General features: G+C 36.9%; 1 protein-coding gene, 1 non-coding gene and 1 pseudogene across 2 annotated transcripts; 2 read left to right on the forward strand and 1 right to left on the reverse strand.

Moving 5' to 3' along the window:
* Window positions 1-19,263: 19,263 nt before the first annotated feature.
* TRNAK-CUU (transfer RNA lysine (anticodon CUU)) lies at window positions 19,264-19,336 on the forward strand. The gene has a single exon. It is a non-coding gene; the product is annotated as a tRNA-Lys (tRNA).
* A 32,738-nt stretch (window positions 19,337-52,074) lies between these two features.
* Window positions 52,075-53,672, reverse strand: LOC125100990 (tubulin polyglutamylase complex subunit 2). Its single transcript, XM_047731584.1, has one exon. The coding sequence runs from the start codon at window positions 53,619-53,621 to the stop codon at window positions 52,743-52,745; it is 879 nt and encodes a 292-aa protein (XP_047587540.1). The 5' UTR covers window positions 53,622-53,672; the 3' UTR covers window positions 52,075-52,742.
* A 179-nt stretch (window positions 53,673-53,851) lies between these two features.
* Window positions 53,852-116,872, forward strand: LOC125101191 (ferritin light chain-like; annotated as a pseudogene).
* Window positions 116,873-128,451: the final 11,579 nt, after the last annotated feature.

Genomic DNA, 128,451 nt, shown 5'->3' on the forward strand with positions numbered 1-128,451 from the left:
CTAGTGGTCCTCACTAAGATTAATCCAAGCGGGATTACAACTTTATCTTCCACTGTTTCTTCACTCTCCTACGTTGTAAGGAGTATACAGGTCAAGGATGGGGCTATTTGGGGAATTTGTTTTCAATGCAGTCACAAAAAAAATTCCTTAACTAGACCCTTGGGTATGTCTTAATAATTCATGGTTACTAGTGGAAGAAACTTTTGACACTATGGGTTCCCAGGATCCTGACTAAAATGAAGCTTGATTTATTGTCTGTTATACCTCTAGTACTAAGGGTCATTCTCACAAATTATAGCTTCAAGCCTTCACCAAATAGCTCCCAAACCTGTACCTTAGGAGACAACAAAGCCTTCATTGGTACCTCCACGTCCAGTCAATACTCTTGCCAGTCCCACCATTACGTTGCTTCTACTTTCCGTAAGGAGTTCTTGTTTTGTCCACAGAGCGAAACCTCTGCCACACAGCCCTGTTGTAATATCCTGGGTCTCTAATCTGTTGCTCCAATTTTATGCTTAGTTCTCTGCTTTAATCCTGGCACCTATGAAGCTAATACTTAGATAAGTCCCTCACACCAGGCTTTCAAAGGGTCATCAACAACCTCTGAGTGCCAGTAGCTATGACTGAGTGTCCACTACTTATGGCTGGATCTCCGGGAAGAAGACTTCATTCCATCACCATAAATCACTTCTCTTTGCCACCAGAAGTCATAAAACAGGCCTTGTCCTCTCCCTCCCTCAACACCCTATTCCAGTCGCCTGCTGACACACACATTTCTTGCCTACTTGTGGGTCAGCTTCATGTTGACTGCCCAGCTGTCCCAAATGCCTCTGAATAACTACTGCCAGAACTTCTCTTGTGAGCTTACTCTAAGGATGTGTGGGTTCTCAGTCCTATGCCTTACCAGGCAGGTCCATTTTATCACTGATCAAATCATTGTGGTTGGTAATTATGAACCTGTGATTTTTTTTTCATGGAGATGCAAAAGTCATGCAAAAGCCAAAGCATATCAAGAATAAATTTCACCAATCATAATGTTTCTCTGTTGACAAAATAATTCAACACAGAACTCATGAAAGCCTCATGAAGCAATTAGTGGTGTTGATTAGAATAAGATTTAGAGTTACTATAGAAAGGGACTTCTTTCACCTTCTTTCTTTCCCTCCTTTCTTTTCTTTTCCTTCCTTCTTTCTCATTCTGAAACATACGGTTTTGAGCCAGGAATTGTGCTAACAATAGGGGATAGAAGATAAATTTATATATCTATAATACACATGGAATGTATGTATCTATAATATACTGGCCCTTTGAGTTTTTACATCATAGATATTGAGACAAGTGAAAAACAAATAATTACAGCTTCTGAGGGTCTACAGAAATTAAAGTGCTTGGGGGTGCCTCGGTGGCTCAGTGAATCGATTAAGCCTGTGCCTTCGGCTCAGGTCATGATCTCAGGGTCCTGGGTTCGAGCCCCACATCGAGCCCTGCATCAGGCTCTCTGCTAGGCAGGGAGCCTGCTTCCCCCTCTCTCTCTGCCTGCTGCTCTGTCTACTTGTGATCTATCTCTCTCTGTCAAGTAAATAAATAAAATCTTTTTAAAAAAAGAAATTAAAGTACTTGATTTTGACTAGAAATGTTAGGGAAGACATTTTAAGGAAATGGACTTGAGTTGACTTTTTGAAGAATTTGATGAATTCAGCAGACAGCTAAGGTACGAAAAGGGCTTTCTTTTGAAATAAAATGGCAGAGACACAAGGTAAATGGGGTACATTTAAGGAACTGCAGGGAGCTCCATTTTGCTGGCACCTAGAATTGGTCCAGGAGCAGTTGTAAAGTAATGAGTTTGAAAAAGTAGAAAGCTCTACACTCATAAGGTCTTTGAAAGTCATGCTGCAAAGTCAAGACTTTATCCTGCAGCAGATGAGGAGTTACTAGTAGATTTTAATCAGTGGAGTGACAAGAATTTGTCTTATGCTGAAGAGGAGGTTATATAGAAGAGGGGAAGGGGAAAAGTTACAAAATTTCTAGAAAAGTTCAAGGTTCTGAAAACCTAAAATAAGAAGGTTGTAAAAGAAACAGAAAGGCAAGTAGAACGGACATGAAGATCTTCAAGGATGAAGGCTCTGTCATTTCTATACAAGGTGGGACAATTCAGAAGTCATTTTAGTCCCCAAGATTCTTATGGCTGAGGCTGTAATGCCTGCCTTACCTTTACCCTCTACCAAATCCCACTTCCTTCCCCTTCCTTCCAGATGTTGATTTGAAGCAGAATCTGCATCCCAGAAATTAACCTGTAGCACAGAATGAGTCAAGGAGGGGTAGAAACAACTAAACTTAGAGGCCAATTAGATGTGGAGTTGAGGGAAATGAAAGAATCTCAGAGAACTCCAAGAATTCAAGTTGGTGCTGGGTGGAATATGGTAAAGCCAACTCACAAGGATTATATCCAAAGATGATAAGACATTAGGTTCTTCACAAAGATCATATTGACATTTTTGTAAAATTTATTCATTATACATTTGGCTAGCAGAGGATGGGTGAGAATGAGGTTAAAGAGAAAACCTTTAGGGCCACAAAACACAAGCAGTAGCTACAGGAACAGATGAGTTTGAGAAGAATATGTACAATAAGGTAAGAAAATGCAGGGAAAAAGATTTATAAACAGGTCTGAATTCTTCAGTCATTCCAGCTGCAGCTCAATCTCCAAGTAACTATGTAATGATGGTTGTTCACTTTTTCTTGATGATATTCTTATTTGATGTGACCATCTTTACTGGAATATAAAGTTATAAAAGGAAGGGACTGATTTTATTTATATTTTTAACCCAAAATACCTTAAATGAAATAGGGACTATTACTGAATGGATATGGTACAAATATTAAAATGGAGTATGACCCAACTGAAAATTGGAGCCTTCAATGCCCTCTGGGCTGAAGATGGTCGCTTTGAAGACTTCCAGGCCTGTGTGATACCCATTTCACTGCTCAATCTGTTTTAGCATTTCTTATATCAAAATATCAGGTAATGGTAGAATTTTGTGCCAAATTTCTGCTTAATGTCCAGTGACTGCCTTTATTTTATTCTGGCTCTTTAGAAAGTCTTCTTTTCATTTTGTATGTATCTTCCATTTCAAAGTCATCAGCATACAGTAGTCCCAAATGACTCTCTCAACAACTTTCAAGGATTCTCACAGCCAGAAGAACCTCTCAGAGGATCAGAAGCACAGCTAATACCAGCTTACAGATTCCTTATTACATCCTTACACATGAATAAAACAAGCTAGACCTATTATACAGCTGTTTTCTCTCCATTAGTGACTGGGAACTGATCTAAAAAAAAATTATGTAAACCTAACACTCTACCTTATATAACCTTCTCTTGGCAGCTAAATTAGTCAAGTTACAGCAACTATACCATTCTCTTGTCCAAGACACCCTCACAATTCTAGGACTACATAGTGGGCAAAATTAGAATGTAGTCAATCCACAGTATCCCTGACAAGTACCGGGCAAGAGCAATTCAAAGTCTAGACTAGTTGTTTCAGTCAGGAGATTAACTGGCTTATCTCAACCCCAAGGGCAACCTTTGGCTCACATCCAGGAAGTCAGCAGTTTTCAGGTTAGCCCTAGTCTGATCAAGCCATCAGCTGCTTGCCTAATCCCAGCATCAGAGAATTATAGAACAAGACTTTTTCCACACAATTTAGGGTCTGAGCTGACTATTTCTTTAAGGTTTATCATGCCATCTGTTGAATTTTTTTTTCCCAACTAAATACTATATGGAAATTTCATTAAAATGGTGTGTTCTTTGGTAACACTACAGCAATTCTTTACCTAGAAAGGAAACTATACAAATAAATTAATGTTAAAATATCATAATTAATATAAATATCAATAATATTAACAATATTAGTGTGCTATTAATTTTACATTAATAATAATTAATATAAATAATAACATATTATAATTTATATATAATATCTTCTGGATATGACCTTATCTTTGTAAGCACTGCTTACAAAGTTTAACTGACTGTACAGATGCCTGGATGGCTCAGTCAGTTAAGGCGCTGCCTTCAGCTCAGGTCATAATCCCAGAGTCCTGGGATCGAGTCCCACTTTGGGCTCCTTGCTCAGTGGGGACCCTGCTTCTCTCTCTCACTCTGCCTGCTTGTGCGCTCTCTCTCTCTCTTTCTCTAACAAATAAATAAATAAATAAAATCTTTAAAAAATAAAATAAAAAGGGACGCCTGGGTGGCTCAGTTGGTTAAGCAGCTGCCTTCAGCTCAGGTCATGATCCCAGCGTCCTGGGATCGAGTCCCACATCGGGCTCCTTGCTTGGCGGGGAGCCTGCTTCTCCCTCTGCCTCTGCCTGCCATTCTGTCTGCCTGTGCTCGCTCGCTCTCCTCTCTCTCTGACAAATAAATAAAATCTTTAAAAAATAAAATAAAATAAAAAACCCAAAGTTTAACTGACTGTAAAAAACCAAAATATTCTCTTGTATATCTTTATCATTTACAGCATTTTTCTTCAAGGTCGTCTTTCTTTCTTAAATGGGCCATAGTGATTATTAAAAATACTGATCCCTCTCAGTTTTGAGGACCAGCATGATGCAATGGAATGAGTGTGAGAAGTAGAAATGAAATTCAGACTCAGTTGAACTTGCACAAACCAATGATCCACTTCTGGGCTTTAGTTTTCTCCTTACAAAAGGTGGTAGGGTAAGTGGGGATGTCCTAGAGATGAGTCTTCAGCTCCCGCCCTCCAGTTCTAAACATTCTATCACCTTAAGGGAGCACAGCCCAGGGCAGAGGTAGTTAAAGAGGGTGTCAGAGAAAGTGTGAGTAAATGACTATGATGGACATACTTCATAATGTCATTGTTATGTGTGTCAAAAAATCAAAATTTCCAGAAAAAATAATTTTTACTTTTACTTTTTTACTCTTATTTTCATTGCGCCAAACCTCTGCATGTTTGTAAAATGTCAAGAGATAGTTTTTAAACATGCATTTAACCTCTTTGTGTTCAATAAATAAAGTTATTAAATCAAAAGATCAATGCTGAATAAAACTGCTACTATGATGGTCATTAATTATAGTTAATATGCTTGACCGCTTACTCTTTGCCGGGTATTGTGTTAAGAGCTTACTTAAATTAGGGTGCTTGGGTGGCTCAGTGGGTTAAGCCTCTGCCTTTCGCGCAGGTCATGAGCCCAGGGTCCTGGGATCAAGCCCCGCATTGGGCTCTCTGCTTGGTAGGGAGCCTGCTTCCCCCTCTCTCTTTCTGCCTGCCTCTCTGCCTACTGTGGTCTCTGTCTGTCAAATAAATAAATAAAATCTTTGAAAAAAAAGAGTTTACTTAAATTATTTTGTTTGATAAATATTAGTTCGTTAATGCTACCTTGGTGATAGTTATTATTTATATCCCTACTTTAGAGGGAGAAAAAAGAATTTAGAACTTAGAAAGGCTAACTTGCCTAAAAGATAACTTGCCCAAAGTCACAAAGTAGCAAATGTGAAATTGTACCTCAAGTCTGTCCAGCTCCAGAATATAGGCTCTTAACCATGGTATTTAATATTGCTAATATCCAATATTGCTAAATTCAAAAATTTATAAAATTATATACAATGGTTCTTTTTTAAAACAGAATGAAACCTATAAAACATTCATCAAATTGTAATGCTACCTTATGGGACTTTTATTGAGACTAGCTAAGGGTCTTTATGGACTCAAAAACTGAAAACTAACGACTGCAATTAGTTGTTCAGAATAAAAGCCAGGCTTGAAAGTCCTCCTTTGCACTGAATTTCAAATGTTCCACTTTGAATGAAACAGATGTTGAACTTTAGATTAGTTCAATCTGCATTAGGTTTATCCTGTGCACACAGTAAGATAGTACTAACATGGGCACTTGCGCTACTTTCTCTTTAGGGACACCTTTCCCCAGACCAGCTTCATCTGCAATTTAAAAGAGGTCTTTTCAAAGAAACAGAGGATTTTACTTAAAAGCACAAGAATTAGTCTAGTGGGTCTGAACTATGGTCCATCCAATATTCTGCCTCTTCTAGGAGCATACAGGGGAATGTCATGTGATAGTGGTCTTCTATCATGTGAAACTCAAAAGGTTAGGGATACACCCGGAGACTTCTTGATATTTTTCTGACATGTGTGAATTCAGATTAACCTTTCTGGAAGCCTATATTTTAGGTTTTCATGATATAAAATTTCTATGTAACCACTACCTTTTGAGTAAACTAACATAGGAAACATCTTTGATTTGTGGATTCCAGATTCTCTCACATGAGTTCAGTTGACTCCTGTTCTCCCTTTAAGGCTAGTCAAACCTATCCCAGTCTATCATAGATTCAGTTGTTTACTGAACTCCTATTCTCTATTAAAAGGGAAGTTAGCAAGTGTTAGGTGTTAAAGACAGATGAACACCAAACTGAGAGGCATAATCAGAAGGACAAAAGTAGAAACTTAAAAAGGATTAGCTCTGGAAGTCAGCAGTTATTGGAAGTATTTTATGTAGTGTGCAGTGCCTCTCCAAATGACTGAGCATAGTGTGGAGAAGTACATCAACAGGCTGGTGTGCTCCTAAATTCCCAAAGAAATCTATCAAATTGTCCAAGTATATTAAATCATCCATGCTAACTGGAAAATACAAATCACAATTCTGTTTGTTCTCTGAGCATAAAACAGAGACATTCATATATAGAAAATGAGAACATATCACTATGCCCCAAAACTTAGGCACCTTCTCAAAATAATCAGGAAAGAAGGTGTACAGTTAGTTATCAGACTTAAACCTATCTGGTTCCAGCTTTAAGAGTTTCCACCTATTTCTCACATGTCTGGATTCAGTGTACAGTCTATATTTACTTTATATCCTTTATGACTGCATGAGCTTCAGCCATATAACCCCTTAGCCTTTGCCTCTCCAGTCTGTAAAAACGCTATTTTAGTCTCTCTTCATTTCTTTTTTTTTTAAGATTTTATTTATTTATTTGACAGACAAAGATCACAAGTAGGCAGAGAGGCAGGCAGAGAGAGAGGAAGGGAAGCAGGCTCCCCGCCAAGCAGAGAGCCTGATGCGGGGCTTGATCCCAGGACCCTGGGACCATGACCAGAGCTGAAGGCAGAGGCTTAAACCACTGAGCTACCCAGGTACCCGCATTTCTTTGTTCTTTCCATTACAATCTGAATAGGAAATTTGGTCATTTAAAAATTTTCATGTTGCATAAATTTTCTTAGTAGGTTCTAACCGGCATTTGGAATATGAGGAAGTCCAGGGGGAACTGAGTTCCTTCCCTCAACCTAAAATCAATACACTATTGCATTGGTTCTGCCCAAACAACACAAGTCTAAATTCTTTAGGCTTCCCTCCAGAAATTTCTGTTTTTAGGTCTTGTCTCACCTCTATGCTAACCCTCTGGGGCTTGAGGCAAATACCAAAAGCAGTCCTATAGACAATAACATTTCCAACACTGCATGATGATACTGAGGTGGAGCCTGTGAATTTTCACTTGTCCAGGCACACAGCTCTAGGGGTCATTTTTAGATGGATATCATAACACTTGAATATTCCCAGGCTATTCTCCAGATTGCAGCAGCATCTCCCTATCTAATCTACACATCTTATCTGCACTCCCCTTCTACAAACCTCTCAAATACTCCATTAATATTTAATTATTTTAAAGATACATTCACTTCTTTTTTGCCAGCCCAATTGTATATATAACCTACTATAAGATTGACATATATAATAGTATTTCAATGTGTTCAATTATTTGTGATATAATCTGTTGTATTTTGGTCATATTAACCTTTTTATTGTTAACATCGTGATGTGGCAGAGACTGGTTGACTGTTCCTTAAACACACCTCACCTTCTTTTTGGGCATGCACTTGGACTCCATTCCTGATCTTGCCTTGCATTTAGATGCAACCATGCTGATGGAGTTCTAGCTGGTAAAATGTGTTTGGTGGATTGCCCTTCCAGATAAGGCCCATGGTAATCTTTCAAGTACCTTCTTCCATGTTTTTTTCATTATGCTGCATTTATATAAATAAGCAAGACATCCTCAAAAGTCATACCTTGAGAATGGAGGAGCCCAAGAGATGAAAGGTGTCCGGATCCCTGAGTAACCTAGCCTATCAAGAGGAAAACCTATTTTTAACTTACATGAGTAAGAAATAAATGTCTACATAGTGTATGAACCATCATATATTTAGACTACATACATGTTCTATATGAATTTTAGATTGAGTGCCTTTTGGCATGATTAAACAAAGTTTTGTTCAGTTTTTTGAGTAAATATTTAATAAAAATAAGTATTATGATAAAAATATAATTAATATTTATTATTTATTTATTTATTAGTATTTATTCATTGGCAATGACTGATCAGTGATTACTCTAGGCACTTCACATAGCATAGCATGTTTAATTCCCTCACTACCCTTTCAATTAGACACAACCAGTGTGCTCTCCAGGATGAGCAAACCAATGACCAAAAGCGTTATTACCCAAAGTTACCAAAGTGGCGAACTGAGATCGCCACCTGTTTGTCTAGCTTCTAACCTGTATTCTCCCCCACTACACCATGATCTTTTTCCCCAAGTTTTCTTTTCTTTTTTTTTTTTTTTTACCCTTCTTCACTTAAGGTCCCAAATTATGCCATGTCCTTAAAATGAAAAGATACCTTAAAGTATTTCTTGAGTCATGAGCAAGGAGAAGGAGGAGGAGGAGAAGAAAGTAGAGAAGGGGGAAGAGGAGGAGGGGGAAGGGGAGGAGAAGGAAATATACTTTTACATCTGTGCTTGTTTTTCCACTGGTCAGGACAACAATTTGCAGAAAACTGCACTCACCAACTCCATGATGGAGTCCTCAGAATTAGTAAATAAAATGAGTCTATTATAAATGTTACTGACAATCCAAAAAGTACATAACATTATCCTAGAAAAGAATAAAAGATGGGTTAGAGTACTGATTATTCACTACATCTACCATGATTTTGCTAAAAATAAATAAAAATAACTACTAAGGTAACACTTGCAGTTGTGTGACATATCTGAAGCATTACAAAACCTCTTCTGGTCTCCACAAAGATTCTCTTGAGTTTCTCTTTAAAGGATGTAACACATTTCTGCTGGATAGCAAAAATCAGTTTGAAGTGATTTTTAACTTTTGTTACAGCTTTGGTGCAATGAGTAGTCAAAACAATTATTTTTAGTGATCTGGATTAATCATTTTATATTCAGTAGTATATTCAGTAGTATATTCTACTACTGTAGAAGGGCTCTAACTCTGTTTCCATTTTATAGTCTTTCCATTTCCTCTCTCAATTCTACAGGAATGCATACATACCCAGTTTACCCACCCAGAGCTCTTTGTGGCCTAGGAAACAATGCTAAAACCCCAACTCCTTTTTTTAAAGGATTAGTTTTCAAAGAACGGTCCTCCCTTAACTACTTGGTTTTTTTTTTCCTCCTCAATTATCACTAACAATAGAAATAATCATAGCAGAAACAGCCTAAGTTTTCTACTGCACTACTGTAAGCCGAGTTGACTTCTCTTGCACAAAGTAAACATTCTGTTTTGGGCATCTAAAATCTTGCAACTCTTATCCTGAAAAATTCCATGAAAATGAAAAATCTTAATCAGTAGTAGCAAATAGGGGGTTGAAAGAGTTCTGAAATATAAGTACAAAGATATTTGGCCATTCCAGACCACCTTGTAGGTAACGCGTGTGACTGCAGTATTTCTTGGCCAGAGGTCATCTATTTTTTAGAATGCATTCCCTACTTTGTAAGAAACTGATAAATCTTGAGGGTGTCCTATTAAAGTTTAAAGAGGATAGAGTCGATCTTTTTGGTATTTCTTTTATAAACTATATAACGGTTTAAAAAGTAATCCTACACCTACAATTGAGTATTCTTTAGAAAATGAAAAACCCCCTCTCACTTATACATTTTATCCTCCCTCAATACACAAACAAAATCTGCAGTTTTCCTAGCTAACTGATTGAAGGTGGTCGTGCAAAATAACAGTATTCATGCCCAATCAAGATAGTTCCAGTACTCTCTCAAAAAAGTGAAGTATCTCACCAAAATTACTGGGCATGAAAAATTTTACAAATTTTATTGGTGGGTATTAAGGTGAGCTAGGCAACATCATCAATATACATGAAATTCTTTCTAGATGTTTACATCTCTTACTCATCTTTCAGTGTCGCAACTGTATCTCTGACTCCTTCTCTGTGGGTGTGTGACACGAAAGCTTGTCTAAATTTATTCAGATGGCAAGGTTACTTGTCTGGGGAGCACCCTTAATACAAAAGAATAAGAACCCAAGGACAGAAAAATCTACATTCCAGACTATAGTGTTGTGGTTTGTCTCCACAACATTGATTCCTTCTACATCCACTTATTGGAATATTTTCCCCTCCTCTCCTCTGGTTCCATGTGGCCTAGAAGGAGTTTTGCCACTCTGATTCTGTGACTAGGGCCCATAGCCCAGGTGCAGTCAAGGATTTCCCTACCCAAGAGGCACCTGGGTGGCATAGCTGGTTAAGTGTCCAAATTTTGGTTTTGGCTCAGGTCATGATCTCAGGGGGGTAAGATGGAACCCTAGGTCAGGCTGTGGGCTCAGCACAGAATCTGCTCCAGATCTTCTCTTTCTCCCTCTTCTCCACTGTCCCTCTCACCATGTGTGCTCTTTCCCCCTCTCAAATAAATAAACTTTAAAAATCTTAAAAAAAAAAATTTCTCTAACTACAATGTTGATTCAGTAATGGACATCAGAATTAAGCCAAATGCTAAGAGTTTGAAAGGAAATAGGGTACACACCACCTATAAATACAGCTAAGAGAGGATAAAACCTAAGGAAAGAGAAATAGGATCTTAATGAGATCTTTTTGATCCTTATATACAGTTATATCTGCAGCCAGAATAATTCTGGAATTTTGTATCATGTGACTCAGGCTCAAGGCAGGTTTTCCATCCCATCATATGCTACCTAAATGATCTTAACTGACTCCTTTCCATAGCCTTTGTTTATTTCCTTAATGTTTTTAAACGACAGCACAGGAAAAATTTAAATGGCCTCCCTCTATCCAATGCAAATGATCAGAACAACAACAATACTAAATCTACCAGGTTTTCCACACCTGAAATGATTTCTGCCAATCCTTCAGGCTAGCAATTGCGTGGTTGGTGGCTTCCCATAGGTTAAAGCCCCTTTCCACCAGAATCATGCTGGGTAGGGGACAGGCAGAACATTCTCAAGACATCACTCATTCAAGTTGACAATTAATAGGGTTTAAAATGTGGTGTTACTGACCCCACATGTGCTGAAAATGTTAGCACTTCCACCTTCAAACTACTACTCTTAACTTGGGAATGAGATACTAAAACAAGAATAAAAAGAAATGCAACAAAAATGTGACATAAACACAAGACATAACCACTCAGCTTATGTACAAAGATGTGGTCAAATTCCATGTGATATACTATTTGTAGAAAAAATTTTGAAAGTATGTCATTTTTTTCAAATTTTTGATAAAAAGTTATTTTCTCTTTGAAAATGAAAATTGGTTGTATGTTCTTCTACTTGTCAAAGCCATTTAAGTAGATCAGGTTAGAGGTCCTAATTACAAGTTGTTGGCAGCCTATGTTTATTCTGAGATACAGTCTGACAGGTTATACTGTTTATTTGTTTTAATTTAAAGATAATTTACTACCCATAAAAGGTAAAAGATTAATGGTCCTAGAAATTGAAATCAGTTCCTTACTCACCAAGTAGAGAGTGTCTAAGGAAATCTATGTTTCTATACCAATTTGTGTCACAGGTGAAAACGTATTTTATATCCACAATAATTCAATCCTTGAGCTTTTCTCTTGAGATTGCCCACAAGGGTGCTAATTGCATTGGCGACTTTTGTTACACACATTAAGAATTATTCTTAGTTCTCAACATCACTTTGTATAATATGACAGCTGGCAGACAGCAATGACTTTTTATCAATATTGCTGATACTACCATTTTTAAACCAGAACACTCTATAATCCATTGCCAACTCTATAACCACCATTTCTTCTTTCAACACAAAACTATAATTGTTTTACATTTACCTCTAAAGAATTTCGTCTATGCATGGATTGGTGCCTTTAATTAAATCTTCCAGTATAAAGATATTTATGTAGACACTGTTGAGCAATTTAAAAAAGTCTTCAAATTGCATTGGTATCATTATTACAAATAGACTTTAGTTAGCCAAAAGATTTTAGTGGTTTTACATGTATAACCTCTATAAGTAACCATTATTGTGAAGTAATAAATGTTTAAACTGAAAAAACAAAATTATAAAAAATAAGGCAGACATCTCAATAAGAAAAAGTGTGCAAAGAACATGAACAGGTAATTCCCAAAAAAAGACATACAAAGGTTCAGTTAGCATATGAACAAGTAGTTAATGTCATTAGTAATAAATGAAATACTTTCATATCTAGTATTAGTGAAACGACAGTGACAAATCATTTCTTCATCCCATCAGATTACCAAAGGCTGAAAAGAGCAATGATACCTAACACTAACACTAATATAGTGCTGGTGAAAATGTAAAGTGTCAAAATAATTTTGTAGGAGAATTTAACAGTATTTATAAAATTACTTTTTTAAAAGGATTTTTCATTTTTAGAAATTTATCCAAAGAAAACAATTAAAAATGGTGCAAAAATATTTGGACAAAAATGTTCATGACTACTTTAATAGGCCCTTATGCCATAAAGGGAACTGCCACAACACACAAACTGTGTTTGTGTTTTATGTTTTATCACCTTTGTATCTTCACTGCCAAATGCAGTGTCTGGCATACCAGGGGGATTCAATATTTGTTTAATTAATTTAACTAAAGATTTACATTGTGAAAAAATTTTACTCCAGCTAAATATCCAGCATTAAGGCATTGGGAAAAGAAATTATGATATGGTATTACAATTAAATATTATGCATCTTTAGAAAATAATGTTAGTCAATATTTATTGACATGGAATGACAATTATAATAAATTATCAGTTTACAAAATAATATGGTTTAATTTTATAAAAATAAATTTTAGGGGCGCCTGGGTGGCTCAGTGGGTTAAGCCTCTGCTTTTGGTTCAGGTCATGATCCCAGGGTCCTGGGATGGAGCTCTCTGCTCAGTAGGGAGCCTGCTTCCCCACCCCTCCCCCTCCATCCACACCCCCGCCTGCCTCTCTGCCTACTTGTGATCTCTGTCAAATAAATAAATAAAATCTTTTTAAAAAATAAAAAATAAATAAATTTTTAAATATTTCCAGAACATATTCTACACTGTAATGTTAAGAGTGATATGCATGAATTATGAGATTCACCTTTTTAAATTAATTCATCTGCATTTTCAAAACTTTCTACAAAGACTATGTATTAAAATCCTAGAAGAAGCTAAATGAATTTTTATAAATCATAAAGTAAGGGAAGTTTTTTTCTAAGAATAACAAAAGTAAAAATCTTAAAGAAAAAGATTGAAGTTATATAAAAATTGAAATTTTTCTGTTTTATATTAAACTATTACTTTAGTTTTAAGACTATGTGGGAAAGGAAAAGTCTTCTGAAAATATGTCAACTATATAAGGGCTCTTGGGTGGGGCAGTCAGGTAAACCTCTGACTCTTAGTTTCAACTAAGGTCATGGTCTCAGGGCCCAGGGTTGTGAGATCAAGCCCTGGACTGGGCTCCTTGCTCAGCATGGAGTCTGCTTAAGACTCTCTCTTCTTCTTACCCACCCTTCCAACCCCTATACACTCTCTTTTTCTCTCTAAAATAAATAAATTTTTTAAAAATTTTAAATAAAAAATAAAAATATGTCAACTATATTTCAATAAAAAGTATAAAAAATGGAAGGACAGTCTCTCTTTTTAAAATTTATTATTATTATTATTTTTAAAGATTTTATTTATTTATTTGACAGACGGAGATTACAAGCAGGTGGAGAAGCAGGCAGAGAGAGAGAAGGAAGCAGGGTCCCCACCAAACAGAGAGCCGGATGCAGGGCTCAATCCCAGGACCATGGGATCATGACTGGAGCCAAAGGCAGAGGCTTTAACCCACTGAGCCACCCAGGCACCCCCAGTCTCTGTTTTTTAGAGATATACTTTGAAATATTTGCAGATTAAATGATACAATGTAGGGGTGTTCTTCCACATAATCAGGAGTTGGGAAGAGGTATTGAGTGTAGGGAAGTTAAACATGATTAGGCACAGGTTGATTAACTGCCTATGAATATAGCTAAAAGAGGACAAAAGCCAAGAAAAGAGAAATAGGATCTTAGTGAGATCTTTCTGACCCTTATATCCAGTTGTACCTGCTGGGTACCCAGTTGAGTTGGGTGATGCACACATGAATGTATATAAATGTGTTATCTCTCATTTCTTGTATATGACTTAAAGTTTAGTCACATGGAAATTTTAAAACAATGAACAAAAGTTACAGAGAAACCATGAACTGTGGAAAATATTTACAAAATGAATATCAAGAAATTAAACAAATTCTAAGTATATAATGAACTTATAGATAGATCCAAAATATTAAATTGGTAAGCATAGGAACTTAATTAACCAAAGGAAAAGAAGAAATGACAATGACCAGTAAGCATATGAAAATAATTACATACTTAAGTAATATTAGATGTATCTAACAGTCAAAAAGAAATTTTATTTAAAATAGGATAAAATTTCTCAACTAATAATACTGTTTTAAAATGACAAAAACCTATTTCTGACTTGAGTAAAGTGGCAATTTGAAATATCGTTGATGAGCATGGAAGTTGTCACAAAGTTTCTGGTAATACTTATTTAAATCTTAACATTTACTTATCTTTAGCCCAGCAATTTTACTTCTAGGAACATAAACTAAGAAAAAAAATCACAGATGTGCACAAAAATTTATCCAGAGAAATACATCAAAGTCATATTTATAATAACAAAAGGGATATAAATAACCAAATATATAAAAATAGGGGCATTAACTCACTATGGTGGACTTCTCAACAGAATTTTCTTTATCCTTTCCTTCATTTATTTATTTATTTATTTTCAAAAATATTTAACCAAGTGTCAGGCACTGGTTAGGCACTAGGAGTACAATAATGAATAAAGACACATTTCATGCTTCACATGATAGAAAAAAGCTGGGGGTGGGGAGTTGTGGCCACTTGGGGTGGTAATCAAGGAAGCCTCACTCAGGAGGAGATGAAAAAGGGGAGACATAAAGAATAAGAAGAAATCAACCATGCAATGACTCAAGGAAAGATGATTCTGATCATTAAAATAATTCCATATTTAAAACATTGGAAAATGTTCATGTTAAATTAATGGGGAATAAGCAAGTGTCAAAATTATATGTAATATAGTAATAATATCTATAAATATGTACATCACATATATGATTGGAAGGTTAGATACCAAAACTTTAATGGCTATTTTGGAGTGGAAAAAACTTGAGTGATTTTATTTACAAATTTTCTATAATAAGAAAACAACATTTTCTACAATATGTATTGCTTTGAAATGAGGACGCAATAACTTAAAAAGAGTAATAAGAATAAAAAATAAAAATAAAAAAGAGTAATAAGAATCTTTGCATTTATGAAGTTATGGTTTTAAACACAGGTACTCCACAGTTGAAGGTATGTCAAGTATTGAAGCCAGAGGACATGTGTGACTCACCTTTCCTTAAATATTGAATATATTAGAATATTTGGAGAAACAATACAGTAATTCAGATAACTATATAAATTTCTAGGGAGCTCACACTAAGATAAACAGACACATTATTTGTGTGATATCTACAGGAATACTGAGACCCATTCACTGAGCACACACTATATTGCCAAGGCACTTTGCTAAGTAGTAGACATCAACAGAAAATACAACACAGGACTTCTAGGTTCATAAAATTTATATTCCATTTATCATCAAAGGATGATCTATTTATTATATTTTAAGTCAATTTTATTAATATTCATTCAGTAAATATCTACGGAGTGTCTACCATGTCAGACAATGCACTAGGTAATGCGGATATAGTAGTGAACAAATACTCCATATTTACTAAAAGTTAGACAAGTCCCAAATAAGGGAAAAAAATAACTTAAACCTAATTAATAGAACTACTCTCTAACTGCCTGAATTTCAAAACTTAAACTGTTCATAATATGTAATGTTATGCAATATATAAGAAAGTCATTTCCATATTTCTTTATATCTATTAAGCCTCAGCTAAATATAAGTGAAAATATTTTCCATCTTACTGATTTCTAAAATAATAGTATGGACCAGTATAGGATAAGAGGACAGTAATATTCTTTTTCACAAAAAAGACACTGGAAAAATATTCAAGTTGAAATGTTAAAACAAAAATCACCTGCTGCATGTTTTCCTTATTGTGATTCCCTGGGTAAGCCTCATTCTCCTGAGGGCTGCCAAGGAATACAACTAACAAAGCTAAGTGACTTGCAGAATGTTGAAAATGCTAGATGGTGATTGACTGGAGAAGCCATGATGTATAATTTATCCAAGTGGCAAGCAGCTTGAGCAAGGTCTAATGTAATTTTGGGCTTAATTATTTGGAAAAAAAGGTAAATGGTACATGAATGAAATCCATAAACGATACAAACCTGGGAGTTATAAATGCCAATGAGAAGAGGAAATAGTGCAGAGGTGTGGGGAAGAAACACGTATCAGGAGGCAATAGCCCAGAGAAGCTCCACGTGGAAATAGGCAGGAGATATGGAAGACTAATGCTGTATACTAGGCCTGTCAACTGGAAAACTATTTGCAAAGGTTTGCAAACCACATACTCACTCTTGTACATATGTTACCCCACTGTTTATACTTTCAGGGTCAAGGTTTGTTATCTTCTGATATGGTTCCTGTTTAGAGTGTAGAGATGAATGGATTTTAATAGTCCAACAGATATATTTATTGAAGTAGGACCCTGAAACAAATAAATGGGGACTCAAAAGGGGATTGGAGAGCAATACAAGGGAATCACTGTATTTTACATTTGAAACATGGAAATATAGTGATTATGACATATGCTTATCTCTGATCATGGTTCAAACCTGTTTCTAAAATTCTGGATCTCCATCACCTTCCTAAAGAAAGTCTCACACAGCAACAGGTCTCCCAAATCCTTCACTGTCTTTAAGTTTAATTCTCTCACAAAGGGTTTTGTTTTGTTTTGTTTCTCAAATTGCAAGTCAAATTTTACAAGTATGCTAACTTAAATTCTTTCTCTCCATCATATGCCACCCTGTGTAGGACTGGATTTACTCCTGAGGCCACTGATTTCTTATTAGGCAGCATAGAACACCTCACAAGCTGGTGAGTACTGCTTCTCCCATTATGGTCTACCATAGGGGTGATTTAAGGATTTAGAGTAAATATTTTTTCCCAGTTTTCTCTATTAAAAATTGCTTTTCTCCCCTAAAATAGTGACATAAAAACCTTAATGTTTATTAATATGCACATCATATTTTAAAGAAGTTTTAAGCAAAATGAAATATTAAAAATGGACTAGCACCTAGTTACAATGAATGTTATTCCATATCCTTCAACTTTTAGCTTCAGTATTTAACACTTATTCTTCTCTCTTCACATCAAACTACCTGGTACACTTCCTGGTGTTACAACCTCCCAAGACAGGCCTTTGGGGTCTTCAGGATCAAACTTCTCTTTCATCTGTACAATCCTTCCCATACAGAAGCTTCAGGCTGGCCTCTGTCATGCTTCTGGAACTAATAGTGGTGAGAACTCCCACTACCTCATTGGCCATTATTTCCCTCTTTCCTCTCTTGGAGAAGTCAGGAAGTCACATTTTTGTCCCACAGAGTATGTGTGTGTGTGTGTGTGTGTGTGTGTGTGTGTGTGTATACATATATTTGCACATATCTGTGATAAATACTTTCTTGATACTGATTACCTGCTTCTCTTCCTTCCCAGGAGCTCTTTCTTACCATCTCTCATTTCGCATTGGCCTCACCTACAAATAGTTCATCACCTTTCCAAACCAGTTCCAACTCTGAGAAACCTACTGAAATTGATTTGTATCCAAAGACTTGGAGGTTTAAGCAGGGTTGTGCTGATAAATTTTTAACAGTCTGTTCTGGGATGAGGCAGGCAGGGTAGAGGGAGGCCTGACATGTAGCTTTTGCCACTTCTATAGTATAAGTACTTCCACTCTGGCTGGAGTTGGAAAGAGGTGATAACATTTGGCCCATGCAAGTCACATCAGGTAGGCTCCAGCACAACCCTAGACCACTCGGCTTACTAGACTCAAACCAAAGATATTTCCACTATATAATTCCACTATATAGATTTTGTTCTCTAGCTCTAACACAATTAGCTACTATCAAATCTATCACCTCTCAACATGATTCCATTACGCAGCACCCCTGTTTATCCATTAGCTGTATTACAATTGTCCCATTGCTAAGATTATTTCAAATTAAAGCAGACAAAGTGTTTGAAAAACATACATTCAGGTTTAACCCTGAGTTGAAGGAAGTAAATAAATTGTGGGAGGGAAATGGCTTGACTAGCAAATAATGGCTCTCAGGTTATATTTCCTCATGCTTAATATTAATGGATTAATCATGCACAATAAATTTTTCTTTGAGACAAAATGAAGTAACAAAAAAATCATTCAAACGTTGATTTTCATAACTTAGCATTTATAGCTCAAATTCTTCCTCTTCCATGAAGACATTCTACCACATCCTACCACAAAAAGGTTTTATTTCACCACCCAGGTGATATATGCTTGGTGGTCATGGCAAGCTAGATATCTTTTGTATTCCCATCAAAATCCAACACGCAGTAGTTTGTTGACTGATTAACTGATGTTAGCTAAATATGAGTGGTGTTGACCGAAACCAATGGTTCTCTTAATTTGTAGATAAGGTTTCTCTATTTTTTCTAAACCAAAAGTAGGACATACATGATAACAAATAATTCTTTCTGATGTGCAAATTTTTCTTTTAAATGGAAAGTTGTAAAAATGTATGAAACACAAATCACATTTAGTCATCTGTTAACACAAAACAATCTTTCCTGAAAAAAAAAACGGAAGTTATACTGTTAACATGGAAAATATAGGATAGGTAGCATTCTAGTCATTTATTGCTGTGTAACAAATCATCCCAAAATGTAATGTTGTAAAGCGACAACATTCCTGGGGGGCCTGGCTGGCTCAGTTGGTAGAGCATGTGACTCTTGATCTTAGGGTCATGAGTTCAAGCCCCATGTTGGGCTCAGAGCTTACTTAAAAACAACAAGAAAAAGTAACAACACTCCTTTATTATGTTTCAGCATTCGGCTGGATAGTTCTGGTTTGGGATCTCTCTCTAGCTACAAGCACATGATGGCCACAGCTGATAGCTTGACAGAGGGATGCTGTCTGAGGAGCTCTTTATCTGTTTCTACTCTCAGGTGCTTCCTTTCCGTGTGGTCTCACCAGGAGGTCTCTCCAGCAGAGCGGAATCAGGGTAGCCTTATGTCCCACATGATGGCTCAGTAAATACCTTAGGTTGAGCACCCTGAAATAAATTGGGAGAAGCTGCATGGCCTTTCCTTACCTAATTTTAGAGACCACACAACTTCAAGTCCACCATATTCACTTAGTTAAGGTAGTCTCAAAGGGGGAGTGGAATAGACTCTCCCTCTATTGTTATGCTTTTTTTTTTAATATGAAGAATGACTGACATGCAATAAACTGAAGTGAATTTTTGTTTTGACAAATGCATAAACCCATAAAATAATTACCACCACCAATGTAATGAACTTATCCATCACTACTACAAGATTTCTCATATCATTTGGCAATCCCCCCCTCCCATCTCTTCCCCTCCAGTCCCAGGCACCTACTAGTAATCTGCTTTCTGTCAGTGTTGATTAGTTTGCATTTTCTGAATTTTATGTACATTGAACCCTACAAGATGTGCTCTTTGTCTGGCTTATTTTCCTCAGCATAATCACCTTGAGATTCATTCACGTTGTTATACATATCAATAGTTCACAACAATGTTGTGCATAACAATAGTTATTCCCTTGTATGAATATTCCAGAATTCATTTATCCATTCAGATGTTATAGATGTTTGGGGTGTTTCCAATTTGGGGTTTAACAAACAAAGCTGTTATGAACATGTGTATATAGGTTTTGATGTACATTTTCATTACTCTGGGATAAATGCCCAGGTGTATGATAGCTGGGTCCTATGATAAGTATAAGTTTAGCTTTTTAAAAACTGCCACTGTACCATTTTACATTCTCACTAGCAGTATATGGATGATCTAGTTTCTCTGTATCCTTGCCAGCATTTGATGCTATTACTATTTTTTTAATTTTAGGCATTCTGATAGATGTGCCCATTGTGGTTTTAATTTGCCTTTCCCTTAATGATGTTAACATCTTTTCATGTGCCTGTTGCCATCTCTAGATCTTCTTCCATGGAGTGTCTATTTATATCTTCTGCACATTTTCTAATAGAATTTTTAGCATCTATCAGTTTCCAGGTTTAAATTATCTTTAAAATAAATTAAATAATATAAAACAAAATCTTCATGAAATAGCCATTTCCAGTGCTTTTCATTTCCATGTGGTCTTACTTTCTTTCTTCCTTAAGTAATTTCTTTATCATATCTTGTAGTGTGGGTCTGTAAGTCATTTTGTGTCGCTGAAAAACTTTATCTTTTAAAGTTATTTTTGTTGGGTATAGAATTTTAGGTTAACAGACCTTCCCTCCTTCTTTCCTTCCCATTTTTTTTTTTTTGTCTTTCACACTGAAAAGATGTTACTTCCCTGTTTTCTTTCATGCATTGCTTCCAAAGAGAAAACTATTATCATCCTCACCTTCTTTCCTCTATGTAAAATACCTTTTTTTCTCTACCTGTTTTAAGAATTTTTTTCTTACCACTGGGTTTTGAGCAATTTGATTATGATATGCTTTAGTGTGGTGAGTCACATGCCCATCTCTAATCCAAATCCTGGCAAAGGAGAACAGAATTATGATGAAAAATTTAGAACAACTATGACTTATCTCATGGGGATATGCTCACTCTCTCTGAGCCTTTTTTTCCATGATAATGGGAAAAGAAACCAGGAAAAGAAGCCAGTTTTATTAACAAATAAAAGAAGGAAAGAGAAATTTGGAAAAGCAGAGTAGAGACTGAAAATCTTGATTATATCAAAGAACAAGACAGAAATCAATTAAGAGATCTTATATGTCTTGGGTGCATCGGTGGTATAGTAGGTTAAGCATCTGATTCTTGGTTTGGCTCAGGTCATGATCTCAGGGTCGCAGGATTGAGCCCCACGTTGGGCTCCACACTCAGTGATGAGTCAGCTTGGGTTTCTCTCTCTCTTCCCTCTGTCCCCTGTGTGCATGCACACTCACTCTCTCTCAAATGAATAAATAAATCTTTAAAAAAGAGAGAGAGAGAGAACTTGTATTTCTAAATGTACATACCAGGTAATAAGAAATAATCACCCCGGGATAGGGAAGGAAAAACTGAAACAAGATGGGATCAGGAGGGAGACAAACCATAAGGGACTCTTAATCTTACAAAACAAACTGAGGGTTGCTGGGGGGAGGAGGGTAGGGGGAGAGAGGGTATTGGGTTATGGACATTGGGGAGGGTGTGTGATATGGTGAGTGCTGTGAAGTGTGTAAGCCTGACAATTCACAAACCTGTACCCCTGGGGCAAATAATATATTATATGTTAATAAAAATAATTTTTTTAAAAAAGAAAGAAATAATCACTGTGGATATGATGTATTTGTTTAGCTGGCTTGGGATTAGAGTCAAGATAGTATATGCATATAAAGTAAATATTTTAGGCATCCAGGAAGAATCAGGCCTGGGTAGGAAAAAAGTCGGCTCTGTCTGTGTAAAGACAGCAGGCCTCAGTTTACATATTTTGTATAAAGAGATTTTTCTACTGTAAGAGAAGTGCTATATGACCTTCTAAAACAAGGAGAGCAAAGCAAGGGGCAGCATTATAATCTCAAATCAAAGTTCTAAAGAGGCACCCTGACCTTTAGTTCCTCAAATGGTGCCAGTACACAAGATGAGAAGTGTGTGTCCTTCTGTTTGTCCCTAGCAATTTATCAACCTCAGGGATGAAGAAGGAACTTATCTGAGAGTCCTATAGGCAATTGCATTTATAAATTTTGTCTTAGCCAGCAAAAAACAAAGTCCTTTATGAATGTGGGAATTTCATAGCCAGATTGAATACCATAATCTAAACAAAACTGATGGTTCTTATCAAAGTCTTAATTATACTTCCTCAGAATGGTAAAATTACGAGAAAATGAAGACATAAGAGTACATCACAAAACATCATTCATGTACTCCATTCACTTCATTTCTGAAAGAATTATCTAAAAGGGGAGGAAAACACACTTAAAAGACTGGATAGGCCAAAATCTAGCCGAGGATGATAGTTTTACAGAAGGACCGTGCTTCTGTGAAAACAAAAAACAAACAAAAAAAACTTAAAAGTCCTAATTCTTATGTGCATATCCTTCTGATATTTGACTAGGGGCTGTGGTTTGATGGAACGTGAGAAATTTCAGGTTCTTACTAAAGTTATTCCGACACCAGCATATCAGGAGTCCATTTATTTCACATACTTTCAGAAATAAACAACACATATGAACGTCCTCAGTGGCCCAGTCAGGAGGGATTTCTCTGCCCACAGATGATATTACACATCTCTCTGTTAACTCTGAAATCCAAATGCAAAATCCAGCTTTTAGGAAGATTACCATATGGATTTGTAACACCCTCTGAGACACTGGTTCTACAACCAAAAGACTAGAAGACACTTCCCTGTATGAGATTTTGGATGAAAAATACAGTATAGATATACAATGTCACTTTCACATGTTACTTTTCTTATGAGAAGACATAAGCACTAGAGTGAGAATGATGAACAGAATACCTCCTATCAATTTGACATATTCTTCATTTAACCATTTGAAGACACCAAAGCAAGAGAAAGGTCATTATCAAAAACATGGCATAGTATTTTTATCTGACCAGTGAACTGTGTTGCTCTGGTTCACACTGAGAACCGTGACCCAGCTAAAGGAGAGTGTCACACTTAAAATCTGGTTTGCAATGTGTCTTTCATTTCAGCAAATGACCTCCTTTCTGCTACATATCAAAGAAGCTGTATAGGGTTAGCTGACCTCTTAAAAGTGGGCGAGACAAAAGTCAGAGCTGCTACATCGGCAGCAGGGTTTTCAAGCGAGACTCTTTCCCCTCAACTGCAATAGGGTAAATCAGTCCACGGCACGTAGGTAAGAGACCAGCTTTTTGCTGGACAGTTTTAATAGCCAAAAGGTATGGGTTTTGCAAACTGCTTGAATCAAATTGAGAGTAAAGGCGAGCACGGCTAATAGTTACATGAGAACAAGAGACATAGATGAGGTGTGCCCTGAGCAAACAGGGGCATATGGTCACCCTACTCCCCCTCATCGAGATGAGGGCAGAATTATAGGAAATGTAAGCAAATACACAAAGCACAACCACTAACATTCTGCCTTGGTGGTCATTATACTGGCATAGACACAAAACTGAGTTTACATGTAGAAATCCCCACCCAAGACAGCACTGGCTGATGTCATTTTTGTCATTATCACAGGAGGTAGAAAGTGTAGATGGGAGAGAGCAAGTCTACAAGTAGCACAGCACCTTCTGTAAATAATTATAACGGGAGATTACTATGGGGTAAAATGATACCTAAGGACAGAGCAGCTTTGGAGGCTTTCATTTGCTGCCTTCCACTTTGGTTACTTGTTCATTTTTTAACGGCTCCCAACACAGAGGGGGAAGGAACAATCTGTCCAGAGCAAGGGATTCTGTCCTTGTTCCAACTGTGAGTCTCTCGTGGGAATGAGAGCTCCTGAAACTCCCCTAACCAAACGGGGCATCCTTAGGGGGCTCCCACCAGAGTTATTTCAGTGAGCTCCTACTTTTTATAACCAAAACCATTTCCAAGGAAGAAGAAATCCAGGAGTTAATTCTTGTCTTAAACCCTTTAAATGTACAACACAAATGAAGACTAACTGAGAAACGCATTTAGCAAATATTTGGGGAAGAGAAAACACATCGTTTTTTATTGTTGTTATTGTTGTTGTTGAAATGTTTCCCACTACTCGCCCCCTCAAAAAAAAGAGGGGTGCGGGTGTGGAGGCAGAACAGAGGAAAGGAGAAAAGTGGCTTCAGCTCAGTGAAACACTAAAAAATGCACATGAATCAATTATGAAAAAGAGAAGGTCCCTTTGAATGAGGAAAAGCTGATTGGAATTAAGATAGGCTTTGTTCCTATCTGCAAGGTACAAGGAGGGGACTTTTCAGCGGAACAGAAAAGGGGGATTTGGGACTGTTTGGCTGCTTAATGCCATAGTGCTTCAGAGTCCATGTGAAAATTTGCTGCTGGCTATTAATCATCATTGTGCCCCTGCAAAGAAGCTGTTACAATGATGACTATATGTCATTATATTCCCACTGTAAGTAACGAATCAGAGAGCTGGGAAAGTTGGATAAGAGCGGCTGGCAAACTTTTAAGCGGTCGAATCTATTTAAATAAATTTACATCACATTTGCTACTTTCTCTGGTATGGGAATCATACTTTAAAATGAAACAATATGCTGTGTTCATGGGGCCTGGTCTTTTATTCCCCTGTCTCTGAGCCTACTTTCCAGGTCAGCCTTTGCCAGCGCTGACAGCACGCTTTTCTCATAGCCTCTCCTTCTCATAGCCTTTGGTTGCTTTCAAGTTCAATTTAGCACAATAAAGTTGTTATGCATGACAGTTTGGAGAGCAGAATAGGTGGTGTCTGAGCCCGCTGTGTCGCTACAAAGTGGGTCCATTCTCTGTGGGCCGGCTCAGTTACTGGAGCCTTACTGGTGGGATACAGCCATGGACTTCCAGACGTTCCCATCCTGACGAAAACAATTAGCTTCAAACTGCACGAAGCCGTGGGGTCAGTCTGTCTTTGACTGAGACTGCGCCATTTAATATGCTGCAGTGGATTTCAAATTTATGTTGATTTATCCTGTTGTGCTCCCCTTTTATGTGCTTTATTTACAGATGTGTAAAGAACAGGGAAAGTTGGAGTCCACATGCTTCCAGAGTTTTATTAGAAATCGAAACCATTGTTTTATGTTTATTTTATAAAGAAATAGAGTTGAAACGTGTCAGGCTTAATTCCATTAGGCTGAACTGCCCAGAACAGAGCCCTGGGGTTTGGGAGACAGGATCTGAAAGGAAGTGTCTCCTTGGCTAAGCATCATCAACAAGCCAAACAACAAACAACCCTAAAACGCCACCATTGTCAGGATAGTTTTCTATTGTGGGAGATTACCCCTCCAAAATCCCTCTCTGACCTAAAAGTGACAGATCTTTCAATGGAAGCAAAAGGTACTTTTTCAACCATCACAGGCCACCATGTGTATTTGTGTATGTATATACGGATGTATCAGATCAATTAGTGTTTAGTATTCATTGACAGTCCACCCAAGTGCTTACTGTCCTTAGAAATATGATGCAATGTTCTGCTGTCAGAAAACAAATATTATTTGATTCTGACACTGCAGAATTGTCCTCATGCAGAGAACATCACCTCTCCTCCTATCCCTCTGAAGAGAATCATGTAACAAAGCAGACTTAGGTGTATTTTGAATTTTATCAGCAGACGGGTCTAGGCCAGATGTCTTCAGTCTCTGAGCTCTCCTAGTAAAATAAATCACAGTTGTCTTGATTACTGATCTCACTAATTATAGGGTACAACCACCAAATAAGCCTCCTTCAAGATTAGAAATTAACTGAAAGCGTATCTTAAAAGCATATTTCACTTTCTTAAAAGAGTTTATTATTTTTCTTTAAGCTATTTGTGAGACTTAAATTTTTTCTCACCAGAAAGGGCGGAAATACTGATAGTAACCATGCTACATAATATTTTTCCTAACTATGTATTAGCAGAGAAGAGTAAAAATAAAAATTACACATGGAGAGATTCCCCAAAATAATTCTGTTTTTTAATATGCAATTTAATATAATTTCAAAATGTTCTTGACCAAAGGACAACATTAAAAGTAAAAATATATATGTGGTTTTAGCAAAGTTTGAAAATAAAAGTCAAGCGTCCTGGTCATCGCCCTCCTTCCACTATTATTTGAATATTATTTGGTGTCATTTTGGTAATAAGGTCCCATTTCAGATAGTTTGTGGAAATAGACCTGGACAAACAACTAGAACAACAACAAAAACACATTATGAGAGAAAGTAAATGTGTCTGTGAGAAAAGCACTATATCCTGTATAATTTTCAAATGAAGTAATTTCTTTGCCATTTGAATGAGTGAATACTCAAATGACCCAGATATTTTAGTGAGAACTTTGCATTTAAGCAGTCTTATTTTTCTTGAAGAAATATGTTGTAAGCATATTAAAAATTATTTCATACAAGAGTAGTGAAAATAGAGGATGGTTAGATATTAGACTGGTAAGATACGCCTGGAAGTTTACACACACACACACACACACACACACACACACGAACAAAATATGCAGAAGTGTACTGTGGTACAGGTTATAACACTTAACCTACATGTCTTCATCTGGGTTTTGAAAATACAGGGTAACTTACTATAAAAGTTTGTTTCCTCATCTCAGAAGAAATTTCCTAGAAAAAAACTTGTTAAATTAATAAAAATCAATGAGAGATAGTTCTGGAGGGAAGCTTAAATGATTATAACATATCATAATGATTTTATATAATATTTACAGAGACCCAGAATTTTGGACTGACAGATTTCTCCTGATAAGCTTTACTTGAGGAAAAAGATCCAGTAGAAAAAGTTGTGAATAGGCTGACTATCATCACTTGTTAGCGAAGTTGCTTCTATTAAGCTGATATGGAAGGTGTCTCATAAGGAAGATGATCAATCTTCAGTGTTCGCTAGAGCAAAGGAAAGACAGGAAAAAAAAGGCAAAATGAAGAGCTCATTATAGGGAGTGGATCTGGGAGAAAAAAAACAAAACAAAACACTGAGGCAGAAAGAGAGAAGACAGTATTCACCCTAACTGGCATCAGCAAATCAGCCAGATTTTACCAAAGTGCCTTGGCTGAAGTAAGTATTCATTCATATAGTTTAAGCTTCAGGAGAATATGACCTTGAGTTTATTTATTTGCTTTGTAGCCTCAGCTAAGTTTTAAAAGATTTTTTAAAAATCTTCTTCATACTCATAAAATAAAATAAAATCATAGAATCATCATCATCATCATCATCATCCCCAAACACACAGGTTGTGGTGCAGACTACACAACATAGGTTAAGTGCCCAACACAACACCTGTTGTGTAGTAGATATCCTATAAATATTGCTTCCCTTTATCTTTTCAATTTTTTGACATAGCTCTTGTAATTCCCATCCTTAAATTCCTCTACTGATCAATAGTAAGTCAAAATTCCTGACCTAAAATCTTACAGAAATAGAGATATTCTTTGTAACAAATGTTAACATAATGGATTCCTGATGGTTTGGATTTGAGAAAAGCTGCGCCTACATATCACTCATTTTTACTTGGTTGTATTTAGACTTTGCTCATCCTAGTTTGATCACTGAATAATTAACAAAGACCTGAAGAAAGGTTGCTCAATATCATGGCAATGGTTTCCTCCCTTATATGGACATGGGTTTAAAGAGACGACTTTCTGATAACTACAAGATAATCTCTGGAAAAAGTCTCCCAGGGCCTTAAATAGAAATCTGAGGTGCCCAAAGTAAAAAAAGACACATGGCATTTTGAGAAAGAATTCTGCTTAGTGGTTAGTCCTGTTGCCCAAAAATAGTATGCTTTGGAGGAATAATGCTTTAGTGTTCACAATAAAATGAATGAATTCATTGACCTAAAATTCATTTATTTATGAAACAAATTCTCAGAGACAGAGAATCATGCTTTCCAAGTAACAAACTTCATTCTTGTTAAAAAAGTCATGGAACCAGGATAAGGTTGATGGTGAGGGGTGGGACGTGAGGAGAATAAGGACCTTTTCTCATTTATTGTTTGAACTTTGTTTCACCAACACAACACTTAAAAACATTTGGAAAACTTAGGGCAATACTTTCAGAAGAATATGTTCTATTTCTACTTATTATACAGTGGAAGTTTTCCAGATACTAGCAATGATCTTGACCAAGTGATTGGCCAAAATTATTTTTTCCCGTAAACTGCTGCAATGTATTCTGTAGCATTAAATAGGCATATGTAATTTCACATTATATCGAATTGTAGAAATGGACTCAATTCTATGTTAGAGATACCATGTATGGTGGACGCATGATAAACATTTTTTATTAAATGCAGTATATGGACATAGTGATCCTTTTTTCCAAAGTCTATTATTTTTAATGTCAGTTGATCACACTACTTAATGAGTGTAATCCTTTGCATATTTAAAATATGCAAAACATGAAATAGCATTCTAACTTGACTTTTAAGCCCATCTTTCTTTACAAATATTAGTAGAAAACCAAGAAGAGATTAACTACATTATATTTCTGCCTATTTCTTTGTCTTTTAACTATGAAATAGTATGTATTTTCTCGCATCTCCTCATCATTGAGGTGATTTTTTTTAAGACCTGCAAATATTGAATTAAACATATATGTGTTAAATAGGCTATTTGTGCATCATACAACCTTTAAACAATTTTTTTGTTTTTATGGGCAAGCTGTTAATAAAGAGACATATGTGCTGTTTTATATATCCACATGCTTTACTACCATTTTTTAGATAAGCACCATAACTTAAGTTGTCTTCCGCACAAAGTTCTGGCAAGCTTCAATAGATTCATTAGTGGGTTTTTCTTTACAACCAACGAAGCTCAAAGAGCTCCTAACAATGGAGCTAATCACTGCCTCTTCCCTGACCCAAGCTTAGGTTTTCCCTCCTTTCATTCCAGACTCTTATTTCATTTCTGAGCAATTGGATTTCCGTGGCACTCCCAGAACAAATAAATATCTCCCTTTCCCCCTGCTTACATCTTTTGTGTATATTTTTTCTATACGACTGCCCGTATTTAAACTAGTGTGGTAATGGCAGGGTTGTTCAGGTAATCTTTCATTGGACATAAATGGTGTAGCATTAAAATGCAGATAATGTTACCTCAATTAGAGAATGCTGTGCAAAACTTGAAAAAGACGTAGCTAAATGTTTGGACTAAACAAGTAAGTCTATGTTGTTAGGAGTGGGGCTGGGCAAGTTGCATTTTCAATAGATCCCTTAATGAATAAATGTTAGACTGTATCAACAGTCCTGAACAGGCTTGTGGTTTGTGTGTGCATGAAGTGTAATGGTATCAATTGACTGGCTCTTTGTGGTTGCTATAAAGTACTCTTGAATGTGTCAATGGAGAGAAGGCCTGCAGACAATGAAGCCATGACAGCTGAATGTCAGCAGCGACCTTGAACCTAAACTGGTTTCACCATTCCAGTGACTCTAGCTACAGTGAAGACATGCACTGGAGCCGGACCTTCGGCATTGCCTGTCATTTTCTGTGTTCAGATTCCAAGCACTTAAGTGACAATTTCACCACATTGCTAGACCTTGCTAATATGCATCAGTGAACGTTCACTTATTAGTGATGGGGCTAACGATATGTTCAGCATTTTAATCAGACCTGCATTGGCATTTAAAAAATACAAAAAAAAAAAAAAACCCCAACAACAACAAAGCAAAACAAAGCACCATTCTAGAAAAAATGTTTCATATAAGCAAACTCATCCAGAGAAGATACTCAAAACATGTCTTTTCTGCAGCAATGGATTCTTTGATATCGATCTTGCATTACACAGCATTACTGCACATACATTACCACACTCTTTATTGCTGCAAATAGCACATGATTAGTTAATTAAAATATGGCATCAAGGAATAATTAATATTTGTAATGCAGTGTTTCTTTAATGAAAAACAAGAGAATTCTTCTAAAGGTCACATTTACAGATTAAATGTGTCTTTAACATAAATGGAATGTTATTAAGCTAGGCTCAATATTCAGGAGAGAACTACAAAGCCTTTTGTGGCAAAACACTATTAATGAATTCAAGAAACTGAATCCCTTTGCTAATGCTGGAGTTGAGCAAGGTTAGAAGCCCAACCACAACTGAATGTTCTTAATATGTTCACTATACTCTGCAGTAAAGAACTGAGGGCAGGGAAGGAAGGGAACTGGGTTGGGAGAGGGAAAGACTGGAGGAAGCAGAGGAAGAAAAGCAAGAGAGATAAGGGCAGAGAAAGAGAGAGGTAGAAAAGAGAGGAGATTTTGATTGGTGAGAAACATGTAACCATGTGTATGCAGCAGAGAACAGTAATATCAGAAACTGGCATGCACGTGCTGTAGGAAGGACAGCTAACATATTTTTTGGTGTTATTAATATTATACCACTATAAGCTCATTGCAATTCATTCTACAGAAAACATAACATTTGCAAAAAACAATGTAAAGAAAAATATTAACTACAAAATTATGAACATAAATAAGTGCAAATTTGTTATTAGACACGTGTACTTCATTTTACTAGCTCATCTGTGAATCCTAATCATCAGTAAAAACTGTCATGTGATATACTATTTTTCAAAGTAAATGAAAGTGAGACACAACTATCCTCTTGTTTCTCTGTGGTTATGTAAGTGCTTATATACTATAAATACTGAATTGCCTGATTAAATTTGTCCTTATAAGTCCTTTACAATGTACAGAGAAGGGAAAAAGTCTCTATAAGATATATCTGTCTTTCACTTGAAAAAGCTGAATGTTAGCACAGATTTTTCAGGAAGTTCCTAACAGGAGAAGGTCACATATGTTTTAAAATATAATAAGAAAGTATCTTTAAAATGAACATGTTACTATGAGAAAATGCTTATTATCCAAAAACACTGCATAAAGTTTATTTATTTATTTACTTAGTAGGATAATTATTTTATGTCTATTTTATCAGGTCATACGATACTATAGAAACAAAAGTAAATACATCATCTTGATTTCATATTTCAGTTAAAATATTTATGATGTGAAAAACCATATTATAAAGGTTATTAAGCTACCACAAAATAACCAATAAACACTTTTAAAACAGAAATTCAAATAACAATCTAAAATCATCAACTGTCCATAGCTTAAAAATGTGCAAAATTTAGCATATAGATAGGTTCTTTTTGGCCTTAAAGTGCAATGAGGAAAATAAATAATGAAATAGAAATATTTCCTTGCATTAACTTTTATGTATGCATGTCCTGGAAAGAAAGATAATTCCCTTTCTAGTGTTTATAGATGTGTTTGCAAAGTTGAACATTCAATTTACACTTTCTTACATTAGTATTACCACTTGTAAGTGAGCTGATACTATTGGTTGGAAGCTATAAAAAATTATCTGCGTCATATACTTATTTTTAGTTTAATGTGCCTCTGTATTTTTATAATTTTCCCAAATATACGTTTTATACCAGAAAAAAGATACTGGCATCGCCCAGTTTTATTTTGCATCGTTGAGATTTCTATGAATTATACTCGCTAGGAAAATAGCATTTAGAAAGTTTTTATATTTATAATGTCACTCCAATGTATAGAGATGTGGTATAATTTTTATGAATGCCAGAGAATAAAGGAACAGCACAGACACTGCCATTCATTATGAAGCGGCACCTCTGCAGACTCCTCTGGTTGGTCTCAGACTCAAAGGGGCCTCTTTCCTCTGCTCTATGGAAGAGCTCTCAAGAAGCCAAGCTCCAAAGCTTGAAAAACTTAATGGTTGGAATGAACCCCTGTTTTTGCTGTTTCGGTTATTTTAAAGTAGGATGATAATTCTCAAATGAGATTTAATCTCCCATGCATATATAGGTTATGGAATTTAAGTTTAAATACAAAAGTAGTCAGAAATGAAATTCAGGTTAACAGGTCAACACAATGCCTACAGCTGAGATGCTCATTTTTGTTGGCCTACATACAGAGCAATCTTGACGAAACCCAAATGTATATGATGATGTCTGAAAATATATCCTTCATGAGATGGTTAAAGGATATATTTAGCAAACATCTGACTATGTTATTTAAGAAAACATTCTAAGTAAATGCTCATACGATGAAGACATGATGGACTATTCCATGAATACATAGGTGACTATGGCTAGGATTTGTGATGAAGAAAGTTGTATAAGAAATTTGCATTAATATGGATTTATTTTTATGCTTTAAGGTACACTCAATAAAGGTATATACGCCAAGTAGGTTTTCCTTCAACATATGTAAACATAAAGAAAGATCATTTTAAAGTGTCCTTCACTCTCTTAAAGACCCATGAACCTTTTATTCTCAAAAGAAATAAAAAAGGATGATGATAGGGTTGAACTTGGAATTATTTATTCTCAAGTTTTATGGTTTGCATATTTAAAATTCATCTTTACTTATTTGTGTAATTATTTGGCAAATGTTTCTTGAGACTATTATATGCCAGATTCCATGTTAAAAAGAAAAACACAACAGCAACACTGGATTCCTGTGCCAACTTTCATTCTTTTTGTTTGTTTTTAGGCCCTCGGCTTTTCAACTTTTCCAAGCTAGGAAGAAAGATGAAGAAGTTTCACACTGTTTGGTTCAATGTGGAACTCTGATCTGAGAACTAAGCAGCTATCCCACACTGGGCCTGGCTTCTCTTCCCCCACAACGATAAAGGGGCTCTGCGGCCCCGCCCTGCCCCTCTCAGGATGAAGCAACCATTCTTAAAGGACTACTCAGCTCTGAATTCATCCTGGACTCTACACATTCAGATTTCAATGCAACCACTACTCTGGGGTGCCTCTTATGTCTCAGATACAGTGCTAATTACTTTGTCAGATGATATTTTATGGATATTTATGTAATCTTGAGAGTCACTGTGTCAGGAAGGAATTTCTGAAGTTCAGTAAGACAATGCAACTGGGTCCAAATGAAGACAAGCAGCAATCTGAACCCAGATCTACTCACTGCAACACCAGTGCTCTTAAAGATTTCTATATGCCAAAATAACCATTTGATTCACACAAAGGCAAGCAGCACCTATAATTGAGTGAAAATATTAGTCGAACTAGAATTTGGATAAATAGACTTTTTTAAGTCCCTAGATATAGACGCCTATAGACAAAAAAAGTGAGTGAAGATACACTAATCTAGTATATACAAGCATGAACTCCAGTTAAGCCAACTGACTACATACCCATCCATCCCTTCTGTCAGTTACTCCTTGAAAAAAAAACATACTCTTCCCCTTTGCAACAGGGGTGGAAACCAGAAGGGATTCTTAGTGGGACAGTGACTCTAATTTTAACAAGTTAGAGGCTGAGATGCTACAGCAGAAATTGGGTTGCTGCTAGGGCCAGTTATGATTCCATTCCAGTGCACACCCCCTTTCCCTCTAGATAGTCGCACACTGCTAGAGGTCAAAGAGTGAGTGAGTGAGTGGGAGCAATGGAGCAAGTTCATTCTTGTTAGAGCTCTGATCCAGGATGACATCTTTCAAAAAAGAGAACTCGGGAGAAGTTTATCCAGCACCCAAATATTCAATATTCCTATACATTTAATTTCTTTAGTTGCATTTGGATTTTTCTATTCTTACCAAGCAAAATTTTTCAAGGAGAAAGAGAAAAGCTGACTCTTTATTATATAGCTTATGTTTCACATAAAATCAATTCATTGTAAAGCAAAGTTTAATTAAATGCATGGTGGATACTTCCTGATCTAAATGAAAGGATAGTTTTTTCTTTTATTTTGGTTCACCTCAGTTATAAACCTGTACAAATTAACCTTAAGCTTTATAAAAATATAAAATTCTTTAAATAATGTTTTATAATCCAAAATGGAGCCAGACCACTGTCAATTAAATGTATGTAATAGTAATACCCATACCCCATTTACTCTCACCTAAACTCTACAACTTCAGTTCAGCTTCAGACCTTTTCAAACAGAAAACTAACTTGCATTCATTTTTGTCAGTAAATATTTAAATATATGTAATATTTACATGTGATGATTATAGCATAATAAACAAGTATGTTTGTCATATTTTGCTTTTTGGGAACATGAATTGTTTTACTCTTTTTAAATCATATTATTATCTTAAAATAATCCAAATAAACACATATGTGTTTTATAATGTCATACTGAAGATGATACAATTTCCAGAGGTAAAGATTCTTTTGTACATACTCTAGTTGCATGTCCTGTTGATACATAATTGATTGCATCATCTAAAATTGGCTGGACAGTTTCAGAAATGAATGTAATAGTGTAGTCACATTAATGCTGAAGTAATTATTAATAAAATCCTAAAAAGGAATGCTATTGATCAGAAAGAAAAATGTAGTCTCATTTTACTTGTTATCACAAAAAGTTATATTAATACTATTGTGTAACTAAACACATTTGGAGACATCATGCAAATCTACCTGTCATGTTTAATTATAAGCTACCGAGGAAACTGCTAATAACATTAACAAATAAAAAGAACATTATTCAGTGTTTAACTGCTCTTTGTCTGAATCACCACTTGCAAGTACCAAGTGCCATTTAAATGATTAATCAATGAATTCGTGGTAACAAATTCTCTGAGAAGTTTTTGTGTTGAGGTCAGCTCCTTACAACATGACCTCACATTTTAAGATGCAGGCACCTTAAAATGGTGACATCCATGAGTTTGAGTACTGAGAAGTGTATGTGCAGTAGGAATTATGAGATACTTCTGAGGATCTCAAGGCCCACGGTTGTTTGGATATTTTATATTACATAAACAACATCATGTCATACAAATATAATAACCATAAACAGGAAGAATTCAGGGAACTCAGCACATAACACTAATTTGGTGGTATTTCCAGACACTAACAGAATAAAGGGGCTCCATTCCCAACATGCTGCACACATGGGTTTTCTTTAGGACATAGAAAGGAAAAAAGAAGGACTTATTTATATTAGGCCAATGTAAATTCAAGTAACATTTCTCAAAAATTAAGGGATAGCTTGGCAGTAGTATCTGAGAGGCAGAGTCTTGCTTTATATCAAATGGCAAACTGTATTCATAGAATACAAAATCTAATTTATAACATCTTTCTCCGTCATCATTATATGACTATAGGTATAAATTTACATTGGGCTAATTCAATTTATATAAAATGAATCAGATTTTAAAGTATATTTTATTTTATTTATTGTTATTTTAAAGATTTTATTTATTTATTTGAGAGAGGGAAAAAGAACACAAGTGGTGGTGGGGAGGAGAGGGTGGGCTGAGGGAGAGGGAGAAGCAGGGTCCCGCTGAGCAGGGAGCCTGACTCGGGGCTTGATCCCAGGACCCTGGGATCATGACCTGAGCTGAAGACAGACATTTAACCAACTGACTCACCCAGGCACCCCAGTATACTTTACTTTAAATAGTATATAGTATACTTTATTTTAAATGCCTTTCTCATAAAAAATAAGTTACTTAGTAATTAGGCTGCTTTGTTTGGGTATTGTCTTTTCACATGCCTACAGAAGGTTACCTTCTGAAAGAATACTTAGTTGTCCATATTTCTGTTTTTCATCTCCTCATTGAGTTTGCATGTAAATATTTGAGAATTTATAAAAATCAACTATCTCAGTCCCAATACAGATATTGAACACTCCTCTCTTCAGAGTCTACAACAAATTGCCTATCTACTTTCAACATGTATCCAAAGTTTCAGAGCCACATTATGAACCTTTCTTGGGTAGGCCCTATATATAAGGTATAGACTAGAAAGCACATTATTCCATTAAAGTGTTCTTGTTTCCTTTAGAATAATATCATTTAGAATGCACCTTAGCCATATTAAGTGGTTGACAGATAGCATAAACAAAAATAGGTTTTACATTGCAGCTGTACACAATACACCTTTGTACAGCTGACTGACTGCTTACAACAATAAAAAATAATTGTGGCATTCTGCTGTCAAACTTTCTGACTAGTTTATAGTGAACTTCAAAAATATGGTTCCTTTTTCTCAAATGCAATTAATTTGAGAATAAAAGTAAAGCGGTGCCATGAAACATAAATGTTGCACCCCAAAGAAGAGATTGTTTGTTATCCGATAACAATAGATAAAGTTCCACATCCCCATTTTTCAAAAGAAGGCAATGGTACCACTTAAGTATGCAAAGAAATGCTTCATGTGGCAAGAAGTACAATATGATTAATATAAAAAAATGAAAAGTATTTATTTACCAATTTTGACAGTTGTCACGGACATCACTGTTTCAAGTGGCATTTTTGACAAAACAATTTGCTGGCTGATAGTTACAGGGGAACTGAAAGATTTCTTTTTTCCCTGTGTATTTACAATATTAAAAAGAAAATGCATCCTCAATGTAACTTTTCTGCTTAGGAGAAAAAAAGAATGAGTTCTATAAAACAACCCATCCAGCGCAGTTTCTACAAGAACAAATGAATGCAAGTGTTAACAAGGCCTAATCTTCCCTTTTGTATTTGTTTCTTCATTAAGCTCTAACTATGCTCTAGCTCTTGTACCCTGAAGATTTGATGTGAAGATGGTATGACAGGCTTGGCTTCTGCTGATGCAGCTGGCACTCCTGATGCCAAAAGCCAGAGCCTGTGGTAGTGGGATCAGGAGAGAGTCGTTCGAGCACAGTTTGCCTGTCAGTTTCCCATCCGCCTTGCAGTGCAGCCCTCCCTTCCCGAGTCCCCTTAATGAGAAGTGGAGGACAATACCAGTATTGTTGTTTCTACTCGCAATCTTGTGGAAAGAACAATCGCTGTTTACCCAAGCATTTGTATTACCCAAACTCTGTCGATAATTACTTCTAGAGTCCCTGATTAACTCTGCTCTCTGCCTCAGCACAAAAAGCTATTGAGATAGACACCAGACAACTTTTCTCTTAGAGCCTTTTAACAGTTTACTGAATATGATTCAGTCCTCATATTTATCAGAATTGTGCCTACAGGATTTGCACTCAGCTCAAGAGCTTTCGAATCATGTAAGAAATCCATGTACTTCGGAAGGCTTGAAAATTCTCCATCGCCCCACCTTCTTGCTCCCTACCTCAAGAGAAGTTAAAAAGCACCCTACCTCTCCTTCCAGTTGACATACTCTTGTACCTTGGAATCTATAATGAATATAAGCACATTTCAAATAACAATGTTAATTCTAGTCAGCTTATTGTTGTTAACTTTTTATGATGAAATATGTAGGAGAAAATTTCTAGTTATTTAATTACTGGCAATTTTATGATATGCTTTTGTTTTCTAAGACCTAACAAAATGGAACTGTTGCTATGTCTATTTCCATGATACTGGTAATAATTTTAATCTGTCACATCACTCCTACCCCCCTTCATGTCCCACCCCACATGCAGTCTGCTGTTAGCACTATGCAAAATAGCATCATGAATATGCGTAATTATGGAGATTCGTGGTAATTTTTCAGGGTTATCCGATGTGACGTTTATAGGACAGCAGCATACATCAATTTAAACGAGAGTGACAAATATCTTATCCTTTATATTTCTATAGTATTTTTAATATTTTCTTGGCCCCTCTCTAGGGAGTAGTGTGGAATGGTAAGAACTTGAATAATAAAAATGTTAAAGAATCAAATGCTTTACTAGAATGGTTTTTAAAGGCAAGTTTAAAAATGATTCTTTACCTGTTGAAGTTTAAAAAGTATAATATAGTGAATTTTCTCTCATGCGATACTTTTTATCAAGCATCTTGCACATTTCCAAACCAACAAAACATGGACATTTGCATGTACTATTTAAAGATGAGGCTGAATTGCTTAATTACTTTTAAACTATGACTGCTTGCCTGACAGAATTATTTGCCAAATAATGGCCCACCAACTTTATTAAGCATAGGCATTTGAAACAATAATCTAATTGTGGCATATTTGAATTTTATTCTAAGTCTGTTGCACCTCTTATAGACTTGCATATTATCTTTATCTCAGTGACTAATTAGGACTAGCTTGACAATTTCATATTTACAGTGATTACCAAGTAGGAATCCTTTTCCTTGTTCTTTATGTTTGTCATGAATACTGTATAATACTAATTACATTGAAGATATAAAGAGCCCCACAATTTGATTGAGAGACATCTTGAGTTTAAAGTGAGCAAGTGTGAATTGTATCAAGAATTTTAAATGGTGGGGCAATTAATATCTATTTCTTATGCAGTCACTAAAAAAGACGAAATAACTGTGTGAGCTCAAGTCATTATATCAGCCCAATTTTTAAGTGTATTAACAATTAAGTCATTAAAAATTGGCTTGATTGAAAATGACCCTCCCCATTCCAACCAACTGAATTCAGAATTCCTTTTTCTCAAGCATATACTTTCAGGTTGAGGGTCAAACTTTCACAATTAAATGTTCCTCAGTACTTTACTGTAACACACCATCGTGAATACTCTCCATACAATTAGCAGGGCCTACTGTGGAAGTAGACTGCTAATAGAAATAATAATGAAGGATACTGAGGCATTAGTATGCCAGATAAGGTTGATGAAACCTAGTTTGCATGATGCATATATAATTGTATGTTACATCTAAATATCACTGTATGTTGCTTTTAGAAATAATTACTTGGGAAAATATGTTTAACCCCTCCCCTTTTTAAGATTCCAATCTGATTAACAAATAAGTTCAGTGGTGTATTAAGCTATGAGATAGCAGGGCTGTACATGAATGTGTTCTCTATTTGCATGTTTTTTAAAGTGGCACTTTCTGGAGACACACAATTGCTATGTCTATATACACATCTAAAGCAAAGTGAAGAATTGATGCAATCATCCAGATAATTCAAGAGAAAACCACTTTTGCCTCAATTATCTATTGCAAGCAGAAGTGAGGGGGTTAGCCTGAATTGTTCAAATAAGTGCCTGGAATCTCTTCACTTTGCACATGTAGACACATTTTACAATATTTATGTTACCATTTGTAATTTACATAAACATAATAGAGAAATATTGCTACGTGAAAGATGACCAAAATCTTTTCACAGCAATAATTTCTACTTTTTGGTTTTACCTAATTTTTGGTAAAGAGTCTGCTTATTGTGCATGTTATGTACGGTAATTGATTTAAGACAAAACTGAATGGATTCATTTGTTCATTTATTAAATGCTTGGTTAATAATCTGATTTATATACATGATACTGATATCCACTATAAAAAGTTCATTGATAAAGTCTAAAACTTTAATAATACATACTTCTTTTGAGTATAATCATAAACTGATTTGAAGATGTAAATGTGATTCATATGTACATTTATTTACAATAAAATGCAACATTAAAACAAACAAAAATTTTCCACAAATACATCCTATATTGTGCATGTTTAAGATTTCTTATGAATAAGTTAAAATCCATAAACAAATCAAATGCTGGAACACGTTTTCAAAAGTTCCACTGACACATTAAAAATTCAAATATGTAGCAGATTTTACAGTGTTTTCTCCACATGCACTGACAGAAACAATAATATATTTAATTGCTGACATTTGTATGATTTTACCTTACACTTATTAAGTATATAAAGTATACTTTCAATGCATTTGAAAAATCTGTTGTGTTTATTAATACATTAGGAATCCTAAATTTCTTCTGGGCCTGTTTAATCCCTACACATAGTCTTTACTCTGGCCCACATACAAAATGCCTTCCAGAAAATGTAAGGCAACCCTACCATGCTTCTTCATGTTGGTACTGTGTCAAAATATGTTTTGTTTGAATACTAGAAATTAAAGCTTTAGTTAAAATATTGCCAAAGTATTGGATTGTAAGTGTTTGTCTGGACACACAATTAATACTTAAATGTTAAAAGACACTGGAATATTTTATGGATCTATTAGGCAATGAAAATGAATTATGTTATAAATTTGGTAGATAGGGTTCATGTGTAGCATTCATTTATAATTTTCATGTTTTATATAAAAGTATGTAATTGATGCTTACTGTATAACCAAAATCTTCTCTGTCCTTATAAAAACACATGGAGCAGATGTAAAATTACGCATTTCATAGTATTTTACTACTCCAATATTGTTTTAATTTGTTCTAAAAACCAAGTATCTACCTCTAAATTTTATTTATGAAAAATCAACTTCCAGAATTAAATAGATATGTTTTATAAATACTCAGTTGGGCCCTGATAGATATTTTTCTTTAGAATTGCTAAACAGGGAAATATAATTATTTGGTGGCAAACATCTGTCTGGTAATCATATATGATAAATTCATAAGAAATATAGGAAAGATATTTATTTACTGTTACTGCTAAGCCAGTCTTTATTTATCTTAGAAGATTTTTCATCTATGAGTGGAAAACAAACTTTCCTTCAAGAGGTCTGTGAACCGAATAATAAATGTCAGGTCTAAATCCTGTATGAAAATCAGTCCAGTTTAATCCTGGATATTCTTCAGCATGCAAATGAAGACTAGAGGTTTCCCTGGGCCCGCTGTCATACAGGCAGCCAATTTACAGACCCTGGCACAGTGTATGTGTTATGGGCTCGCCGGCTGCCCCTCCCCCCTAGCCTAAGACTTGGTCTCAGCTGCCTGCCTTTCACAGAAAACCACAAACCAAGGAAACATATCAGTAATAGCGCCCTGTAAATTAACTTGACATTTGATGCAGAAAAAACCCTAAAAGCTTACAAAAGACATTGAAAACAAAAGCCACTCAGGACCCACACTACATATATTGTGGATTTAAGAGATCTGGAAGGTGGTTATTCTATTGTAACCAACACATACAGCCTTCATCTTCTTTGTTAAGACAATTCAGTCATTCTTTGTTACAGGCATAGTATCCATCCAACAAGAAAAGAATATTTTCCACCAGGAAAAAATAAACCTAAAACTCCAACCGATATATAATAATAATTCAATCAATGAGTCTCTTTTACATTAAAAAATAAAGCTATATATTCCTAATGTGAAAAAAAAAGATGCTAAAAATCTGCCTTTATGTTTCCTTGGTAAATAAGACATGTTGACACTGCTAAGATGTAAATAATGTAAGACACGTTGGAAAATGGTGTGAATCTTGCTGAACATGAAGTATTCACAAATATGTTGTGTCTTAAAATTTTGCCATTCAAGAGATTTAATTTTTTTTTTTTTTTTTTGGTGCTTGGAAACCCTGGAATCCTTTTTATAGGAAAAAAATTGGGGGGTTCAAAGAAGGACTATTGATAAAATATTAAATGATTCTTTGACATCAGCTGCCGTGTGGAGCTAGAGTGAGGCACACAGCATATTTAAGCCATTAGACATGCAGGAATGTTAACATTATTATGCGTTATTGTGTCTGGCTATGTGCACACCCCCCCACTCTCTTCTTCTCAATCTCTCTCTCTCTCTCTCTCTGCTTCTCACTCACTTTCCCTCCCTTCTTCCCTCCTCCCCACCTTTCTCAGTGTCTCTCCTTCTACTCCCTCCCTCTGCAGGACCTGCTACACTGCATCTTACAAATGTCTGGACTTATAGTTTACAAGCACAGAACTGTACTGGTAAAAATGCATAATCTTAGCATCTGTGCTTCTTGATATTCATGGATTTATTTACAAGTCCCTGTGTTCTACTTTTTTTTGCCTGTTTCTATGGTTTATATTACTGTCATGCCTATATTCTTGTGGGAATTTCAAATAAGAATCAAGATATAACTGGCAAATACTCTGTAATGCAGTCTGCATTTCCATAATTTAGCTGTTTTTTAAAAGAGACAATTTAAAGAGGTTTATGGACTTAAGGATATATGAAGAGTATTCTGATTGGCTTTTTTTAGTACTTCAACTGCTTAAGGTTCAGTTTGTGTAAAATGGATGTAATAAAATAAATTTATGTACATATATGTGCTTGTGTATATGTAAATGCATTTAGAATGAAAAAGTTAATAAATCTCAGTCAAATTTACTGATTAAGTTCACTATATTCACATTTCGCAACATTAAGATATTTCACAAAAGGGTTCAAAGGTAAAAGGCTAGCATTTTATTTCTTCTTTAGATTCTATACTGCAAAAAGGCTTAAATATTTAGAAAGCAAGTATTTGGGTTCCTGTGTTTCCTCAACCCTCAACACACATCTCCTCCCATTCGTGGAGCTGATTTAACGGAAGCCTTTTAGTACACATCACCAGCGCCAAAGAAATGTGGTGTGTTTTTTTTTTCCTCCCTTTTTTAAGCTGTAAAGACACAAATTCTTTGGAATAATTTAATTAGCACTAAAACCACAAATTTAACTTACTTTACAATAATGTTCAATTCTTTTCCCACCTATCTCCACCCCAAAATACAATTCCACCTTCAGATTATCAATGCGTTTATTTAGGGATTAATATTCTAGAGACTATTTAATGTAGTATTGAAATTTGAGAAGTCCATCTATATGCTTTGCTGTTTATAGCTCCAGTTTAATTACTGTGTGTTAAACTGCCTAGACAGCGAAATGAATTTATGAATATCTTCAAGACAGCCATAGTTTGGAACTGCACACGAGAGAAAACGGGATGGTGGGGGACATGGCATTAAATGATCTTTATGTCAGTATTCTTGAAAATTCACACTCGATGTAGGAAAATGTTAAATGTGAGAACATTATGATAAAGGCTTGTTATAGTCCTAAAGTATGGGATATGTAAAATAAAAAGATTTTCACATGTACAGTTATAACACATGCTAAGCAGCACAGATTATTAAGCAAGATTCATTCCTTTATTGGAGAGGGAGGGGAGTAATTTACAGACAAGAGCTAAGCAATTCTGTTTAACACAACTCTGTCTAGTTGATTGTAAGGCATGTGTAGTATTTTTCCAAAGCCCGTCATCAGTAGTAAAGCAATTTACAGCTCAGGATATTTTTTAGAAGATACTCATTTTATTAAGAGTCAATAAGATAGGTTGTGCAGAAAGATATACATGTATTTGCAATTCATATTGTTGCTGTGTTCCTATTGTGTTCTGAGCTTCCATCATGGCTAGGAGATGGGAAGCTGGCATGTGAGTGTAGGAGGGTAAGAGAGAAAGCCCCAAATAAACACTTAGAGCATTTTCAAATTATCTCTAATTATAACCACGTTTCTTTTTTTTTTTTTTCCTGAGGTGGGTGGGGAAAGTGGTAGAAAGAAGATGATTGTGAGTGCAGATCATATCTGTGCTATTAAATAATATTAATAATTCTTTTGGTCTAGGGGATGATGTTTTCATTCTGGACTTTCAAGCACCTCAGTCTACCCATTCAAAATGATGACAGAAAAATGAATCTGAATGTGTAGGCATTAAACATTTAAATTCTCTACTCCCTGGTCATTATACTGACTGTCATATTTTATACCTTCCCCTCCCCCACTATGCTTTTGCTGATTTGACTTCATTTACATTGGCTCATTATGCATCTGGTCTTTGTTCTACTGAACGGAATACAGTACAGTGACAAAGCAAAACTTACACGTCGGCCGAAATATTTTTGATTTAAAAATTAGGTTTCACTACTTAAATTTACATTTAACTTCCCAACATTGTTTAAACTGGAAGCAAGTCTTTTCTTATACAATAACTATAATCTATGTGCAATTATTTTAAAAGTGGTTAAAATTACCTCAAAATGTCATTAGGAAATGACATTTAAGACCTTTTATAACAAATATTCTACTGCTACCTAGGCAATATTATCCTATTAGAAGTATTAAGTTGTTCTTTCCAAGCCTCTGTCTGAATTTCTATATGGGCCCAAGGAGCAAGCTTTTATCTATTTTACATGAAGTTCATTGTTTAGAGCTGTCCCTTATGGGTCTTATTTTAATGTATCAAACAACAAAGGTAATGTCAATCCTTAAAAAAAAAAAAAAGATTCCTGCTTTGCATTTCTTGCAATTAAAAGGTTTTCTGATTTACAAACCAAATTTTCATCAAATTAAAAGGAAGTCCTAGCTGACCGATCAACATGGAAAAATATGAAAGTTACATTGAACTTTAAATGTCTATCCCCATGACAGTGTATACTGTCTTTTCATTTGTTAGAACCAATGGAGACATGGGATTAATCTAATACAGCCTAATTAAACACCCATTCACACATGAGGGTCTTTAATGGTACTAGAGGCACAAATGCTACTTTGTATGACAGTTATATTTGCATTTTTTTAAGTTAGACAACAGATATTTTTGAATACAAAGAAAATAGGAAAAAAATAAAATATGGGAGAGCATGCTTTTGAAATGGAAGCAATTTTGTGTTTTCTGCAAAGGTAATTGTTATATGCACAATTTAGGTTTCATTCCAGATACTGGGACCAAGGGGCTTTTCTAATTTTAGTTATTTATCAAAATGTATAATCATGGTTACAGTGGCTACATGTCTGGAGCACCATCTTGGAAGAAAAAAAATCATCATGTTTTCCTGGCTCTGTTAATAACTGTGTGACCTCTGGCTTCTCGCTTTATCTGTTCGTGCCTTGACTTTTTTCATCTATGAAAAGGGAATATTTGTCCCTTACCTACCTCTATTGGGCTATTGCCAAGTTTAACTAGAATAAAATATTCTTCTTGGGAAGAAAGTATGTTATGAATGTAAGCCTTTAGTTTTCTCATTGATTAATTTTTACTATACTATGAGGAAAGACAGTACAGTATATTTGTTGATATCCAGCTGAACTCTTACTTAAGTTTGGCACTTCTGGTTCTAGAGTTAATGAAAATAAAATATAAATGATTGGATTTCTTGAAAGTTGGAATAATCACCCACATCTTGGTGATTTTTATTATATAACCTTGTTATCATCTGCAAGATATTTTTATATGCATAACTGGTATTAGAAAATGGATTTTACATGGAAATAGTCAACACAGTAGCATGTAGAATGAGTGTAAGCCTGTAAAAAAACCTAGAAATTTGGTGAAAAATTCTTAATCTAGTGGTACCTCAAGAGAAAGTAAACTATTTAATCTATAGTGTTTTGAAAATACCTTAGTTTTTCTGTTGAGTCCTAAAATATTAGATATTGGACAATATGAAACCCTGATGCAGAAATTCGTAAGATTTTATCATTTCGGTATTAATTAGTACTATCTAGAAGCACTCCCAAACTCAACCATTTCCAAAATATACACTGGATACAATTAACTCTATTTCCATTTCTAGGATTGAAATGATGTCACTTAACTTCTTCACATTTCAACTGAATCATCTATTAAGTGATGAGATTGAGCTAGATTACCAATAATACCATTTCCAGATCCAAAATTAACATAGCCAGTATTTGGATATACCATTCTTAGAATTTTAGGCACATAAATATCATACCCAAATCTAAATGGTATTTTGTCAGGTATATGTCCATTTATTTGATGTATGTTTATTAAACACTGAACACTTGCCAGGAATTTGTTAAATTCTTGAAACCTAGAAAAGGAACAGATTTCGAGGCAAGAAAAGATTACCTTACTAAAGTCTGACTAAGATCAAAGTCTATGAGCATCTAATGCCTTGGCACAACAGAGTTAGATGTGCTTTAAAAATATTAGTGGGTATGGTCAACAGTATTAGTGTTCGCTAATATCCTCTGTCTGTCCCTGTAGGAGGATTATACTTCCCTGCCTTCATGAAGTCAGGCTAGGTATGTGAATTGCTTTAGCTAATGACATATGACCAGAAGTAAGAGGTATCATCTGCAGGGGAAGATTTAGGAATCAGTCCATATTTTGCTGTGCTTTCTTCTCCCTTTGTCGTGGTTACCATCAATGTTCTAAAGAGTTTCTATTCCACTAAAATGGGTACCAAAGTGTAGGCTACAAAGACAAAGACCAAAATGTCCAACTGATCCAGAAAGGATATTACAATGAAAAAGAAGAAAAAAACTTTCCTGTTAAGATACTAGGATTTGAGGGCCCCTGGGTAGCTCATAGGTTAAGCGTGTGCCTTCAGCTCAGGTCATGAGCCAGTCCCAGGATCAAGCCCTGCATTGGACTCCCTGCTCAGAGGGGAGTCTGCTTCCCCCTCTGTCCCTCACCCCACTGATGCTCTCTCTCTCAAATAAATTAAAAAAATATTTTTTTAAAAAAGATACTAGAATTTGAGGATTGTATATTACTGTAGTATAACTTAGCCCAGTGGTTTTCAGAGAATGATTTGGGGTTTCCTGGGACTCCTGAAGCTCCCTCAGGGGATCCACAAGGAAAAAATTACTTTCATAATAACATGAAGATGTTATTTCCCCTTTTGCTCTCATTTCCTCACAAATGCAAAGCAAGTTTTGCAAGGTTCTACATGGTGTGTGATGTTGTAACATACCTGATGCAGAAATTGTTGTAAGACTCCAATGCATAGAGATTTGAAAAAAATGTATAATGATGGCACTGTCCTTGCTAAATTTTTTTTGTTCTTGGAAATCTAGTAATTTTACATAAAAATTTACTATTTATATAAACATGCTATAGATTTATTATTGTTATTTTAAAATTTTATCTATTTTTAAGTTTTCTTGATTTAATTTCTAATGTGAAAAAAAAAGATCAGTGGATATAATCTACTTCAACAAATGCTCTTTTGAAGTCCTCAGTAATTTTTAAAATAAAGAGACCAGAGACCAAAAGTTGGGACCTCTCCCATGTTACCTTGACTGATGCAGTAGGTTCTACCAGAAATAGCTTATTAGAACCAATTAAGTCCTGGCATTTGTGGAGTTTTGTGGTAAACAAACTGTAACTTTAAAAGTATGGTTAGACAAGGGCGCCTGGGTGGTTCAGTGGGTTAAGCCTCTGCCTTTGGCTCAGGTCGTGATCCCAGGGTCCTGGGATCAAGTCCTGCATCGGGCTCTCTGCTCAGTAGGAAGCCTGCTTCTCCCTCGCTCTCTGCCTACTTGTGATCTCTGTCAAATAAATAAATAAAATCTTTAAAAAAAAAAAAGCATTGTTAGACATAACAACTTTGAAAGAGACAGTGATTTCTCTGACATCAGCAGTAGCAACACCTTTCTAGATATGTCTCCTGAGGTAAGAAAACAAAGGCAAAAATAAACTACTGGGACCTCATCAAAGTAACAAGCTTCTGCACAGCAAAGGAAACAACCAATAAAACTAAAAGACAACCTACTGAATGGGAGAAGATATTTGCAAACAATATTATCCAAAATATATAAAGAATTTATACAACATATATGATATAGGGTTATTATCCAAAATATATAAAGAAGTTATATAACTTAACACCAAAAAACCCCCACAAATAATCCAATTAAAAAATAGGCAGAGGACATGAACAGACATTTTTCCAAAGAAGACATAGAGATGGCCAACAGACACATAAAAAGATGCTCAACTTCACTTATGATCAGGGAAATGCAAATCAAAACTACAATGAGAGATCATCTCACACCTGTCAAAATAGCTAAAATCAACAAAATCAACGATGGCTAAAATAAAAAAGTAACAACAACTGTTAGGATGTAGAGAAAATGGAACCCTCACGCACTCCTCATAGGAATGCAAACTGGTGCAGCCACTGCAGGAAACGGAATGAAGTTCCTCAAAAAGTTAAAAATAGATCTACCCTGTGACCTAATAGTTGCACTACTGGGAATTCACCCAAAAATACAAAAACACAAATTCAAAGAGATACATGCACCCTGATGGTTATTTTTAGCATTCCTTCCAATAGACAAATTATGGAAGCAGCCCAAATATCCACTGACAGATGAAGAGATAAAGAAAATGTGGTACATGCATGCACACGCGTGTGCACACACACACACAGGAATATTATGCAGCCACAAAAAAGAATGAAATCTTGCCATCTGCAACAACATGGGTGGAGCTAGAGAGCATAATGCTAAGTAAAACAAATCAGTCAAAGAAAGACAAATGCCATATGATTTCACAGCTATGTGGAGTTTAAGAGACAAAACAAATAAACAAAAGGAAAAAAAGAGAGAGAAACCAAGAAACAGACTCTTAACTATGGAGAACTGATGGTTAACAGAGGGGAGATGAGTGGGGGAATGAGTGAAATAGGTGAAAGGGATTAAAGAGTACACCTATTGTGATGAGCACTGAGCAATATACAGAATTACTGAACCACTGTACTGTACACCTGAAACTAATATGACCCTGAAAGTTAACTATACTGGGATTAAAATTTAAAACTTAATAAAATAAATGAATAAAAGTATGGTCAGAGTCGATCACATTATTTAGTTATTTAACAGAATCAAATAGAACTTTTTCATGATGTGTAACAAAAGAAGAGGCGCTGCCTAATGCAACTACTATAATAATTAGTCTAGACACAATAAACTATTCTTTGGTAGGATTTGACAGAGTAGATTTCCTTCTTTATTTTGTAGAAAGAGTAAGTGTAATTTCTTGCAATAAGTATGAAAATATATAAGCTACATTAGAAATCACCCTACAAATGTATAATTTGTCCCATTTATAGGGCAAGGGTAATAGGAAAGGGAACAGAAGCAAGATAAGTTGTGAGATATGAAATTCTGAAATCATGCTTTAGACAACCATTCAGACACATTGTAACTGACCGCTACAGACCATACCCAAGCAGAAACAATCGGACTTAAAAATATTCGGGCCTATCATATAGGCCTGCAGTTTCTATATCAAGTTGCTATCCCTGGCATGTTCATCCACAAATATGTTTTCTTCTTTTTCAAGTGGTGAAGTGCATTCCTTCAAGCCCCTAAAGAGTAATGATGATATCGTCTATGGATTTCCCTCCATTCCTACCCAATGATCCTTCCTGGTACTCCATGTGAGGTTGGGATTCCATAAATGCAAGCAGGTTAAGTAAAACAAAATTGGGGCACCTGGGTGGCTCAGTCAGTTAAATGTTCTTTAAAAAAATAAAAACATTTTAAAATAAATAAATAAATAATTTTAATAATCTCTAACTCTAAACATTGTCCAACAATTAAATAAGTAAGTAGCCTCGTAGGGGAGAAGTTTGACAATTGCTTTCTATCAGTTTACCCGAACATGTTATTATGAAGTCAGTAGTGTATGAAATATCAAAGGGTTATTCAAGATTAAACAGATCAAATCTAGCACCCATGTCCCACTAAAGAAACATTTCTGCTGTCTAGCATAATTCCTGGATGGGCTATGCTCTGTTTTGACTAAAGTAGAGAGGCATTTTCATTTAAATATATTCCCCCTCTAAATCAGAGAGTTGTAGAAACTTCTCAAGGAGTTTATTATCTTTTTTTTTTTTTTAAGATTTTATTTATTTATTTGTCAGAGAGAAAGAGGGAGAGAGAGCAAGCACAGGCAGACAGAATGGCAGGCAGAGGCAGAAGGAGAAGCAGGTTCCCTGACGAGCAAGGAGCCCGATGTGGGACTCGATCCCAGGACGCTGGGATCATGACCTGAGCCGAAGGCAGCTGCTTAACCAACTGAGCCACCCAGGCGTCCCAAGGAGTTTATTATCTTAAAACATAAAATATTTCTTCTATAGTTATCATTAGCCAATCTTTTAAAAAGTGTTATGAGTGTGTCGGTGTATATCATATGTGCAGAATTTCTTAGTTTATATACATTGTCTACACTACATGCATTATCTGTCTTCTCGACAAGTTTGTGAAATAATTATGCTTACCCCCATTTTAATTAAAAAAAAAAAAATGAACGAACGAGCAAAAACCTCTACTAGAGTAAGAGATTTCTCCAGGAATAGATACCTAGTAAGTACTGGAAGGAGAATTAAAACCCAGAATCAATTCCAGAATTATATTGCTTTTTAACTAAGATATGAACATAACACTGAAGTTTATTTTTAACCTACTAGTAAAAAAGAAACTACTGTTTCCTTCAAATGATTTCTAAATTATATTACAAAAACCTAATTGTTTATCCACAGCTTTAGTGTAAATATAAAATGAGAATTTTTACATACACTAAGAAAAATCACTTTTTCTGAAGTTCAAAAATTTTTTTATTTTTTTCTTTACCATGTCCTCAATTAAATTTCTTCTTTTAAAAAATAATTCTATTTATAAATTTGAACAAAGTTAATTGAAATAGACTTGTCTTGAAAATAACTTAGAGATAATTATGTTCTAAATTTTTAAAAAAGAAATGTTATGGTAACAATTATTTTAAGATTTCTAGTAGGTTGGCTGATGGTGATTGTTAACACAATAGTTAATCCATTTGTATTTTTAGTAGGTATTATCATAAAAATAATTAAAAGGTCTTACATTCAGATTTTCTGAGAATTATTAAAAATAGTTTTTTTTTTTTAAAGATTTTATTTATTTATTTGACAGACAGAGATCACAAGTAGGCAGAGAGGCAGGCAGAGAGAGAGGGGAAAGCAGGCTCCCCGCCGAGCAGAGCCGGATGCGGGGCTCGACCCCAGGACCCTGGGATCACGACCCGAGCCGAAGGCAGAGGCTCAACCCACTGAGCCACCCCTTTTTTTGTTTTTTTACAAAGACTTGTATTTTTATTTTTATTATTCAAATTTTTTTTTGAAGGGAATTTTATCCTTTTAAATTTTTATTTTACTTTTTAATCAGAGCAAGAGTGTGAGCACAAGCAGGGGGAGGGCAGGCAGAGGGAGAAGCAGACTCCCCGCTGAGCAAGGAGATTGGATGCAGGACTCCATTCCAGGATCTTAGGATCCTGAACTGAGCCAAAGGCAGCCGGTTAACCTCCTGAGCCACCTAGGCGTTCCTCAAGTGTTTATTTAAATTCCAGTTAGTTGGGGTGCCTGAGTGGCTCAGTGGGTTATGCCTCTGCCTTCCACTCAGATCATGATCCCAGGGTCCTGGGATTGAGCCCCACATGGGTTCTCTGCTCAGTGGGGAGCCTGCTTCCCCCTCTCCCTCTGTCTGTTTCTCTGTCTACTTGTGATCTCTCTCTCTGTGTGTCAAATAAATAAATAAAATCTTTAAAAAATTATTTAAATAAATAACAAATTCCAGTTAGTTAACATACAGAATAAACACTAGTTTCGGGTGTAGAATTTAGTGATTCATCATTTACATACAAAACCTGGTGCTTATCAGAACAAGCACCCTCCTTAATGCCCATCACTCATTTAACCCACCCTCCTACCCACTTTTTACTTTTTTCTAATGGCAGTAATCCTAAAAGTATAAGTTTTCATCCTTCTTTATCTTCAGAGTTTGATATAAACAACTGTGAACCTCCAAACTCTCCCGAAGAATGACAGGCCATTTTACAAGGTGTGAATGATACTGGAAGACAAGCACAGGCAGGACAGAGGGAAGCCAACTTTATTTTTTTTTTTTAAAGATTTTATTTATTTATTTATTTGACAGAGATCACAAGTAGGTAGAGAGGCAGGCAGAGAGAGAGGAAGGGAAGCAGGCTCCCTGCTGAGCAGAGAGCCCTATGCAGGACTCGATCCCAGGACCCTGAGATCATGACCTGAGCCGAAGGCAGCGGCTTAACCCACTGAGCCACCCAGGCGCCCAGGGAGGCCAACTTTAAAATGGACTGCTATTACTGTCCCTTTCTCTCTGGAAGTTTGAAATTCTACCTCAGGTTACTACAGAAGTATCTAGTGATTGTTGGGGTATTCTAATTCATATCTGACAGGAATATGCAAACCAAAGAAACTTAGTGGTCTAGATGTTATTTTCTTAATAACTCAAAATTCATTACATAACACCTCCTTAACATGATTTCTTTCTTTTCTTCCAAAGAACAACATCTTCTCTTGGCACTTCCCTCTGATTAGGATGGTTCCTCTCAGCCCTTTCCAAATAATATTCACTTAGTCTCTAGCAACCCCTTAAACTTACCTCATCTCTCACCCTAAAAGATGCCTCTTTCTTTGAATGGACACTACAACCTCAACAACATGTATATGTGTATGAAAACCACAAAGTAACATATTAGATTCTTTTTTTTTTTTTTTTTTGGAAATGACAAACTTTTATAGGAAGCTAAAAAAGGACCAGAATTAGGAAAAATAAAAAGTATACAACTGTATCTTCAAGAATTTTCATGGAACATTATGACCCATCAAATCAAGATATCCACATTTTCTAACAAAAATGAACTGAGTAAGGCAGCATGAAAATATTCTAATACAGTGCTGCTCAACAGAACTTTCTGTGATGACGGAAATGTTCCATTATCTCTGTTGACTACAGAAGCTACTGGCCACATGGATGCGCATAATGTGGCTAATGCAACTGAGGAACTGAATTCTTAATATAGTTTAAACAGCCACTGTGACTAGTGATTACCAACTGAACAGCACAGTTCTAATGCCTCATGGGTCAAAATCAGGGGATTTCTCTCATCACCACTGACAAGTGTAGAGGGTTGGGGGTGGAAAGAGAGGGAAGCTCTTAACAGCTCTATTTAACCCTTACGTTCTGAAACTCTCTCTCAGAGGCAAGAGATGAGGCAAGTTCTCTGGGGGAGACCTGAGAATGCCCTTGAACTCCTGGCTAATGCCAATGGAAGCAGAAGGCCTAGGATTTGGCTCACTGTGATGGGAAGAGTGCTATGGTACAACTCATAGAATCTGAGGCTTGGGCCATCTGTGCACGGAAATCATGTTAAGGGGCTCGCGGGGAGGTGGGGTACTCATTTCCGGACAGGGTTTCCAGGGCTAGAAGAGGATTTAGAGGTGGAGGGAGGACCTGGGGGCCCTTTCTGGCCACCTGCAGGCTGGACTGGCCCTTTCTTTTTGGGGATTAAGGTCTTGTTCTTGCTCTTGAACACTTTGCTGGGATCCAGCTTGTTCACGAAGGAGTTGGTCTCTTCTGCAAGTAGGTGTGTATTGTAGGTGATGGGTTTATACATGTTGAACCACTGCTTGACCTGTGGGCTAATGCCATAGCTGGTGAAGGCGTACTGCCACTGCGGCAGGCCCAGGTGCGTGATGAGCAGGCGATAGTAAGCGGTGAAGGTGTCTGTGAGAAAATGCCAGTATAATGCTCTGTCCAGGAACCAGATCTCAGTGTCTTGTGCTAACGCTGGTTTCCCTCTTTTGTAGACAAGGCAAACCTTCCCATTCCCATTGCAAGGATCCAGCTCAAATATCACGCTGCGAGAATCAAAGTGTGGCTTCTCTGGCTGGTTCTCACTGGCTTCAAGTGCGTCATCCTCCAGGTCTGCCAGAGTTGGTGCATTCGGGAGTGAATACACGGAAGACTGGTTGAGTTGAGTCAGTTTTGAGATGCTGTTAATTGCCATGCTGCCCAATGGAATGGTGTGCTCATCCAGCTTCACACTCCATGTCATGTGGAAGCCATTGGTCATCAGGTAAAAATTCTTCACATCCTCAGGTAGCACACAGTTATTTTTTTGTTCCCATGAAGAAATCATATGACGTTCAGCAGGTGGTTTCTCTATGATAGTCACCTCTGTCACACCTGGGGAAGATTCTAATATGCGGGTGATCCCCAGGGTCAGCTTCTCCAGGTGCGGCTTGCTGCAGCCCGGGGGCGGTGTCTCCTCCATGGCTCGCGTCCCCGCTCCGCGCGCGGCGGGCGCAGCGACGGGGACCCGGCGGGAGAGTACATATTAGATTCTTGATATTTATAGACTTATCATTCCTGGCCTCCCCTCACCATTAGATACAGACTCCATAAAGATAAGGACCTTGTTATATTCATCAGATGCTCAAGAACTACCAAATAAATAAATAAATGAGAGCCAGTAACTCAATGGTCTACAATGTGTAATCGACAATGATGTTAGGTACGGTGGATATAGTGGGTGATGAGGCTAGTCCACAGAAGGCCAGCAAGCTCTTAAGTGAGTTTCAGAAGCACCTGATGTTTTTACGGTAAATGGTTTCCTTTGGTGGCATTGTCAATCTCAGAATTCTCGAAAGCCCCTTCTATAGTTTTAGTGAAATTTAAGGGTCTAATACATAGTGCTTCTGTATGCAGGCAACACAGTGCAGAAGTATAAAAAGGATTTTGCAGCCAGAATCCTTCAGTTCAAGTCTCAGTTTTGACACTAACTAGCTATATGATCTTGGAAATAGAAGTATTTATATTTCCAAAACTGTAAGGCTTAAAGTATACACAAAGAACACAACACAATGCCAAACATAGTAGGTGCTTAATAATTATTTTTACTATCATAAAACTTCTAAGTGATCTCCAAAGCTGAGAATTTGGGCCTCTAACTTAAGATAAATACATTAATAAGAATGAAAGAATGACTAAAGAAGAATTAATTTGGGCTTAGAATTTAGTTTAGAAGAAATGTTTAGTGTTACTAGAAAGAAACTGGAACTCTTGGAAGTTGCAGTATAGACATCTATAAATAAGAGTAAGTTAAGTACAGATTTTAACACTATTATTAGACAACTCTGTGCTGAGATTCAATCCCAGTAAAAACCAGCAGGAGTCAGGCACGTACATTTTAGCCCATTGCCAAGGAATCACTTACCTCTAGTGCCTGAATAACCAGTATAACCTCAAAGCAGAGTCTGCTTATTTTTGTTTTGAAAACATTAAATATTCCAAAACAAAGAATTATCCACCTCCAGCTTACACTCCAATTGTGAGAATTTTGTTTGCCTACATTTAAAAACAAACACAGAGTTTTTCTTAAGCCATACTTCAGTTCTTCTCTTCAGGTTCAATTATCTTATGTGGTAGAATCTTCAATGTAAAGAGACTGCTGCTTGAGCAGCACTTTATTGAAACAAATAATCTTTCCATATTTAAAGGGTCAAATCCTAGAGCATATCTGCAAATCTGTAAGAAATTTAAGTGAGTCTGCCACTCATAGGTATGCTGTGGTTGAAATTCAATGCCTATGAAGATAAGCTATAAAGAAATGACCTTCCCAAAGTCTGTTAACTGCTCCTATGAGAAACGGAAAGTTATGAGAAAATGGAACTATCTCTAGGCTTAGTTTCATGCAGCATGGATAACCAGAAGCAGAAGCTCTTCTGACGTAAGAATCAATAGTTTCAGAGGGAAAAGTCTCAGCCTTATCAGTGAACGATGACCGTGTCCAAAGGGGACTTTTTAGCCCTTACCTAGCTTGTCTTTCCGTCTTGCATGTAATGCTGTCGACCTCCTCAAATTCTTTCCTATTCCGTAACAATACTCTTAAGTTTACCTATTTCTCCAGACATGTCTTTTCAGTCACTTTAACGGATTCTTCTGTCCTAAGGGGCCAACCTCAGACCTCTTCTCTATTCTCAAATTATTTCAAGCAGGGTCAGAGAATCATCTGCCACAAAACGTCTTTTAGCCTTGTTAAAATTCAGATTCCTAGGCCTGCTTCCATACTCCTGAATTAAATGCTCTGGATATGGGAGGAAATAAATGATTTCCTATAGTAGCAGTGTAAATCTCAGAATTCTCAAGAATTCAAAGGCCTCATTATAAGTCCCCTGTGAAATTCACAGGTCTTTTTTTTTTTTTTTAAGATTTTATTTACTTATTTGACAGAGAGAGATCACAAGTAGGCAGAGAGGCAGGCAAGCAGGCTCCCTGCTGAGCAGAGAGCCCAGTGTAGGGCTCCAATCCCGGGAGCCTGAGCCATGACCTGAGCCAAAGGCAGAGGCTTAACCCTCTGAGCCACCCAGGCGCCCCCCACAGGACTATTTTATATAATGCTTCTATCCCGAGGCAACACAGTAAAGGAATAAGGGGAGAAGACTTTACAGCCAGAATGCTTGGGTTCAAGTCTCAGTTTTGGCACTTATTACCAATGTGACCTTGGAAATATAAATTCCACTCACCAAGATTGTGAGGTTCAAGAAATAATATATGTAAAGAAGCTATGTATGTAAAAGGCTTGATGCAAAGCTACATGTACTAAGTGCATTTTTGACAAGTTACCTGGTTGATTCTGATGCAGACCAAGGCTAGAGAACCATTGGGTGATATCACTCATTTCCAAGGTGCCAGATCCACTTGTAGGAGATTATTTAAAACTCTTCAGTGTGGGGTGGCTGGGTGGCTCACTGGGCTAAAGGGATGGCTCAGTGGTTAAAGCCTCTGCCTTGGGCTCAGGTCATGATCCTAGGGTCCTGGGATTGAGCCCTGCATCAGGCTCTCTGCTCAGCAGGGAGCCTGCTTCCCCCTCTCTCTCCACCTGCCTCTCTGCATAGTTGTGATCTCTGTCCGCCAAACAAATAAATAAATAATAAAATCTTTTTAAAAAAATTAAACTCTTCAGTGACTTCCCATTGTACCCATTGTATACAATCCTGCATCATCTCACGTTTCTTTGCCTTTCCAGCTTCTTCTCTTGTTCTCCCTTCTGCTAAGAACTAGTCATACAGAAATTCCTACTGGTATTCTTTTTTTGGCTCTCAGCTTTCCTACTGGCTCTTCACTGTTTCTAAAATAATTTATCTGTCCAGGCAATTTTGCCAGACCCACAATTTGTCCCATCTCAGCCTGGATTGGATGTCAGTTCCTTCTTGATCACCCAGGTTTGAGTTTGGTACTTTATGAGATATCATGCACTTTAAGTTATTTGTTTCTATCCCCTAGAAGATATTTCCACTTCCATATCCTGGCATATATTAAGAAAGTGTACCAATGCAAGGTGCATTATTAATGCAAGGTGCATATTGATAAGGTGCATCAATGCAAACTGATGGATGAATCAATGACTCACAGATTATGCTTCCAGATCAGATCTCTTCCTTAGGCTTTCATATTACATGGACATGTAAAAAACTAAATTCATTATCTTCCCTAGCAAAATATTTCCTCCCTCCCACCTAATTCTTCTTTTCAGTGAAACACATAAAAATTTGCCCAACTGCTAAAACTAGCCGGTTGAGGATTATCTAAGACTGCTCTATCTCCCTTATCCCCATATCCAATCTGTCATACTGCACATTAGCAATAGCCTAGCTCAGAGATTTTTCCAAAGTATGGTTACTGAGGTTTGATTTAAGAGGGTATTTTGAGTTCACATGTTTACCTTCCCTCTTTATTAAAAACCCATTGAAGAAACAGTAAAGAAGTACAAAAGGGAATAAATTGATAATAGGCCTAAGAACAGGAAGACCAGAGTTTGATGACTTGCTGTAAGACAGGAAGCACGTGGAAGCTATCATAATGGACAAATAGACTCCAAGGGAGCAGATACAAAGAATGGAAGTGGAGATGAGATTGATGGGTAGATGGGGAGCTGATGGCTTGAAGGCTACAGGTGCTGTTACCAACCTGGGCTGATCATAAAATTACATGAAGTTCTTATAAACTTAGAGAACCTCAAGACTATTCTCTGGGGACTCTGGTTCAGTGAGTCTAGCAATACGACTCAGAATTCTGCCTTTTTGATAAGGGTCTCAGGTGATTCTTGTGAAAAACAAGTTTAGGCAATACTGGAATACAGACACCTCTTTGTTCAGAAACCCCACTCCAACTGCCCCACCCCAGATATACAGGGCATATGGGATTAGCATTTATTCCCCAAGCTTAAAATCAGATAATTTTTTTTAAAGATTTTATTTATTTATTTGACAGAGAGAGCGAGCACAAGCAGGAGGATCAGCAGGGAAAGGGAGAGGGAGAAGCAGGCTCCCCACTGAGCAAGAAGCCAGATGCCAGGCTTGATCCCAGGACCCTGGGATCATGACCTGAGCTGAAGGCAGAGCCTTACCTGACTGAGCCACTCAGGCACCCCCAAATCAGAAAATTTCTAAAGAAATTTTATAATTATCTGGGACATATAGCAGAGATAGCACCCCAAAATAAGGCTGCCCTCATTCTGGCATTTAGAATTGCCAAATAATGCCCTGCCTGAGCATCTTTAAAGTGAGTCCTGCCAGTCTACATGCCCTAATCACATACAGAGAGCTCTGTAGTCCTCCTCATTCAAGGAAGAGCCTTACTGTAGACCCAGATATAGTTAGCCATGTTAACAGCCTAGACTTTCATTCACACACATGAATAAAAACCTAAGCTCACCAAACATTTGAGGGAAAAAACAACAGCTTGAAAGAGAAAGATAAAAATTGAGCAAGAAGAGCCTAAAAACCTAGCCTTTAAAACAATGTGGTAGATGCTGAGATGAACCAGACTCCCCTTCAGTTAGTTGCTGGCAGAGTTGCCAACAGAAAGCTCTAAGGTAACTGCATTGGCTGAGGACAGCCACCCAACCCACAATCATGGCCTGAATCCCATGACTTATCAACATGGAGACATAAAGTCCTGGCTCCCTCACCCCAACTTGGGGAAATTCTGTAGGGTTATCCCAGATTCAAAACTCCCTGAAACTCAGGGGCTCTTGGGTGGCTCAGTCAGCTAAGCATTCGACTCTTGATTTTGGCTCAGGTCACGATCCCAGGATTGTAAGATCAAGACCTGCGCTGGGCTCTGAGCTCCGTGCTTAGCTGGGAGTATGCTGGAGATTCTCTCCCTCTCCCTCTGCCCGCACCTTGTTCACATTCTCTCTCTCTCCCTCTAAAATAAATAAATAAATCTTAAAAAAAGAAAAAAAAAAACTCCCTGAAATTCAGCTGAGAGCTCCACAGAGATTGCATTGCAGCTCAGTTTCTCATACTGCCCAATCCTGTATCTTTCACATTCTTCCCCCAGATGCTGATCCTAAGGAACCTTTTGCATGCTAATCTGAAACAAGAGATGATTTAGTAAAGGGAATTTTTTTATTTAAAAATAGTGGTTACTATCCTCAGGGAGATTTGAGATAATAATGCATGCATAAAACAAAAATACGCAGCTAGGAAAAGATGAGAAGGAAAATGAATAATTATTGGAAATTTAAAATATGGTATTTGAAATAAAGAACTTAATAGAAAATTAAAGGTTGAGAATGCATCACAATTTTATAGATAACAGATTTTAGAGATTTTCTAGAAAAGCTATTATCTTAGGAGGTTTAATATCAATATAACCAAATTTGAAAATGACTTTTTTTAAAAGAAAAGGGGAAACAAGAAGTAGAATATAATGTCCAGAGTTGGAGAAGGGTAGTCTTCAAACCAAAAGAACCACATCATGAGAAGCATAATTTTTTTAAAGGCTTTCAACTAGACATACTTCATAAAATTTCTGTCACCAAGATTTTAAGATAATTTCTTGAAAACCTCCAGTGTGAAAGAACAGGAGTTTAAAAGGAGTATAAAGGAAAGTGGAATCTCATTACTGATGCTAGAAGGAAATGACACAGTATCTTTAAAGTTTTGGAGTTAAATGATGTTGAATCTGTAATTTTATACCCAGCTGAATTATGGAGAGAGGGAGGGAGAAAAAAAAAAAATGCTTTCCTGCATACAAGTACCCAGAAAAGTTTTCTGATACCTTTATAAGGAAAAATACTTAAAGAAGTATTCCAACAACATTAAGAAAGAATGCAAAATGGGGAGGACATATTGTCCAAGAAATTGAGACTGTAAAATCAAGTGCAATGAAAAGAAATGTAGGGTGACAGTTATGTAGCAGTTGCAAGAAGGCATGAAGTTTACAGGACTATTTGGATTCAGTGATCAGTGGGTGTTGGATAAGTTGACCAGAACAACAGTAGTAAGCCAAAGGTTTCAGTTCCTATATAACACCATTGTTCTTGGTGCACAACTAAGTGGGCAGTTAGCCCCTCCCTGTCTACAATGCCTAGGTAACACTGGAACCAAGGTAGTTTTCATCTTTCCTTGCCAAGAATAAGGTGTGAACTCTCCGTTCCTCCTGACTAACTGCAGGATATTTATTTCTAAGCTCTACAAATAATGCCTATGAAGCATTCTTCGATAGGCTGTGATGAGAAAGTATCCCCTCCCAAAGGCAACTTTTCCAATTATCAATATATGCTAGAGGATGTGGGTCTGTCACACTCACTTTGGTATCCTGGTATCTATTCTGTTTGGCTCTCCACTGACACTATGGCAGGAAAAGTCCCTGTATTAGTAACAAATTACCACAAACTTAGAGATTTAAAAAATGTATTCTCTTGCAGTCATGGAGGTCAGAAGTCTAAAATCAAGGTGTTGTCAGGAATGTTTTCCTTCTGGTGGCTTTAGAGAATTCATCTTATCTTTTACAGCTTCTCCAGGTGACCCAGATTTCTTAACTCATGCTCCTTTCCTTGCAATACCCCAACTTCTTGCTTCCACTGTCACGTCTCCTACCACTAATTCTGATCCTCCTGCTGCCTTCTTAAAAGACGCCTGTAATGGCATCAGACAGATCCAGGTAATTTCAAAATCATTAACTTAATCTTACCTGCAAAGTCCTTTTTACAACACAGAGTAACATTCACAGGTTGGATCACAGGGATTTGAAACACAAACATCTTTGGGGGGCCACTATTGGAACTACTACAATCTCATTTGAATATCCTAGCATTCATGAGTTGGTGTTGTTTTTAAAATGTTTAATGTGTTGTTACTAATCTGTAACTGAATTTTATTGATGCTGCTCCATTAAATGGCTCGATCTACTAAATTATTCCTTCTTACTACTATTGCCTGAAGTTCAGTCTCAAATCATTTTTCTTGCCTGGACTACATTAATGATGAACTGTTTGGTTGTCCTGTCTTCTAGTCCATCTCCCTCCCTTTCCCATGGTTATTGGAGTTTACCAAAAAGCAATCTAATCTATATTCCCTGATGTAAAATAAAATGTATCCCCATGGCCTTCAGAATAAATACTAAACCCGTATACTCCCCAGATACATTCTCACATGCTGTTACATAAACTTCACATCCTTGCCTGAATGGGTCACATTCCATCAATTCTCCTCCTGCACTCTTCCCTCAGCTTGGAGGACCTATGTCCTTCCTTTACCTAACTTACTTCTGTGTGTCCCTCAAGACTCAATTCACCCCTCTTAACTTCTCATATGCCTTACCTGACCACATTCCTATGCCCTTCACTTCTCTTTACAGACTCTTCAGGATGCTGAAAAATCTTCAATTGCAGCATTCATGACTCTGTATTATAAGTGTTGGTTTACTTGTCTGTCATTGTCAATTGCCTGTGAATTTCTTGAGGGCGTTGACAATGTCATCTATTTCTATGTCTTGGCAGAGGTACTGGCACATATTTATCCCTCAAAAGAGTATTTTTTGGATGAACGAATAAACTATGACATGCTTTGGCCAATTGCCTTTTTATATGTTTATCACTATCCATTCTTTTTATCGAGTGTTTCCCAGATACTATGTAGACAAACGTGTGTGCATGAATCACATACGTACACACAAATCAGCACTTCTCACTATCTGTTCTTAACGCTGACTTGACAGAAATCAATTAGCAAACTAATGTTTAATGCTGCATAAACAAGTACACAGTATATACTTAAGTAAAAAGAGACTGAAGTTTTATCAAGGAGTCAGTGCACAAAATCAAAGAAACGAGATGGGAGGAAAAAGTTTTCCCAAGGTTTCTTCAAATTGACTTCTTTAAATCACAAGAAAGCTAACCTGATCATCATCATGTCTCACGTTTGTACAGCATGTCCTAGTTTTCATAAGTTTTAAAATCATCTCTTCATTTGATCTTCATGACTGTGTGAGACAAACAGGCTTGGTAGGTGTTGCTTCAATTTTAGAAATGTGAAAATAGACGTTTAAGGGGAGTTGAGTTCTTGAAAGGAATTCACAAAAGTTAAATGCTATAGAATGAAAAGTAGAACAGTGAACTGACAGAGGAGTTTGTAAAAATACTGATGACCAATCCTCACCCCAAACCAACTAACTGAATTCAACTCTCAGGGAGAGGAAGGGATGTCCCTAGTAGCGTCTGTAGGTACTAACATCTTACTGGATGTTCCTAATGAGCAGCCAGAGTTGAAAAAGCACTAGATTAGAACTCAGGTGTTCTGACTTTAGTTCAATGGATTTTAAACTACATAATGCCAATTCAAAACAGGTGGTCTATATTATATCGCCCTATTGGCATTAGGTTATTTTTGTTATATTATCTTGGGGAGGGGCAGTGGGAATGAAGGTTTGTATTAGGTTTCACTGATCTAATTAATATTTTCTGATTTTTTTCCGATTTTTTTTTAAAAAGGGTAGGACTGCCTACATTTAAATAGCATTCAAAACTGAAGTTCTAAGTATGTATTTTCCTGGCACCTTGAGAATTAGTAATAAGGCTTACTATGGACAAGACGAGAAGTGGAAGGATAGGGAAGCAGGCATGCTACATGGCAACAAATGTGTTCCATGTCTCTTATATAACGTAACTGCATGATTCCTTATGAAATCCAATCCAAATGCTGTCACTCAATCATCTGAGGAAAGTTCTAAACTCCCGTTTATTCTCTATTTTTTCATTTGCACAGGTACACACTGACAGTAGCTTAGTTGATCACTTAAAATATTTGATCCTAGAAACTGAATGATAAATGTATCCTCATGTCACTGTCACAGAAGGCTGACTGGTAGGAAATGCACAACTCAAAAGGACATTCTGAGGGATAAACAACTGTTACACAGCTCTTGGAAATACAAATAGCTCTCATAAAAAATGTTACCATGCACACGCTTTCTGCCAAGGTAAACTGTAATTTACACTTTTACCGTAGGCATAATTGTTAGTTTATCTTTTTTGCTGTTCACACCCATCTATTCCTCCCTTGGGCCTCAAAGCCACAAGAATTTTCACAAAAATAATCTTTAAAACATATATTTACCCTCTTACTGACCCCTTAAACTAGCTCTTTATTACTCCAGGGCATTTTAAATTGTTCTAAATTTGTTTTGGAGGCTCTGGGTGTATTCTCTTCTCTGTAGGTATTCATAACCCCCATTAACTTTTGTGTGAATCAGATACACACATATCAAAATAAAACCAGGCCCTCATATGTTTAAATCATGACTAAAATTTATTTATAATAAAATAAAAACTAAGAACTAAAATAAGGAAGAAAACATATGAAAAAAAATGAGACCATGTTGTGCTTAATTAAAGAAGTTTACATTTATGGGTAACAAATAGCACAGCACCCCCTGGCACTATTTCCAATATGTCCTTGATCTCAGGTTATTTACTGTAAAGTGTCCACATTATAAAATGAAATGTGTGTGAGTAACTGTCTCACAAACTATGCTTGGCCCCATGTGTCTTGGCTGTGTTGTAAACACAGAAGAGAAAAGGCAACATTTTGGCCAATATTAAGTCACCTGTGGGTAGAATTTGATCTTACTTATTTATTGTCAGATTTTTAAATTATGTCATAAACACTCACCAAATTTGCATATATACATGTATGCCCATGAAAATTGGGTAATGGAGTTCCAAACAGTCCAATTTTTCCTTATAAACCCAGATCTATATAGTGCATACCCTCTCTATGAACATTACTAGGAGGCAAATACAAATTTTACATACATATTTTGGTGCTCCTTTGAAATGTTTGCTTTGAAATACAGATATATCATACATGCAAATAAATACACTAATTCATCCATGCATTTAATGATATGAAGTCAACTCTAAACCCCACAGCAGTAAGAAGTGCAATATTAAAATTCATTCCCATTTTACAAATAAACATCATGCATTTCTCAGATAAAATGTGAGAAAATGTGAACCTAGGTGAGTTTCAAACATAGTTTAAAATAAATGTATCTTTACTGAAACATACGGTCATTCTCAGGAGATGCGGTAACATATCTCTCCAACTGCACTAAGATAGTATCTAGTCATTTGCTAAGTAAGTAATACTTTATTAAGTAAGACCCTTATGAAAGGAAAGCATCAAATGCAGCTTTTAGAAGCATCCAAGGAGCATCTAGGAAGTCAATACATTGGTATTTCTTTCCTTTATACACAAAATTACAATGAAACTAGATTTGAAATAAAATTATAAAACTTACAGACATACAGATGTTTCCAAAATATGTGATTTTAAACAGTATTTTTTTTTTTTACTCATAAGCCTATATGAATGGTACAGAAGTAGGCTATTTGAAAATCCTAAAAATCTTCACCTTTTCTTCATTCTCTTGGATTTCTGTGTTGGGAAAGCTGGACATCTACATGCATAATAATAAAATTAGACTCTTTTCTTGTACTAGATACAAAAAGCAACTCAAAATGAATTAAAAACTTAAGTGTAAGACCTGAGACTAAAAATCCTAGAAGAAAACACAGGGGAAAGCTTCAGGATATTAATCATGGCAGTGATTTCATGGCTATAATGACAAAAGCACAAGTGATAAAAGCAAAAACAGACAAGTAGGCCTACAACAAGCATAATATTTTTTAATTATTTTTTTCAAGCATAATATTTTTAAAAGATTTATTTATTGGGGCACCTGGGTGGCTCGTCAAGTAAAGCGGCTGCCTTCAGCTTCAGTCATGGTCTCAGGTTCCTGGGATTGAGCCCCATGTCACGGGGGGGGGGGGGGGGGGGGGGGGGGAATCCCTGCTCAGCAGGGAGTCTGCTTCTCCCTCCCTCTGCCCCTCTTCCCCACTTGAGCACTTGAGCACTCTCTCTCTCTCAAATAAATAAATAAAAATCTTTTTTTTTTTTTTAAGATTTTATTCATTTATTTGACAGAGAGAGAGAGATCACAAGTAGGCAGAGAGGCAGGCAGAGAGAGGGAGAAGCAGGCTCACCGCTGAGCAGAGAGCCCGATGCGGGGCTCGATCCCAGGACCCTGAGATCATGACCTGAGCTGAAGGCAGAGGCTTAACCCACTGAGCCACCCAGGTGCCCCAATAAAAATCTTTTTAAAAAGACTGATATTATCGGGCGCCTGGGTGGCTCAGTGGGTTAAGCCTCTGCCTTCGGCTCAGGTCATGATCTCAAGGTCCTGGGATCAAGCCCCGCATCGCATCGGGATCTCTGCTCAGCGGGGAGGCTGCTTCCCCCTCTCTCTCTGTCTACCTTTATGCCTACTTGTGATCTCTGTCTGTCAAATAAATAAAGTCTTTAAAAAAAAAAAAAGACTGATTTATTTATTTGAAGGGGAGGTAGAGGGAGGGGGACAGAGAAACCCAAGCACACTCTGCAATAAGTGCAGAACCCAATGTGGGGCTTGATCTCATGACCCTGAGGTCATGACCCAAGCCGAAACCAAGAGTCAGATGCTTAACTGGCTGTACCACTGAGGTGCCCCATCAAGCATAATTTTTAAATTTAGCTCAAGCTAGAGGGCTACTTGGAAAAGCTACCCAACCAGCAAATGATGGACTAAGGTTGATCAGGTCTTCACATATAGCAGCTGAAACATCCATGACAAAGTAAGAATCACCACCCCCATATTTATTTCCTAGGGCTGACATAACCAATTACCACAAACCTGATAGCTTCAAGCAACAGAAATATTTATTTTCTCACAATTCTGGAGGCAGAGTCTGAAATCAAGATGTCCATAAGGCTGTGCTTCCTCTATAGGTTCCAGGAGCGGATCTGTTCCTCGTCCTTTCCTTCTGATGACTGTCAGCATTTCTTGGTTTGTAGTTTCTCACTCAAATCGTGGCTTCATCTTCTTGTGGCCCTCTCCTTTGGGGTTTTTCTCTTTTGTTTCTTTCAAGGACACATCATTGGATTTAGAGCCCTCTGGAATAATCTCAACATGACCTCATCTCAAGATCCTTAAATACATTTACAAGGCCCTTTTTTCCAAATAAGGTTACATTCACATGTTCCAAGGGTTATGTCTTAGACATATATTTTTTTATTTTTTAAAGATTTTATTTATTTATTTGACAGAGAGAGAGATCACAAGTAGGCAGAGAGGCAGGCAGAGAGAGAGGAGGAAGCAGACTCCCCGCCGAGCAGAGAGCCCGATGCGGGGCTCGATCCCAGGACCCTGGGATCATGACCTGAGCTGAAGGCAGAGGCTTTAACCCACTGAGCCACCCAGGCACCCCTTAGACATATCTTTATGAGATCTAGAGTTAACCTCATTGCACTCTCTTTCTCAAAACATTTCCACGATTTCCATTTGCTTTTAGGATTAAGATAAAGTTTATAAATGACCTAAAAATTCCTGAGTGGTTTGGCCCATTACTCATCTTATGCTTCCTCTCTCCTTTACTATCTGAATACCTGCAATGCTGGCCTTCTTTCAGTTTCTCCAGCTCCTCTCATCTGGGATGACTGTAAATGTTTTTTTCTTCTCTCAATAGAAAGCTCCCTCATACTCCAACCTACACAAACCAACAGAGCCATTTTTTTACCCATACCTCACCCACAGACAAATTGCTTTATTATACTGAGTATAGGGTTAATTTCTACAAAAGAACATACTTTGTAATTATACTTTCATTAGTATGCCCAGGTGATTAATGTCTATCTTCTCCTCTTGTCTGAAACTTCATAAAAGCATAGATAATACCTATTTAGTTTGTATTTTTTTTCCACTTACTGATGTGTTTTAGGGATGGGCCCAACACACACTAGGAAGACAAGTTTGTTGAATGAATTAAAGAGAGAACAGATGAGTGGCTCGATGAATATGTTTAGATATAATCCTTCTGAGCCTTTGGGGTCATTCTAATAAAATGGATTAATTAGTACTGATGCAATACTGCTCTAAGTTTCTATAAAGAAACAGTAAGATTACAATACACTGGACTGATACAGTAACTACCATTACGTGGAGAATCGAGTCTTCAACTCTAGGGGAAAAAAAAAACCACACTCGTATCGATCAAATTTACAAATAACTGTCCTAACTTCGTTTCTTAGTGTAGGCACAGGCCACTAGGCAAGTCTGTCACTAATCTGTCTCTGTGAGGTCCCACTCTCTTGTAATCCACTATGAGAGAGCAAGCCGTTTCCTACACTGTATAAACAGTAACAGACTTCATATAAAATATAGTTCTCAGCTTTTGTATTTCTGTGGGAACTCCATTCTAACAACGGTGTTAGCTGAGAGAAGACAGGCTCACGTTAAATCCAAAGGCATGCAATATCCATGCTATAGCAGGGGCACCTTTTATTTTATGACTTAAATAAAAACATTTCTAAAATCACATATTCTATGATAACAAGATTCAAAAAGAGCCTAGGGTTATTGGAACACATGAAATTCAAGCTTGAAAAGAATTTAGTTGGTTTAAAATTATTTGAAGATCATATGAAAGTAAGGAATTTCCTTTCAGCTTCAGTTTAATACCTACTATCACTATGGGGATACACGTAGCTAACAAAAAATCTTTCTACTACATGATTCATATTCCTACATAGAAAGTTGCCTAAACTCTATGTTCACTGAATGAAAGACTATGACTAAAGGATATTTAGTTATTCATTAGTTCAAATGTAACAAAAATCCGACAGAATTTTCAAAGTTACAATAAACTAAAGCTGCATGTATTATAGCCCCTCTTAATATGAGGAAATAAATCTACTAGTATAATATATATAATTACTTTTGCATCCTGAAAATTATTAGAATGATTTATCTAGTCACTATGTGTATGCTACCAGTTATCCGATATATTTAATTCTGAATACTCTTAAAATGAAAGTCATTTAAAATGCTAAAATCAAAGAAGTAATCAGTGAAAGTTATTTTCAGTTAAAAATATACTGGAACTTGAAATTTATTTAAAGACTAGAGGAAATTCTATAAACATACACAAATACTTTAAGTGATGCATTATATTCCACTATATTGTCAGACCTTATGGATTTAAAGAATGTTACAGCAACTTTAATACAAATTTTTACATCTAGTTCATTTTACTGATCACTAAAATAACACTCTAAGAAATAATTTTGAAAACTAAAATATTTTCAAACCTAACTAATACAATAAATAAGGAGATAATCCAATATAGAGCACATTAAGTATAAACTTAATGTAATTTAAGTAACTCATTCAAAACTTTATTTCCTTTGCATTTTAATGTAAAGAATATTAATATTTCCTTGCTAAAAATTCTATTTGTAAATGGAGCCCATGAGAGGAATCAGGAATTTATACCTTACTTCTGACCCCATTGATTAAAATGCCCTTTAAAATGTTGGTGTTTACTTCTTGACACTGCCTCAGGGAATTTCTGAACTCAGTTCCTCAATCAACAATTCTCACTTATATGTGCAACAGGCTCTTAGAAAACTATTAACTGCCTCTGAATATTGACTTTACTTTGTCAGTGGATACCAAGAAACTATTTCTGCACCAAACTTTTAATCTGCACTTGCATTAATCTAGTCTTAATATCAAGTCCATTTCATAAGAAGGAAATTAATTCATCATTGAATCCAAGCCTTTACATAATTTTGTTACTTTCTAAAAGCAGGACAGCGTAAAGATTAATAAAGCTTAATTAATAAAACTAATTAATAAAGTAAAATTAATTAATAAAAGCTTAAGTCTGTCAAGCCGTATTGTTAACTTAGTTTTCATACAATGATTCCACCGACTTGAGAACCATGAGGAAGTCTCCAAGATATTAGCTATTATTAATAAATACATATTTTCAGGGCACCTGGGTGGCTCAGTGGGTTAAAGCTTCTGCTTTTGGCTCAGGTCATGATCCCAGGGTCCTGGGATGGAGCCCCACATCGGGCTCTCTGCTCAGCAAGGAGCCTGCTTCCCTTCCTCTCTCTGCCTGCCTCTCTGCCTACTTGTGATCTCTGTCAAATAAATAAATAAAATCTTTAAAATAAATAAATAAATAAATAAATAAGTAAATATTTTCAAGTCAGTAACTTAAAGCACTAGAGGTACTCCACATCAAAACATCCTAAAATAAAGCCAAATGATTTCTCAATTAAATTATATTCCCAGATGTGTATAAATGAGAGTCAAATTAAACTAGAAATACAAAAATGCTAACAGTGACACAAGCTATGAAAGGAATATTCAGTATCTTTGTCTCCTAATCTGGCTCTTCTCCTCCCAGCTTCTAACCACAAGCATAGTTCAAAATTCACTGATCTATCTTTTCCAGAACTCACCAGTCACAAAGCTTTAACTAACTCTTTTCTGCATATGACTCCAGAGTTTAGAACTTCAACCCTCAGGGACGCCTGGGTGGCTCAGTTGGTTAGACGACTGCCTTCGGCTCAGGTCATGATCCCAGAGTCCCGGATCGAGTCCCACGTCGGGCTCCCAGCTCCATGGGGAGTCTGCTTTTCTCTCTGACCTTCTCCTTGCTCATGCTCTCTCTCACTGTCTCTCTCTCAAATAAATAAATAAAAAATCTTTAGAACTTCAACCCTCAGCTCATGTCTTTATTCCAGTAAATTTTCTGTCTGCCTAACGGGCATTTTCATCATTCCAAATATAGACTGGTTTCTCCATATAACTTCTCTTCTAATGAATGGTACCACAATTTTTCTAATCATCCAAGCTCAAATTCTCCATATATAACTTCTCTCCTTTCCTCACACCCCCTATATATTCGGCCCTCCAAATGCTTTGTTTGAATTGGTGGCCCCCATAAACCAAGTGTTCATGAGTTGCTCAGTATTCATTGAATCCCACACTGATTTTGGCACTGGGATATTAACAGGTGGAAAGTAAGCAAGGACTAAAGTACTTGCATATTGGGGGTTATTACTCTTGAAATGCTCTCTGTTGGAACCTTGAGGCACCTTGCAAAGAGGTTCAGCTACTCTCCTGGGGAGACCTTATAGAGAGAGATGTCCATTTGTTCGGCCATTTAGATGAGGTGCCAGGTGCTTCAGAAGGTAGGAAGCCATCCTGCAATTCTAATACCAGCAGATACCAGGTGAAGCAGAAGACAACTGGGCTCAGCCCAGATGGTACAATTAAGGCAAGTTATTATTTTAGCCACTACATTTTGGGATACTTCTTGCGCAGCAATAGATTAAAGGAAGTATTTTTATAAAGCCATCCTCAAAAACACCAGTTCCATAGGGATCTCTATTCCCACTGAATGCTTACTGCACCTCCTGTACTGTTTTCTTGTTTCATCGTATCATGTGTCATCTTGAACTATGGAACTTCTTTATGTTTATATTATATGTTCTCTTCTCCAGCATGACTCTAAGTATCTTCCTTTCTAAATCTAGAACATCATGGACCCAATAATTACCCACTGAAAGAGGAGAGAGAACAGAGAAGGACAGAGGGAGGAAAAAAGAGAAGGGGACTAAAGACAAAAAAGAAAGAAACAAGTGAAGTCAAATTGAACAAAACTGAACAGGAGGCCAAAGGCAAAGGACAGGGAGGAAATGTATTGACATTTTTGCACACTGAGCAAAGACAAAAGAAAAATTCTGCATAGATAACTATGACTATGAAATATAGGTCAAGGTAAATGCTTGGAACATTTTCTATTTTGCTTATAAGATGATGGGCAATAAAACAGAAATAACTGTCTTATAGAAACCTGGTTATTATGTGCTGACATTACTCCTTTTTCAGCACACGCTTTTATAAGTGAAGAGAATGCCATCAATGTAAGCACTATCAATATATTTCCACATATATTTCTCACATGCACTGGATTAAAGGAGACTGAGTTTGTGTTGAAGAGAAGTTACCAACAAAGTCTCACGTTAGGGATGTGGTGAGTGATTATAATTGATGACAGTTTTAGCACTGTAGTAATGAGAACAAGGTAGATTTTTACCATTTCCCACTCCTATCTTTATCACTAAAATAGATCCAGGGTATGCCATTTTCTCTTCTTATTAGTCTTTGTCATAAGAATATGGCATTGGAATGTTAATGCCTGAAAGAACCCAAGGAAAACAAAGTTTTATAGCTTCTAGTCTCTAGTGTGTGGTAGGGCTGCTATCTAAGAAAAAAAATTCAAGTACTTCAGAAATTTAGTCAAAATTGTTGTAAGATTTTTTTAAAAAACTTTTTTTAGAACAAGTGTCATTTATAGGAAGAACTAAATTATGAACATTAAATTACAATTTTTAGTAAATAGTCTTGAATCTCTTCTTTGTTTTGTAAGAAAGGTTCTTTAACAGTATGAGCCAGAGAACCCTCACTTACAATGCTGTCATATGTCTCTGTTTTAAACAAAAAGGGAAAGTGGTTGGATCATATTTATGGCAGGTCTAAATTAGAATGAAAATAATTTTGGCCAAGTCAGCTTGTATAGAAAGCATCTTGGTTACTCAGATTAATTAAGCTGAAACAGAGTAGAAGATGTAAGTTCCTTCTGTTCCCATGGGGTTCCTCTGTTTATTTGCCAAATTCATGAAGTCTTTACAATTTTCCTACTGAAGTAACATTTTAAAAAATTTAGTGGCACAGAGAGGCCTGTTAGGGCAATGCCAAGAGCACTGATTTAGAGCCAAAAGAGTCCAAATAATTTTTCTATTCACTCCCTCCTCTGTGGTCATCAGAAGGCCAGTTAACTTTTCTGAGCCTCAGTTTCCTTAACTACAAAAGTGGGCATGACCGTGGGTAATGGGAATATGGATACTACAATAAATAATGTGAGAAATGCTCTGTGAACTCTACTGCACTGATTTTCAGAAGGTGGTTCCTGGACCAGCAGCAACAACATTCTTTGGGAACTTACTAGAAATGACAATTCTTGGGTCTCATCCCATATCTGCTGAACCAAAAATGCTGAAGTGGGGGCCCAGCAACGTCGGTTGCAACAAACCCCTCAGAAGATTCTGATGGTACTGATGTCTAAGAAGCACTTCCACTCACCAGTTTAGGCAAGAGTCTTAATGACCTAAGTCAGTGCATTGTTTTCCTTACCTGTAAATTGTGCCTACCTTATAGAATTGATGTGAAAATTTACTAAGTTAATATCTGTAAAGTGTTAAGAACAGTGCTGGGCAAGTGGCAAACATAAGAGTTAGCCATTATCCCATACTCTATTCACTGCTCTAGGCTCTGGGACCGAAGCAAACAAGATAGACAGAGTTCCTGTTCTCATGGGAAAGATAGAGGATATGAGCAAACGAATAGGCAATGTCATTTCAAAAAGTGCTAAGAACACGGGACATGGGGAGATGGAGAGGAGAAGGGAGTTGAGGGAAATCGTAGGGGGAGATGAATCATGAGAGATTATGGACTCTGAAAAACAACCTGAGGGTTTTGAAGGGGCGGGGAGTGGGAGGTTGGGGGAGCCAGGTGGTGGGTATTACGGAGGGCACGCATTGCATGGAGCACTGGGTGTGGTGCAAAAACAATGAATTCTGTTACGCTGAAAAGAAATTTAAAAAAAAAAAGTGCTAAGAAATGCTATAGATTTTGTGATAGTAAAGACTGAATTGGAAGGGGGGTTAAGGGAGGATCTTTTAGTTAGGCTGAGAAGGAAAACTCTAAGGAGATGACATCTGAGCTGAGACCTAAATGACGACAAAGAGGCAGCCACATGGGAATTTGGGGAAAGAGCATCCAGGAGGCCACAGAAATGTAAAGGCTGTGGAGCATGAATGTGTTGCCTTGTGTAAGGAACAGAAAAAAGGATGGCATATGGAACAATAATGGGACAGAAAGTGGAGCGTGACATGGGCCAAAAGGTAGACAACAGTTATGGTATATGAGGCCTTGTTGAGCATTTAAAGAATCTGGGTTTCACGTTCAGTGCTATTGGAAACCTTCTGGCATGTTTTAAGCAACGGAGTGGCATGATCTGATTTTTAAAGACAATTTTAGCTGCTCTGTTGAAAATGGACTATGGAGCAGGCATAAGTGGAAGCATCAGGAGAAGTCAGGAGGCTCCTGCAGTAATACTGAGAAGAGCTGATGGAGGCTGGACCGAGTTGCAGTGGTAGAAGTGGGGAGAGGTGATCAGAATAGAGATCCATCCACTTTTGAGGCAGACTCAACAGGATTTGCCAACAAACTGGATATGGTCAGGGGAGGAAAAGAGGAAATATGGATGAGTCTAATTACTAAATCTATTAGGCCTGGTTTACAAGGACCTTTCAAATATCTAAAAATTTAGTCCTGAGTCAAAGAAGAAGTACTGCAAAGAGCATTTTAGCTCAATTCTGCTACTAATTATTTGTGTGATCCTGAACATGTCTGGGTTCCTCAGCATCTCAGGTCACAGTCTTTGAGGCAGGATTTCAGAACATCTCTAACTCTAGGTAAGTAAAATGAAGTTCACTCTTCCTGCAGTCCCTAACAACATATTACAAGTCAAATCCCCTGGCTGCTTCCCCAGCTCATGACTTCCACATAGAATATGATGTGTTGAACCCTTGACACTCTCTCTTCTCTTCAGCCTCACAGATTCATTTTCCTTCTTTTACCTGGATTGTGCCTTCTCTTTTTCTAACCAGATTTTATCTTTTCTCTTCCCAATCCCAGTATGTGATTTTATAGGTTTCCCTTTCCAGCCTCTTTCTCATCTTACATCCATAGCTTTAACTACCCTTAAAGGTTAATGATTTCCCCAATCTACTGACCCAGGTCTATGCATCGATAGACTTACTGGGTATTCACATCCAGGAGTTTCACAGTCACTTCAACTCAATCATGTGTCTTCCTCCTGTTTTACCTACTTTGGTAAATAGAATCAAGAATCATTCAGTGACTAAAATTATAATAGTAATAAGAAATTGTTCAAAATAAAATGGCAAACTTCCACTTTGAATCCTCTAGAGTCTTCCCCACAGTTAATATGTCACTGTCACTTCCTCTGCATTCTCACTGCTTTCACCTTAGTTCAGACTGTTATCATCTCTCACCTGGACTATTTCATCAGCCTTTTACCTTCTCGGTCCACCTCCACATTACAGTCACAGTAATATTTCTAAAATACAATTCATCTGATTGTCTCACTCTCCTGCTTATAATCCTTCAGTGGCCTACACACTATGAGGTCAAACTCCTTAGAATGGCTTTAAGAGTCTTTCATGATCTGGCCCTGTGTTAATCCATTTAGCTGCTGTATCAAAACACCACACACTAGGGAGAGTTAAAAACAGACATTGCTCACAGTTCTGGGGGCTGGATGTCTGATATCAGAGGTTCAGCATGATTGGTGGGGGCCTTTTCCAGGTCGCACACTTCTTGTGTCCCCACACGACAGAAGGGGTACGGAACTCTGTGGGGACTCTTTTATAAGAGCACTAATCCCAAACAAGAGTGTTCTACCCTTGTGACCTAATTACTTACCAAAAGCCCCACCTCCTAATATCATCTCCTTAGGGATTAGGACTTCAGTATATAAATTTGGGGACTTGTGATGGTTAATATTATGTGTTAACTTGACAAGGTAAGAGATGCCCACATAGCTAGTAAAACATTATTTCTGGATGTATCTGTAAAGGCATTTCTGAAAAAGATAACCATCTGAACTGGTGAACTGAGTAAAGCAGATGGATGTAGGTGGGCACAGTCAATCTGGAGGGTCCAAATAGAACAAAAAGGTGGAGGAGGGGCTAATTTGCTCTCTCTGCTTGAGCTAAGACATCCGTCTTCTGCCTTCAGATGCTGGCATTCCTGGCTTTCAGACTTTGGGACTCAAATCAGGACATACACCACCAGATATTAAATCTACTGGTGCCATGATCTTTGACTTCCCAGTCTCCAGAACCCTGAAAAATGTCTGTTGCATATAAACTACCCAGCTTGTGACATCTTTGTATAGTAGTCTAAAGCACTAAGACATAAAATTGATACCAAGTATGGGGTACTGTTGTACTGAATACCAAAAATGTGAAAGCAGTTTTGGAAGTGGGTAACAGGTAGAGAGACATGTTCTGCAGTGCAGTGCAGTGCTAGAAAAAAAACCTACATTGCTGTGAAAAAACTGCTAACAGCAAATCTGGTGAAGGTCTTAGGAGGAGAAGAGGACATTGAGAATAGCCTCAATCTTCTTAGGACATATCTAAATGGTTATAAACAGAACGTTGGTAGAAATATGGACAGTAAAAGCCAGTTTGATGAGGTCTCAGATGGAAATGAGTTCCACATATTCTGGCCCATTCTTCAGCCCCCAGGTACAGCTCCAGTAGGTCCTAGAATGTACAGCAAAGCCCAAGCCATGGCCACTTCCACTAGATTTTAAAGAATGGAGCCACCCACATGTGTGGCATAGTCAGTTGAGCATCAGACTCTTGGTTTCGGCTCCGGTTTGAGCTCAGGGTTTTGAGATCAAGCCCCACATCGGGCTCCAAGCTCAGAGGAGAGTCTGCTTGGATTTCTCACTCCCTCTCCCCCGATCCTCCCCCTTGTACTCACACTCTGTCTGTCCCTCTCTCTCTCACTCTCTTCTCTAAAATAAATAAATAAATAAATCATTTTAAAAAATGGAGCCACCAAGCACCCAACTCTGGCAAAGGGCCATTGCTGGGGTAGTACTATCAGAGTCCACACTAGGCCAATTCCCAGGAGAGCCTTGGGACCTGCCACCCCCATTACCCCAGACCAGTAAAACCCTAGCATATGATTCTAGCCTGGGAAAGTCGCATCATGAGCTGTACTCAGCAAAACTGCGAGGGTGGGAGCACCCAGAGCCTTGCCAGCCCACTTTTTACCCCAGTCTGTCTAGAAGACAGAGCACTGAGACAAGAAGAATTGTTTTCAAGCCTTGAGATTTAGTGTTGCTTGACCTATTAGGCTTAAGATTACCTTGGATTTATTACTACTTCTTTCTTTTCTAGTTCTCCCTTTTGGAATGGGAATGTATATCTTAACCCTATCCTACCACTATATTTTGGAAGTATGTAATATGTTTGATTTCACAGGTTCACAGCTGCAGAGTATATACAACCTTCCAAAAAAGCCCCGCAAAGCCCTGACCCCTAACTGACACTGTAACTGAGTCTTCAAAAGGTCATTTTGCTATTCTATCAAGCAAACTGCTTTAGGATGGAGGCAATATGATAGGACCAGAGAATTTCATCAATATGGGCCCAATGCTGTTCTTCTTTTGCTAGGAGTTCCTTCATCTGAAGTAATGCTATGTAGAATATCATGATGATAGATGAGGTATTCTATAAGTCAACAGATGGTAGTTTGGGCAGAAACATTATATCTGGGATAGGCAAGTCTGCAACCAGAGGAAGTATCTCTCGCAATAAGAACAAAATGCTAACCCTTCCACAACAAAAGCAGTCCAAGGTAATCAACTTGTCACCAGGTAGCGGACTGATTACTCTAGGCAATGGTACCACACTGAGGGATCAGTGCTGATCTCTGTGGCTGACACACTGGGCACTCAGCAGTGGCCATAGTCAGGTTTGCCGTGAAAGTCATGAGTGAAAGTCGATGTTGCTGAAGCCATGCATAACCTATACTCCTGTCACCATGACCATCTGCCTGATAAGCCCTTGAGAGATGACAGGGGTGGTTAGGGAAGAAGAATGACTGGAATCCACAGAATGGGTCTTCCCATTCACTTAGTTACTAAAATCCTCCTTTACTGGATGCCTGGATAGTTCGGCCCGTTAAGTGTCTGCCTTAACTCAGGTCAACTGCTCACTTCAGCAGCTTATATACTTCGGCTCAGGTCACAATCCCAGGGTCCTGGGATGGAGTCCCTGCATCAGGCTCCCTGTTCAGCAGGGAGTCTGCTTCTCCCTCTGCCCCTCCCCACCCAGCTCGTGCTCACTCTCTCTCTCTTGCTCACTCTCGCCCTCACCAAAAATAAACAAATAAAGTTTTTATTAAAATAAAATCCTCCTCTACCGAGGTGACCTGTTGGTGAGCATTCACATGCAAGTATCTTCATGTTTTCTGTATAGTCTATTCACATACCTCTCTCCCAAATTTGTCACCACTGTTCCAATCATGTTTCTTCCAAGTCCTTGACCATCCAGCCAATACAACAGTATAGTCACAAACCTGGTCATTCCTCCTTCCAAGCAAAGTGAGCAATGAGATATACTACATAAAGTTCTGTCCACTGAGAGCATTTCTCTTCACCACTGACCTTCAAGGATATTTCAAAAGGGGGCTGTAGTGCTACAGCTGCCCCCTTTCAGACGCTGCCTACTTATCATGCAGAACCATCTCTAAATTAGGCCTGAGTCTTTTCTTTCTCTTTTGGTTGACTGTAAGGAACTCTCCATGAGACCACAGGTGCACACTGGAAAAGAAAAGGCAGTATAGTTGGGGGGCGGGGCGGGGAGAAGGACATTTAGGCCACTTCTTCATGTAACTTCCTATGTTTTCAGGGCCTGCTCAGGGCCTCATCATGTATAAACACTTCTTTGATAATGGGAGTGCTGCAGTGCATACTCAACTGCATGGCTTGGTGGGCAGGATAACACCCAATTCATGATGGGCAGCTCAGGTTACATGATAACTTTGTGGCCTGTCGTCATTCAGTCTCTCCTAAGCTCAGTAACAGGCCAGGAACTGTTTCTCAGAAAGAGAGCACTTAATAGAGGATGGCAGGGCCTTACTTCAAAAAAATCCTGAAGACCTACACTGTGATTCATTTACAGAGGTCTGTAAAAGACTCCAAATAGCATCTCTATTTGCCACTGACCCTTCAAGTACCATTGAATCTGCTGGATCATATGACCCAAGTCATAGAGCAGCTTGTACAGCAGTCTGAATCTATTAGAGAGTCTTTTCTTGTTTGGAGATTTACTTAAAACCAGCAGTTTTCAGATTACTCAGTAAATGGGCCAGTGTAACACACTCAAATGAGGAATACGTTGCCTCCAAAATTCAGAGGGGCCAGATGAAACCACTTATCCTTCACCTTAGAAGGGATATCTCAACATACACCACTCCTAGTCCAAAATTTGTATTACTCAGGGTCATCCAGAGAAAAAGAACCAGTAGGACATTCAGAGAGAGAGAGAGATTAAGAGATATAGGAATTGGTTTATGTGGATTTTTTTTAAAAGATTTTATTTATTTATTTAACAGACAGAGATCACAAGTAGGCAGAGAGGCAGAAGCAGGCTCCCTGCCAAGCAGAGCCCGATGTGGGGCTCGATCCCAGGACTCTGGGATCGTGACCTGAGCCGAAGGCAGAGGCTTAACGCACTGAGCCACCCAGGTGCCCTGGAATTGGTTTATGTGTTTATGGTGACCAAGACATTCCATGATCTGTTGCCTGTAAGCTGGAGAACTAGGAAAGCTGGTAGTATAATTCAATCCAAGTCCAAAAGCCTAAGAATCCAAGGGGTCAATGGAGTAAGTTCTCAGCTGAGTCCAAAAGCCGAAGACAGGAGATCAACAGTTCAGCTCCAGCAGAGACACCTTACTTATCCTTCCCTCATCTTTTTGTTCTATTTAGACTCTCATTGAATTGGATGATGTCCATCCACACTGGAGAGGGTATCTACTTTATTCAGTTCACCAGTTTGAATATTAATCTCATCTGGAAACACCTTCAGAGACACACTGAGAAATAAGGTTTACTAACCATCTAGACATCCCTCAGCCCAGTCAAGTTGACACATAAAATTAACCATCACTGGTCCCTTCTGACCTTTCCATCCTCCATAAATGGAATTTCAGCAAGACCAAACTATCTGCAGCTCTTGAGTTAAACCATGCTATTTCTCATGGTCTTTCTTTTTTTTTTTTTTAAGATTTTATTTATTTATTTGACACAGAGAGAGAGATCACAAGTAGGCAGAGAGGCAGGCAGAGAGAGGAAGGGAAGTGGGATCCCTGCTGAGCAGAGAGCCCGATGTGGGGCTCGATTCCAGAACCCTGGGATCATGACCTAAGCCGAAGGCAGAGGCTTTTAACCCACTGAGCCACCCAGGTGCCCCTCTCATGGTCTTTCTTAATACATCCTGAATCCTGTTTAGAATTCCCTGTTCCCTTATCTGTTTGGGTCTCCCTTAATTAGCTTCAAATACCAGCTCAACATCACCTGTCTAGAGGCCTCCCTAACGTACACTTCTAGGCAGGGTAAAGTGGCTACTCATGCCTCCCAACAGTGCTGTGACTTTTGAAAAGCTTTGCTTTTCCCAATGCACTGCTAATATAATCACATGTTCTCTGTATCAGTCATGAGACCAGGGCAAGTAAGGGAAGGTGTTTTATCTCTGCATCTCCAACATCCAGAACAGTACAGGGTCGTGCTTAATATTCATTCATTCATTCAATAAATATTTATTGAATGTCGTATCTCATATAATTGAACAAAACAGACTAAGAGCCCTAACCCCATGGAGCTTACATTCTAGGGGGAGGGGGGACTGAGAGCACAGAGAAAATAAAAAATAAACATGTCAATTAAGTATCTAATATCTATTTAGGAAATGATAAAGAGCTATGAAAAGTGAAGTGGAATAAAGGAAAACGAGTGCCCTGAGGAGGGGGTGGAGAATAGGTTGCAGTACTGAATAGTAATAGCTAAGGATGTTATTTACAATTGGCTAGTTATATTATAGCAGCAAACAACTCTCAAATCTCAGTAGCTTAAAACAACAAAGGTTTATTTCTGGCTCATGCAAAATATCCATTACAGGTTGGTGGGCATTCTGCCCATGCCATCCTCACTCAGGGATCCAGGCTAATAGAGACCCCACCATCTGAAAGGCTGACAATTGCAAGGACACAGGGAAACGAGCACTGTACACAAGAGAATGTACACAGGAGAATATACACAAGCTTTTAAAAACATCCACTTGGAAGCAACACATGTCACCTCTGCTCACATTTCTTTGGCCAGAACAAGTCAAATGCTCCTGTCTAACTTCAAGGGAGAAGGGAAGTGTGATCTGCCCAGTGGTAGAGGGGAGTTGGATATTAATGCATGGCAGTAGTGTCTATCAGAGTGTTCTGTTGAGAAGATGAGAGATGAGAGAGTTAAACAAGTAGAAACCTATGAGAAGAATGTTCCAGACAGAAGCAGTTAGTGAAAAAGAGCTAATGCAGAGCAAACCTGGAGTGTTTTACAAACACCAAGGAGGCAGTGAAGCTGGAGTGAAGTGTAAGAGGGACAGTACCAACAGGTGAGACCATAGAGGGTCATAGGGGAGGGAGGGGAAGGGTGCGATCACAGAGAGGGAGGCCGAGGTAACTACCAATAGATGGGTCTGTCTGCTCTGAGAGTAAATCACAATCAACCCTGGGTTTAATTTGAACTGATTTTAGACTGTGTTCTCATCTCAAACCAGCATACCCTGGAAAAAAAACACAAAATTACTTTTATCATTTTAGGTGGGATAATAACCATACATGCAGAATGAGGTAAGAAAAACTGACACAATGTGCATGAAATTGCTTCAAAGATATAAAATATTATCATTTATTCATTATTTAAAATCCATTTATGGAGCACTTACTACACATGAAGCAAAATGCTCAGGATTCAAGTGAATAATACATTGGTGGGTAACTATTGACCATCATTTGAGAGTGAAAGTTCAAAGCAAAATGATTTAATAAGGCAATGAGCTACAATGCAATAAAATTAAAGAATGAGAACAGTGGAATAAGTAAATTTACCCAGACATCACCTAGGAGGCAGGAAATTTAATTCTGTGATTTTTCCTACTTTTCCACTTCCATTTACTATTTACAAACCATACTCTATATAGTACCCATTTTTGAGGAGGGTAAAACTATAATAAATGCATTGGAAAACAATGCTCACAGCACGCATAGACTGGCTGGGAAACATTTCCATAGATAAAGAAACTGTTTCTTGACAAAATAGCAAAGACTGAAGATCAGTGTTCCCAGATTTTTCTTTTTGGACTTTTGGATTCTCTTTTGGACCACTCATATCATCTATTTTTCACTTCTCTGGAATTGTCTAGTATATTGAGGTTTAATTAATCTCTTTTCCATGATATTCTGAAATCTCCCCAAATTAGCTATTTCTTCAGTATTTGTTTTAATATTAACATTAGAAATACTATAAACTTTCTAGTACAAATATAATTAAGATCACCTGGAAGACAAAAAAAGACAAACTTGATTACCATAAAATTTCAATGATTTTCATATCCTTTAACAAGTATTTTGTATGTGTGTATATGTGTCCCCACATGTGCGTCATGGTCCTCTTTAATATCTCTCTAAATTATATAGTTTCTCCCCTAAAAGTAAGGACAGCACAATATATGCTCTAATAGACAAACCACTTCATAAATTAGATTTCACCCTTGGCTTCCCATGAATAGTCTTGAGGGGTAACCTATAATCACCTCTTTCTTCAAATGTACTGGTTTGAAATACTTATTAACAAAAATGGGTATAGGTAAAAGCACCCTTCTTTTGATTTGGGATGTTTTACTAATCTGATAGTTTACACTTTCAAATGGCTCAGTTTACGACATAAATTTTCTTTTTGATCTGTATACCTTAATTTCTTTAAACAAAAACTGTCTACTTTCTTGGTTCTTTGGTCATAGTGCCATCTCTGGGTAGCTATATTCTGCTGCTCCTCGTTTAATCTCCCTGTGCCCTTACTGCCAGTCCTTCCTTGCCCCACAGTCTCATCCACCTGCCCTCCAACCCGTACCTGTAAGTGTGAATCTTCACAGATGGACAACAGAGAAATATCCTCTTCAGATCGCTATACTAAAATGCCCAAGAACATGTCCTAAGCATATCCTGATTATAACAAGACTAGATTATTGCATTACTTAATGGTCGCAGAGACACAAATAGAAGTCCTAAATTATGTTACAGGTGATGCTTCTAATAAATTAAAAACAACCCTAAAATTTACATATGTAATTTGTGAGAATTCGCAAAAAATTGGTGTGTGCACTGTATTTGAGCTTCATAAACATCTAGTTCTATTATCCTTCCTTAAAGATGAGGAAACTGGGACTCATAACTGAGACCTCCTAATCCACACTATCTACCAGGCCAAACCCTCTTAAGAAGGAGGATGGAAAGAGGAGGGTTAGGTAAGCATGGCCAGGGCTGCAGTGCTGGAGGGACAGAGTAATTAGGTTGCCAAGACACAAATATCACCATTTGGCTCCAGACTTCCCTACTATCAAGTCAACAGAAAACAAATTTTCAAATTTAACTTACTTATAGGATTGCTGCTTTCTTGCTGATTACCAATGTCTACTAAGAAGGAAAAAAAGCTACTGCAAGTAAATTAGGAATCAAATGTCTATGTTGATGACAAGCTCTAATAAGACAAGTCAAATGATTTCATCATTCTCTTGACCGACCCTAATTTTTGTCTTTTTGTAGAAATTCAATTGGGATTTTCCCACATAGACAAATACAAATCAAAATTCCCAGAGCGCTTTACCAATGCATGTATTATTCAAGTTAAATTTAAGAGGAAATTCAGAATTAGGTTTACTTATTTAGATTGAAGACCATATTTCCACTTAAAAAATGTAAAAGATAGTGACCAGAAAAACAAACAAAAAAGGCCATAAGCACAAGCAAGAAATTGGCAAAGACAACAAAAGCACAAAAGACCATTCATTTATTTATCCATTCATTAATTCTTTTATTCTTTCAACAAATGTTTACTCAATATTTACCAAGGGTTAGGAACTGTGATAGAGAAAAGATACGTAAGCCATGGCTTCTGCTGCTGAAAAGCTGCCATCTGGTAAGATCTACATCATTAAGTGAATAAGTGACCAGAGAACACTTAGCAAATGCTACAACTAAGTTACAAACCAAGTTCCATGACTATATACGAGAATGGAACCATTAACTCCATTTGAGGAGGAGTTTGAGGAAAACTTCCCGAAGACAGGAACATTTTTAGCTACAACTGGAAGTTTGCAGAAGTGACCATTTTAAGTGAATATGCTTGGTGAATGAGAGTAAATGGGTTTACAGTCAAGGATAAGATAAAGGTAAGAATTTGTCTTTCCCCCTAGAAGAAGGTTTGCACCCAGGAAGAAGTTTGCCATAGAATTCGTGTTGAGATTAGATTCAAAACCAGCAAGAAGAACAATAAGAAGGAATTAACAATAAGAAAGCAGCTGAATGGATTAGGGCACAGAAATGTTCTAGATCAAAAGTCATCATAAAGTGGATTTGATCTTGAGGAAGAAAGTATCAACATCACACAGCTTCAAAAGTAGAAAAGCACAGGGCAATTACCTGGAACCATGGAACTGCAGAGCCCAAAGCCACTGATTTAATGTCTTAGCGTTGTTACAAACCTAAACTAAAATGCATTGTCACACAAGAAGCTAAAGAGTTCGTGAGATTTTTTAAGACAATCCCAAGTTCTAGGAAGCTTCTCCCTAAAAAAGGACTTTAGGGAGGAGTTTAGGGGGTCCAGGGGGGGTTGGCAGAAAACACCAGTGAAATCTTCACTCTCTCACATTTGAGTCTCCCCTTTTAATCCACTAATGCATAGCCTTCAAAGAAAATCATTCTACTGTTTCACTTAAAAGAAGCACCACTTGGGGCGCCTGGGTGGCTCAGTGGGTTAAGCCGCTGCCTTCAGCTCAGGTCATGATCCCAGGTCCTGGGTTCGAGCCCCACATTGGGCTTTCTGCTCAGCGGGGAGCCTGCTTCCTCCTCTCTCTCTGCCTGCCTCTCTGCCTACTTGTGATTTCTCTCTGTCAAATAAATAAATAAAATCTTTAAAAAAAAAAAAAAAAAAGCACCACTCTTTCAGTTATGGAATGAAAAAGTCCCAGGAATAAAAGGCACAGCATAAGGAATATAGTCAATGATATTCTAGTAGCAATGTATCTGGGAAGATGGTAGCTACACTTGTGATGATGAACACAGCATGATGTATAAACTTGTTCAGTTACTTGAAACTAATGTAACATTGTATGTCAACTATATTGAATTTTAAATATTTTTAATAATAAAAAATAAAAATAGCACCTCTGATTTAATTTAAGTACATCACTAAGAAGAATATTACTTAAGAAGTCCCTAAATGTCCCAAATTTATCTTATAAAATCCTGGAACCCCAGCACAGGTACCATTACAATTGTGACAGATATAAAATGAATGTGGAATACTAGGCATGAAGGAAAAGAAAGTTTCTTAATATTTGGTAGACAATGATAGGTGGTATTTTTAAATTTCTGAAATTTAAAAAATAGAATGTTTCTTTCTCGATTATTTACATTTATTGATCAGTTTTCAGAGTAATGATTTAGATCCCAAAAATGACCAATAAAGTAGGATTTTACAAAATCATTAACTCAGAGACTTTAATGTAGTTAATTTTTTAATCCATTATAGTAATTTACATATATATGCATATATGTACTCATTATATACTTACGTATTAGTTACTGCTGACATAGCAACAATATTCCAGAATATTCTAAAAATAATCACTTTTTATTCTCTACCTTAACATAGTTCTTTTTATTTTTTATTTACTTTTATAAGCATAGATGCAAAAACAGGATTTTTGAATATTTTAATGATTTTACTGTTTGAAGAATAAGATGTATATTGAAGAAGTCCTTGAAAAAGAAAGTTGGGTAACCACTGATATGAAATGAACCAAAAAAATACTAGGTAGTCTCAAAACTAAAGAACAAGGCCTGAATAATCAGAAATAGCCAAGGGCCATGTTGGTGATTGTGCTATTATAAAGGATAGTTCTTTATAGTGGTTATATTTTAATACTTTGGAAATGGATCAAAAGTAGAAGTCAAAGTTCAAAGATCAGAGGTGAAGTAACATGGAAAACATAATAATGAGCTTTACTTTAATCACTTAATACATAAGTTTAAGCCTGATTTTCTTTAAACAAAGGACTATTATTTGAAGAACACCAAAAGACCTTGTCAAAGAGAAGATTATTTGAAGTTTAAGTTCTAAACTCTTTCAAGGGTTGGGGACTCTGCAAAAGTGAAATGAGGAGAAACCTTATTTTTAATATCTTTGAAAAGGAGATTCTGCCTTTAGAAGAGTTCTCCAGAGTTCACAGGTTGGAAATCCGACCCATTATAACTAGTTTTGCATCTGGAAATTTTAATAATCCTTAGGATGACATGATGAACTAGATGAACCCTTACGGGCACTTCCACACCTGCATGCCTATGATGTCCTTTCCAAAATAAACCCTTGAAGTACCACAAAGATCAGTTTGAAGTATCTGAGAATAGCTGAAATCTATGCCCTCCTTTCAATATCTTTTGGGATATTCTTGGGTAAAATAAATGTCTACTATAGGTTTATAAGTGTGATAATATGTGCAATTGAATTAGGGGCAGTTGAAAGATAAATATATATTGATCTATTATACAAAATATTTTAAGGTAATTTCTTAATGTCTCAAAGCTGTATAATGGCTAAAAATCTATTTCTACTTACATATTTTTAAAAAATCACTTATCTACTTAGGAAAAGATACCATGAAATCTAAAAGATCTCAGAGGGAAGAATATGACATTAGGAGATGGGCATTAAAGAGGGCACAAGATACGATGAGCACTGGGTATTATACTCAACTAACGAATCATTAAAAATTATATCAAAAACTAATGATGTATTATAACTTGGCTAATTGAATTTAAATAAAAAACAATTTAAAAAAATAAAAGAAAAAAATCACTGATCTAGAAACTTCTCTTTGATCATTTAAAATCTCTTGCTCTCGGGGCGCCTGGGTGGCTCAGTGGGTTAAGGCCTCTGCCTTCGGCTCAGGTCATGATCCCAGGGTCCTGGGATGGAGCCCCGCGTCTGACTCTCTGCTCAGCAGGGAGCCTGCTTCCCTTCCTCTCTCTCTCTGCCTTGCCTCTCTGCCTACTTGTGATCTATGTCTGTCAATAAATAAATAAAATCTTAAAAAAAATAAAATAAAATAAATAAAAATAAAAATAAAAATAAAATAAAAATAAAATCTCTTGCTCTCTTAAATAGAATATTAAAATATTTTTAAGCTCTCAGGAAACTCCTCAGTTCAGCCATTTTCAGCATAGGCTGAGCTGTATTTCAAATCGATGTACAGTAGCTATACTTTCTCAAAGATGTTTACACAAACATTCCAAGAAAAAGCAAACACTTCACACAAGATGGAATGAGGAAAAGGAAAGGTTTTATTTTAATATGTGTAGTGAAATCTCACTGAAGAATTTTTTTTAACTTTATTACTGTCACTTTGTTTAGAACAACTCTTAAGAGACGCCTTAAAGATCTCTTTCACTTACTCACAGACAGATAAGGCCTTGAATGTGATAGTATATGTATATTGGAATTGGAAGCTATGGCTAGATAAGTGGATAAAACATTTTTCAGACATAAACATTTTTACAGAAGTATTTATGAGTGAAAAGATATGCTATCTGGGATTTGCTTTAAATCATACAATAAAATGAATGTCATTAAACCCATTAACATTTAACTGATTCTATTATCCTATCTTACCATTAACAATTGTACATTTTAAATTTTTTCTTGGCATTCTGGGTAAAAAAGATGACCTAGATTTGCATAAAGTATAAATCTCTCAATGTGAATGTAAATTCTAAATATTATAAAGAAATGTTTGCCAAGTCCTTTGTTACATTCTATAGATCAAAAAATAAAATCTTCCGGCGCTCCCTTCTACTTCCTAGATAGGATGCTGTCTGGTTCATGAATTGCTTAATAAGGCCAATTAAATCTTCAATAAAGAAACAAAAAACTATAAAATCTTCTGATAGATGTTTTGGCCAAAACTGATAGGAAGTTAATGTATTTCAAGTCCCTAAGACTACTGACCTTTCACAGAGCCGTGTACAACAGATCTCAAGTCGCGGTACTAGCAAAAGACAGTTAATCATGCTCACAGCCAAATTTCTTATCTTCTACCACCCCCAAATTGCTTCTCCCAGAACCCCCACGTCTCAACAAATAGCAACTCCAATGTTACAATTGTTCAGTGGAAGAATCTTAGAGTTATTCTGGGCTCCTGTAGTTTTCTCAGTTCTCCCAGCTAATCCATTAGCAAATGGGTCAGCTCTAATTACCTGGATCTGTTTCCCAGATCTCTGACCACTTTTCACACTAGAGTTGCTACCAGTTTGCTTCAAGCCAGGATCATGTCTTACCTTATTACAACAGCCTCATAACTGGTCTGCCATCTCTCCCCCAGGAAAGAATAGAGGATATTTTCAAAATATCATTGATAATGTTCTTTTAAAAGTATATAACAGGGGCTCCAGAGTGGCTCAGTTGATTGAGCATCCGACTCGATTTCAGGTCAGGTCATGATCTCAGAGTCATGGGATCTAGCCCTACACTGAGCTCTGTACTCAGCCGGGAGTCTGCTTGTGATTCTGTCTCTTTCAAATAAATAAATCGTTTTTAAAAAAGTAGATGTCAAACCACATCACTCTCCTGCTCAAAATCCTTCAAGATCCTTCCAAGATCTTTTCTCTTTCTGGAGGCCAACTTCAAATGATCTTTCCTCCCACTTTTCCCACTTTTTAAAAAAATTCACTGACAATGAATCAGCATTACAATATCTACAAATCACTGTATTTCTCAAGCAAGAGCCAAGTTGAAAATTCCAATGTGGAAGACTGGTTTGGGGTGGACTGTATTCCAAAAATCCATAAGAAAAGGAAAAAAATTGTTGAACACTCAAAATTCCAAGTATATCCACAATTCCAACACTCATGGGGTTATAGAACTCAATTCTATTCCTATATACACTTAAGAGAAAACTGACTTTGTAAAGAACACTTTTTACACATTAAGAGGCTACAAATAATTTTATGATTGTTTTACCCCAAATCTGTCCTTCCCTAGATTTTCAAGGCATGAGTTGCCACCATGCAATGAACATATATGTCTGTCCTGGTAAAGATCAAATTGGGGTGCCTGAGTGGCTCAGTCAGTTAATTGTCGGCCTTCAGCTCAGGTCATGATCTCTGTTCTAGGATTGAGCAAGGCACCCTGCTGAGCCAGGAGTCCGCTTTTTCTCCCTCTCCCTCTGCCCCTCCTCCCCTGCCTTGTACGCTCCCACACATGTGCACATATCTCTCTTTCTCAAATAAATAAATAAATAAAATCTTTTTTTTTTTTTTTAAAGATCAAACTTGATTTGGGTCTCCCTGAGGACAGGAAAGGTAGCATCAACATTTGCATGTTTTATAGTTCACAGTCTCAAACACTGAGCTTATACTAGATACATATTGATCAGCTTTCTAGTCTAGGCTTTACCACTAGTTGAGTGATCTTGAATGTCAGCCAACGTCTCTGGCCCTGTTTTTTCCTCTTCAAACAAAAAACAAATAAGATTGAGCTAATTGGCCTCTGGGACTATATCCTACTCTAATATTCCAAAAGGCACAAATCTAAATACTAAAGTTTTGTTCATTCCCATCAGAGGTTAATCACACTTGTCAAATGTGTGCTTTGGTTCCATCCACGTCGTCGCAAATGGCAAGATTTCATTTCTTTTGATGGCTGCATAGTATTCCATTGTGTATATATACCACATCTTCCTTATCCATTCGTCTGTTGATGGACATCTAGGTTCTTTCCATAGTTTGGCTATTGTAGACATTGCTGCTATAAACATTCGGGTGCATGTGCCCCTTCGGATCACTACGTTTGTATTTTTAGGGTAAATACCCAGCAGTGCAATTGCTGGGTCATAGGGTAGTTCTATTTTCAACATTTTGAGGAACCTCCATGCTGTTTTCCAGAGTGGTTGCACCAGAGGGTATCATGCTTAGCGAAATAAGTCAATCGGAGAAAGACAACTATCATATGATCTCCCTGATATGAGGGAGAGGAGATGCAACATGTGGGGTTAAGGGGGTAGGAGAAGAGTAAATGAAACAAGATGGAATTGGGAGGGAGACAAACCATAAGTGACTCTTAATCTCACAAAACAAACTGAGGGTGATGGGGGGAGGGGAGTTGGGAGGGGGGTGGGATTATGGACACTGGGGAGGGTATGTGCTATGGTGAGTGCTGTGAAGTGTGTAAACCTGGTGATTCACAGACCTGTACCCCTGGGGATAAAATATATTATATGTTTATAAAAAATAAAATTAATAAAAAAAAATGTGTGCTTTGTTCAACACTTGTTTTTAAAAATTATAGTTTATTTTTTTATCATAATTTACAAGTATTATTTAACTGATAGCCGTTCTTCTCTGTTGACAAAAAATGGTGTTTGTTGATAGTAATGAGATGAATTTTGTTAGTTCTTACTCTGGTATTCCGAGTACTGGGGATGCCTTGGGAAGAATCTTTTAAGTATTTTCACCTGTCTTATAACTCTCTTCTTCACTCTATGATGGCTAAGGTCCTAACTGGCTTCTTAGATTTATGATGCTACTGGATATTGGCGATGGTGCTCAAGAATATGTGTTATATCAATAGAATAAACATATCAGAAAGAAAAGGAAAGATTTTGAGTTCTGGATAATGAAAAATTTCTTTGTAATACAATTTCATATTTATATTTGAAAGGTTGTATCTCCTATTTAATGAATTCTAAACTTTTCAAATTATTAGTGAAGTCACAATGTGAATTATTCTTTTGAGGCTGCTGAAAATTTACAGACTGTGAGAATGTTGGGCTTGATGACATGACAAGTCATTCATACACACAATCCACACTCTTTTGACTGGTTTCTGGAAACATTTTCTAGCTTCCAACCCCACGCCTCTGAGAGAATCACTTAAAACTAATTTTTTAATCAACCTAAAAACATGCTTAATGCTACAATAATGACGTCATATATTTCTTACATTTTCAAGTAAGCTAGGAAGGTTTTTTTAAACCCCGTGGGGTTAAAAAGTAGCTTATGGATGAATTAGACCTGAGGCTATCCACATGAAAAATCCAGACATAGCCCACTGACATTTACCATGTAACAATAGTTAATACTAAACACTTACCAAAGGCCAAGAACTGTTTTTTTTGTTGTTGTTTTTTAAAGGTTTTATTTATTTATTTGACAGAGGGAGACATAGGGAGAGAGGGAACACAAGCAAGACTTTTTGAAAATACACTGAAATGTTGCCTTTGCAGTTAATAGAATTACATGTTTTATACTTTTCTATATTTATTTTATCAAAATTGACATGTATAATCACTTTCCGGCTTTATTGAAATATAAAGGAAAAATAAAATTTGACATAATTTATAAACATAAAAAAATATATAAAACAGCAATATTGGGGTACCTGGTGGCTCAGTCGGTTAAGCGTCTGACTTCAGCTCAGGTCATGATCTGGGAATCCTGGGATCCAGCCCCACAATGGGCTTCCTACTCAGCAGGGAGTCGTTTCTCCCTCTCTCTTTGCCTCTCCCCACCATTCTAGCTCGCTCTCTCAAATAAATAAAATCTTTTTAAAAAATAGCAATATTATAATTGTAAAAAGTACATGAGAACATGAAAGTATTTTAGTAGTATTACTAAGTAAAAAATATTAAAATTTTACTGACAATGCTTCAAAAATTTATGCATCTATACTGAAAATCTATACACAAATGAAATCTACCCTTTTGTGTGAAGGTGGTGAGACTGTGTGCATGTGCATGTATGTTTAACATTGTCTTTACAATGAACAGTATTGAGATAAAAGGCCTAACCCAAGTTTCTCCTTCTCCTCACTAAGCTTTTCCTTACATACCTCAAGAGTGAATCACCTCCTCTACCAGCACATTGTTCTTTCCTTGCCCTACAGCTAACATATGATTCCAACAAATTAAAATCACAAATAATGAAATAAATATATTCTAGTATCTTATTTGATTAAAAGTAATTAATGCCATGTAAAGACAAATGAATCTTAAATGCATATTGCTAAGAGAAAAAATCCAGTTTGAAAAGGCTATATACTGTATAATTTCATTTATATGACATAAAAGGCAAAACTACAGAGACGATAAATAGATCAGTTGGTCACCAGGGGCTTTGGGCCAGGGAGGAGAGTTAAGTAAAGAAGAGACTTTTTTTTTTAGGATGGTGATGCTATCTATATGATTCTGAAATGGCAAATATATGGTATGCGCTTGTCAAAACCCACAGAACTTTGAAGCACAAAGAGTGAACCTTAATATTTGCAAATGTTAAAAAAATCATCTAGAAGGAATGCAGATTGTGACAAAATTATCTAATCAAATCACAAATGTACAAAACAACCTCAATGAAGAGGATGGGACGAAAAAGTTGACCTAATTCAGAAATGAGTGAATTCTCTAAGTATACATAAGTACTGTGCTCTAGTTGATAAAGTTATTGAAACTACTATACATGTATACTAGAATTGGAAAATTAAACAAAAGGATGGTAAATGGTAGTAGCCAGGTTTCCACTTTTGGAGTGAGTGATTATATACAGATAAGCAGAGAAAAGACTAGAATGATCTATGTGTTAATGGATTAACATTAAAGACAGCGTAAATTTCTGCTTAATTTAATATACATACAAATGGATTTATTTAGAAATATTATAGATATTTTTATGTACAAGGATTAACATGTACACATACATTTTCTTGCTTTTTCAGCTGAGAGGTTCTAGAAGCAAAGACATCCCAGGCGCAACAAGCACACCTAGTCCCCAGAACTTAATTTTCCAATAAAAGGAACCAGAGTTCCTTGGAGAAATGGCTGATTCTAGAACTCAAGTAGGAAATAAATAAGATGAGCCTGAAGCATCTTGCAGTGAAATAAAGTAAGAAAATATAACACATAAACACACACACACACACAGATGGGGATATGTCAGAGGAACATAGGAATCAAATTAAAAAGCTCCCAATGGCCAAAGCTGGAACAATTTGAGCAACAAAATAAAGTACTATTGAATTGTAACTCCACCCAAATATAAATTATTGAATAAATAAACGGGGGATAATAGACAAATTTCCCATGCAGAAAAACTCCACAAATAATTCATGTAGATACTTTGCCCTCAAAGAGGTGGATTTAATAATTTAAATTCAAGTAATTAAATTTAAATTTAATTAATTAACTAAACTTAATTAAATAAAATTTAATAATTACCCACTCCTTAAGTCTGGAGTGCAAGCACATATAGTGACTTTCTTGCAAGTGGTACACTGTGAAAGGGGAAGGGAAAATTAACTCTATGGTTTAATTTTAATCCAAGCCAGGTTGTCAAAGTTAACATCAAGGTCAACAGTGATAAGTCGTGTTGATAGTACATAATTTTGATATGATGGGATGAAAAGGGTACTTTACTTTGTGGTCCTCCTTCCCAATATCCATAGCTATAGTCTAATTTAGAGAAAAACATCAGACAAATTACAATTGAGGAACATTCTACAAAATACCTGACTAGTACTTCTCAAAGGTATTAAGGTCCTCCTCAAAACCAAGGAAAGGGCGCCTGGGTGGCTCAGTGGGTTAAGCCTCTGCCTTCAGCTCAGGTCATGATCTCAGGGTCCTGGATAGAGTCCCGCATGGGGCTCTCTGCTCAGCGGGGAGCCTGCTTCCCCTCTCTCTCTGCCTATCTCTCTGCCTACTTGTGATCTCTCTCTGTCAAATAAATAAGTAAAATCTTAAAAAAAATAAAAAAAAACAAGGAAAGTATTAAAACCTGTCACAGCCAAAAGGAACCTAAGGAAACATGACGACTAAATTTAATGTGGTATCCTGGATAGGGTCCTGAGACAGAAAAAAGATATAAGGAAATCTGAATAAAGTTGGACATTAGTTAATAATAAGATATCAGTATTGGTTCATTACTTTGGCAAATGCACCATATTAACACAAGATGTTAGTAACAGAGGGAATTGTGTGGGGTTTATGGGAAATCTCTGTACTATTTTCACAATTTTTCCATAAATCCATAACTACTCTAAAATTTAAAGCTTATTTTTTAAGAAGTGATTAATAGGGCACCTGGGTGGCTCAGTCCGTTAAGCATCTGCCTTTGGCTCAGGTCACGATCCCAGGGTCCTGACTGAGTCTTGCATTGGGCTCCCTGCTCAGCAGAGGAGTCTCCTTCTCCCTCTCCCTTTACCCTCCCCCCTGCTCATGCTCTCTCTCTCTCAAATAAATAAAATCGTTTTCAAAAAAAGAAGATGTGATTAGTAATTTCAGCCAACCATTCTGTCAATTATTATACAGTTATTAATTTCTCATCGGTTTCTTACAAAGGTATTAAAAATTGAGAGAGAAAACATTTGGAAGCAAAACATAATCTGCAAAGCCTTAGCTCTATTCATAAAGACAACCAGTTGTGTCTGCACAAACTTTACTAGAGGATTATAAAATGAAAAAAGTAGTATTTTCCTTGGGAAAGGAAAGAGACCAGATCTACTGCTTAACTGTGAATTTGAGGGCAAACAGGTTGATGGGAGAATTTCTACATGAAGTCTAGAGTAGTGGAAAGTAATGAAAATATTTATGTTTTACTGCAAATAATTCACTAAGTCTATTTTAGATTTTGGCCTCTTGCGGTAACCTTAAAATGCAAGGCTTGGATCAACCTCTTGCATCAAAATGGAAATAGGTGGCTGAGAAAAAGACTTCTGAACTTCACCCCTGACCTACTAAATCAGAATCTTAGGGTAAGAGGCCTGGTAATCTGCATTCTTAACAAGATTCCCCCAGGTGATTTTAATGTAAAGCACAGGAGAACCACCGCTTTAGTGAGTTGTGATAACCTACCCAGGGGGGAAAAATGCTTGTTTTTGTCAGACATAGAACTACCTCAGACAATCAGGATGTAATTCAGCATCCTGGAAGAAATAAAGAGCAAAACACCTTCTGTAATTTCATGAGCACTGAAAAATAATTTAAAATAATAATATAGGTTAATTTGAGGTTAATTTAAGTTCGCAGAGATAACAGGACATTTTACTTCAAGTTCACCATGAAAATAAATCATATTAATAAAGAAAATATAATATTTACTAAGTTCTGACACATACGCCTTAAAATATTTAGTTCTAGTTTCAGTACATTGAAATTAACCACAAATTTGACTTGAATTCATCCATTCTTTAATTGTGACTACACAAATATTTATTCCTTTAATGCTTTAATTCTAATGGTTGAATGATTTAATTTTAGGGTCAGGTTGAGAAAAAAGTATGCTTGTAGTGGTTTGTCTACATGTGCATTATTAATGAGCAGAACACTCGGGATGTTCCTATAAAGGCAAACTGTTTCTAAAGAAAGTCCTAGTTACTTTTGGACTTTGTTTCATCTTATTATTTCTACATGCTATTGGGATATAAAATATGTTTAATTCATAAAAGTTTACTCTCTGTGATATCACTGAGTCTATTTACAATGAAGTAGTTGAAGGACTCAAGTTTAAAGAGCATTAATTTTGGAGACATTTTTTGTTTTTATTTTTAAAACAATCCTCACAGTTTCTGTAAGCAGGTGAGGATAATTATACCTGTTTTAACAACAAAAAAACTAGAAATCATAAACTCCAATTTCGTAGGTATCCACTCAATCTTCTGATTCCCCAGAATATGCATAATCTCCATGCCTCTGCTTTTCTCACAGTGAACACACTCTCCTCATAATCAGAAGTACTTAAGTCCATAAAAGAATTAATTAGTGAACAATGTGTGTTAGTCTGGACCTCGTGTTACTCTGAAAGAAAAAGCTTCCTGATTCTAACAGAAGGTTTCCAATGGAAAGAAAGTGTAAGACAGGAACCATAAGTAGTTTGTCTTCATCTAAGCATTGATCCAATCAACTTTATAACTTTTTATCTTAGTTAGAAAACTGCAGAAAAATAGGTAACTGTTATCAACCTAGAAGAGAGACCAAAGTCTATCTTCTGACTGAAGTGTAAGCTCCTTGAATTGTAGGGGACAGGTCTCATTTATTATTGAATTCAACAATACCTAACACAGTACCACATATGCAGAGCTCAATAAACGTTTGTGGATTTGAGATGATAAATTCATTTAATAAATCCTTATCCTTTCTATCTTCCTTGAAAACAACCGAAGAAGAGTTGACTCTTAAATTCTCTAAAAATAGGCCTCTCTTCACTTTAAAGCTGCCTAATTTTAAAATCTATAGTTATTTTTGTTTAATATAGTTTCTTAACATGACACGAGTGATACATACTCATTTTTTTAGAGCATTCCTCAGTAAGCAAATGTATTTTAAAATCAGTTGAAATTTTGGGGGTGCCTGGGTGGCTCAGTCCTTAAGCATCTGTCTTCTGCTCAGGTCATGATTCCAGGGTCCTGGGATCGAGCCCCACATTGAGCTCCCTGCTCAGCGGGAAGCCTGCTTCTCCGTCTCCCACTCCCCTGCTTTTGTTCCCTCTCTCACTATGTCTCTCTGTCAAATAAATAAATAAAATATTTTTTTTAAAAGATTTATTTATTTATTTATTTGAGAGAGAGACAGTGAGAGAGAGCATGAGCGAGAAGGTCAGAGGGAGAAGCAGACTCCCCATGGAGCTGGGAGCCCAATGCGGGACTCGATCCCGGAACTCCGGGATCATGACCTGAGCTGAAGGCAGTCGTCCAACCAACTGAGCCACCCAGGCGTCCCTAAATAAAATATTTTTAAAAATAAAATCAGTTGAAATTTTTAAAAAATGAGTTGAAATTTGATTCTAATTTGCTGAGTTTGAAATACAAATTTGTGTGTTTAACTAAATTCAACATTTCTATTGATTAGAGAAATGAAATAGAAGCTGGAATTTCTGAAAAAAAGAATTATGACCAAGGGAAAGATTTTTCACCCAGTGCCTAGACGTTAAAAGGCTAGACTGGAATTATTCCAATTATAATAGTTAAGAAAAATCCTGTTTGCTATCTCTTATATTGCATAATAATACCACATAAAAATACTTGGGGCGCCTGGGTGGCTCAGAGGGTTAAGCCTCTGCCTTCGGCTTAGGTCATGGTATCAGGATCCTGAGATCAAGCCCCACATCGGGTTCTCTGCTTGGCAGGGAACCTGCTTCCCCCTCTCTCTCTGCCTGCCTCTGCCTGCTTGTGATCTCTCTGTGTCAAATAAATAAATAAAATCTTAAAAAAAAAAAAATCACTTCACAGAGTGCAGATACAATAGTAGGTGCTAACAAAATATGCAAATGCAAACTATAGGCAGCAAACCTTTGGAATTAAATTTATTTGCTCATTTCAGAATATTTCTATCTCTGTAAAAAAAAATCTGAACTGGGGCGCCTGGGTGGCTCAGCGGGTTAAGCCGCTGCCTTCGGCTCAGGTCATGATCTCAGGGTCCTGGGATCGAGCCCCGCATCGGGCTCTCCGCTCAGCGGAGAACCTGCTTCCTCCTCTCTCTCTGCCTGCCTCTCTGCCTGCTTGTGATCTCTCTCTGTCAAATAAATAAATTAAAAAAAAAAAAAAAAAATCTTAAAAAAAAAAAAAAATCTGAACTTAGGAGCTAGCAGACATCAACTTGAGGCACTGACTGATAATAAAGTTATAAAAGTAAAACAGCTGAGTAGTTCTGAATTTAATAGTATCACTTTAGAAGTTTAATATAATTTTTCTAAAAATTGTCCTTTTACATTAAAATTCTACTGTTTTTCATTCCTTATTATGTAAGTATACCATGTTCAAGAAGGGACCTCATGTGCATCCATTGTTGATGGTTAATGGTAACGTAAGCACAACCATTTTGTAAGAAAATTTTGCTGAGTCTCTCAAATTTTCAAATGCATATGCCCTTTGTTCCAACCATTCCACTTCTAGGCATTGACTTTTCATAACTAGTTTGTACACCTGCATAAATTTTAGGTGTTCAAATATGCTATTCATTCCAACATTGTTTCTAATACTTAAAATCTAGCAATAATACATATTCCCATCAAGAGACATTTTGCTAAATACATGATGGAGCTGTGTGCTATGGACACAGGTGTTAACTAATATTATTACTTTATTCTCTACTCTTGTCTGGATGCTGACTGTTTATAACATAAACAATCTTAAAAGGCAAAAAATAATAATACATTATGAGGTATTCATTCTATGGAAATCTATGCCATCCTAAGAGAATGGTATAAATCTATGTGTTTTGGGGTGCCTCAGTGGCCCAGTCAGTTAAGCGTCTGCCGATGGCTTAGGTCATGATCCCAGGGATCTGGAATCAAATCCTTTATCCAGCTCTTTGCTCGGTGAGAAGCCTGCTTTCCCCTCTGTCCGCCTCTCCCCGTTTGTGCTCTCTGACAAGTAATAAATAAAATCTTTTTTAAAAATCTATGCATATTAACTTTAAAATATATTGGTAATAGGCTGCTAAATGAGTCACAGAACACGCAGAGTATGATTTATTCACATAAACAGAAAATTAAACAAAGCCTGTCTATGGAGAAGGAAGGGGTAGAAGTAGGAAAAAAACTTCAAGATATATACCAAACTATTTCTGGTGACCCTCTGTGGTTTGGAATTGGAGAGGAGGGTCAGTTTATCCAGATGTTGACTTTTTATAAATTCCTGTAATTTTTTTTTCTTTTTCACGGGAATTTATTACTTGTTTTTTAAATAAAAAGAAGAAAAAAATTAAGGGGCTCTACTAATGTGTCAACCCACATTTGTCCTAAAACTAATCAGTTCTAGAAATTCAGAAGAAAATTTAGAATAATTACAGTCAGATTTTAAAAACAAAATATATGCCATTGCAACTGACAGGATATGTGGAAATCGTTTTATGAAACGGATTAAGGAGCGCCTGGGTGGCTCAGTGGGTTAAGCCTCTGCCTTCCGCTCAGGTCATGATCTTAGGGTCCTGGGATTGAGCCTCGCATTGGGCTCTCTGCTCAGCAGGGAGCCTGCTTCCCTCCATCTCTCTCTCTCTGCCTGCCTCTCTGCCTACTTGTGATCTCCCATCAAATAAATAAATAAAATCTTTTTTAAAAAAAGAAATGGATTAAAAATTCTACATTATTACCTTCTGTTATGATTACAGCACGGATGTAGTAATTGATACAAATAGGACATATTTAATCTCTCAGGTTTTGTTAATAAAACTAATAAATGACTAGTTAATAAGCACCCACAATGTATAATTTACTTTGCTTAAATTTAAACTTATTTCAAACAAACACAGTGGACAAAAGAGAAGAAAAGCTAATTGCAACTGAGCAGATACTTAGGTGCAGTTTCAGATACAAGGATAACTTCTGAGTTCGATTGATTTTTTCATATATCTGACTGAGAAGTAATCGTTTTAACCTGCATTCTACCTCTCAGGAACTTCCTTAATGGCAGGATTATGCCTTATTCATACACCTACCTCTACCTAGCTCAGAGTCTGATACACAGAAGTGGTCAATACTTCATTAAATGGATTTTTTCCTGTAACTTTAAGTTGAATTTTTTATCTCCTTCTCACATTAATTCTTATAAAAGGATATTTGATCCAAAATCTTATCTTATAGGTGAACACTGATTGACCTAAAAGTTTTAAATTCTGAATCCTGAAGTCACATCATTACAGCCAAATTATGAATTTGATTAAGTGAGGATAAAGGACCTCATCTCATACTAATGATGCTGTCACCTTGCACCCTATTCTCTGGCCACACTTGCCTTCTTCCTATTGCCCACACACATCAAGCTCATTACCACAGTGAGGTCACTTCACTTGTTTTCCCTGCTTCCAGATGTCCACATGGCTAGCTTCTTTACATCACTGAAAACCAAACACAAATTTCACTTCCTCGGTAAAGGATCAACCAATTAAAAGCAGCTCTCACCAGTCCCAGCCCAACTCTGTGTCCCTCGGTCCCTCTTTGTACATCACCCTGTCTCACTATCTTCAAAGCATTATCCATTACCTGAAATTACCTTGTTCGTTTGTTTCTTTTTGTGCTGACTGCCATTCTCCCTGACTGGATGTAAATTCTATAAAAACAAGGGCCTTTCCCGTATAGGTTCATCCTTGAATCCTCCATGCCTAGAATAGTGATCTATTCACAGAAGGCATTCAAAATTCCAAAATTTTGAAATCGGAAATTCAAAATTGAGGATGCATCATAGTAAATATGAAACAGCAAGTATATGTCTGCACTGAGCCTTTCCTAGATTCCCTGAATTATTCCTGTCATGGCTGATACTTGACATTTCCAAAGAATATACCTCAGTTCCTCTAGAAGCATTAGGAATTTATAATTAGAACACAGCACACAATTTTATCAGTTTCCTCTTTTGTAAAACTGGTACATTAATATGCACCTACTTCAGAAGGTTATCATGAAACTTAAATAATAACCACAAACCCATGTTGATATATGAATTCAGGAGACTTAGATTTCTCACTCACTGGCCAACTACATGATTTAAATGTATACCCCAAAAAACGTATCAATTATTCAAACTATATATATTTGGGGGTGGCTAGCTGAGTCAAAACTGTGCTGAGTACCAAGACGTATAAGACAAAATAAGTAGTAAGCTTCCTTTAATATATGACCTCAAATATATAAATCTGACCTGCTGAACAGCATAGGCTTTAAGAAAGGCTTTAAGAAAGGCTGGGGATCCCCTCACTCAGGAAAACAGAAGTGGTTCATAATGGATAAGACTGAAGGTACACCAAAATTACTTCAGTAATTCTACTTCCAACTGTGAAATTGTATCACCTATCTCATAGACTAAGTTTCTACCAACAGAAGAAACAATGAATACTGAGCCACTTCAAGAAGAATGCCTTTTTTTTTTTAAAGATTTTTATTTATTTATTTGTCAGAGAGAGAGAACGAGCACAGGCAGACAGAGTGAGAAGCAGGCTCCCCACAGAACAAGGAGCCCGACGTGGGACTCGATCCCAGGACGCTGGGATCATGACCTGAGCTGAAGGCAGCTGCTTAACCAACTGAGCCACCCAGGCATCCCAAGAATGCCTTTTTTAAAACTACATTTCCTGGATAATTCGAATAAAAGGATGATCTGGATCTTACTTTACTTGCATTATGTAGGCAAATCTGCAACTTTATAGTTTAAAAATAAATAAGTCAGAAAAATATTTTGATCTTGGCAATGTCAAATGTGCCATCAAACCCCAGAGGCAAGTAGGGAATGGTATTTAGAGCAAAATGGTAGACCAGGTTAAAAGGTGATTTGGTATCATATGGCCTGGACAAGATGAATGTCAAACAGTGTATCCTGGTAGTGTCCAACAGAAAAAAATTAATGTCCATGCTCTGAAGACTCCACAGCCAAAATGGAATAGTCCATTTTAATTTTCAGAGGAATTTGGTGAACAAATGACTAGATATCCACCAAACCTTGGTACTAATGAAAAATACAGTGCATTCGGAGAAAATCAATATATAGTTTGCCTGAAGGTATCCCAAAGGAAACATTCAGTTATTGAGGTTTAAACTACGTTAGCCCCAGAATAATAAAATTCTTGAATTGCAGGCGTTTGCAAGAACAGCAAAGGGGTTAAAGACATTTTATATTTTATCAAAGCTCTAAAACTGCTGTGCAGAGTTTTTATGCATTTCATATTTTTTCCTTGCTGCTTCTTCATGCAAAAGCCTTCACCAATTCCTCAGAGCACCGCTTCACTGTTTAGACCTACTTAATTTGCTCTTCAAATAAAATATCCTCATTCCCACTTCTACCTGGCCTCCACAGGTTCACACAGTCACTGAAGATTGGGTTGGGGGGCCTGGGAGCATATCTTAAGGAACAGATATTTGTCACAATGTCTCAGTACTATAGACAGTTACCAAACTGTTGGGGTCTTTCGCTCCTTTCTGTTTCATTTTTGGAAAAATGAGCACTTTCTTTAGCCATGCCATATTTGGCTTTAATTTTCATTATGAATTTTTAGTTAAATAAAGAAAATGGGGAATTCTCTACTTTTAAAAATAAAATGAAAATGTCAAGATACACATACACATAAAGGGCTCGGACTGTCTTTACAGGAAAAGAAAACTGAACTATGGATTGGAAAATCAGCAACTCAGTCTGGACTCAATCATAAGACCAATTCAGATAATAATCTAATAGGACCCTAGAAGTCCATACTTACTAGATGATTCTTTTGTATTCGTTCAATAATCATGAGCTGAAGTCCTTCCTAGGGAGGAAAACAAAGTTTGGAAATAAATCTGACAGGTGGTTTAATATGCACAGTATGCTATATTTCCCTTCTCCTACCAAATTATCAAACTATCCAGAGTGAAAGGGATGATTGAAGATAAGCATTCATGGACAAACTAATTTCCTAAAAGCAATACTTAAATATTTTTAAATAGTACCAATTTAATAATTTTCTTCTAGGGGTCCCTGGGTGGCTCAGGTCATGATCCCAGTGTCCTGGGATGGAGCCCCGCATCAGGCTCTCTGCTCAGCAGGGAGCCTGCTTCCCTCTCTCTCTCTCTCTCTCTCTGCCTGCCTCTCAGCCTACTTGTGATCTCTGTCAGTCAAATAAATAATAAAATAAAATCTTAAAAAAATAATTTTCTTCTAATTAAAAAAGTATTTGTGCATACTAACAAATACATTTTTGTTTTTTCCTACAAGTACAACAACACTTGCCATGAGAAAAAAGCCATTTAAAAAGCTGTTTACAAAGTTGGCTCATGATCCTCTTGTAGTTATCACTTACATAGTCTTAGGATCTATTGAATCAGTCAGGGTTGTCATATATAGAACTTATCACTAGGAAACTATTCATTATAATTTTCGTTGGCAGTGTGACTCTAAGCTACTTATTCCAATCTCTTATTTTTGAATTCTTTAAAATGTCCATGTTAGATTTTATTACAAAAATTACTTATAATTTCCAAGCAAAATTTTTAGTTCATTTTTAAGTTTGTTTGTTTTTTTTTTAAGATTTTTTATTTATTTATTTGACAGACAGAGATCACAAGTAGGCAGAGAGGCAGGCAGAGAGAGAGGAAGGGAAGCAGGCTCCCCGCTGAGCAGAGAGCCCGACGTGGGACTCGATCCCAGGACCCTGAGATCATGACCTGAGCCGAAGGCAGCGGCTTAACCCACTGAGCCACCCAGGCGCCCTCATTTTTAAGTTTTAAGCAAAAACAGTTTTAAGCAAAAACAAATAAACATATGGCACATTTAGTCATGGACTGTGACCACAAAGATAGAATGTTGTAACTACTCCAAGTATTGTTTGCACTATTTGCAAAACTAGACAGATGATGAGTTTGAATATCAGCCCTGTGTTGGTCATTTGGCTTTGACCCAAAGAACTGAAAACATATCTAATGATCTGTTCATCAAACATCACTGAAAATGAAAATGCCTCTCCACCTTGGTCCCATCATTAAGACACATTTAAAGTTAACTAATCTATCCTCCAAGATGTCCACTACGCAATCATCCCCAGAAATTAACGTAACTTTTTTTATACACCACACATTCTTAGTAGAGTGCTCTACGGCTGGGTAGAAATAGTTAATTTCATCAAGGGCTTTAAACCCAAGCAGTGAGTGCTCGCTTCGGTAGCACATATACTAAACCCAAGCAGTGAGAAAACATTTTCTATCCCCTGGTGGGTTTGATCAGTAAATCACCTTTAGATGATATAAAAAGTTAACTACTAAGACATACATGCCTGACATGAACTTTGTACTGCTCTTTAGATACTATGACAGTGAAAAATAACACAAGACCCCCCAATCATTACAAATCATTTGAAAATGTTACTTGGTATTAAATCCATCCACTGACTTGGTTTATTATTAGTGAATGAAATATAAAATATGCCAAGGGGTGGTCCAGGTGGCTCAGCTGGTTGAGGGTCCAACTCCTGCTCTCCGCTCAGGTGATGATCTCAGGGTCATGGGATTAAGCCCCGTGTAGGGGTTCAGCACTTACTGTGGAGTCAGCTGGAGATTCTCTCTACTTCTCCCTCTGCCTCTCCCCCAACCTCCACTATAAACAAATAAATAATAACAAAATATTTTTTTAAATGAAGATATGATGAATTCTTTGGCAGTTTCAAAAGAACTTCACTAAATACTAAAAAAGTTAATTAACAAGAGACAAAAATTACCATCATCAAAATATGCAACTTCTAACAGACTATCCAAGTTTCTGAATGGTTTCTTCATTGCATAAGAACTTACAATTTTACTTAGTCATTTGGGCTACATTTAGACATTTTATCCCAGTAAAATATATGACAAATTGAAGTTCATCAATATTATAAAATATCAGCACTGAAAATCATAAAAATGAAGCCCAAAATAAACTTTAAGACAGAAATTTAAATTTTAAAAAACTCTACAACTGTATTTAAAAATATGGCATGAAATCTACATTAATACATTCCATGGAATTAAATAGCAAACTGGTTATAAAGTTGTTGCTCCCATCAAATTAATGAATGAATATTACCTGGTATATATTTATGAGGTAACTATGTGTTGTGTAGAGAAAGCAGACATTGAGAATAAATACCCCAGTGCTGGATGTGATACTTTCTAGCTGTATAATAACAGGTTAGCTGTTTAATTCTTATGAGGCTGTGAGGAATAAATGAGATAATATGTGCAAAACCCGTCGTTCAGAATCAGCTTTTAGTAATCAATAGTGCCTCTCTTTTTTGCAATTCCCTTTCCTTAAACTGTAATAGGTATTTCTTCCTTTTTTTAGATATTCACAAATGACCAACACAGTTGGTGATTTTGGCAGCCATCTAGTTTTTTAGAGCACTGTCCTGAATTCTTCACTGAATATCAAAATCCATGCATACACCTGGGCCATATCTATCCAAGATAAAGATTTTTATTCAGAGCATGTATACCTGCTCACTAGACAATACAAAATTATGAAGACCTACTTATTAGTATTTCTTAGAATTAATGCTTTGATTTCTTTTTTTTAAAGATTTTATTTATTAATATGACAAAGAGACACAGCGAGAGAGGGAACACATGCAGGGGGAGTAGGAGAGGGAGAAGAAGGCTTCCCGCTGAGCGGGAAGCCGGACATAGGGCTCGATCCCAGTATCCTGGGATCATGAGCTGAGCTAAAGGCAGACACTTAACAACTGAGCACCCAGGCAACCCAATGCTTTGATTTCTGTCATTTTAATTTTTTACAAGTGTTTAATTTGTTTTTAAAATTCTATAAACAAAATTCAATGACAAATATAAAATATTGTGATTTTAATAATTTCTAGAAATATCTTCATATGACTTAATATTTTTAGACTGTTACGAAAAAGTAAGTAAACTGTATTGAAAAACTCAGTAGTCTAAATTAAAATCATTTTAGAATCCAATATTTGACTTAAAATTCAAATATAAATAAAACTATTATAGAAATGTAGGTAAAGTTTCAAGTAAACCAATCTAAAAGAAACACTCAGATCCAAAAATATGGTGAACTCTAGGTCAATCTTATTTATTTACTACAAAAGTCCCTGGCTAGAACACTGAATTTGGAATAACTTCGTGGATGAAGTTCTCAGTGTCTGCTTATTTAAAAAAAAAATGATAGATTTTTTTCTGATCTTTCAGAGCCCCAATCATTTTTGCCCAAGCAATATTTTTCTAGTCTTTAAAATACTCTGTGGAATATAAAATAAGGTTAAAGGCAGCATTCTGTCTTTGAGGGCTTCCTTGGGCAAAAGAAGAAATATAAAAATGTTAGTTTTATATATTATGGCCTGAAGAAAGCCTAACAGCCAAAACATCACCTTTAACATGGTTTCTATTTCTAGGTAGTTTGTCAACCAACCCCTCTTTTATTCTTTGGTCTAAAAACTAGTATGGGATTCTCTCTCAATATTTTAAATGTATTCTGGCTCTTTGGGCCTCATTAGGAAGTCTGTCAATATCACTGACTTTTTTCCTACTCATTGTACAACAGCAAATGAACACTTAGTCAAGTTGCAGAAGAAACAGCACAATTGGCTATTTTATATATGTTTAAAATTTAAGAATAATTTTTAGGGTATGCGTATTTTCAAACCGTTAGCTTAAAGAGTAGTCTTTCTCATTAAATAAAAGGCTTGGCCATAACTATATAGATACTCACTAACTCACAATATACCCTAAACCTGGGATTGTTGTAAAAGAGAATGCACAAGCATCAATACAGCAAAAACTAGTTCTAGAACTACATCTTTTGAGCACAAAATGAGGTTTCAAGACAGATGACTGACTTTCTGAATTTAAACAATGTTCATAAGGAAGGCTGAACTCTTTTCAGTGTGTACAGTTAGTTTATCCTGGAACTGTATCCTTCTCCCCTGTACCCCTTATCCTGGGAAGTTTAGTGCCTAGGGGATATAAATGTGACAGTAGCAACAAAATGTTTCATAGACTATGACTTAACCATTTAAATGAGCAATGATAAATTGAGTTGCACTATTTTTTTGGTCTGACTTAATTCTACATTAATGTAGTACAGTTTGATAATTACTAACAGGCCTGTGTGTATTGACCTTAATCAAAATGTTGTACTATTTCTTCGAAGACTTCCTTTTTTTAAAAGATTGATTGATTGGTTGATTTTAGAGATGGGGGAGGTGGGTAGAAAGGGATGGGGCAGAGGGAGAAAGAATCTTAAGCAGACTCCATGCTGAGCACAGAGCCCAGTAAAGAGCTGGATCTCACAACCCTGAGATCAGGACCTGAGCTGAAACCAAGACTCGGATGCACCACTATGTGCCCCTCTCCAAAGACTGCTTTGAGAAATTAGCAGTTAAGAAATCAAATGACAACTGGAATTACTACACAAATAATAAGTTTCAGAGTAGACAAATTTGCTATCAGTTAATTCAACATGTAAGACTTGAGAAAATTAAACAATGACTACAATTAAAATTGAAATTTGATACTTCTTAAAATCAATCTACTATTGTTATTACTTTTTCCTTTGTTGCCTTCATTGTTCACAAAATATTTCTTGGTTATTCTTTCACATATTCTAAAAAGCTAAGCAGAAATTCAATTAAAATGAATATTGTATGAATTATAATCCTTTAATTCTTTCCCATATTTAGAAGGGATTTTTAGAGATTCCTAATAGATTATCGTCATTCAGTAGTTAAAATGACAATGTATTTCACATTTAAATACTGTCACACATTAAAGTGTTAAGTAACTAAAATAAAAAACAATTTATGATATCCTTAGAACATATTTATACCCCTGTATAGCACTACTGCAAAAAAATACGATTCATTCTCATTCTTATGAAGAAGGGCTTCTCTAAGAAGACGTGTTTTTATTTTTTTTTATTTAAATTCAATTAGCCAACATAGAGAACATCATTAGAGTTCAGTAATTCATCAGTTGCATGGAACAGCATCAGTTGCAGTGCTCATCAGAAGATGTATTTTTTTTTAAGATTTTATTTATTTATTTGACAGACAGAGATGACAAGCAGGCAGAGAGGCAGGCAGAGAGAGAGGGGGGAAGCAGGCTCCCTTCTGAGCAGAGAACCCGATGTGGGGCTCGATCCCAGGATCTTGAGATCATGACCTGAGCCGAAGGCAGAGACTTTAACCCACTGAGCCACCCAGGCGCCCCACAGAAGATGTATTTTTAAAAACTGAAAGATGGGGCGCCTGGGTGGCTCAGTGGGTTAAGCCGCTGCCTTCGGCTCAGGTCATGATCCCAGGTCCTGGGTTCGAGCCCCACATCGGGCTTTCTGCTCAGCAGGGAGCCTGCTTCCTCCTCTCTCTCTGCCTGCCTCTCTGCCTACTTGTGATTTCTCTCTGTCAAATAAATAAATAATAAAAATCTTTAAAAAAAAAAAAAAAAACTGAAAGCTATTATTGTTTACGGATAATTCATTTTAAAATTGGAATTATAATAAGATACTCCAAAGGTCAAAAAATAAACTTCTTAACATTTTTAAATAATAAACATAAAAGGTCAGTAACATTACACATAACAAAAAATTAACTTACATTTCAATTACAACAATAGTAAAATTTCAATTAGCAAATCTCTGCAAAACTTTTTAAACGTAGATGTGAACATTTCTACTTATAGTATGAGCCCATAAAACTCCGGTCATGAAGGTCCAATTTAATCTAATCATTGGCTCTATCATCACCCCCACAGAGAACAAGACTGACCATAAGATTTTGTGCTTGATTTGCCTTGGTTCATGATTACTATCATGAGAGTAACAAACAAGACAGGCCATACAAATAGAATTTCATTTCGTGAAATGATTTCAAAGATAAAAGGATCAATTGCTTCCCAAGCTCTCCCTTACCAATCACCTGACACTTCACAATTAAAAACCTACCTAATAGGTTATTGTGATAATTAAACAAGTTAAAATTTATAAAACACAGAACAGTAAATTAATGTTTGTTAAACAAAACAATTTTTATTCCTTTGATCTACACTGTTTTAAGAAATATTAAACCGTATCAGTCATTTTCATCTCAGGAATTAGTTTCTTCCAATCTTATCCCCAGAGCAAAAGTTAATAGTATAATATTGGAGAAGACAAGAAAGAATTGGACATCTTTAAGGAGGAATAAGTGTGTGGAAAGAGAAAACCACTGTGAAGAGAAAAGACTCAGAACAAAGAGGATCTATTACTAAAACGCAAGTTACAAACGTCCCTTACTTCACAATTTTGTCCAGTATCAAGCTGCCTTCCATGCTGTTAGGCAATGTCAAACTGCAGCAATATAGCCTGCTCAGTTCTTCTGCAGAGCATGCAGAAGCATGAATTCAAGTGTGTGTTTAAATTCAGAGGCTTAGGGGTGCCTGGGTGGCTCAGTGGGTTAAGCTGCTGCCTTCGGCTCAGGTCATGATCTCAGGGTCCTGGGATCTAGCCCGGCATCCGGCTCTCTGCTCAGCAGGGAGCCTGCTTCCTCCTCTCTCTCTACCTGCCTCTCTGCCTGCTTGTGATCTCTCTCTGTCAAATAAATAAATAAAATCTTTAAAAAAAAAAAAACTATAAATTCAGAGGCTTAGAGGGGTTAAAAAAAAACTTAGTATATATTTGACTCAAGCAATGCTTGAGTGACAAATGTGGGTTATGTTAATTTCAACTTTCTTTTGATCATCAAAGCCACCTCTCCTCACATACTTAGACATAAAGCAAAAACAAAACTGTCACTTATTTAACATTACGGTTAATATGTTTGTACAGTCATAAGACCATATATGACAAATATAATTCCATGCCCATTTTCTTTCCATGAAATTAAAGATAAAAATATCATACATACACAGGCAATGAAACAAAAACAAACAAGAAGGACTACATCAAACCAGAAAGCATCTGTACAGGAAAGGTAATAACCAGCAAAATGAAAGTAACCTATACAATAGGAGAAAATATTTGCAAACCATGTATCTGTTAAGGGGCTAATATCCAAACTATATAAGGAATTCCTACAACTCAACAGCAAAAAAACTAATAGCACAATTTTTAAAAGGGCAAATATCCTAAATAGACATTTTTCCAAAGAAGACATACAAACCGCCAACAGGTACATGGAAAGGTACTCAGTACCACTAATTATCAGGAAAATGCAAATCAAAACCACAATAAGCTATTACCTCACCCTATAAGATGGCTATTGTCAAAAACAAAGGCAGGGCGCCTGGATGACTCAGTTGTTAAGTATGTGCCTTCGGCTTGGGTCACGATCTCGCGGTCCTGGGATGGAGCCCCATATCAGACTCCCTGCTCAGTGGGAAGCCTGCTTCTCCCTTTCTCATTCCCCCTCCTTGTATTCCCTCTCTCGTTCTCTCTCTCTCTCTCTCTCTGTCAAATAAATAAATAAATAAAATCTTAAAAAAATAATAAAGGAAATCAGTTTGGACACAGGTGTGGAGAAAAGGGAATCCTTGTGCACTGTTAGTGGGAATGTACACTGGTACAACTGCTATGGAAAACAGTATGGAGGTTCCTCAAAAAAATTTTAAAAAATAGGATATGGCCCAGCAATTCCACTTCTGGGTATATATATCCAAAGGAAATGAAATCGGGATCTTGAAGGGGTATCTGTACTCCCACGTTCACTGTAGCAATATTAACAATAACCAAGGTATGAAACAACCCTATGGACAGATAAATGGATATAGAAAATGTGATATATGTATCTAATGGAATATTATTCAGCATAAAAAAATAAGGAAATCCTATCAATTGTGACAACATGGATGACCCCTGAGGGCATTATGCTAAATGAAATAAGCGAGACACAGCAAGACAAATAGTAATACGATCTCACTTATACGTGGAATCTAAAAAAGTCAAACTCATTGAAACAAAGAGTAGAACAGTGGTTTCAAGGGGCTTGGGGTCAGGAAAATCAGGATGTCAGTCAAAGGGTAGAAACTTTCAGTTTAAGATGAACAAGCTCTGGGAATCTGATGTATACCATGGTGAGTATAGTTAGTAATGCTGTATTATATACCTGGAAGTTTGCTAAGAGAGTAGATCTTAACTGTTCTCACCACACAGATGCAAAAAAAAAAGAAATGTGACTATGGTGGCGCCTGGGTGGCTCAGTGGGTTAAGCCGCTGCCTTCGGCTCAGGTCATGATCTCAGGGTCCTGAGATAGAGTCCCTCATCGGGCTCTCTGCTCAGCGGGGAGCCTGCTCCCTCCTCTCTCTCCGCCTGCCTCTCTCTCTGCTTGTGATCTCTCTCTGTCAAATAAATAAATAAATCTTTAAAAAAAAAAAAAAAAGAAATGTGACTATGTAAGGTTATAGATGTGTTAATTAACTTGATTGTGATAATTACTTCACAGTATATATGTATGTTAAATCATCATGTTGTACACATTAAATATACACAATTTTTATTTGTCAATTATATCAATAAAGCTGGAAAATTTTTTCACACATAAAAATGAGTAATTTCTATTAAGAAATACAAGTGCTAAAATTATATATAGATTTAATTCCTAAATGTGTAAAGTTTATGTAATTTATAAATTATACCTACAAGATACCATAGCAACTGAATGCAAAATGAAATATTCAATTCATTTGGAAGATATTGGTTTTTTTTTCTGTCGAATGCACTGTTTTTTCCCTTAAACAAACTGATAATTTATGAATTCAAAGTGCTAAAGTTTTACTAACATGAAGCTTTTCTTAACTATTAAGACAGAGAAATAAATAATAAAATTCTCTAATGAATTTTTGTTTGTTTAAATATAAGTAATATCCTGGTCCCGATTTTATAGCTATTCATTCCTCCTTTTGTCCCTTCCTTTCTTTACTTGCTTTAAGTAACCTTCCAAGCCTCAGTTTCTGGCTCTGAAAAATGAGGCTAATATAAACTACAAAGTTTTCCTGAAGATTAAATAAGACAACGTATGTAAAGCACCCAGCACAGTGTCTAATACAATAAGGTTTCTTTTCTTCTCACCTCTCTTTCCTTGTCAGTTCTAGAAGAGTCAGAGTAATTGTAATGGATGAGAAAGAAATGGTTGCTTACATCCTTGGTTTGTTCCCCAATTTAGGCACTGGTTAACAATATATTTGATGTTCGAAGTTTTCTTTATAATATGCGATCGGGAAAACCAAAGACATTTATTTATTCACCTAACTGCCTAATGCTCTGTCTCCATTCTACCAGGAAATGCTCTGTGCTACTGCTGCTGTGAAATTTGCCTTTGGCAGCCACAGTTACTCCAAGATGAAGGATCTGAACTGAGGCGCTACCTTTAGGACTACAGAGAAGCTGACAGCTTCACAGAATATGTGAATCTAACTTAAACTCTGACGAAGTTATTAAGGACAAATAGAATTCAGGAGATGTCAGTAGAACAGACACAGCAACCACTAATCTGCTAATGGAAGAAGAGACGAAGAGACAGACTGGACATCAGACCTCTGCTGTGGCTTCTCTTGTGGTTACAGAGTCCACTGGACAGAGGGGAGGGATCAAACAGCATCTTCGTTTGATTCCATGACCTGTCCTGAAATTTTTCAATGATTCCTAAGTGTTTAGAAGTTGACAAGAAGGTTACTGATGATGGTTTAAGCTAAAGTTTAGAGATTAGCTGATTCAAGGTCCGTAGAGAATCACTAACTACCTTGGCATTTTGAAAGCTGGTCAAGTACATGAGGTTGTGAGGGAGACTGCTTACAAATTAAACCATAATTGTGAACTCCCTGTGTTCACAACAATGTTCATGAGATCCCTTGAGGAATAAATAAATACCTTTTGGAGGAAGGCTGTCCATAAATTTCCTTTAAGTCTCTGAAATATGAATTCAAAAAGAATAAACAATATGAACTCACTGAAGCCTAGCTTTTTACCAAAGATATCCTCAACAATTGAGGCCCTTAATGATTTATGTTTAAATCCAATCTTGGCATATATTTACCATTACATTTGAGAGAAAGTTGTGAAACAGCAGAAAAATGTTCCTAATTATAATTTGAGGAACTTTCTTATAAGCAAGGTAATTTCAATTTTAATTTTAGAACAGTTTCCAAACCTCAAGAAACTGCTAGTTACATCTGGTTAGAGAAACTCAGGGAACGGGAGCCCAGTTTTTACCATATGTCTCTGTGCAACTTTTTACTTTTTATTTATTTTATATATATATATATATGTGTGTGTGTGTATATATATATTCAAAGTAGAACATACAGTGTAATATTAGTTTATTAGTTTCAAGTGTACAAATTAGTGATTCAATAATTCCCTACATTACTCAGTACTTCCCACAAGTATAGTCGCCACCTGTCTCTGAACAACATTATTACAACATTATTGACTACATTCCCTATGCTATACTTTTCATCTCTGTGATATTTTATAACTGGAAATTTGTACCTCTTAATCCCCTTTATCTATTTCACCCATTCCTCCATCTTCCACCCCTCTGTCAACCACCAGTTTGTGCTTTGCATTTAAAAATCTGGTTTTTATTTTTGTTTATTCATTTGTTTTGTTTGTTAGACTCCACATATAAATGACATCATATGGTATTTATCTTTCTCTAACTTATTTCACTTAGCATAAAACCTCCAAATTCCATCCATGTTGTTGCAAAAGGCAAGCTCTCGTCTTTTTTATGGCCAAATAATATTCCAGTGTATGTATACCACATCACCTTTATTCACTCATCTATTTATGGACTTTTGGGTTGCTTCCATATCTTGGCTATTATAAACAATGCTGCAATAGGGGTATGTGTATCTTTTCAAATTAGTGTTTTCATTTTCTCTGGGCAAATGCCCAGTAGTGGAATTACTGGATCATACGTTATTTCTATTTTTTCTATTTTTAATTTTTTGAGGCAGGAGACCAGAATAGACATTTTTCCAAAGTTATCCAGAAGGCCAAAAGACACATAAAGAGATGCTCAACATCACTAATCGTCAGAGAAACACAAATCAAAACCACAATGAGATGTCACCTTACACTTGTCAAAATGACTAGAACTTTTAACTTCTTAAATGCATGTGTATGCATGCCTATTTTTAAAAAATTGGTTCAAACTGTTAAACAACAGATTCAAATCGGAGTGTTGATTCCCAAACCTACATTAAGCACACATAATTAGAAAACAAGACTTCTCAAAACTATGATATAGGCAGTTAAGAAATATCTTGAAAGGAAAACTTATACTTGATAACTTCAATAAGTTAAAAAACTCATAATACATTGAAATAGAAAAAGATCTTAATCTTTTTCTTTTTTTTTCAAAGATTTTATTTATTTATTTGAGTCAGAGAGTGCATGCAAGCGGAGAGAGGGGCAGAGGGAAAGAATCTTCAAGCAGACTCTGCTCTGAGCCTGTAGCCCAACTCGGAGCTCAATCTCACACCCGTGAAATCATGACCCATGGGATCATGACCTGACCCAAGAGTCAGACGCTTAACTGACTGGGCTACCAAGGTGTCCCAATCTTAATCTTTTTCTTGATCTCAAAAGAGATTATGTCAAAGTTTTTGTTGCTATTAAACCTAAATAGGATCATTAATCTTATGTAAACAACCAGACAAGTATATGCACCTCTTCATAGACTTAGCATAAGTATGCTTTCATTTGCCATTTTGAACACCACTTCCTCAAGTAAGCCTTGGCTGACCACCCAAACAAAAGTAAGCTCCATTACCCTGTTTTATTTATCACAGCACTTATAAGTATCTGATTATTTTCTTCTATTTTGTTTATTGACTATCTCATTCCTTTAAAATGTAGATTCCAGGGGTACTTGGCTGGCTCAGCTGGTAGAGCACAAGACTTGATCTCAGAGTCATGAGCTCAAGCTCAATTTTTTGCTTAAAAAATTGAAATTAAAATATAAATAAAATGTAGCTTCCATAATCAGAAGTAAAATCAGTAGGAGCAAGAACAGTAACAAACATGTAAGCTCTCAATAAATATTTACAGAATGAAAGAATAAGCTAACATTTTTTCTAAAAGAAATGACTATGAACTTGAGCATGTACTGGATTACTTGGTAATCATTTTTAATTAAATGTTTATGAAGCATTACTTAAATTCCAATTACTTCTAAAATTATATGAACACTTCCCAACTAGTTTCTCCTCTCTTTCTCTCCTTATTTCAATGTAACATTTTTAAATGGGGCAAATTACAGACATTTTGGGGAGGATTCTTCTTAAACTGATACACACACTAAACAGTAAAATCTAAATTGCCTTCAAAAAGGAATTACTGAGCACAACTGTTTCCAGATGTAAGCTAACCCATGGGAGACACCTGCCTACTTCTACCAATGTCAGAATCAGTACCTTGACTTACTATTCTCTACTCTCTATAATGTGCCTTTGGCAGACTTCACACATATTATACAACTTTAATCCAATCACAAATCTCTACTGATGCCTTCCCAAATAGAATCATACTCCTGTACCTGCCTATATAACTATCAAACCACAAACTCAACACTTCTCTCCTTGTCTTAATTCCTTCTTCTAGCTACTAAGGCCACTAAAATCATTTAGGGTTAAAATTTTTGAGTCAAAAAATCCTGTATTGCCCTATTGGAATGTTTCTAACTATGTCTGTTTTTCTCCATTCCCAGTTTCAATTCTCATCACCTTCTCAGATTACTGCAACAGTCTCCAAGGCTTCCCTATATCCATACTAGGCCCACTCTGGCCCACCTGAAAACTGATGACAGTGAACATTTCTCTAAATACCACTTTTGTCTGGGGCACCTCACTGCCTTAGTCGTTAGAACACTCTTAATCTCAGGGCTGTGAGTTCAAGCCCCACATTGAACATGGAGCCTACTTTAAAAATAACTAAATAAGAGGCACCTGGGTGGCTCAGTGGGTTGGGCCTCTGCCTTCAGCTCAGGTCATGATCTCAGGGTCCTGGGATCAAGCCCTGCATAGGGCTCTCTGCTCAGCAGGGAGCCTGCTTCCCTCCCTCTCTCTGCCTGCCTCTCTGCCTACTTGTGATCTCTCTCTCTGTGTCAAATAAATAAATAAAATCTTTTTTAAAAATAAATAAATAAATAAATAAATAAAGACTACTTTCCTCATTTTGTTTATGTGATCAGTTTTGCCTCATAAACACCTAATTCGTGTCCCTCCATTTTCACTACAACCACTTTAGTCCAAACCACCAACATCTCTTATCTATTATTTCAGCTTCATTACAAGTTTCCCTTACCTACCCTTCCTCCAATCCGTAATACACGCAGAATCATCTTTTAAAAATGTAAAGCCAAACATGCCACTCTCTTGCTTAAAATTTTTTCAATAGCTTTTCACCACATTTTGTTCAAAGCCCAGTACCCTACGAGGTCTGCATGATCCTGTCCTCCTACCTCTCTAACCTCATCTTGGACCATTCTATATTGTTTTCTGTCTATTTCTGTAGTCTAGTCACACTGATCTTGCAGTTCTTCAAACATGGTAGGCTTCACCCTATCTATTGACCTTGACATGTATTGTCTCCTCTATCAAGTTCTGCTTGTCCTCCTTCCACTTTGTTCAGTCCTCTCTACTCCTTTAATTCAACTCAAACATCACTTCTTAAGGCAAACATCCCTAACACCACACCCCTGTTCCAGACTAGATACCCTGTATTATGCTCTTTGTAGAACTAATTATAGCCATAATTAATCAATTGTATAGCTACTTGTTCAAAGTCTAGCCTTTCTGCTAGAATACAATTTCATGAAGTTGGACAAGAATTGGTTTGGGTTCACCACTATCCTCCCAGTGCTTAGCACAGTACTTTGCATATAGTAGATGCTCAATAAATATTTGTTGAATATATCAAAGAAGAAATCTGCAATAGCACCATAATTTTCATCATCGTGTCTCTCTCTAATGGCCAAGTTTCAAGAATATAAGTAATCTGGCCTTATTCTACCTATCCACAAATATTAATCACCGTTACTGAGTATAAAGCCCTTCTTTCTCACTCTCAAAAATATGCTTTGTTCATTGATGCATTCAGGTCATCATAAATCATTTTGGTTTTCTGGGCCACAATGCTTCCCCTTCTATCTGTCTTAATTCTATAACTCTTTCAAAGCTCAAATACAAAGCTACAAATATTACCTTCTTTACTAATCTTTCTTTTGGTATTGATAATGATTTATCTTTACTGTACATTCCTATAATATTATTAATGAGTATCCCAGAATTCAAGCCTTAACATTATTCACTAATTTTTCATATTTATTAATCTAGTCTCTTCAACTAGATGTTAGGTTTCTTAAAGTTAGCATCATTTCTTACACTTTTTTTTTCCCAATTTTATTTATTTATTTGACAGAGAAAGACACAGCGAGAGAGAGAATACAAGCAGGGGGAATGGGAGAGGGAGAAGCAGGCTTCCGCCCGCTGAGCAGAGAGCCTGATGCGGGGCTCCATCCCAGGTCCCTGGAATCATGACCTGAGGCAAAGGCAGACACTTAACGACTGAACCATCCAGGTGCCCCTCTTACACTTTTTCTGAGTTCTCTTCCAAAGCTTTCCATCTCTATATCTCCAAACCAGATACTCCCAAACATATAATTAGCTCTTCCCACTGTATACTCTGATAAAGCACTCAATAAATACTTTGTGGTTAACAGATTTTCTATTAGCGCAGAAATTCCTCATTGATTTCCTGAAATTTAGCTCTACCTTTAGTATAGTAAATAGTATGGCCACTTACACAGTGGAGACTTCTTTTCTAATTTCAAATCAGAAGCATGAAAATGACCTAGATAAAACACATAACATGAATTCTCTGCTTTGCTTTATGATGAAGTCTGTCGACAACATGAGTCTGGACCCAGATTCCACAGTCAGTCACGATGTTCAAGACACATGACTTGAGAAGTCTATTGTATCTCCCAGGTAATCATTTGGTGGCTTTTTTGCACCAATCTAAAAATCCACTGTAGCTTCCAAAAATGCATCCGCAGACTACAATAATACCTTAATAATACGAAAGAGTTAATGGGCTTAGTCAAATGCAAATTGATTAAACTCCCAAATTCTAACATTTTTTCTTGGCAGCGCACCCTGCCGCCTGCGGATCCATCTCTTAATTCAACAGTGTTTGGACGCCATTTACTACAGCCTCTGGCCACCCTTTAACCTCTTTTCCAGTAGCAACTTCGGGAGCCATCTTCTCAGCCACTCCCTGTCCCCAAAATCAACCAACACAGTTTTTTAAAGCTTTGCTCCTTATTGCCAGTCAACCGTGAGCAGCTTCCAGATTGGACAGAATTATTCCAAAGAGGTGGAGGCTGCCGTCAGCCGCCTGGTCAACATGCGTCTGCACGCCTCCTACACACTTACCTTTCTCGGGGCTTCTCTCTCGACCAGGATGATGTGGCTCCGGAGGGCATGGGCCACTTCTGCCCAGTCTGCTGAGGAGAAGCGAGAGGGCCCAAGAGTCTCCTGAAGACGTAAAACAGGCGTGTTGGGCGCTGCTGCTGCTGCTCCGTCCTCTTTCCGGTAGTGCAGAAGCGGTCGGAAGATGAGTGGGGTAAAACCCTGCACACCACAGAAGCCGCGGCTGTTGGAGAAGAACCGGAACCAGGTCCTTTGGGACCTGCGGGCCCTTGGTTCTACCTGCGCAGACGCCTTTCTCTGTGACTTTCTAAAGAAACACTTCCTAGGTCAAGAGGTGAACCTCATCAAGAACATGGCGACCACCTGTTTAACCTCAGAGACAGGCTGGCCTGCAGGCTGGGCTGGGCTGGTTTGTCTTCGAAAGGCTCACCCTCAAGCATGACTAGGAGCCTCCGGAGCCCTTTAGGAGCAGCCTTTAAGGGGCCCCTCTGGCAAACCCCTGATGCCAGGGCTTCTGCCTGAGCCTCTCCTTACAGCCACTAGGCCACTCCCCCGCCCCCTTTTTGATTTGAGAGAGAAAGAGAGAGTGCTAGAGAGCACAAGCAGGGGGAGTAGCAGAGGGAGAAGGGGAATCAGGCTCCCCACTGAGCAGGGAGCCCCAAGTGGGGGCTCGATCCTGAGCCAAAGGCAGATGCTTAACCCATCGGGCCACCCAGGCGCCCAGACTAGGCAGCTTTTTAACCACCCTGGAACCTTTGCCCAAACCGTGGGCCAAATGGAAACAAAAATCTTTTTGCGGGGATAGGGGAGGGGGAAAGAACATTTTTTCTTAATAGTACATAAATAGTAAAGGGCTGGGCTTTTTTGATGACTCACTTTTCTAACTACCTGGTCTTATGAATATGTTTAGTTGTTGTTTTATGACCTCAACAATCTACTACTGGTATTTTCTGAGAACCTTGGAACCTTATTGGTTAAGAGCCCAAAAAACATTTCATTGATTTGAGTTTCGCATATTACATTTGTTACTTGGAACCCATGTTGTGTGAAAATGTGAAAAGAAATTTTCACTGATTATACCAAATGATATATTCCAATTTCTGTTCGAAATTATAATCAATGATTTAAATTCTCCATCTAACTATTGGATTGCAGGTTAGACACTCAGGTTAATTTTTAAGTCATAGGAGCATTGTCTAGTAACATAACCATATCTTTATTCATAATTCCCTAGTATTCTAAGGAAACCAATGGAAGTTTCAAAAATGGTCCTAACATAGTCAAGAAGAAGGTCAGGTCCCAGGGAGACTGACTCACATCTATTTCTTCTATCATTAAAATTGTAAGCATTTCAGACCTTTTACAAACAGCACACTTTTTTGAATTAGATATTTTAATCAAAATAAAATAAAATATTAAAATTCCTTGTAAAATATTTCTTTGGAATATGTTTTTAATAATTCTGTGTTCTAGAATTTAGTTCCCATGTGTCCAGTTAACTTGGTCCTGTTCTATGAACCACTTGATATTCCCTATATCAAAGATAAAATCTCAAATATATATGTAACTCTCCTACAACTGAACTTTGAAATCTAGATTACAGGTTTCTTTGCAGTCATTACTAACCCCAAAACCAAACAGTGGTTTTACTCTGTCCAGGAAGGATAATCTCATCAAAACTAGGCAGCTTCAAGAGGACTTCCACGTTGGGAGAACCAGTCTATCTAAACCAATTCCTTAGATCCACTGGGCAACAGCTATCTCAGAAAGATCAATCTCATATTTAAATGTACTCATTCTTTGATTAACAAATAGTCATTGAGCATCCATTTGTCCAACACTGTCCAGGTACAGAATATTCAGCAGTGAACAAGACCAGTAAGTTTTCTGCTTACAAACCTTAAATTCTGAGTGTCTATGCAGGAGGAAGTAGGGTGAGTATAAAAAGCAAATAAAGAATAATACTGGTTGTGAGGAAAATAAAATAAGTAATGGTGCGCCTGGGTGGCTCAGTGGGTTAAGCCTCTGCCTTCAGCTCAGGTCATGATCTCAGGGTTCTGGGATCGAGCCCTGCATTGGGCTCTCTGATCAGCGGAAGCTGAGCTTCTCCCTCTCTCTCTCTGCCTGCCTCTCTGCCTACTTGTGATCTGTCAAATAAATAAATAAAATCGTTAAAAAAATTTGAAGTAAAAAAAATTTCAAATTAAAGAAATATGCCACAGAAAAGGCACATCAGGAGCACACTTTCCTTACACAGTATATATACATATATATATATATATTATACTAGGTAGATTATGTAACTAGATAGATAAGCTATATAGATAGAGATTCATAGCTACATTTTAATCCACACAATCCTTCTTAGACCAAACATTTCATGATATAGTTCACTGGCCCACAGTGAATAAAGGAAATAGTATCACATTTTTAAAATACTAGATTTCTCATAAAATTAAAATTTTATATGCTTAAAAGTAAGCAATTTTTTACTGTAAATGCTTTATAAGCCAGTTTCTAAAGATAATTAAACAGAATCAGTAAAATGTTCTAAATAAACTCAAAATATTTGTTCAATTTCACTTCAGAATATATATATATATCTATAGATATATATATATACACACACACACTCTACTCACTCATCTGTCCTGAGGTTTATGCAAATTCCAACTAAATTCCCTGTATAAATATATACAAAGCAAAATAGTACAATGAGCATAATTATTCATAAGCACAAAATTTTATATAAATGATCCATTCCTATTTTCTATATGGTTTATACACTTTCTAAAATGTATTTAGAATCACCTTTTTGGGGGCCAATCCTCTACTCACACAAATGTGATAGATAATATAAACTTCTAAAAAATAATTTATTACTGTTACATTAAATATCAATCCACATTCCGAAAAATAATGTTACATTTCAAAATACATTAGTAAAGTCCACTTTTATTATTAATGCATCCATACACATTTGTATACAAGGCTTCATAAATATACCACTGTATTAAAAAAAATACCCTCTTAAAGACATTTAAATTGGGAAAAATGTTTTTTAAGAAGCATACAATTAATTTGTGATCATGACAGGTATGTGTAGACTAGAGAATTAATGAAAAGCAAAGCATCTTAAACTAACAGGTTTTTAATGTTATCAATTTGATTTTTCTTTTTTTTTTTTTAAAGATTTTTATTTATTTATTTGACAGAGAGAGAACACAAGTAGGCAGAGAGCAGGCAGAGAGAGAGGAAGGGAAGCAGTGATTTTTCAAGAAATATATGTCATTTACTTTCAAAATGAAATGATAGCAATACTTTCTACAGCCTATCAATTGTATTTAGAATAAGATACTCATAACTTTCAAACACAGCTTTTACTAGCCATCACTCGTCATTAAATGTAACTGTATATTCAAGAGCTTTCTAATAATAGCCTTTAATTAAACCAAGGACTGTTAGAGGGTTTCCGTTGCCCTTTGAAGTTCTTAATTATTACTTGTATCCAGCCTTTTATGGTACACTTAAGGTTAAATTAAATAATTTAAATATACCTTGAAGAGAAATATGAAGATTTTGCCTGTTTTAATTAAATCTCTGAATTTCAGGATTTGAAAATAATAACATATGTTTTGATTTTTTTCATGGCTGATGGTAAAATGCTCGCTATATTAAACAACAAAAAAAATGGTAGCTTTTTATGGGACTAATCGCTAAGCAGATGCATGTAAATGAGCTATTTTCTATGCATGGTTTCCAAAAGTGCTAATTAAATAGTTGGTATTCAAGGCTATGCTCGCTCATTGTTTAGTGACACACAAATCCAGCGATGTGTGCCAGCAGACATTTTAAGTTGAATGTTTTCTCCTCTACGGCCTTTGTCATGAAATGGTGGCACCATGATGAGAACACTAGTGTAAGCAAAACATTGAAATATGCTTTAATAATGTTTTAACCATGTAGTGACACTAGTCTAGTTTTCTAATGAATTTTTAATTTCTTTTTTCTTATAAGGGTGGTATGAGTTATCGCTGATGCATATTAAATCATATACATGAGTCATTTTCTCTAAATTTGCATAAAATGGCTAAATGCTAATGCACCAAATGGAGCTTACTATATGTGGTACAGCAAATATTCCCTTGAAGATTTTCTGCAATCAATCTCCTGTATTTCATTAGCAACCAGATAAGGTGTGGTCTGCAGAATAAAAAAGAAAAGTGTGTAGCTCATGAACTTATGAGGCTTCAGATGATTTCTACATAGTGATTAGAGTGGATTCTGCAATTAGAATTTATGTAGGTAAAATACACACACACACACACACACACACACACACACACCATGCTTCTTTTAAAGGCACAGTACAAGAGTTCTGAATACACACTTGCGATGTTAAACAATGAAAAGGTACCATTCGGTTATTGTGATTTTCTATAGCTATAATTAAATGAAGGAAAGCCATACTTTACATTTAGTGTCATTTGACTGTATAACCCTTACTCAAATTTTATAACTCAAGATTACAATTTCCCTACTATGATTATAAAAGAACCTAAAAAAATACACATCGGTGTATTTTTTTTTCCTGCTAACTTCTCCCTTTTTCTTTTGTCAAGTAGTGGTGAGGAATTTTCTACACTAATGTTTAACATTTAAACATAATTTCCTCTGTCACCAAAATACCCTTATTGAACTGGTATTAAAATCACATGCCATAAAAATTGCATCATGGCGATAGTATTATTGGCCAGACCAGAGATGTTTCCTTGAGGAATAGACTTGTTGTTTACTCTACTTATCAACCTTTTTCTCATCTCTCCATATTTTCACCATCTGGAATATTTTTTAACCTGGTGCAGAAAAAATTGGGGAAGGGGATGACTATTTAAAAATAAATGTATGCTTTACCCTACAGTTATTTTGAATTAGTCTCGATAAATAATTAAGGAATGCATAATATATTATTTAGATGCCATGGTCTTAAGAATTTGAGTGGTATTTCAAGTACAATTATAGTCATTTATTTATCAGTAGAAAATTTACATAATCACACTTCAAAATCCAGTGGACTGGAGAGATATCAGAAAGACACCCATGAATGTGGTAATGACTCTGAGCATTAGATTAAGTTAATAATGTATTGATGCACATGATATTCTAATATCTAGCACTGCAGTATTTGATCACTAAAAATGATAAAAGCATAAAATTTTTCTCTTTTCAAACTACATTTTATATAGAAGTGTTCTTCGTAGTATAAAAAGCAATTTGAAAAATCAAAATTGAATTAGACGCTCTCTAATAAAATGGATCTAGTGAAGTTGAACTTAAATAAAGCCGAATTCCTTTTTTAAGATTTTTTAAAAGATTATTTATTTATTTATTTGACAGAGAGAGAGGTCACAAGTAGGCAGAGTAGCAGGCAGAGAGAGAGGGGGAAGCAGGCTCCCTGCTGAGCAGAGAGCCTGATGTGGGGCTCGATCCCAAGGCCCTGAGATCATGACGTGAGCCGAAGGCAGAGGCTTAACCCACTGAGCCACCCAGGTGCCCCCCAAATATCTATTTCTATTGGCCAAGAAAATAATTTTGTCTTAATAATAATTATTGGTTAGGGGTGCCTGGGTGGCTCAGTGGGTTAAGCCTCTGCCTTCAGCTCAGGTCATGGTCTCAGGGTCCTGGAATCGAGCCCCACATTGGACTTTCTGCTTGGCAGGGAGCCTGCTTCCCCCTCCCCCTGTCTGCCTCTCTGCCTACTTGTGACTTCTCTATCACATAAATAAATAAAATCTTTAAAAAAATAATAATAATAATTATTATTATTATTGGTTAGCATAAATTACTGTTCATTCTATTTTGAACTGACAATATAGACCTTAAGGCTGGTGTCCAGAAAAATGACAGAAATCCAAGTCTTCTCTCTTATTAGTGAACACCGCATGCAAATGGAGGTATTACCTATTGGAAAGGTAACACAGTTTCTGTTAGCTCAGTCATGCTATGGATTCTTCCTTAGTAGCTAGTCCATCTGAGACAAATTTGGCAGAAATATATGCAGTATTTGTACTATGATGTTTGAATCACTAGAGTCCCATGTCATATCTGCAAACTCAGATTTTAGACTATAATTGAGCATGAAACTTGAGTGTGAAAATCTAAGCTACCCAGCAATTTCTAACTTTATTTGGGGACAGCTAAACTTGTTATTTTTTTTTTTAAGATTTTATTTATTTATTTGTCAGGGACAGAGAGAAAGAGAGCGAGCGAGCACAGCACAGGCAGACAGAGAGGCAGGGAGAGGCAGAGGGAGAAGCAGGTTCCCTGCCGAGCAAGGAGCCCGATGTGGGACTCGATCCCAGGACACTGGGATCATGACCTGAGCTGAAGGCAGCCGCTTAACCAACTGAGCCACCCAGGCGTCCCAAAACTTGTTATTTTTTGTATTAATCTAAGTACCTACAAATTGTCATATGAGTTACTTTATAAAACAATACAAATATGAATTCATCAATTAATCCCTATTTCCTTGCTGTCTAGATATTTTCACTACCAGAATCACACAAGAGGCATGTAGTACAGACCTTAAAGATGAAGACCTATCAAATTATTTTTCTTCCAGTCTTTTCAAAGCCACTTTTCATGAATTTGTCATGATGATAACTTTATATTTAAAGCTCCTAAATAGTTTTCAAACTATTCCAGACTGCCCAACATCCCCAACTTCAGATTCTTGTCAGCCCCTAATTTAACTTAGTACATAGATCATATAGTTCAAGAATAATTCAATACATTAAAATGATACATATTGAGCAGCTTCTATGTACAAACTATGTGCTTTCTAAAAATAAGGCCTAAAATCCATTATTTGAGCTCCTCTCAAAGACTGTTAAATTCATGTGACAGTTTCGGGTACCCTCATAATGCTCACTGAATTAAAAATAAGGACTAAGTACACTTTTATTATTACTACACCAGAAATCTAGTCCTGACAGGAAGTAAGTGCATAGATTCTGAATTTCAATGATATTAAATCTATTATTGTCCTCATGAAGGCATTACCTCCAAATAAATTATAGTAAGTTTTTTTTTCATTAGATCAGGGTCGATAAATGCATAAATTAATTACATTTGAAATATTTACTCAGGGAAAATATTTCTTAATCATACTTATTGAAATTCTTCAAATCCAGTACATTTCACTCATATTTATATGTGTGCATATGATTATATATGTAGATTATATTTTTCCCCTAAAAGGCAAAGATTTGAGAGATATTCTAGGTAATATTCTATAAATCATTTTTGTGGACTGATTCAGAGAAAGTGTTTATTATTATTATTACTATTATTACCATTATAATTATTATTATTTGCACACATTCTTTTTCCCAAGAGGTTCATTTACAAGTTTTCACCAATTATTATAGTGATTAGCATCTATAGTTATTTCCAGTCTCCCACTAGCAATTATATAAGATATAAACATTTTAACCTTGTCAAGTTTGAATCCAAAACTAAAAAAATAAAGTAAAATAAAATTTAAAAATTCCAAGACCCAGGTTGTAGTTAAAATTCTCCTGATAGCTTGTTTTCCCAGGGCCAGTGACTATGAAAAGAAACTCTGAGAACACAAGGTATCTGTCAGACAGCTACTTAGTGACAGAACCAAATGAATATTGTTAGGTGAGTGTTTTAATAACGCAGCATTTTCGAAGCATTTTCCCAAGATTATTTCTAATTGGCCCTGTCATAAAGTAGTCGAAAACTGCCTTAAAACAGTAATCAGTTTGAAACCAGTTGAGCAAGCCTATGACAGGAAGTTGTTAATAATATGCTTCGAAATTTACCTGTGAAATACTGAGCTTGACTACTTCTGTAAGAGAACTAAATGTAAACGGCCTTTGTAATGCAAATCGACCAGTAGCAAAAAGCCACCACCGTGGGAATCCCACAACCTCACCTGAGCTTGCTACAGACCTTGGTGCACCCTTTAGTGAATGAAATCAAACCTGCTTTACATGTAGGTAAGTGTCCTTTAGTGTCCCTAAAGCACAGCCCGTGGGCTATGGCGCGTACACGTACACCAGGAAGCCTGTGCCCTCGTCCCGGTGCTCGTGCCCACCCAGCAGCAAGATCGCCCGCAACTTCCCAGGACCAGTGACCATCACCTGAAGCGAGTACCAGAGTGGCTCCTCCTGTTTCCGTCCTCCTCGTGCTGCTTCAAGACCCTGCTTTTTCCCAACATCACCCGAGGGCCGCAGAGCTGGACCTGCGCCGGACGAGGTGGATTTAGCCCGGTTAGAGTTAAGATGGTATCATTAGCTGCGCACAGCGTGACTTCCCACTAATCCTCTCTGCAACTTACAACAAGTTTAAATGTCCATGCATGATGTTATTAACTGGCTTTAGTAAGTGCTTAAGACCCAGATCTCTTTTTAAAGTAATCTCTGAACAAGTTCTACTGTATCCACCCAACAGGGAGATTAATATTTCCTGCAAATCTGATAGGGGAAAGATGCGCGCTGAATCTCGAATGGGCCATGGGGCAGAGTGGAAGTTGATCCAGGGAAAGGCCCAGAGCAGTGTGGTCACCAACCCTGGTTCCTGATTCTGAAAACTTTCTTCTCTAAGAGCTTCCCAGGATGTGGGGTGAAGGCTGTTCGCGGGGGAGGTGAGGAAGGGGAGGAGGGAGGTGCTCTTTCCGTCAGCTTTTCACTAGGTTAAAAAATGGGGGGGGGGACACGTGATATTGATCATATCCACGGAAGATTCTTGGACAGAACTTGAGAAACAGTATCAGCAAAAGAAAGCCCCTTAAACACAAGTTGCCTGCTAGCTTGAGGAAGGGGCCCTGCGAAGGAGGTGGCCGCAGATCCCTCGCTCCAACCGACGTCCTGGCGTGACTAAACCCCGACGCCACCCCCATGCACAAGCCCAACTCAGATTCCTAAACAACCGCAATCCGGAGCTGGCGCAGAAGCAGGACCGAGGTCACTGGTGAGGGGCGGATGGGCGGGCAAATAAAAAAAAAAAAAAAAAAAACAGAGCAGCCCTTGCGGATGCAACTCAGCATGCCAGGCAGAGGAAGGCTGCCGGCCCCCCTCTACGCTTCTCAAACCTTGGAGGGCGGGCGCGGGAACTTGAGCTTGCGCAAACTTATGAGGCCTCCCAGCCGCCTACCTGGGCCGCAGCGCGCCCCCCGCGGCTCCGCCGCGCGCCAGTTAGGAGCGCGCGCCACCCCCGGGAGCGCGCGCGCCGGCGCACCAGCTCCAGACTCTCAGGCAGCTCTGGCAGCCCGTCTCCCGGGAAACACCAATCAGATGCCCGCTTCAGGAAAGGACTGCGAGCAGCCACAGCTGCAGGAGGACTCTGGCTGTTGTCGGTCACCGGGAGGCGTCGTGCTGCCCGGCGGCAAGCCTGCCGCCTTTGCCGCTGCCACTGCCTAGCCCAGCCAGTTCCGCAGCCAGTCACAGAGCCGGCTGTCTCCTCTGTGCACCGCCCACGCCAAGCACCTTGCAATGCGACTGCTAAGCCGGGCTATTTTTAGATCTCAAGAATGCGTTGTGCGGGAGCTCAGCTAAACCCCAGTCAAACCACCAAACACAGTGATGTGCTTCTCTTTGAACAAATATGGCTCTGAACTCCATATTTCCCTGAATAAAGTCGATTATCTTCACTTTTTAAAGTCCTACCCCCTGTGGTCTGGCAGTTGGCTGTAAAGCCGAAAGCCACATGCTCCCACCTCAAAGATGGTCATCACCTTTCTAAGGAAGTGCACTAACTCTCATGGCCCTGATTGAGGGCAAGCAGACATTCTTTAGGAGAAATCATAACTGTATATTTTTCATTTCCATTCACCATCTTTAGAATTAATTCCACTATAAAGTCGAACGATTCCCAAAAGGGGTGAGATGGGTTCTCTAAGCAGATGAGAATGAAGGTTTCTGCTGATTTCTGTACTAGTTTAACTTGTGCTAAGAAACCGACGAATACAAAACCAGGATAACAAAGCCATCCATTAAAATCTGGAGACACTGAAGAACTACCTTACACGCCCCATCACTGTAGGACCTGTTTAGCCGTCTCCAAGTACTAACGTTAAAACAATTGGGACAGTATTATAGATGTCTTTTTCCTCATCAACTTCTAAAGGACATCTTGTCTCTGTTGCCCACCTCCTCCACCCCCAGCATCCATCCAAATGCAGCATCATATATAAGGTGTGTTTTACGTACCCTAACATATTAGGGAAAAGCTAAGTCATAGCAAGACAGAGTGGGAAAGGGGTATGAATATTCTTAAGCCACAAGGGCATTTCCAGAGGTATAAACTCATGGGGGGGGGGGGGGACTAGATATACAGTTATACACTTTTTCATACATTTTCTAGCTACATTAGAAAATAAAACCTTTGGCTTTATCTCTCCATTTCTAAAAACTCAAAATTCTCAAAATGCTAAACGCTCTTGTACCATTTAAATGTAGTCTACAAATAGGAAGGACATTTAGGAACGTAAAATATATTTATCCTTATCTCGTATTCAAGTGGTTTCTTAATTTTCATCAAAGACTACACAAAATCAAATTATAATTCATATTTTTCCAAATGAGAAAATCATTTTAATTTAAAAACTAAACAGACCACTGGTAGAAATGTATTGTTTAAGAAGACTTAAAGAAAGGCCACTTTGAGAAAATAATTTATTTTGAATGTAAATAATGCTTTTATCTCATTAGTATGCACTTTAATGGTAACTTCACTAGGGGGCTGATACTGGTGGATATGTCCACTCACATCCTGCAAGGATATTGCAGGAGTTTTCCTATGTATCTTTTTTACCTCTACCCAGTTTCCACTTTTGTTGTTGTTTTGGATTTTTCTGTATGAATTTGGTTTTTTGTTATATCCTTCATAATTCTATTATTGAGTGACTTTTCACTGTTAATTTTCTAGTAGAAAGTAGGACAAGGAAAATTAGATGGTTATATCTTTATATTTTCTTTCACAGGTGTCACTTTATTGGCCAATTTTTAAGTATTTCATGAAAAGATTCTAGATGTCAAAACCTGCAGTTAATGTTCCTGTTTAGAAATACACAAAATAATACCTTTGACGTTGGCAACTCAGATGTATTATTCAGCAAAACAGCAATTACTCATTGTTTTGCACTTACATGTTAAGAACTATGCGACACTTGGTGACACAATAACAAAATTGCAAAGTCAATTATATTTAAAGTAGACATCCCAATAAAACATATACAACCAACTCCTTTTACTCTTTTTGAACTGTTTTGTTTTCTCTTTCTGACTGTTTACAGTTAAATCGATAACGTGAATGTTAAATCCAAATATAATAACTGATTCACACACATCATGAGAAAAGGAAAGTCAGAAAATGGGGAGGAAGGGTAACACAAAGGGAGGTGTATTCCTGAGAGTACCAGAATCCAACTAGGGAGTTGCCAGAATGTTGCCTATTTTTGGAAATGTACATCTATGATGTTCTTTTGCAATGTCAATCATAGTGGCAAACTCTGAAAGAGCAGTGTCTGCCAAAATTTCAAGCAAAATTTAGGTTGGATGCATACTAATAATTCTAAGCAGAGCTAAAGCAATAAAACCCAAGTAGAGTAAGATCTTTACATCTAAGAAGGGAGGGCTTCAGGTGGGAGTAGTTGTTTGTTTTATTCTATTTTAAATTGCACAAGAAGCATTTTTGAAACTTGAACTTCCCAGTAATGAATTCTGCTTCTCAACCCAGCCTGCAGCCTGAACTGAAGTTCCCATCAGAAAATTAAAATGTTTGTCTGGATAAAATAACTTCTAAATGAACTCTCTATTTCTTTTCGTTTCTTTTTGTATTTTCTGCAATGTAGCCCCTCGCAATGATATTAGTTCTAGTGTGGGAAAATATTATAATTGAGATCTGGTAAGTTATTTGCAGACTTCAAGTTTTTCTTTACACTGTGCTGACATTTAGTACAGCCCTGGTGAGGAAAACAATACTACCATTCATAGCT

Source organism: Lutra lutra, chromosome 5 (assembly GCF_902655055.1).
Source record: "Lutra lutra chromosome 5, mLutLut1.2, whole genome shotgun sequence".
In the NCBI taxonomy this organism is placed as follows: Eukaryota; Metazoa; Chordata; class Mammalia; order Carnivora; family Mustelidae; genus Lutra; species Lutra lutra.

Bases quoted from the DNA above. Each gene is read 5' to 3' on its own strand.
- LOC125100990 (XM_047731584.1), bottom strand. From the start codon at position 53,621: ATGGAGGAGACACCGCCCCCGGGCTGCAGCAAGCCGCACCTGGAGAAG.